At 39.6% G+C, this 141,301-nt stretch overlaps 6 protein-coding genes across 18 annotated transcripts in view; 3 read left to right on the top strand and 3 right to left on the bottom strand.

Moving 5' to 3' along the window:
- The window catches only part of LOC133645234 (oocyte zinc finger protein XlCOF6-like), a 22,730-nt gene extending 6,673 nt beyond the window's left edge, over window positions 1-16,057 (top strand). The window contains exons 3-5 of one of the 5 annotated variants that reach the window (XM_062040122.1): window positions 2,997-3,281; window positions 3,339-3,632; window positions 13,245-16,057. In XM_062040122.1, coding sequence (XP_061896106.1) covers window positions 2,997-3,281; window positions 3,339-3,632; window positions 13,245-15,184 — 2,519 coding nt within the window. In that variant the 3' untranslated portion in view covers window positions 15,185-16,057. Of the gene's footprint in view, window positions 1-2,996; window positions 3,633-13,244 lie in introns of all 5 variants that reach the window. The other 4 variants (XM_062040126.1, XM_062040121.1, XM_062040124.1 and 1 more) reach the window with 4 other exon arrangements.
- A 7,158-nt stretch (window positions 16,058-23,215) lies between these two features.
- Window positions 23,216-50,682, bottom strand: LOC133645235 (gastrula zinc finger protein XlCGF17.1-like). 7 transcript variants are annotated; one of them, XM_062040131.1, is made up of 4 exons: window positions 38,203-38,658; window positions 38,067-38,123; window positions 33,828-34,010; window positions 23,218-25,012 (listed from the first exon to the last, which is right to left on the bottom strand). In XM_062040131.1, the coding sequence occupies exon 4, from the start codon at window positions 24,954-24,956 to the stop codon at window positions 23,868-23,870; it is 1,089 nt and encodes a 362-aa protein (XP_061896115.1). In that variant the 5' UTR covers window positions 24,957-25,012; window positions 33,828-34,010; window positions 38,067-38,123; window positions 38,203-38,658; the 3' UTR covers window positions 23,218-23,867. The 7 variants fall into 7 exon arrangements, with proteins under 7 accessions (XP_061896113.1, XP_061896116.1, XP_061896117.1 ...); XM_062040130.1 differs by lacking the exon at window positions 38,067-38,123 and having other exon boundaries at window positions 38,203-38,271; window positions 38,354-38,658; XM_062040132.1 differs by lacking the exons at window positions 33,828-34,010; window positions 38,067-38,123 and having other exon boundaries at window positions 23,217-25,012; window positions 38,203-38,271; window positions 38,354-38,659.
- Window positions 40,598-49,870, top strand: LOC133645237 (zinc finger protein 33B-like). The gene is made up of 2 exons (XM_062040134.1): window positions 40,598-41,081; window positions 48,620-49,870. Exons 1-2 carry the CDS (start codon window positions 40,904-40,906, stop codon window positions 49,561-49,563), a joined length of 1,122 nt encoding a protein of 373 aa, XP_061896118.1. The 5' UTR covers window positions 40,598-40,903; the 3' UTR covers window positions 49,564-49,870.
- A 5,767-nt stretch (window positions 50,683-56,449) lies between the features above and the next one.
- Window positions 56,450-66,424, bottom strand: LOC133644864 (zinc finger protein OZF-like). Its single transcript, XM_062039609.1, has 2 exons — window positions 66,171-66,424; window positions 56,450-60,005 (listed from the first exon to the last, which is right to left on the bottom strand). Exons 1-2 carry the CDS (start codon window positions 66,346-66,348, stop codon window positions 58,924-58,926), a joined length of 1,260 nt encoding a protein of 419 aa, XP_061895593.1. The 5' UTR covers window positions 66,349-66,424; the 3' UTR covers window positions 56,450-58,923.
- A 10,060-nt stretch (window positions 66,425-76,484) lies between these two features.
- On the bottom strand, window positions 76,485-94,391 carry LOC133645238 (zinc finger protein with KRAB and SCAN domains 7-like). The gene is made up of 3 exons (XM_062040135.1): window positions 93,950-94,391; window positions 86,444-86,791; window positions 76,485-77,569 (listed from the first exon to the last, which is right to left on the bottom strand). The coding sequence occupies exons 1-3, from the start codon at window positions 94,143-94,145 to the stop codon at window positions 76,629-76,631; spliced, it is 1,485 nt and encodes a 494-aa protein (XP_061896119.1). The 5' UTR covers window positions 94,146-94,391; the 3' UTR covers window positions 76,485-76,628.
- Window positions 94,392-103,161: 8,770 nt separating this feature from the next.
- LOC133644873 (zinc finger protein 260-like) lies at window positions 103,162-140,722 on the top strand. 3 transcript variants are annotated; one of them, XM_062039625.1, is made up of 5 exons: window positions 103,162-103,498; window positions 103,587-103,682; window positions 106,982-107,413; window positions 130,351-130,743; window positions 138,719-140,722. In XM_062039625.1, the coding sequence occupies exons 1-5, from the start codon at window positions 103,333-103,335 to the stop codon at window positions 138,811-138,813; spliced, it is 1,182 nt and encodes a 393-aa protein (XP_061895609.1). In that variant the 5' UTR covers window positions 103,162-103,332; the 3' UTR covers window positions 138,814-140,722. The 3 variants fall into 3 exon arrangements, with proteins under 3 accessions (XP_061895609.1, XP_061895610.1, XP_061895608.1); XM_062039626.1 differs by lacking the exon at window positions 138,719-140,722 and adding an exon at window positions 133,271-133,754; XM_062039624.1 differs by lacking the exon at window positions 138,719-140,722 and having other exon boundaries at window positions 130,351-133,246.
- The last annotated feature ends 579 nt before the right edge of the window (window positions 140,723-141,301 follow it).

The raw sequence follows: 141,301 nt of genomic DNA, 5'->3' as shown, positions 1-141,301 counted from the left end.
TTGCAGCCCTAATGTATATATGTATGTATGTGTATATATATATTTGTGTATGTAAAATATATATATATATATATATATATATATATATATATATATATATATATATATATATATATATATACACACACGTATATATATGTATATATATATATATATATATATATATACACACGTATATATATGTATATATATTTTTAACATGTAAAGCGACTTTGGGTACTTAGAAAAGCGCTATATAAATCCCAGGTATTATTATTATTATTATATATATACTGTACGTGTGTATATATATATACATATACACATATACATATATATATATATATATATATATACACACACACGTGTATATATATGCATGTATATATGTAATTACCTTCTTTCTTACTGTACTTGGCGCTAGTGTGGATGACAAAGAAATTATTTCATTGTAAAGATGAAACATGTTTCTATTATGTAAATGACAAGAAAACCTTTAACCCTGAATTGCTCTTTTTTGATCATTAGAAGGGACGTGAATGTGCATGTGGATGAATTGATCTGCCGCAGCCCGGCAGATCAATTTAGCAAAAATCTGCTTTGGCAGTACAAGAAGTCATGCCCAAACACAAAATTTATTATCAAGTTTCCTTTCGAAATAAAAATGTCTTGCTTTCCAGGCGGATCAATTTTTACATATTGAAACATTCTAATGGGCTGTTTCTGTAGATACCAAATCAAATAAGCATGTTACAGGCATAGCTTGGACAGCTATTTTTGGGACCTGTGTGAACTATGATCGACATGGGAGCAGGGGAAGCAGGGTGGTGGTTAGCGAAAGTTGAATGGGAAGTGTGTGTGCAAATATTGCCAGGGTTTGTGTTACTGATGTAAAAGAAAAAAGCCGTATTTAAAGGCAAAACTTTCATATTTTCCACAAAATGTATCATAACTTACAAGATGACATATGTTATACTTTTTCTCATCACACTGTCCAAGTGTTGTCCCAGTACCAATATTTTAGTGCCGGTACCAAATGTATTTCAATACTTTTTCGGTACATTTCGATAATTTTCGAAATAAAGGGGACCACAAAAAATTGCATGATTAGCTTTATTTTAACAAAAAATCTTAGGGTACATTAAACATATGTTTCTTATTGCAAGTTTGTCCTTAAATAAAATAGTGAACATACAAGACAACTTGTCTTTTCTTAGTAAGTAAGCAAACAAAGGCTCCCAATTTAATCTGCTGACATACGCAGTAACATATTGTGTCATTTATCATTGTATTATTTTGTCAAAATGATTAAGGACAAGTGGTAGAAAATGAATTATGAATCCACTTGTTCATTTACTGTTAATATCTGCTCACTTTCTCTTTTAACATGTTCTATCTACACTTCTGTTGAAATGTAATAATCACTTATTCTTCTGTTGTTTTGATGCTTTACAGTTAGTTTTGGATGATACCACAAATTTAGGTATCGATCCGATACGAAGTGGTTACAGGATCTACATTGGTCATATTCAAAGTCCTCATGTGTCCAGAGACATATTTCCTGAGTTTATAAACATAATAAAATTAAAAAAAAACAAAAGAAGATGTTGTGATGCCAAAAAATATCGATGTAATCATAGTAGTATTGACTTGATATGCTCCTGTACTTAATATCATTACAGTGGATGTCAGGTGTAGATCCACCAATGCCGTTTGTTTTTATTTTGACGATGGTGAGCTACGGTGTGTAGTGAAGCATGTTTAGCTATTCCTTGTCCTGCAGGGATGATACTTGTAAGAAACGTACTTTATTTGTCACCATGGAGGCGAGGATTAGTGATTTAGAAGTAGCTAAAACACTGCAGACTGCGGATGGACTTTAGCCGCTAGCTAGCTAGCCATGTCTTAAAGCACTTCTTCCTGAGGGTGTTTCAGTGTTATAACTTCAACTTTATCGTTAGTTATTCAGCCAAAATGCGTCCATTCTCTCTTTTCTATCTACACACTGTGTCTGTTTGTAAGTAGTCCGATATTGTGTGCTGCCAAACATGCTCCTCTGCTCGTAAACCAGCAATGACACGAAGTGACGACGATGCGGGGGGCGGGGGCCCAGTACTTTTTAGAGGCGGTATAGTACCGAATATGATTCATTGGTATCGCAGTACTATACTAATACTGGTATCAGTGTTTCTCATAAACTGCCAAGATACCTGTGGCGGTGGGGGCGTGGCTATGGGCGTGGTCACCATGACATCATCAAGTAATTAGCATAATTTACTACAATGACATGATTTTCTCTAAAAAGTCTAAAAAAATGTATACTTACTAATTAATAATAACAGTTTTGTTTTAAACGTCCATCCATCCATCCATTTTACAATATAATTACAACACTTTATGTACATATTTATATACAGATTTGAACAATAAGTTATTCACTGAAATATATTTATTAATTGTGGTTCTTACAAAAAATGTATCTTATAAAAATATAAAAGCTAAAATGTCTCTTGAAGCTCTGCCCCTTTAATTAGTGCATACTAAATAATTTAACTTTAGCCTACTACTACAACCATATTATTTACCAGCAACATAAAGTGAAACAGAGGCAGAGGTGTCCTGCCACAGTCAGTAACAAATAAACAGCGAACAGTAGTGTTGGAAGATAGACACAGAGCTTCATCAAACATCTGATCCACTGAACAAAGAGCTCCAAAAATCTTGATCCTACACTTCTCTTTTGTAAAGTAAATCTGAACAGCCGATATGGGCATCTACATCAACTATATGATTTGCCTAAAAAGCTGGACAGGACAAAAAAATATATATATATTTTTTTTTTTGTGGCGGCCTTAATTCTTTCGTGGCAGGCCGCCACAAATAAATTAATGTGTGGGAAACACTGGGTATATTGTACAACCCTAAACTGTCCACTTGTCAAGTATTCATATTCAATGTACTACTTAATTTTTGGCATGTCTGTATTAAAATGTGTTTGTTTCGTTTGTGTCCTGCAGACATTCAGCAGATTATTAGATGTGAAGAAGAAAATCTCTCTCTTTCGCACAGAAGAAGCTTCACTTTGAAGCTTGAGGATCCACAGCCCCTCCATTTTAAAGTGGAAGAGGAGGAACCGCAGTACCATAATGTTAAAGAGGAAGATTCACAGCCTCCCCACATCAAACAGGAAGAGGAGGAACTCTGGATCAGAGAGAGAGTGTGTCTTCTAGGGCAACTGACTGTGAAGACTGACGATCATGAAGACGAACCACCTGAGTCCTCCCAGCTTCATCACAGTCCAAGTAAGCACAACATGCAGATGTCATCTAATACAGCGTTTGGAACACATTTTCACACAGGGTCCACTCAGCAGCCCAACAGCATTAACGTGGAAGTGGAGGAACCACAGTCCCCCAGTTTTAAAGAGGAACCAACCCCTCATGTTAAAGATGAAGAGGAGGAACCACCCACCTATTTTAAAGATGAAGGGGAGGAGCCCCATTCCCCCCACCTTAAAGAGAAAGAGGAGGGAGAGCGTCTACTAGGGCAGGAGGAGGCTGATCCCATCAAGTTACCACTGACTGTTGTCTCTGTGAAGACTGAGGACCATGAAAACAAACCACCTGAGTCCTCACAACTTCATCATATTCCAGGTAAGCAGAAGATCCAGATATCGTCTTGTACAATGTTTGAAACAGATGTTCATCCAGGGTCCAACCTTCTCTCTCAGGGTGGAGATATACTTGCTTTTTCAAATGACGGCAAACATTCAATGTAGCTGTTTATTTACCGTATTTTTCGGATTATAAATCGCTCCGGAGTATAAATCACACCGGCCGAAAATGCATAATAAAGAACAAAAAAAACATATAGAAGTCGCACTAGAGCAGGCCTGGGCAATTATTTTGACTCGGGGGGCCAAATTTATAGAAAAAAATGTGTCTGGGGGCCGGTATATGTGATTTTTAGGAACACTAATACAAAACCTCACAATAATGTCTGAACGCTAAAAACTTTATGACATACCGCCTTAAAAAATGGAATGGAATTAAAAAAAAATTTTACTGAATGAGACACCAAGAATGTACATGAAAATAAAGAATGTGGGATCTACAATATTAACTATGAACGATAAAACACTGAATAGTGACAATATATGAACGTCACACTCAATGTTCCCTCTAATTGTTCATGTGTGTGAGCAAACACAAAAACTCCCTGAGCATTCAGTGGAGCACATGTGAGCAACATCACACGTGACAATACCAGCAGCACACCTGTCTCAAGCCAATCTTTTATAATAACACTCAAATGACAGGAGTCATTTTCATGAGATTATTTTGGAATATTAGTGATTTGGCCCACTTGTAATGAAAATAAAAGAAATCTTGTTTTTCATAAGCTATGGATTAGTATTGTACAATATGTCTGGGTGGGGGTCCTGCTTTGGAAATCATGTGTACCCCTTTCAGAGATCACATTTAGTTCCCCTTAAACATCCTCATGTTGCACAATGAAATGTAAGCATATAGGATGAAGTGTGCGTTCCTGTAACTTTCTCTAGTAACAGCATTCCATGATTAATATAAATAAATTAACATTAATAATAAATGACAGAAGAATAAGCACACGTATGACTGAGGAGTCATAGTGCAACTTTGTGTGGTGTTTGAGTTGTCCGACTTTTTGTGTGGCCATAAACGCACCAGTGGTTTAGTGCTATGCGTGTTGGTGACAGATGACAAGTTGGTTTTGGCCTGGTTTGTACAGCAGAAAATGACTAGTTTTTCGAGATAGAAGTTTTTTATTCATGTTTTTGGTGTGGTTATGGCCGAATATAAACAGTTTTGCTCAATAAAGTGATCGATATAATTCCTGTCCTCGAAGCATCTCGATAGACGTTACAATAATTGACCGGTGTTGACGAACACCGTTAGGGCCGCTTGTTGTCACTGTCACTCAGAGTTGCATTGCAAAATTACACAGAATAAATGTGTTTATTTTGTTTAGAATTCAGATGGGATTTGATTTGGTGCGCGGCATATATTTGCTGTGCGCAGAGGACGCTTGAGCAGTGCGCAATTGCGCAGGCGCGCACCTTAGAGGGAACGTTGGTCACACTCCCTCTCCATAGACATATTTTACAATCAAGCGAAACACAAACAAATGCAACAAACAGCGAAATATGAACACGAAGGGTAAAAAAAAACAAAAAAACACCAATCTGACATATCTGATACATCACTCAGCTTTAGAACTTTGTTGTAAAAATCTCCTTCCGCATTTCAGGCTGCCCGCTCTTGAAAAATTATGTGGAAACGCTTCCCACCCACCTTGCTTGGTGCCTCGTCTGAGCTGCTGTGATTTAGATTATTTAGATTACTCATTAGATTACCATAGTAACTAATTAGATTACCATAGTAACTAGTATATCATGCAAAAGCTCAGATTCCAACCATTGAAATACTTTGTATAGTTCAAGATTTACGGTCATTAGAAAACATCACTGCACATCATAATGGCAGCTACAGTTTCCATCTTGAAGATCTAAAAACATTTTTTGGGAATGCCCTGTGGGCCGGATTGAAAAACTTAACGGGCCACATGTGGCCCCCGGGCCTTAATTTACCCAGGTCTGCACTAGAGTATAAGTCACATTTTTGGGGGAAATTTATTTGATAAAACCCAACACCAAGAATAGACATTTGAAAGGCAATTTAAAATAAATAAAGAGTAGTGAACAACAGGCTGAATAAGTGTACGTTATATGAGGCATAAATAACCAACTGAGAACGTGCCTGGTATGTTAACGTAACATATTATGGTAAGAGTCATTTAAATAACTATAACATATAGAACATGCTATACGTTTACCAAACAATCTGTCACTCCCAATCGCTAAATCCCATGAAATCTTCCTCCCCGGTGTCGCTTCTAAACAACGAGTTTTCTTCATTTCAGTAGTTTCTCGCTTACTCCAAACTTTCTTTCCGCTGCTCGATTGCCGTTTTCTGTTGCATATTTAACTACTTCCAGCGTGTAATCTGCAGTATAGGATTTCCTTTTTGGTGCCATTTTTGTTCAGCCCTTGTCAGTTTTTATAAGTTACCGCCAATGTTGAAATGATCAGTTTTCATAGGTACGGAAGTAGTAGCAGGTAGCATCTTTTTGTTCACAATACACTTCTGCCATGACCCACCCCCATCAAATTTTTATCGGTTGACGTGTGTGTGTGACGATTGCTGATATACGCCTAGTCTCTTACGTGAATGAGATAAATAATATTTTTTGATATTTTACGGTAATGTGTATAAGTATGTATAAGAGTATAAGTCGCACCATTGACCTAGGTATGGTGCCCTCTAGTGTTGAAATCAAATTATTACATTGTGTCCTTAAAGGGCCTGTATTTTTGACCTACTTAACTATATGTCATCTGTCTACCTATGTTGGTGAAGTTATATAGTAAATTAAGTCCTAATAGTTTTTAGTCTGTCGCATGACGTTTGAACAAAAGTAAACAAAGTGGTGGGCCACCAAACCAGTATGGCTAAAGTGCAGCAAACAGGTGCTAACTATTTTGTTGAGTGATAGCAAGGATTATCCGTCGGTCGTGTTCCCAGACATGTCCAACTATCTGGTGCTCCAAACATCGTTGTACACGACCAAACAGATGAAAACTTGGAAAACCAACAAGTTCTTTGTGTGTGGCTGGGTCAATGAAATTGGTATCAACACGTTTTGGATAAATCATGCATTGTTTTTGCTAGGGTAAGGTTGGATTTCATAATTTAAAGGCCTACTGAAACCCACTACTACCGACCACGCAGTCTGATAGTTTATATATCAATGATGAAATCTTAACATTGCAACACATGCCAATACGGCCGGGTTAACTTATAAAGTGCAATTTTAAATTTCCCGCTAAACTTCCGGTTGAAAACGCCTTTGGATGATGACGTATGCGCGTGACGTAGCCAGTGAAACAGAAGTATCCGTACCCCATTGAATACAATACAAAATAGCTCTGTTTTCATCTCATAATTCCACAGTATTCTGGACATCTGTGTTGGTGAATCTGTTGCAATTTGTTCATTGCATTATGGAGAAAGAAGCTCAGCAAGCAAAGAAGAAAGTTGTCGGTGCGAAGCGGTGAATCTTTTGCAATTTGTTTAATGAACAATGAAGGCTGCAAAGAAGAAAGCTGTAGGTGGGATCGGTGTATTAGCGGCTGGCTGTAGCAACACAACCAGGAGGACTTTGACTTGGATAGCAGACGCGCTATCCGACGCTAGCCGCCGACCGCACGGATGATCGGGTGAAGTCCTTCGTCCTTCCGTCGATCGCTGGAACGCAGGTGAGCACGGTGTTGATGAGCAGATGAGGGCTGGCTGGCGTAGGTGGAGCGCTAATGTTTTTATCACAGCTCTGTGAGGTCCCGTTGCTAAGTTAGCTTCAATGGCGTCGTTAGCAACAGCATTGTTAACCTTCGCCAGACTGGAAAGCAGTAACCGCGTATTTACATGTCCATGGTTTAATAGTATTGTTGATCTTCTGTCTATCCTTCCAGTCAGGGGTTTATTTCTTTTGTTTCTATCTACATTTAAGCACAATGTTATCACGTTAGCTCCGTAGCTAAAGAGCTTCGCCGATGTATTGTCGTGGAGATAAAAGTCACTGTGAAAATCCATTTCGCGTTCTCGACTCTCATTTTCAAGAGGATATAGTATCCGAGGTGGTTTAAAATACAAATCCGTGATCCACAATAGAAAAAGGAGAAAGTGTGGAATCCAATGAGCCCTTTTACCTAAGTTACGGTCAGAGCGAAAAAAGATACGTCCTGCACTGCACTCTAGTCCTTCACTCTCACGTTCCTCATCCACGAATCTTTCATCCTCGCTCAAATTAATGGGGTAATCGTCGCTTTCTCGGTCCGAATCGCTCTTGCTGCTGGTGTAAACAATGGGGAAATGTGAGGAGTCCTTCAGCCTGTGACGTCACGCTACTTCCGGTACAGGCAAGGCTTTTTTATCAGCGATCAAAAGTTGCAAACTTTATCGTCGATGTTCTCTACTAAATCCTTTCAGCAAAAATATGGCAATATCGCGAAATGATCAAGTATGACACATAGAATGGATCTGCTATCCCCGTTTAAATAAAAACATTTCATTTCAGTAGGCCTTTTACTATGCGTCTATAGCCATTTCTGTTGCCTTTTTGTTGCACGTGTGGCGTTTACAAGTACACATGTTTTTTTTCCCGCTTTATCAAAATATAACTATAGATGTCAACATTGTGTATGTGCTGAAAGATTCCTTTATGAATGTTTATCAAAATATAACTATAGATGTCAACATTGTGTGTGTGCTGAAAGATTCATTTATGATTGTTTATCAAAAATATAACCACAGATGTCAACATTGTGTATGTGCTGAAAGATTAATTTATTAATTTAAAAAAAATATATAACTATAGATGTCAACATTGTGTATTTGCTGAAAGATTTATGATTTTTTACCAAAATATAACTATAGATGTCAACATCGTGTATGTGCTGAAAGATTCATTTATGATTGTTTAACAAAATATAACTATAGATGTCAACATTGTGTATGTGCTGAAATATAAATTTATGATTGTTTATCAAAATATAACTATAGATGTCAACATTGTGTATGTACTGAAAGATTCATGTAGGATTGTTTATCCAAATATAACTATAGATGTCAACATTGTGTATGTACTGAAAGATTCATGTAGGATTGTTTATCAAAATATAACTATAGATGTCAACATTGTGTATGTGCTGAAATATAAATGTATGATTGTTTATCAAAATATAACTATAGATGTCAACATTGTGTATGTGCTGAAATATAAATTTATGATTGTTTATCAAAATATAACTATAGATGTCAACATTGTGTATGTGCTGAAATATAAATTTATGATTGTTTATCAAAATATAACTATAGATGTCAACATTGTGTACGTGCTGAAAGATTAATTTATGATTGTTTATCAAAATATAACTATAGATTGTGTATGTACTGAAAGATTCATGTAGGATTGTTTATCAAAATATAACTATAGATGTCAACATTGTGTATGTGCTGAAAGATTCATTTATGGTTAGTTAACAAAATATAACTATAGATGTCAACATTATGTATGTGCTGAAAGATTCATTTATGATTGTTTATCACAATATAACTATAGATGTCAACATTGTGTACGTGCTGACAGATTCATTTATGATTGTTAATCCAAATATAACTATTGATGTCAACATTGTGTATGTGCTGAACGATTCATTTAGGATTGTTTATTAAAATATAACTATAGATGTAAACATGGTGTATGTGCTGAAAGATTAATTTATGATTGTTTGTCAAAATATAACTATAGATGTAAACATGGTCTATGTGCTGAAAGATTCATTTAGGATTTCTGTCTTTGGTCAAAGCCTAAAACTCTTTGAGGTTTTGCTCACATTTGCTTTCCTTTATTCAGACATGCCAAATTGGTGCTTTACGAAACACTAGTAAAAAAAAAAAGGGTTTTAAGAACATAAAATACATTATCAAGATAACACGTCAATGGGCAATACTAAACATTAAAAGTACATCAAACAAAGCTTTAACAAAGTGATCACTGCAAACTTCTGCGTTCTTCGACTTGCTTCTCTCATTTTTATTTGTAAAATTTTGCACTATTTTGCCCGTCTTGATTACCTCTCGAGGAACTTAACAATTTTCTTTATCCTTTTCGCGTTTTGAACAGTTCCGACAGCCTAAACCAGGGGTCGGCAACCCAAAATGTTGAAAGAGCCATATTGGACCAAAAATACAAAAAAAAAATGTGTCTGGAGCCGCAAAAAATTAAAACCTTATATACTGTAAGTGTTATAATAAAGGCAACACATGATGTAAGTGTCTATATTAGCTATATTAGCCTACTATCAAAATGACTATGTGTCGCAGGCTGACGCAAATCTCCAGCAAATCATTCAAATCAACAAAGTTCACCTTTGTGCATTCACGTACAGCATAAAACGTTTGGTGGACAAAATGAGTTAAAGCAGGAGTACATGTAAACAAACTACGATGAGTTCAAGAATCGCTGAAATTAGTAGGACAAAACAGTGCTTGCCAAATAGTCTCATCAGTGAAGCATGTATAACATAAACAGTGGGATTTCTAACAATTAGGAAGGTTTGTGTCATGTTTGTTCTCCTACAGAAAATATATCAAAACAAAAAATGTATTTTTTTTTTCATCCTTTTCCATTTTCACACATCTCTGAAAGAGGTCCAGGGAGCCACTAGGGCGGCGGTTGCTGACCCCCGGCCTAAAGCAACACAAGCATAGGGCTTTTTTCTTCGAGAAACCCAAAATGTTGCATTGAATGTTGGCCCTCCACTTCGAGTCTGACATATTTAATGAATAGTGAATACAACCTATATGCTCTCTACCTTTGACCTACTTAAATTGTACAATATGTCTTGCATTCTGGTGACATTGACCTGTCATTTTAATAATGACTTAAAGGCCTACTGAAATGAATTTTTTTTTATTTAAACGGGGATAGCATATCCATTCTAAGTGTCATACTTGATCATTTCGCGATATTGACATATTTTTGCTGAAAGGATTTAGTATAGAACAACAACGATAAAGTTCGCAACTTTTGGTCTCTGATAAAAAAAAGCCTTGCCCCTACCGGAAGTAGCGTGACGTCACCGGAGGAAGGGCTGCTCACATTTTCCTATTGTTTACACCAGCAGCGAAAGCGATTCGGACCGAGAAAGCGACGATTACCCCATTAATTTGAGCGAGGATGAAAGATTCGTGGATGAGGAACGTGAGAGTGAAGGACTAGAGTGCAGTGCAGGACGTATCTTTTTTCGCTCTGACCGTAACTTAGGTACAAGGGTTCATTGGATTCCACACTTTCTCCTTTTTCTATTGTGGATCACTGATTTGTATTTTAAACCACCGCGGATACTATATCCTTTTGAAAATGAGAGTCGAGAATGCGAAATGGACATTCACAGTGACTTTTATCTCCACGACAATACATCGGTGAAGCACTTTAGCTACTGAGCTAACGTGATAGCATCGGGCTTAACTGCATATAGAAACAAAACAAATACGCCCCTGACTGGAAGGATAGACAGAAGATCAACAATACTACCAAACTCTGGACATGTAACTACACGGTTAATGCTTTCCAGCTTGGCGAAGCTTAGCAATGCTGTTGCTAACGACGCCATTGAAGCTAACTTAGCTACGGAACCTCGACAGAGCTATGCTAAAAACATTAGCTCTGCACCTACGCCAGCTCTCATCTGCTCATCACAACCCGTGCTCACCTGCGTTCCAGCGATCGACGGTACGACGAAGGACTTCACCCGATCACCGATGCGGTCGGCGGCCCGGAGACGGAGGAAGTCAAGGTGAGGTCGTTCGGCTAGTGCGTCTGCTATCCTCAAAGTCCTCCTGGTTGTGTTGCTGTAGTCCGCCGCTAATACACCGATCCCACCTACAACTTTCTTCTTTGCAGTCTCCATTGTTCATTAAACAAATTGCAAAAGATTCACCAACACAGATGTCCAGAATACTGTGGAATTTTGAGATGAAAACAGAGATTTTTGTATTGGATTCAATGGGCTACGAATACTTCCGCCTCAACAGTTGACGTCACGCGCAAACGTCATCATATTGAAACGTTTTCAGCCGGAAGTTTGCCGGGAAATTTAAAATTGCACTTTATAAGTTAACTTTGGTATTGGCATGTGTTGCAATGTTAAGATTTCATCATTGATGTATAAACTATCAGACTGCGTGGTCGGTAGTAGTGGGTTTCAGTAGGCCTTTAAGTGACACATTTGATTAGGGATGATGTTTGATAAGGAATTATCGAGTTCGAGCCTATTATCGAATCCTCTTATCGAACCGATTCCTTATCGATTCTCTTATCGAGTCCAGATAGGTTGTTGTATATGGAAAAAAACACACAATATTTGGTTTAACAAAAGCTCACTTTTATTATATAATAAAAAAATAAAATCTAATAAATAAATAAATATTGACTGTTGGCCACCTAAAAAAATAAAATAAAATAAATAAATATTGACTGTTGTTACCCAAAGTATATTAAGTGGGATTTTTCAGAGAAACAAATATATACAGTAACACAAAAACAACCTGTCTCTGTGATCACTATAGGTGTATAAATAATAATATAGTGTTAAATAAAATCAGTCCCTTGGGCACAAAACTGAAAATAATACAGCTCTCTAAAAAGTGCACTTCTGCTGCTATTTGACATAACTGTTTGTTATGATGCTTTGACATTTTTGCACTTTATTTCTTTATTGAAAGAAAATTCTATGAAGAGAAAAGTTCTTTGCAAATGTGGTTACAATGCTAAAAAAAGAAATACACTTTATTGAGTTAACATTATTTCTTTATAGGGGGAAAAATGTTATGAGCGAGAGAATATAACAACTACACTACCCAGCATGCAACGGGAGTTACGAGCATGGGCGGTAGCCCCAAAAAGTGTTGCATGTTGCCACGCTGTGAAAGTAAACGTCAAGAACTCAGCCAACACGCCTCGTCTGCATTATTTATAATTAGACAGACAACACATCTACAGTGTGATTTTGTTTTGTTTACAAGGAAAGAAAAACTAAAGTTAAAAAAGGGAGATATGTTGTATATATATGTATGTGCTGTGGTTGTTTTAAGAACGTTGCGACAGCTGCCGTAAAAGAGGTGCGTTGCTAGCCTGGTTGCTATGTTTCCGGTTGGTCGTAAAAGTGTTCGTTATGTGTTTTACCCTGCTAAAATCTCTCAGTAAAGTTATTCGATGGATGATAGCTTTTGTTTTGAACTTTATTACACCTTGGAGCGCTTTTTCCCGTCCATTGTTTTCCTGCTTTCGCTATCTGCGCCTAATGACTGAACTACGTGACGTCAATTCTTGTGATCCCACGGAGCATTTCTGGTCGGGACGGGATTCGAATAAAGAATCAACTCTTTTCCTTTACTATAGTGGTCTCGATAACGGGTACCGGTTCTCAAAAAGGGATTCGAGTCCGAGGACTCGGTTCTTTTCTTATCAAACAACCGGGAAAACCGGTTTCGAGTATCATCCCTACATTTGATCATCACACTGTCCCGTATTTATAGTTTATGTACTATAAAATATTTGACATGTCTGAGTTAAAGTGCGTTTGGTTTGTTTGTGTTCTGCAGACATCCAGCAACTGACTGGACATAAAAAAGGATGTGAACCTCGACCACAGGCGGGAAGCTTCGCTTTGGAGCAGCCCCGTTATTTGAACGAGGAAGAGGAGGAGCCACAGCCTCCCCACTTTAAAGAGGAAGAGGAGGAACTCTGGATCACTGAGAAGTTTCCATTGACTGTTGTCTTTATGAAGACTGAAGACCATGAAGACAAACCACCTGAGTCCTCACCTCTTACTAGTCCAAGTGAGAAGAACAGAGCCGTGGAACCTTTAGGCTGCAGCTCAGCACAACCCATGACAACAGAATCTGGGGGAGACCCCTGTGGAGGATCACAAGCAGACAAGCTCTTAGCTCCACTGTCAGATATTGACAACACAACGTCACAATTTAATGTAAATATGGAATCACACATGAGAACACACATAGGAGAAAAACCTTATTGTTGTTCCGTTTGCGGTAAAACGTTCTCTCACAAAAGTAATGTGCAAACACACATGAGAACGCACACAGGAGAAAAACCCTTTGTTTGTTCTGTTTGTTCAAAAGCTTTTGTTGTAAAATCAAATTTGACTTCGCACATGAGAAAACACACAGGAGAAAAACCTTTCTGTTGTTCAGTTTGTGGTAAAACCTTCTCTTTCAAAGGCCATGTCAAAACACACATGAGAACGCACACCGGAGAAAAGCCATTCAGTTGTTCAGTGTGCGCAAAAACGTTCTCTGACAAAGGTCACATGCATACACACATGAGAACGCACACCGGAGAAAAACCTTTCAGTTGTTCAGTGTGCTGTAAAACGTTCTCTGACAAAGGTCACATGCAAAGACACACGATGACACACACAGGAGAAAAACCTTTCAGTTGTTCAGTGTGCGGTAAAAGATTGTCTGACAAAGATGGACTGAAAAAACACATGAGAACACACACGGGCGAGAAACCGTTCAGTTGTTCAGTATGTGGTGAAAGATTCTCTGGCAAATATAAGTTTCAAACGCACGTGAAAACACACACAGGCGAAACATCTTACAGTTGTTCAGTGTGTGGAAAAATATTATCTGACAAAAGAAATTGTCAAACACACACTAGAACACACACAAGGGAAAAACCTTTCAGCTGTTCAGTGTGTGCTAAAAGATTCTGTGACGAACGTAGCATGCATAGACACAAGAGAGCACACTCAGAAGAAAAACCTTTCAACTGTTCAGAGTGCGGTAAAAGATTTTCTGACAAAAGTAGCATGCAAAGGCACAAGAGAATGCACACCGGAGAAAAACCTTTCTGTTGTTCAGTGTGCGGCAAAACGTTCTCTGACAAAAGTAGCATGCAAAGGCACAAGAGAACGCACACCGGAGAAAAACCTTTCAGTTGTTCAGTGTGCGGTAAAACGTTCTCTGACAAAGGTCACATGCAAAGACACACGAGGACACACACAGGAGAAAAACCTTTCAGTTGTTCAGTGTGCGGTAACAGATTGTCTGACAAAGATGGTCTGAAAACACACATGAGAACACACGTGGGCGAAAAACCGTTCAGTTGTTCAGTGTGTGGTGAAAGATTCTCTGACAAATATACATTTCAAACGCACATGAAAACGCACACAGGCGAAACATCTTACAATTGTTCAGTGTGTGGGAAAATATTATCTGACATAAGAAGTTGTCAAACACACATGAGAACACACACAGGGGAAAAACCTTTCAGCTGTACGGTGTGTGCTAAAAGATTCTGTGACGAACGTAGCATGCATAGACACAAGAGAACACACTCAGAAGAAAAACCTTTCGACTGTTCAGAGTGCGGTAAAAGATTAGCTGACAAAAGCAGCTTGCAAAGACACAAGAGAACGCACACCGGAGAAAAACCGTTCATCTGTTCAGATTGTGGTAAAAGTTTCTCTGACAAATGTCACATGTTAAAACACCAGAGAACGCACACGAAAGAATAACGTTTTCTTTTGGGTCTGGTCCATATCAACCATTCAAGACTTAGCCAGCCCACCTAATGTTATGAATTGCAAAACACTCAAATTTATTTGTAGTACTGGCAAAACTAAATCAATATTTTTTTTGCAATGTTAGATACAACGTTTTTAGAGATGAGTCACTGATGTGCAACTTGCTCAAAGTTAAATTTAAGATTTACTATATTATTTCATTTAAGAATACCACAGATTAGTTTATGTTACCATTGAGCATATCTTTTAAATGTCTATATTTATTAAAATGATTAACTATATTGAATAGCAAAACACATACACAAAAGCAGCAACTAACTATTTGTTGTTGTTATGATAGAATATGTAAACTGGCTGTGGTTGTGTTTGGGCCTGTTCAGCAGAATCTAATTGGCTCTTTTTGTAATTTGGCGGGCTATTGGAGGAGCAGAGAGTTGTGAAATCTCAGTTTAGCACCTGTTCTGCCGTCCACACTGGAGAGCGCTAACGTTATGAGTCGTCGGTCCAATGAATGTGAAATGTGCTGTTCAAAAACACTATTAATAAAGTGGGGATAAATAAGAAACATGTCAGAATTGATGCTTTGTCCTCCTACTAGAAAGTACGTGATTTGTCACTTTATGTTGTGATGCTAAAAAATGTTTCTTAAGGATCTTTTTACAGCATTGTGATATCATTGGGTCTTTTTATTCATGTTATTTTATATGGAAAAAGCAACAATTATGTTCAAAACGTGCTTTTGTATTTTTACTGTTTTTGGATGAGTAAACTTAAGCATTATATGAGGCACTCCCGACCTGGACATAATCTGGACTGGACCTTGTTTTAAAGGCCTACTGAAACCCACTACAACCGACCACGCAGTCTGATAGTTTATATATCAATGATGAAATCTTAACATTGCAACACATGCCAATACGGCCTTATGAACTTATGAAGTGCAATTTTAAATTTCCCGCTAAACTTCCGGTTGAAAACGTCTATGTATGATGACGTATGCACGTGACGTCACGGAGTGAACGGAAGTATTGGCACACCATTGTGTCCCAATACAAACAGCTGTTTTCATCGTAAAATTCCACAGTATTCTGGACATCTGTGTTGGTGAATCTTTTGCAATTTGTTTAATGAACAATGAAGACTGCAAAGAAGAAAGCTGTAGGTGGGATCGGTGTATTAGTGGCTGGCTGCAGCAACACAACCAGGAGGACTTTGAGATGGATAGCAGACGGGCTACCGTAAGTACAGCTTTGGCTTCCAAACATTTGATCGCTTGCCCGTACGTGCGTGGCGCTATGTGCATGTCACGTACGTAACTTTGGGGAAATATATGTTTCTTGCCGACTCTGATGGCGGCCGGGGTGTCGTCGAAAGCTACAACGCCCGCCGCCACACCGCTGTCCTCACCTTGACCTCCTCCGTCTCCGGGCCGCCGACCACATCGATGATCGGGTGAAGTCCTTCGTCGCGCTGTCGATCGCTGGAACGCAGGTGAGCACGGGTCGTGATGAGCAGATGAGAGCTGGCGTAGGTGCAGAGCTAATGTTTTTAGCATAGCCCTGTGAGGTCCTGTAGCTAAGTTAGCTTCAATGGCGTCGTTAGCAACAGCATTGTTAAGCTTCGCCAAGCTGGAAAGCATTAACTGTGTAGTTACATGTCCATGGTTTAATAGTATTGTTGATTTTCTGTCTATACTTCCAGTCAGGGGTTTCTTTATTTTGTTTCTATATGCAGTTAAGCACGATGCTATCATGTTAGCTCCGTAGCTAAAGAGCTTCGCCGATGTATTGTCGTGGAGATAAAAGTCACTGTGAATGTCCATTTCGCGTTCTCGACTCTCATTTTCAAGAGGATATAGTATCTGAGGTGGTTTAAAATACAAATCCGTGATCCACAATAGAAAAAGGAGAAAGTGTGGAATCCAATGAACCCTTGTACCTAAGTTACGGTCAGAGCGAAAAAAGATGCATCCTGCACTGCACTCTAGTCCTTCACTCTCACGTTCCTCATCCACAAATCTTTCATCCTGGCTCAAATTAATGGGGTAATCGTCGCTTTCTCAGTCCGAATCGTTCTCGCTGCTGGTGTAAACAATGGGGAAATGTGAGGAGCCTTTCAACCTGTGACGTCACGCTACTTCCGGTACAGGCAAGGCTTTTTTTTATTAGCGACCAAAAGTTGTTCTCTACTAAATCCTTTCAGCAAAAATATGGCAATATCGCGAAATGATCAAGTATGACACATAGGATGGATCTGTTATCCCCGTTTAAATTTAAAAAATTAATTTCAGTAGGCCTTTAAACATTTTAATTATTTAAAAACTTAATGTTGATTTATAAACACAAAACTGTCTGGAGAATTATTTCCATGTCAATAAACTGTCAAGGAATTTTCAAAAACATGTCAATAAACTGTCAATAATATGTAAATAAACTGACAATAATATGTAAATAAACTGTCAAACTGTCGATGACAAATCAATAATTGTGTGAATGCTCCAAAGCATTCAAACATATGGTTTTCTGCACCAAAATTAATCTATTTATTAATTATTAACTTAAACTTTTTCTTTCACATTTTTCACCCGATTTAAACCGTTCCAACTTCAAACTGTTCAGCCAAAGATTCCCAGATTTCCAGGTTGTTGTTTTTTTCAGGTTTTCAGATTTCCAGGGGCATACACCACATCTCCAACTTCAGAGGCTGTGATGTATCAACAGCAGACCTGAGTGCGCCGCTAGCAGAGGAGCTAAATAGCGTCTTTGCTCGCTTCGAGACACCACAGCAGCACTCATCTGTTCCAGCCCTGCCCCCACCCCCTCCAGGCTCCTCCACCACCCCACTGACTGTACAGGAGCATGATGTCAGAGGGGTGCTCCTGGCAGAGAACCCCAGGAAAGCTGCTGGCCCAGACGGAGTTCCTGGCAGGGTGCTCAGAGCGTGCGCCCACCAGCTCACCTCCACCTTTACTAGGATCTTCAATCTCTCCCTGGCCCAGGCAGTCATCCCGTCCTGCCTGAAATAATCTATAATAATCCCAGTGCCGAAGAAGTCTCCCGTCACCACCCTGAATGATTTCCGCCCGGTGGCCCTCACCCCGTGCCTCGAGAGGCTGGTTCTACAGCACATTAAGGGCTATATCCCATGAGATTTCGACCCCTACCAGTTCGCATATCGGGCGAACAGATCCACTGAGGATGCCATCACTGTGGCTCTCCACTTTGCCTAACACCACCTGGAGCAACAGCAGAGCTACGTCCGGATGCTCTTTGTGGATTCCAGTTATCTCGCCCCCCCCCTCCACTTGTGCCTGGATTAAGGGCTTTCTCTCCAACCGGCCCCAGACTGTGCGACTCGGCCCCCACGTCTCCTCCACCCGTACGTTGAATACCGGCTCCCCACAGGGCTGTGTGCTGAGCCCTCTTCTGTACTGCCTCCACACCTTCGACTGCAGTCCGACCCACAACAACAACCTCATAGTGAAGTTCGCGGACGACACTACGGTGGTCGGACTCATCTCAAAGGGGGACGAGGCAGCCTACAGAGAGGAGGTCCGGAAGTTGGCAGACTGGTGCTCAGAGAACACCAAAAAAAACCAAGGAGATCGTCGTCGACTTCAAGAAACACAGCACTGACTTAGCCCCCCTCTACATCAAGGGTGAGTGTGTGGAGAGGGTCCACACCTTCCGGTCTCTTGGCGTCCTTGTCTCTGACAACATCTCCTGGTCAGATAACACTACTGCTATCACTAAGACGGCTCAGCAGCTGCTGCACTTCCTGATAGTCCTCAAGAAGTACAACCTGGACTCCAACCTGCTGCTGACCTTCTACCGCTCATCTATTGAGAGCATGCTGACATACTGCATCACAGCACGGTACGGCAGCTGCACCGCTGCAGACAAGGAGAGGCTCCAGAGAGTGGTAAAGGCAGCACAGCGGATCACCGGCTGCCCTCTCCCCTCCATGATAGACATTTACACCTCCCGCTGCCTCAGTAGAGCTTCGAACATTATCAAGGACAGCTCCCACCCTGGCTTTGACCTGTTTGACCTGCTGCCCTCAGGAAGGCGCTACAGGGTCATTAGGTGTAAGACAAATAGACGTTATGTACCAGGGGGGAGTAGACGGCACAGACCACAAGGGGGTGTAGTTAAGCTCTAGATATATATATATATAAATAACAGATAATAATATAATAAACCAAGGGAAATGGAGTGCGACTAAATCCAAAAAGTGTGTGGTGTGTGACTATGTGTGGTAAATAGCTGTTGAGAGTTACCGGCAGTGTTGAGCGAGAAACGAAAGATCCAGGGCGAGAGAGACGCGCCAGAGTCCGTGTCCATGCGAGGGGGTCGAGATCCGGGAAGGCAGTCGAGGTCCAGGGGGAGTCCAAGGGAGCGGGACACACAGTTCGAATCCAAGGCGACGGAAGAAAACACTGCGGGGCACAAGGGAGAAGACCGGGGACAAATGAGCATGGAAGCGGGAGGACACAACGTGAGAATGCACAAGGAGCTTGACAGGTTTGGCTTACTGTACAGGACAGGTAGCTACGTTCTCCCCCGGAACGCAGGTCTGCACTGGCTTAAGAAGCCCAGGGAGCTCATCAGTGACAGGTGTGCAGATTGCAGATTGATTGCAGCTGCCTGCTGCAGAGCGCACAGATGACTGCGCATTGGCATGCGCCCGGGCCGTGACAACAGACTCAAGAACAGTTTTTTCCCTAAAGTCATAACCACGGTGAACTCTCATAGGCACTGATTTTATAGTTTAGCACCTCTCTGTGGGCAATTGTTACTTTTCACCCACAGTCTGAATGCTTCTGTATATATGTACAGTATATAATATAATATTTAAACAACACATTCAGAACATTCGTTCTCAGGACTGGACTGTGCACCTTACCTCCTTTTGCAATATTTTTGTTTTTCTTTCTTTCCTATGTGTTGCATATTTTGTAGACTGTCGCACTGATACTGAAGTTGTTTTTAATCTCATTGTACCTGTCTGTGTATAGTGTGTCCTGGGCGTGACGTTAAAGTGCATCCGGCAGTGGAGGCTCCTCTATGGGGTCTTGGGGCACTAGGAGGTTAACCCCTTGGCAAAGGCCAAGTACCTGACTGTCCCCTAGCCAAGGATACGGTGAAGACCTCAACGCCGGAGCAGGCGGAAGACGGTAGACGTAAGAACTACTACAACGGCTGCGATGGCGGAAGAAGGCACCCCCACATCCATGTGGGCCCAGTTATGGGGAAATAACAACCCAAGACCTCAACGGTGGAACAGGCGGAGGATGATTGCTAACCCTATGGAGCGTCACAACGGCTGGGATGGCGGATGAAGGCTGCAGCAGAAAAGGGTCCCCAGTCGTCTTGGACTCCATGCCACTGGACCCTGACCCGGATCTGTCAAGGATCGTGTGGTGCCTGTCTGTGCACCAGTCTCCCCACGTTAAACTAAGTCACGCACGGTCATCCTCCATAAAGGGATACCCCCCTACCAAGAGGATCGTCATACTCTCTTCGAGTGACCGCCAATGATGATGATAGTGACAATACATTTTTCAAACTTTCACTATTTCCACATTTTTCAACCTATTCAAACAATTCCACCTTCAACACATTCCACCATCCTGGAAATTCAAGCTACTCTTTTTCCAAGTTCAAGGATTTTCCAGAATTCCTGGTTTTACAATGCCCTGTTTCCACCCTTTGTTCTGGTGACTACTCCTCCCACATTTTTCAACCCACTTCAACCGTTCCCCCGTCAAAACATTCCTCTTAATCACGACAAAAAAAGAAGTAGTTTTTTGAAATGGAAAAATTCCTAGTTTTCCCAAAATTCCAGGAATTCTGTAATTCCATTTCTCAATTTAACATGTTACTACTTCAACATTTCTTGACTGATTTGAAAAATTCCAACACCAACTATTTCAACTCATTCAGGCCATTCAAGTTTTTCACCATTTTCCCCAAAAAATCCCGCTTTTCCCGAAATTCCCAAATTGTTTGGAAATTCCCATTGAAATCAATGGGACATTTTTTAAAGTTCCCCAATTCCCACATTTTTCATCTGATTCAAACTGTTCCAACTTCAAAATATTCAGCTTGTTTGGGAATTGTGTGCTCTACTTCAACAATTAAAAAAAAAATTCCAGGATTTCAGTTCAACTTCAGCATTGGAGCATTCACAAACAATTCCTTCAGGAATTGCCTCATCTAGTCTGTCAATGACATGCCAATAAATCAATCAATCAATCAATGTTTATTTATATAGCCCTAAATCACAAGTGTCTCAAAGGGCTGCACAAGCCACAACGACATCCTCGGTTCAGATCCCACATCAGGGCAAGGAAAAACTCAACCCAGTGGGATGACAATGAGAAACCTTGGAGAAGTGGGTAATAAAATCTAACACATAGCTTTAGTAGTTTTACATCGAGTAATTCACAAAAATAGTGATTGTCACAATTATTAGGATTATTACGTTAAGTTGCATGTTTGGTATTAAGGCAATTCATAAGTACCTAAAAGTAATCCGTTTAATTACTTGAGTGTTGTGATGATTAGAGTGAGATGGTGATTACATTTTTAACAGCCACTTAAACTGTAATGGATTACATTTTTAAAGTAATCCTTCCAATCTTGCAGGTAGGAAACAATCACTCACTTCATTTTGTTTGGGACAATAAAACGATAAAAAGAAGGGACATAAAAACGTTTATTTGTACAAAACCCAAAACCAGTGAAGTTGGTACGTTGTGTAAATGGTAAATAAAAACAGAATACAATGATTTGCAAATCATTTTCAACTTATATTCAATTGAAATGACTGCAAGGACAAGATATTTAATGATCGAACTGGAAAACGTTATTTTTTGCAAACATTAGGTCATTTGGAGTTTGATGCCCGCAACATGTTTCAAAAAAAGCTGGCACAAGTGGCATAAAAGACTGAGAAAGTTGAGGAATGCTCATCAAACACTTATTTGGAACATCCCACAGGTGAACAGGCTAATTGGGAACAGGTGGGTGCCATGATTGGGTATAAAAGCAGCTTCCATACAATTCTCAGTCATTCACAAACAAGGATGGGTTGAGGGTCACCACTTTGTCAACAAATGCTTGAGCAAATTGTCCAACAGTTTAAGAACAACATTTCTCAACCAGCTATTGCAAGGAATTTAGGGATTTCACCATCTCCAGCCCGTAATATCATCAAAAGGTTGAGAGAATCTGGAGAAATCACTGCACGTAAGCGATGATATTATGGACCTTCGATCCCTCAGGCGGTACTGCATCAAAAACAGACATCAGTGTGTAAAGGATATCACCACATGTGCTCATTAACACTTCATAAAACCACTGTCAGTAACTACAGTTCGTCGCAACATCTGTAAGTGCAATTTAAAACTCCACTATGCAAAGTGAAAGCCATTTATCAACAACACCCAGAAACGCCATGTGCTTCGCTGGGCCCGAGCTCATCTAAGATGGACTGATGCAAAGGGGAAAAGTGTTCTGTAGTCTGGCGAGTGCACATTTCAAATTGTTTTTGGAAACTTTGGATGTCGTGTCCTCAGGAACAAAGAGGAAAAGAACCATCCAGATTGTTCTAGACGCAAAGTTCAAAAGCTAGCATCTGTGATGGTGTGGGGGTGTATTAGTGCCCAAGGCATGGGTAACTTACACATCTGTGAAGGCACCATTAATGCTGAAAGGTACATACAGGTTTTGGAGCAACACATGTTGCCATCCAAGCAACGTTATCATGGACACCCCTGCTTATTTCAGCAAGACAATGCCAAGCCACGTGTTACATCAACGTGGCTTCATAGTAAAAGAGTGCGGGTACTAGACTGGCCTGCCTGTAGTCCAGACCTGTCTCCTATTGAAAATGTTTGGCGCAATATGAAGCCTAAAATACCACAACGGAGACCCCCGGACTGTTGAACAACTTAAGCTGTACATCAAGCAAGAATGGGACAGAATTCCAAGTGAAAAGCTTAAAAAATGTGTCTCCTCAGTTCCCAAACGTTTACCGAGTGTTGTTAAAAGGAAAGGCCATGTAACACAGTGGTAAAAAAAGCCCCTGTGCCAACTTATTTTGCAAAGTGTTGCTGCCATTAAATTCTAAGTTAATGATTATTTGCAAGAAAACATTAAGTTTCTCAGTTCAAACATTAAATATCTTGTCTTTGCAGTCTATTCAATTAAATATAAGTTGAAAAGGATTTGCAAATCTTTGTATTCTGTTTTTATTTACCATTTACACAACGTGCCAACTTCACTGGTTTTGTAGTTCTAAACATATGTGTTGCATTGTTTTCCAAATGTATTATGTAAAATAAACAATGACGTCATTACGCAACCAGACTGGCTTGCTAACCAGGTTTACGGCTAACAACAGAGCAGTTTTTCGGTCTCTCCTTTTGCCCATTGATGCTATTTACAACATACAAATGACACCGATACAGATATTCTACTATTTTTAATACATATAAAAGGTATAAATATTGATAAGAATTAAGTTACACAATAATGATGTCACACATGTTATACATACACAGTATGTTTAAAATTCTGCAGCTTCATTTGCTGCTACTGATCTTACCAGCACATGTGTTTCTTACACTGGTACTTATAATAAAATATTTTATCACGCACACTGCAACTCAACACTTCCTCGCCGGTGTGTGTGTTCTCATGTGTTTTGTCAGGGATTGATTCCGCACAAAACTTGTGCCACACACCGAACAAGGAAAAGGTTTTTCCCCAGTGTGTGTTCTTGAGTGGGCTTTCAAACTTCCCCTCCGTGTAAAACACACGCCGCAGATTGAACAGGAAAAAGGTTTCTCTCCAGTATGTGTTCTCACGTGGTTTTTTAAATTTTGCTTTTTTAAAAAGTGTGTACCACACACTGAACAAGAAAAAAGTTTTTCTCCAGTGTGTATTGTCGCGTGGGTTTTCAAATTTTCACTCCGTGTAAAACATAAGCCACATTTTGAACAGGAAAACGGTTTCTCTCCAGTGTGTTTCCTCCTGTGTTTTTTCAATTGCTGATTCTGCGCAAAAGTCGCGCCGCACACTGAACAGGAGAACGGTTTCTCCCCAGTGTGTATCCTCCCGTGCACTTTCAGACTGTCAGTCCGGGTGAAACACAAACCACACGTTGAACAGGAAAAGGGTTTTTCTCCGGAGTGCGTTCTCGCGTGAACTTTCAAACTCCCGCTCCGTGTGAAACACAAACCGCAGATTGAACAGGAAAAGGGTTTCTCGCCGGTGTGTATCCTCATGTGCGTTACCAAGTGTGCTTTCTCATAGAATCTTTTACTACACACGGAGCACAGAAATGTTTTCTCTCCTGTGTGATATTTCACGTGTCTTTTCAGTCGATGTTTCTTGGCAAAGGTTTTGTCACAGTGAGAGCATGGAAAGCGTGCGTTGTCAGTGTGATGGGTCTTATCAGCTGTAGGGTCTTCATCGTCAGAGTCAGGAGAGAGTGACGCAGTGTCGTCACTATCTGATAGTGGAGCGAAGAGCTTGTCTGCTTGTGACCCTCCACAGTGGTCTCCATCAGCTTCTGTTGTCATGTGTTGAGTTGAGCTGCTGCTTGGAGGCTCCACCTCTCTCTTCTCCTCACTTTCACCTTTGACCTCATCATCTTCTCTCTTCACAATCACACCAATCACAGGGAACTCCTCAGGCCATTCAAGCTGCCTTCCCTCCTGACTGATGCCGTGTTCCTCCTCTTCCTCCTTCATGTGGGGGGGCTGTAGCTCTCCCTGCAGCTTTGGGAAAAGATGTTCTTCGCGGACTACTGCAGGACACAAGAAGACAAACACAAGCTTTAGAAAAAATCCGGCTTTGTTCAGTCACGCGAGGCATTTGTCCTGCGCCAGCATATGATCTTGAGGTGTATTTGGGCAATAGGGCGACACGACAGAGAGACGTCTAAGATGCTTTACTGAACCAAAAGTTGCTTTATTACAAGCGAGCGTCATTATACAGGGCTGCAGCTCCTGGAGGAGGTCAGGTCAAGAAAATGAGGCACTACCGACCTGGACACAATCTGGACTGGACCTTGTTTAAAAAGGCCTACTGAAATGATTTTTTTTTTATTTAAACGGGGATAGCAGATCCATTCTATGTGTCATACTTGATCATTTCGCGATATTGCCATATTTTTGCTGAAAGGATTTAGTAGAGAACATTGACGATAAAGTTCGCAACTTTTGGTCGCTGATAAAAAAAAAGCCTCGCCTGTACCGGAAGTAGCGTGACGTCGCAGGTTGAAAGGCTCCTCACATTTCCCCATTGTTTACACCAGCAGCGAGAGCGATTCGGACCGAGAAAGCGACGATTACCCCATTAATTTGAGCGAGGATGAAAGATTCGTGTATGAGGAACTTGAGAGTGAAGGATTAGAGTGCAGCGCAGGACGTATCTTTTTTTCGCTCTGACCGTAACTTAGGTACAAGGGCTCATTGGATTCCACACTTTCTCCTTTTTCTATTGTGGATCACGAATTTGTATTTGAAACCACCTCGGATACTATATCCTCTTGAAAATGAGAGTCGAGAACGCGAAATGGACATTCACAGTGACTTTTATTAATTTTGATTTCTATTTACTGTTTTAATTGGTTTTACCCTTTAAAATCGTTTTAATCATATTTATTTTTATATTGGTTTTATATTTATTTATTTTTTGTTTTTATTCAGTCATTGGTGGAGCTAAGGATAATATTTGAATATTGTTTTTAATATTGTTGTGCAGCACTTTGGAAACATTTTTGTTTAAATGTGCTATATAAATAAAGTGGATTGGATTGGATTGGATTAGGCCATGTCCATACGAACACAGATACTTAATAAACGCATACTTATCTCTGCGTTTAGGCCTCTTGTCCACACTCAAGACGCATACTTTTGTCTTTAAAAACTCAAGAGTTTTACAAACGCTGGCCAAAGTGTAGAGTTCCAAAAACTCTCCGCTCGGCACACACGGAGACTTGCGATTGGTTGTGCGCTGCTGTGCATTTCCGCTGCCTTTAAACACACTGTAAGAATAATTACTGTATGTTTGAACGTAAACATGCTGCTTTTTTCACTCAACATTAATAAAAAAGACACATTAAAATGGGCTTTGCGACACTCCCGCCGGCAGCTGTTTTGGATACGATCGCTGTGGAACCTCCACCTGATGGGACGACTTTGACAAGTAAGACTTTTTGCTCCGTGTCATAAGAAAGGTGCAACATTATCCTATGTTTTTAGTTTAGATTAGATCAGTTTATTTCAAAGGGGACAATGCAATTTCATAAAACACATGGTTAAAAAAGCCAGAACTAGCCAGAAGGCTAGTTTTCATCTGTAGTCCCCTGGCCATGATGTAAAAAAAGGCATTAAAAATTAAAATTTAAAAGAAAAAGAAAAGAAAGAGAGAAAAAAATAATAAAAGCACACAATACGTACACAATATGATCAAAAATAAAATACAACATCACAACATAACATTTATCTTAGCATCAAAACAGGCTTTTACCATGAATTGATTAACGTGGACCCCGACTTAAACAAGTTGAAAAACTTATTTGGGTGTTACCATTTAGTGGTCAATTGTACGGAATATGTACTGTACTGTGCAATCTACTAATACAAGTTTCAATCAATCAATCAGACTCATCTTTTAGCAGCTGTAGGCGTTGATAAGCCACATTTTAATTTTTTTTGTGAAGGCCTTGTAAGTTGTGACCAGTTTAACCTCCTCAAGTACTGAGCTCCACACATTTGCACTCCTTACTGACCAGGCCCACTTACTGAAAGTGCTCCTGCGCAGGGGAATATAACAGTCACCTCTGACAGAGCCTCGAGTGACACGCTCATGGCTGTTTCTTTGGCTGATGACTGTACTTAAATGTATAATGTAATTATATTATTCACATGTGAATAATGCTGTATAATAGACTGTATTTATATTATTCACATGTGAATAATGCTGTATAATAGACTGTATTTATATTATTCACATGTGAATAATGCTGTATAATACACTGTATTTATATTATTCACATGTGAATAATGCTATATAATAGACTGTATTTATATTATTCACATGTGAATAATGCTGTATAATAGACTGTATTTATATTATTCACATGTGAATAATGCTATATAATAGACTGTATTTATATTATTCACATGTGAATAATGCTGTACAATAGACTGTATTTATATTATTCACATGTGAATAATGCTATATAATAGACTGTATTTATATTATTCACATGTGAATAATGCTGTATAATACACTGTATTTATATTATTCACATGTGAATAATGCTATATAATAGACTGTATTTATATTATTCACATGTGAATAATGCTGTATAATAGACTGTATTTATATTATTCACATGTGAATAATGCTATATAATAGACTGTATTTATATTATTCACATGTGAATAATGCTGTATAATAGACTGTATTTATATTATTCACATGTGAATAATGCTGTATAATAGACTGTATTTATAGTATTCACATGTGAATAATGCTGTATAATAGATTGTATTTATATTATTCACATGTGAATAATGCTGTATAATAGACTGTATTTATATTATTCACATGTGAATGATGCTATATAATAGACTGTATTTATATTATTCACATGTGAATAATGCTGTATAATACACTGTATTTATATTATTCACATGTGAATAATGCTATATAATAGACTGTATTTATATTATTCACATGTGAATAATGCTGTATAATAGACTGTATTTATATTATTCACATGTGAATAATGCTATATAATAGACTGTATTTATAGTATTCACATGTGAATAATGCGGTATAATACACTGTATTTATATTATTCACATGTGAATAATGCTATATAATAGACTGTATTTATATTATTCACATGTGAATAATGCTGTATAATAGACTGTATTTATATTATTCACATGTGAATAATGCTATATAATAGACTGTATTTATATTATTCACATGTGAATAATGCTGTATAATAGACTGTATTTATATTATTCACATGTGAATAATGCTATATAATAGACTGTATTTATATTATTCACATGTGAATAATGCTGTATAATAGACTGTATTTATATTATTCACATGTGAATAATGCTGTATAATAGACTGTATTTATATTATTCACATGTGAATAATGCTGTATAATAGACTGTATTTATATTATTCACATGTGAATAATGCTGTATAATAGACTGTATTTATATTATTCACATGTAAAAAATACCTAATTGTTTATTGTCTATTGTGAGCGAACTGTGGTGCTGAATTTCCCCCAGGGATCAATAAAGTACTTTCTATTCTATTCTAATATATTCATGAACTCTGCCAGAAGATCTGGAGCCAATTCATGCAGTACTTTATAGGTCAGTTTTAAGTCTGCAAATGTGTGAAGGCTGTCCCAGTTTAAAATACTGTATTTTTTTTTTAGAATGGCATAGTGATGATAGTGCCTAGGTTTTGTTTATCCATAACTTTAATTGCTTGTTTGTACAAGATTTCCAACGTTGTTGTTTCTTAACTCTGACCTGCCTGAGACCAGCTGGTAAGGCAATAGTTGAAGTGGCTGAAAATCATCGAATGCGAATACAATTTTGTGGCTTCAGTTGACGTTTCATTTCGAATTGCACGAAAATGTGCGAGATTAAACTTGATTATTTTACACAATTTGCCTTGTTTAACGACAAATCATGAAGTCAACTTACGTGTGTTGATTCCATTTGTGTAGATGTGCACCCGCGTAAAAAGTGACCAAGCAACGAACATAATGTAGCGTCCTCCTTCTAGTGTGTACTGATGTTAAAGACAATATACACTTCATTACACGTGTACTATATCACTATATCCATGATTAAAGGCTTTATAATTCCCTTAAACATGCTAAATGGTTTCCTTGGCTCGTTAGTGCGTGCTGGTTTTAGAAATAATGTACACTTCACTGCACATGTAGTACATCGTCATGTTGTTGAACACATAATTCTATCAGTGTTGGGTTTCAGCAGCACAGGCGTGCATTCGCTCTTTAACCCTTGTGTAATGTTCATATTGTTGTTACTCAGCCAGCGTTTGTGGGTCTGATCGCAAATTTTTGTTGACAGAAATAATGTATCTTAATTTTTATTTTCTACACATTTGTACAACATTGTAAATCATTAGTAAAATGGAGGCTTCTCACAGGATGAGATAACTTCTGGGAATTACTGGCTCAGAATGACCAAAGGTATAGATGTGTGTGTCCAAGTTAAAGGAAACGGCAGGCTGTCTTCTTCTAATGGATTTATTACAATCTTTGCAAGCTGGGTAACGTTTGCTCTGGTCTGGAACAACATGGCACACAAACAACTACCAGAAATGCAGCCAATATGCATATAATGTGTCATGAAACATGCAAATATAAACTAAATACACAGAGGACATAAGTAAAGGAAAGTAAATGAGCTCAAATATACCTACAAACGAGGCATAATGATGCAATATGTACATACAGTTAGCCTAAATAGCATGTTAGCATCGATTAGCTTGCAGTCATGGATTGACCAAATATGTCTGATTAGCACTCCAGCAAATCAATAAAATCAACAAAGCTCACCTTTGTGCATTCACGCACAGCATAAAACGTTTGGTGGACAAAATGAGACAAAGTGGCATAAAACGCGTCTTTCTGTGGCAGCGTCGGAGAAAGTTGCACATGTAAACAAACTACGATGAGTTCAAGGATGGCTGAAATTAGTAGGACAAAACGGTGCTTGCCAAATACTCTCGTCAGTGAAGCATGCATAACATAAACAGTGGGATTTCTAACAATTAGGAAGGTTTGTGTCATGTTTGTTTACCTACAGAAAACATATCAAAACAAAAAAATTGTTTTTTTGTTCATCTTTTTCCATTTTCACACATCTCTGAAAAAGAGGTCCAGGGAGCCACTAGGGCGGCGCTAAAGGATTAAAAGATGTTTTTGTCAGAGACGCATTAACGTTTTGACTTGAGCTCAAAGGTGTGAGTGAAAAAAGGTTCCGTTTTCGGTTTGGTGTACATTGTTGTTCTTTTTTAACACCAGAGAATACCATAAAACAGCCTTTGTAAGCAAAGCTGTCGTTAGCTACTGTGCTACTTTGTATGCTTTTTAACCATTTGTGGCCTTTTTACAGCATTTTTCTAGTTTTGCTTGGTCAACTAAAGTCCAGAGAAAGCAACTGGACAAGTGAAAATTCAGGAAAAATCAGGGTTGGCTAAAAACTGGATCACAATACAATTGTTTAATGTATATAATGTGAATAATTATTGATATGTTATGACCTATTGAAAATAAGGACCATGAGAAAAATATATTAAATGTAACCATTTTTATTTCAAATGTAACCTTCCTCTGATTATAATCCCTTCAGCTATCAAGGCAGAAAGGAAACGTCAACACAACCATGGAAAACACTCAAGAAATCAATGTAAACAAAATTCTAAAATCACATTGAACACTTAACAATAAAATCTTAAATGAAGGTGCAAAAATAAGGAATATGTAAGAAATGCTTAATAAAGTGCTAGAAAATGTGAAAATGTAAACATAGAGAAACAAGAAGAACTATTTTATACAGGCTCAATGCCATGATGTTACAGCTGTGCTCTAAAGGGTGAGCGTGGCTACAGTGGTGTGGTATTAGCGGTCTTGCCTTGCATCATTTACAAACCACATTGGTCTGACTACGGTCCCTTTGGAAAAAAAAATCAAAAAACTGCCATACTTTCCAGGTTACTTTTCCTGTTTTATCCACAATTTCTTCGCTCTCTGCAGCATTTTGACTTTCTCTACTAACTAGGGGTGTAACGGTACGTGTATTTGTATTGAACCGTTTATGTACGGGGGTTCCGGTTCGGTTCGAAGGCGTACCGAACGAGTTTCCACGCGAACATATTAAGTAGCCGCCTAAGCTAAAGCCTTAACAAGCTGCTCTGCTTTCTGCCTCTGGCTCCTACACAGCACCCAGCATTGTCCCACCCACACAACCATCTGATTGGTTACAACCTTAGCGGTAACAGCCAATCAGCAGTGCGTATTCAGAGCGCATGTAGTCAGTGCTTCTGCAGTGGGGTTAGCAGATAGGTGTTTAGCAGGTGAGCATCAGGCAGCGGACTCTCCCCAAATTAAAATAAACACCTCCCAGTCAACTACTAGTAACGTCACTATGAGCCCGTTGACCTTCTAGAAACAAACTGCAGCTCAGCTCGCTCGCAGTCCTGGCTTGAGGTGAAGGCTAATTAGCTTTTAGTGTAACGGTAGCTCATTTTGCGGTGTGTGTGTGTTAGCTCATTGTGCGGTGTGTGTGTGTGTGTGTGTGTTTTAGCTCATTGTGCGGTGTGTGTGTGTGTGTGTGTGTGTGTGTGTGTAATCATTAGTAATGTAGCGGCCTAGTTTTGAATGGCAGGGTCCCTGCTATCACATGTTGATAAAAATATAACATTTACATAATAAAAAATCAACTACAGGCTTCCCAAATGCTGTAATAAATTAGGCATGGTGAGTTGACTTGAAACAGTTTAATGTTGCACTTTTTATATGTAGAAGAAAAGTTTTGTCATTTTATTTAATCTGAGCAACAACTTGAGGCAGTTTAATGTTGATTAACGTGGGCAGAATTATAATAGTGTTCCCAATGTTAAAAGGATAAAGCCATTGTTTACAAATTTGGTAAATAAATAACCAAAAAATGCATATTTTGTTGTTTTCTGACTGTACCGAAAATGAACCGAACCGTGACCTCTAAACCGAGGTACGTACCGAAACAAAATTTTTGTGTACCGTTACACCCCTACTACTAACCCATTGCAAAGAATCAACAAGACGGCGCAACAAAACTCAATACTGTTACCTGATTGGCTGTTAGCGTGTCACTCTCACTCACTTCCTGCGTTGCTCGGTGACCAAACAGCGAGTGCCTTTGTTCATGCAACCAACATTGCTTCGCAACTTCCGCTTTCTTCCAACGAAGAAAAAAAAAAAAAGACGTTTTATTTAACACATTTTTTATTGGTTTCGATTACGTGTCAATCGCGATATATATTGATATCGTTTTATAGTCAAACTCTTTAGCCCCTAGCAATTTATTTTTTGACAGTTAAGGTCAAACTGTCATGCTCCCCCATGCAAAAGAACACAAACACACACACAAGTAAAATAAATATATATCCAAGCACATTCTGACATTTGTTTGCAAACATATTGTTAATAAACAAGGTATTACTATGGCATGAAAAACGACTTTGCATACCTTCCTCGCTTTCAGGGTCCTCACCCAAACACAAAGTCATTGTAAGATTTCAGCCTTTACAGCTTTTAATGTCAGTTATTGATGTATAAACTTGGGAGAAAAGAGTAGGTAGTTTACAGTGTCTGTGGCGAAATTATTCTCTGCATTTGACCCATCACCCTTGATCACCCCCTGGGAGGTGAGGGGAGCAGTGAGCAGCAGCGGTGGCCGCTGCCCCGGGATCACTTTTGGTGATTTAACCCCCATTTCCAAACCCTTGATGCTGAGTGCCAAGCAGGGAGGCAACGGGTCCCATTTATATAGTCTTTGGTATGACTCGGCCGGGTTTTGAACTCACGACCTACCGATCTCAGGGCGGACACTCTAACCACTCGGCCACTGATTTCGGATTCTGATTCTATCTGTGTCCGCAAATTTGACAGCAATAAGCTAACTAAAGCATGCCAGGCGCAATGTAACGTCCTTGCTAGCGGCTAACGTCCCTCCACAGTGCAAAGCCACTTCTGAGTTAGTAATCCTCACCTCCGTAGCGGCAAATAAACTAAACGTTTCTTACTAGGATGACGAGGAATAGCAAAACATGTGACACTACACACTGTAGGTGGATATGCCTACTGCTAAGCTGGAGCTTTTGAATGTAAACAAAGATGGACGGATCGATACAAAGACTGACAGTAACGATATCAAGTATAATGTATATAGCGCAGTTGTGCGGGTGTTTTAACATCATTTGACTCTGACTTGTCCAGGGTTTTCGACTTTTTCATAATTGTTCCATTCCCTTTTACCACAATGTTTACAAACGCTGTCCTTCACGATGGCTTGAGTTGTGACGTTAATAAAATGTTATACGTTTCTGTTCACTGTCATCAATCACACATTAAATTATTTTGTCTACAGCCACAAATGGTTGAACTTGCACTTACCATCTTACACAAATATTTCAGCTTTGCTGTGGGCTTTCGTAATATCTGCCGCTAGCTCAACTCTGTTGTAAACATACACAACACTGCACACTGGTCCTGCTCCATACATTCTGACCAGGCTGTAAGGCTAATTAGTTTATGCATTTATCTAAAATAAAAAAATATTGTCAATACAATTTTTGATACCTTTCAATTAGGTATTTAAGATTTTTTTGTGAAATTTGACAGAATTTAAAACATTCTAAGGTTTTAAATCTATGACCATGAACTGATGAAGCCTACTTGGATGAGAGGCCAAATGTCTTCTAAGACAAACTGAACAGTCCAGTTGTGATCGATTGAATGCCCTGAGAATAAAATTAAATCTGGATCTTCTGCTTACTTGGACTGTGAAGAAGCTGTGAGGACTCAGGTGGTTTGTCTTCATGGTCTTCAGTCTTGACAGAGACAACAGTCAGTGGAAACTTGGTGAGATCAGCCTCCTCCTGCCCTAAAAGACCCTCTCTCTCCTGAGTGATCCAGAGTTCCTCCTCTTCCTCTTTAATGTGGGGGGGCTGCTGGATGTCTTTTGGGTGAATAAGTAAATACGATTAAAATAGAATCAATGAGATTGTTTGCATTCTTCTGTGTGTTGTGTTAAAAGTGTGTAGCTAAACAACCAACAAAAACATAGAAAAGCTGTATGGTCATTGGTATATATTGTATATATATGTTATAGAACAGTGGTTCTTAACCTGGGTTCGATCGAACCCTAGGGGTTCGGTGAGTCGGGCTCAGGGGTTCGGCAGAGGTCAAGACACACCCGACTCATCGTGTAAATAAAAACTTCTCCCTATCGGCGTATTACGGATACGGCAACAGCAGAAGTCAGACTGATTTGCAGGTGTGTTGTGTGTTGTGAGTTTATGCACTGTGTTGGTTTTGTTCTTTGAACAAGGTGATGTTCATGCACGGTTCATTTTATGCACCAGTAATAAAACATGGTGGCACTTTAGTATGGGGAACATATTCACCATTAATTAGTTGCTTATCAACATGCATATTAGTAACATATTGGCTCTTAACTAGTCATTATTAAGTACTTATTAATGCCTTATTTGGCATGGCCTTATTATAACCCTAACCCTCTAACCCTGGCCCTAACCAAATAACTCTAAATTAAGTCTTTGTTACTTAGAATATGTTCCCCTTACTAAAGTGCTACCAAAAACATATAACTTTGTCTTGAATTTGAAAAAAAAAAACATTTTATTTTCACTAAAGAAGGGTTCGTTGAATGCGCATATGAAACTGGTGGGGTTCGGTACCTCCAACAAGGTTAAGAACCACTGTTATAGACATAATATAATATATCTGTATATATAATATACTGTACATATATTATGTATATATTCGTATATATGTTATATTTTATATCGCTATATTTAGTCTATTTATACCTGCATTGTCCTTTCCATCCTTACACTTTCCATCATTGTAACTGAGCTACTATGTTGAACAATTTCCCTTGTGGATCATTAAAGTTTGTCTAAGTCTAAGTCTATACAAGAAGGGCAGGAGCAGACTATTTTTCCTGAGGGGGCTTAGGTCTTTTAATGTGTGCAGCAAGCTGTTGGAGATCTTTTTTCAGTTTGTTGTGGCCAGTGCCCTGTACTTTGCAGTGGTTTGTTGGGGGAGCAGCACCAGCAAAAGGGGTTTAAACCGGATTAACAAACTGATCCGGAAAGCCGGCCAAACTATTGGCACGCAGTTGGAGGCTTTTGTGTCAGTGATGGACAGGAGGACACTCGAAAAACTGCTCGCCATCATGGACAATCCTGCCCACCCACTCCACCAGACAATTGAGGGACAGCGGAGCTCATACAGCTTCGTTCCCGCAGTGTTCCATTCAAGAACTCCTTCATTCCACACTCCATCCAGCTGTATAATCACTCGCCATACAACAATAGATGATATCGGTCTATCACCTGACCGCTTCTATGATAGCTACCTCTCTTTGTTTATCATGTCTATTTTCTGCTGTATATACTCTCTAATTTATGCTGCCCTTTTTTTGCTGCAGCTGTTACATAAACTGTAATATTGTACATGGTAAATGGGATTTGTTATATATTGTATATATTACATACAAATATAATATCATATAATAATTAGAGATGTCCGATAATATCGGACAGCCGATATTATCGGCCGATAAATGCTTTGAAATGTAATATCGGAAATTATCGGTATCGGTTTCAAAAAGTCCAATTTATGACTTTTTAAAACGCCGCTGTGTACACGGACGTAAGGAGAAGTACAGAGCGCCAATAAACCTTAAAGGCACTGCCTTTGCGTGCCGGCCCAGTCACATAATATCTACGGCTTTTCACACACACAAGTGAATGCAAGGCATACTTGGTCAACAGCCATACAGGTCACACTGAGGGTAGCCGTATAAACAACTTTAAAGGCCTACTGAAATTAAATTTGTGTATTTAAACGGGAATAGCAGATCCATTCTATGTGTCATACTTGATCATTTTGCGATATTGCCATATTTTTGCTGAAAGGATTTAGTATAGAACAACGTCGATAAAGTTCGCAACTTTTGGTCTCTGATAAAAAAAAAAACTTGCCCCTACCGGAAGTAGCGTGACGTTGTCAGTTTTTCACTCCCTCATATTTTCCTATTGTTTTCAACGCAGCTAGAGCGATTCGGACGATTACCCCATTAATTTGAGCGAGGATGAAAGATTCGTGGACGAGGAACGTTAGAGTGACGGACTAGAATGCAGTGAAATACATTTTTTTTTTCGCTCTGACCATAACTTAGGTACAAGCTGGCTCATTGGATTCCACAATCTCTCCTTTTTCTATTGTGGATCAGGGATTTGTATTTTAAACCACCTGGGATACTATATCCTCTTGAAAATGAGAGTCGAGAACGCGAAATGGACATTCACAGTGCCTTTTATCTCCACGACAATACATCGGCGAAACGCTTTAGCTACGAGCTAACGTGATAGCATCGTGCTTTAACTGCATATAGAAACAAAAAAAATAAACCCCTGACTGGAAGGATGGATAGAAAATCAACAATACTATTAAACCGTGGACATGTAAATACACGGTTAATGCTTTCCAGGCTGGCTAAGGTTAACAATGCTGTGCTAACGACGCCATTGAAGCTAACTTAGCAACTTAGCAACCGGACCGCACAGAGCTATGCTAAAAACATTAGCTCTCCACCTACGCCAGTCAGCCCTCATCTGCTCATCAACACCCGTGCTCACCTGCGTTCCAGCGATCGGCGGAAGGACGAAGGACTTCACCCGATGCGTTTGGCGGCCCGGAGACGTAGGAAGTCAAGGTGAGGTCGCCGGCTAGCGCGTCTGCTCTCCAACAAAGTCCTCCTGGTTGTGTTGCTGTAGTCCGCTGCTAATACACCGATCCCACCTACAACTGTCTTCTTTGCAGCCTTCATTGTTCATTAAACAAATTGCAAAATATGTCCAGAATACTGTGGAATTATGAAATGAAAACAGAGCTTTTTGTATAGGATTCTACGGGGTACCATAACTTCCGTTAAACTGACTTCGTCACGCGCATACGTCATCATACCGCGACGTTATAGCCGGATATTTCCCGGGAAATTTTAAATGTCACTTTATAAGTTAACCCGGCCGTATTGGCATGTGTTGCAATGTTAAGATTGCATCATTGTCATATAAACTATCAGACTGCGTGGTCGGTAGTATTTGGTTTCAGTAGGCCTTTAACACTGTTACAAATAAGCGCCACACTGTGAACCCACACCAAACAAGAATGACAAACACATTTTGGGAGAACATCCGCACCGTAACACAACATAAACACAACAGAACAAATACCCAGAACCCCTTGCAGCACTACCTCTTCCGGGACGCTACGATATACACCCCGCCCTACTCTCTACCCCCCGCCCTCCCCCCCACCTCAACCCCGCCCACCTCAACCTCCTCATGCTTTCTCAGGGAGAGCATGTCCCAACTTCCAAGCTGCTGTTTTGAGGCATGTTAAAAAAAATAATGCACTTTGTGACTCCAATCATAAATATGGCAGTGCCATGTTGGCATTTTTTTTCCATAACTTGAGTTGATTTATTTTTGGAAAACCTTGTTACATTTTTTAATGCATCCAGCGGGGCATCACAACAAAATTAGGCATAATAATGTGTTAATTTCACGACTGTATATATCGGTATCGGTTGATATCGGAATCGGTAATTAAGAGTTAGACAATATCGGAAAATCGGATATCGGCAAAAAAGCCATTATCGGACATCTCTAATAATAATATAATAGTTCAGTATATATTATATACTCTATATACTGTATAATATGTAAATATTACATATATGTTATATTTTATATTGCTACTTTGGTACATTTTTAGTCTACTTTATACCTGTATTATCCTTTCCATCCCTACCCTTTCCATTCTTTGTAACTGAGCTACTGTGTGGAACAATTCCCCTTGTGGATCAATACAGTTTGTCTAGGTCTATATGGATTACAATGTCAAATATATGTGTGAGTTTTGTGTAAACATGTTTATACACCTTGTTACAAACAGAGGAACATCAACCTGTCATACATACTGTGTCTGAAACTGTCTTGTTTTCATGAACAATACAAAAACAAAGCAGTGCATCACCCTGACAAGACAATTTTAAGAATAGTGTTAATAATGAAATAGAAAGTTAGTAAACATGTGAGAGTAAGAAGTAAACAAACCTGCTCTGAGCAACACGACTTGTTTCTCGAAAACAGCGTCCAGTTGTTGAAGTTGTCGATTGTTCTCCTCTTTTGTTGGAGAGAGTTCTTTCTTATACTCTGCTATCGTTATTTCGCACATTTTCACACAATCACAACACTTTACACTCACATTTGACCTCCGCTTGGTATCTTCCGCGTCCCTTTGTTAGCAGCTAACAAGCTAAAGCTATCTAGCTAGCACTAGAAGCTTCAAAGTGGGCTCAGTATAATGTATCCGAATACAAAGAATTACTAACGACATTTACTCTATAAAACAACCTATATGTGCAAATGTATGTACTGATTAAAAATACAGAACTATAATGCCTACGTCAAGGCCTTCTCCGTAAAACGCCATCTTGGTTTTTTTTACTTCCTCGTTCTTTTTCTTTTCTCTATTTCCAGCAGACTCCAAGAGCATTTCAGGCGTACTGCTGCCCCCCACAGGTTCTTAACGGGATTTCCTTGTTCTGTCCTATGGCCCATATTACATTAACAGCACAGTATATTTGTATTGAAAATACAAACAATACATATTGAAAATAAACAGACAAATTGAGGCACTTTAACGTATTAGAATATTTCAAACAAAAATGTTGAGCAATGGACATCTTTATATAAACAAAACGTGTTAATAAAATAAAGTAAGAAACAATACAATAGGATTAAAAAAAACTATAATAGTATTAAATATGTAAAACAAACAAAACAAATGTATACATGCATGTAAAAAATTAGCTTATCTAAAACAACCTAAATTCCTCCAATAAATATGCTAATTTAAGGACCATTTTCCAAGATTTAATGCCTTATTCGCCCTAACCCTCTAACCCTGGCCCTAACCCTCTAACCCTAACCCTCACCAAATAATTCTAAATTAAGTCTTTGTTACTTAGAATATGTTCCCCATACTAAAGTGTTACCAAAAACATATAACTTTGTCTTGAATTTGAAAAAAAACAACATTTTATTTTTCACTAAAGAAGGGTTCGGTGAATGCGCATATGAAACTTGTGGGGTTCGGTACCTCCAACAAGGTTAAGAACCACTGCCCTAAGCTTAGAGACCAAGTTGTTAATATGGGCTTCAAATGAAAGCTCCTGATCAAGAGTAAAACCCAAGTACTTGTAATTTAAGACCTGCTCTTTAGGGTTTCCATTTGATGTTACAATATTTAGAATATTTTCCAGTAGCACCCTTGAATGAGAGAAAACCATTACCTTGCTTTTATCTGTATTTAAAACCAAATTAAGATCAAATAAGCGAGCCTGGATGACATCAAAAGCAGCTTGTAAAAACTCAAAAGCCTGAGTGATGGAGGTTGAACAGCAATAAATAATGGTGTCGTCTGCATACAAATGGCACAATGCATTTGACAAATGATTGCAAAGATTATTTAAGTAGATAGAAAATAAAAATGGGCCCCAGCACTGAGCCTTGTGGAACTCCTTTGGTAATGTCCAGTAATGAAGAGGTCGTCCCAGCCACCTGTACACGTGTTCTGCTGGAAAGATAGTCTGTGAACCAAGCAGCTGCATTTTTAGGTAATCCAACGTGATGAAGGGCTTGAATGAACAGACTGTGGTCTACTGTGTCAAATGCTTTTGACAAATCAATAAATAGGGCGACACAATATTTCTTGCCGTCTACAGCCTCGATTAAATCATTGAGGACCTTAGAGCAGCTGTAATAGTGCTATGCTGTTTTCTAAAACCAGATTGAAATGGAGATAAAATATTGTTTGATTCTAAAAAAATCCTTTAGCTGGTTATTGATGATCTTCTCAAACAATTTTGCTAAAATGCATAATTTAGAAATGGGTCTGTAATTATTATAGTGGTTATCGACTATTTCATGTCAAGTCAAGTCAACTTTATTTATATAGCACGTTTTCAACAACTTTTAAATTGCACCAAAGTGCTTTACAGCAGTGGTCCCCAACCTTTTTGTAGCTACGGACCGGTCAACGCTTGAAAATTTGTCCCACGGACCGGTGGGACATATTGTGTTTCTTATGTTGATTTAATAAAAATAAAAAATAAAAATAAAAACTTATTTTTTTTTAAATATATTTTTATTTCTTGTGCAGCCCGGTACCAATCGGTCCGCGGACCGGTACCGGGCCGCGGCTCGGTGGTTGGGGACCCCTGCTTTACAGGTTAAAAAAGCATAGAGTAAAAAACAAAACAAAACAAAACCAAAAAAAACCAAAGAACATAAACAATGAATGTCGTCGGTTGACACAGTATTTTGGTGAGCCGCTGTTTTAAACAAATAAAATAAAATAAAACATTTTATACAACCACAAATAAATATATATGAAGAAACAAACTCAACTCACACCATAGTCGCTCACATATGACGTCATTCATACGCCAACAATTATTGTCAGATCTCGCGAGATCTGACAACACTGCGCGTGAACAAAACAAGACCGGGCGGAAAAACAAGATGGCGTTTAACAAAGAATACGTTATTGTGTTTGAAAATAGTTCCGTGTTCTTATTCAGTGCGTACATTCACAATTATATGTTGTTTAATAGAGTAAACGTCGCTAATGTGTTTGTGTCGGATACATTAGTCTAATACAAGCGCACTTTGCTGCTTCTCATGCTAGCTCGTTAGCTTAGCTTGTAAGCCTAGCGGGCTGCTAAGTTGCTAACACAGAGAAGTGGAATTTATGAACACATCGCAGCGATCAAGTGTGAGTGGAAAGGGTTGCGATTGCGTGAAAATGTGTGAAAGAACGATAGCAGAGTGCGTGAGGGTAATTTCTCCCACGAAGGAGGAGAACGAGCGACAACATCAACTACTAGACGCCTACTATAGGAAACATCATCAAGTTGTGTTACGAACAGGTTTGTGCCCTTCTTCTTACTGTGAGAGTCCAGTCTATAGTGGGTCTAACATAATAGTGGGAGAGTCCAGTCCATAGTGGATCTAACATAATAGCGAGTCTAGTCTATAGTGGATCTAACATAATAGTGAGTCCAGTCCATAGTGGATCTAACATAATAGTGAGTCCAGTCCATAGTAGATCAAACATAATATTGTGAGAGTCCAGTCCATAGTGGATCTAACATAATAGTTTGAGAGTCCAGTCCATAGTGGATCTAACATAATAGTTTGAGAGTCCAGTCCATAGTGGATCTAACATAATAGTGTGAGAGTCCAGTCCATAGTGGATCTAACATAATAGTGTGAGAGTCCAGTCCATAGTGGATCTAACATAATATTGTGAGAGTCCAGTCCATAGTGGATCTAACATAATAGTGTGAGAGTCCAGTCCATAGTGGATCTAACATAATAGTGTGAGAGTCCAGTCCATAGTGGATCTAACATAATAGTGTGAGAGTCCAGTCCATAGTGGATCTAACATAATAGTGAGTCCAGTCCATAGTAGATCAAACATAATATTGTGACAGTCCAGTCCATAGTGGATCTAACATAATAGTTTGAGAGTCCAGTCCATAGTGGATCTAACATAATAGTGTGAGAGTCCAGTCCATAGTGGATCTAACATAATAGTGAGTCCAGTCCATAGTGGATCTAACATAATAGTGAGAGAATCCAGTCCATAGTGGATCTAACATAATAGTGTGAGAGTCCAGTCCATAGTGGATCTAACATAATAGTGTGAGAGTCCAGTCCATAGTGGATCTAACATAATAGTGTGAGAGTCCAGTCCATAGTGGATCTAACATAATAGTGTGAGAGTCCAGTCCATAGTGGATCTAACATAATAGTGTGAGAGTCCAGTCCATAGTGGATCTAACATAATAGTGAGTCCAGTCCATAGTGGATCTAACATAATAGTGAGTCCAGTCCATAGTGGATCTAACATAATAGTGAGAGAATCCAGTCCATAGTGGATCTAACATAATAGTGTGAGAGTCCAGTCCATAGTGGATCTAACATAATATTGTGAGAGTCCAGTCCATAGTGGATCTAACATAATAGTGTGAGATTCCAGTCCATAGTGGATCTAACATAATAGTGTGAGAGTCCAGTCCATAGTGGATCTAACATAATAGTGAGTCCAGTCCATAGTGGATCTAACATAATAGTGAGTCCAGTCCATAGTGGATCTAACATAATAGTGTGAGAGTCCAGTCCATAGTGGATCTAACATAATAGTGTGAGAGTCCAGTCCATAGTGGATCTAACATAATAGTGTGAGAGTCCAGTCCATAGTGGATCTAACATAATAGTGAGTCCAGTCCCTAGTGGATCTAACATAATAGTGAGTCCAGTCCATAGTGGATCTAACATAATATTGTGAGAGTTCAGTCCATAGTGGATCTAACATAATAGTTTGAGAGTCCAGTCCATAGTGGATCTAACATAATAGTGTGAGAGTCCAGTCCATAGTGGATCTAACATAATAGTGAGTACAGTCCATAGTGGATCTAACATAATAGTGAGTCCAGTCCATAGTGGATCTAACATAATAGTGAGAGAATCCAGTCCATAGTGGATCTAACATAATAGTGTGAGAGTCCAGTCCATAGTGGATCTAACATAATAGTGTGAGAGTCCAGTCCATAGTGGATCTAACATAATAGTGTGAGAGTCCAGTCCATAGTGGATCTAACATAATAGTGTGAGAGTCCAGTCCATAGTGGATCTAACATAATAGTGTGAGAGTCCAGTCCATAGTGGATCTAACATAATAGTGAGTCCAGTCCATAGTGGATCTAACATAATAGTGAGAGAATCCAGTCCATAGTGGATCTAACATAATAGTGTGATAGTCCAGTCCATAGTGGATCTAACATAATATTGTGAGAGTCCAGTCCATAGTGGATCTAACATAATAGTGTGAGAGTCCAGTCCATAGTGGATCTAACATAATAGTGAGTCCAGTCCATAGTGGATCTAACATAATAGTGAGTCCAGTCCATAGTGGATCTAACATAATATTGTGAGAGTCCAGTCCATAGTGGATCTAACATATTAGTTTGAGAGTCCAGTCCATAGTGGATCTAACATAATAGTGTGAGAGTCCAGTCCATAGTGGATCTAACATAATAGTGAGTCCAGTCCATAGTGGATCTAACATAATAGTGAGTCCATTCCATAGTGGATCTAACATAATAGTGTGAGCGTCCATAGTGGATCTAACATAATAGTGAGTCCAGTCCATAGTGGATCTAACATAATAGTGTGAGAGTCCAGTCCATAGTGGATCTAACATAAAAGTGAGTCCAGTCCATAGTGGATCTAACATAATAGTGTGAGAGTCCAGTCCATAGTGGATCTAACATAGTAGTGAGTCCAGTCCATAGTGGATCTAACATAATATTGTGAGAGTCCAGTCCATAGTGGATCTAACATAATAGTGTGAGAGTCCAGTCCATAGTGGATCTAACATAATAGTGTGAGAGTCCAGTCCGTAGTGGATCTAACATAATAGTGTGAGAGTCCAGTCCATAGTGGATCTAACATAATAGTGAGTCTAGTCTATAGTGGATCTAACATAATAGTGAGTCCAGTCCATAGTGGATCTAACATAATAGTGAGTCCAGTCCATAGTGGATCTAACATAATAGTGAGAGAATCCAGTCAATAGTGGATCTAACATAATAGTGTGAGTCCAGTCCATAGTGGATCTAACATAATAGTGAGTCCAGTCCATAGTGGATCTAACATAATAGTGTGAGAGTCCAGTCCATAGTGGATCTAACATAATATTGTGAGAGTCCAGTCCATAGTGGATCTAACATAATAGTGTGAGAGTCCAGTCCATAGTGGATCTAACATAATAGTGTGAGAGTCCAGTCCATAGTGGATCTAACATAATAGTGAGTCCAGTCCATAGTGGATCTAACATAATAGTTTGAGAGTCCAGTCCATAGTGGATTTAACATAATAGTTCGAGCGTCCAGTCCATAGTGGATCTAACATAATAGTGTGAGAGTCCAGTCCATAGTGGATCTAACATAATAGTGTGAGAGTCCAGTCCATAGTGGATCTAACATAATAGTGAGAGAATCCAGTCCATAGTGGATCTAACATAATAGTGTGAGAGTCCAGTCCATAGTGGATCTAACATAATATTGTGAGAGTCCAGTCCATAGTGGATCTAACATAATAGTGTGAGAGTCCAGTCCATAGTGGATCTAACATAATAGTGAGTCCAGTCCATAGTGGATCTAACATAATAGTGAGTCCAGTCCATAGTGGATCTAACATAATATTGTGAGAGTTCAGTCCATAGTGGATCTAACATAATAGTTTGAGAGTCCAGTCCATAGTGGATCTAACTTAATAGTGTGAGAGTCCAGTCCATAGTGGATCTAACATAATAGTGAGTCCAGTCCATAGTGGATCTAACATAATAGTAAGTCCAGTCCATAGTGGATCTAACATAATAGTGTGAGTGTCCAGTCCATAGTGGATCTAACATAATAGTGTGAGAGTCCAGTCCATAGTGGATCTAACATAATAGTGTGAGAGTGCAGTCCATAGTGGATCTAACATAATAGTGAGTCCAGTCCATAGTGGATCTAACATAATAGTGAGAGAATCCAGTCCATAGTGGATCTAACATAATAGTGTGAGAGTCCAGTCCATAGTGGATCTAACATAATATTGTGAGAGTCCAGTCCATAGTGGATCTAACATAATAGTGTGAGAGTCCAGTCCATAGTGGATCTAACATAATAGTGTGAGAGTCCAGTCCATAGTGGATCTAACATAATAGTGTGAGAGTCCAGTCCATAGTGGATCTAACATATTAGTTTGAGAGTCCAGTCCATAGTGGATCTAACATAATAGTGTGAGAGTCCAGTCCATAGTGGATCTAACATAATAGTGAGTCCAGTCCATAGTGGATCTAACATAATAGTGAGTCCATTCCATAGTGGATCTAACATAATAGTGAGTCCAGTCCATAGTGGATCTAACATAATAGTGAGTCCATTCCATAGTGGATCTAACATAATAGTGAGTCCAGTCCATAGTGGATCTAACATAATAGTGTGAGAGTCCAGTCCATAGTGGATCTAACATAATAGTGAGTCCAGTCCATAGTGGATCTAACATAATAGTGAGTGTCCAGTCCATAGTGGATCTAACATAATAGTGTGAGAGTCCAGTCCATAGTGGATCTAACATAATAGTGTGAGAGTCCAGTCTGTAGTGGATCTAACATAATAGTGTGAGAGTCCAGTCCGTATTGGATCTAACATAATAGTGTGAGAGTCCAGTCCGTAGTGGATCTAACATAATAGTGTGAGAGTCCAGTCCGTAGTGGATCTAACATAATAGTGTGAGAGTCCGGTCCGTAGTGGATCTAACATAATAGTGTGAGAGTCCAGTCAATAGTGGATCTAACATAATAGTGTGAGAGTCCAGTCCATAGTGGATCTAACATAATAGTGTGAGAGTCCAGTCCGTAGTGGATCTAACATAATAGTGTGAGAGTCCAGTCCGTAGTGGATCTAACATAATAGTGTGAGAGTCCGGTCCATAGTGGATCTAACATAATAGTGTGAGAGTCCAGTCAATAGTGGATCTAACATAATAGTGTGAGAGTCCAGTCCATAGTGGATCTAACATAATACTGTTCTAAAAAGGGGGTCTCTATTTAAAGGCTGGAGTATACAAATGAGTTTTAAGATGGGACTTAAATGCTTCTACTGAGGTAGCATCTCTAACTGTTACCGGGAGGGCATTCCAGAGTACTGGAGCCAGAATAGAAAACGCTCTATAGCCTGCAGACTTTTTGAGGGCTCTGGGAATCACTAATAAACTGGAGTTTTTTTTAACGCAGATTTGTAACAGGGACATATGGTACAATACAATCAGCAAGATAGGATGGAGGTAGACCGTGTAATATTTTATACGTAAGTAGTAAAACCTTGAAGTCGCATCTTAAGTGCACAGGAAGCCAGTGCAGGTGAGTCAGTATATATATATATATATATATATATATATATATATATATATATATATATATATATATATATATATATATATATATATATATATATAGGTATATACAGTATAGGTGTAATATGATCAAACTTTCTTGTTCTTGTCAAAAGTCTAGCAGCCGCATTTTGTACCAACTGTAATCTTTTAATGCTAGACATAGGGAGGCCCGAAAATAATACGTTACAGTAATCGAGACGAGACGTAACGAACGCATGGATAATGATCTCAGCGTCGCTAGTGGACAAAATGGAACGAATTTGAGCAATATTACGAAGATGAAAGAAGGCTGTTTTAGTAACACTCTTAATGTGTGGCTCAAACGAGAGAGTTGGGTCGAAGATAATGCCCAGATTCTTTACCGAGTCGCCTCGTGTAATTGTTTGGTTGTCAAATGTTAAGGTGGTATTATTAAATAGGTGTCGGTGTCTAGCAGGACCGATAATCAGCATTTCCGTTTTCTTAGCGAATGAATATGGAACCGTTTCAGACACACAATATTTTACAAGAGGTTGGTGTTCCTCTCAGTTTGTACCAATGTGTATCAACATGTTTACACAAAACTCACACAGTCACCGAATATAGTTAACATCGTGATCAATATAATTCATAGTTTCATGGCTAATTCTACTTCGTGATTTTGACCAAATGCACTAATAAGTGAAATTAAACATAGTACAGTAGTACAGGCCAAAAAGTTTGGACACACCTTCTCATTCATTGCATTTTCTTTATTTTCACGACTATTTACATTGTAGATTGTCACTGAAGGCATCAAAACTATGAACGAACACATGTGGAGTTATATACTTTACAAAAAAATGACTGAAAACATGTTTTATATTCTAGTTTCTTCAAAATAGCCCCCCTTTGCTCTGATTAGTGCTTTGCACACTCTTTTGGTATCTCTCGATGAGCTTCAAGAGGTAGTCACCTAAAATGGTTTTCATTTCACAGGTGTGCATTATCAGGGCCAAGTACATAACTCCACATTCATAGTTTTGATGCCTTCAGTGACAATCTACACTGTAAATAATAATGAAAATAAAGAAAACACATTATCGGCCGATAAATGCTTTCAAATGTAATATCGGAAATTATCGGTATCGTTTTTTTTATTATCAGTATCGGTTTTTTTTGTTGTTTTTTTATTAAATCAACATAAAAAACACAAGATACACTTACAATTAGTACACCAACCCAAAAAACCTCCCTCCCCCATTTACACTCATTCACACAAAAGGGTTGTTTCTTTCTGTTATTAATATTCTGGTTCCTACATTACACATCAATATATATCAATCAATCAATCAATCAATCAATGTTTATTTATATAGCCCTAAATCACAAGTGTCTCAAAGGGCTGTATATCAATACAGTCTGCAAGGGATACAGTCCGTAAGCACACATGATTGTGCGTGCTGCTGGTCCACTAATAGTACTAACCTTTAACAGTTAATTTTACTCATTTTCATTAATTACTAGTTTCTATGTAACTGTTTTTATATTGTTTTACTTTCTTTTTTATTCAAGAAAATGTTTTTATTTATTTATCTTATTTTATTTTTATTTTTTTTTAAAAGGACCTTATCTTCACCATACCTGGTTGTCCAAATTAGGCATAATAATGTGTTAATTCCACGACTGTATATATCGGTATCGGTTGATATCGGTATCGGTAATTAAGAGTTGGACAATGTCGGAATATTGGATATCGGTAAAAAGCCATTATCGGACATCCCTAATATATATATATATATATATATATATATATATATATATATATATATATATATATATATATATATATATATATATATATATATATATATATATATATATATATATATATAAATATATATATATATATATATATAAATATATATATATATATATATATATATATATATATTTATATATATATATATATATATATATATATATATATATATATATATATATATTTATTTATATATATAAATATATATATATATATATATATATATATATATATATATATATATATATATATATATATATATATATATATATATATATATATATATATATATATATGGAGAAGCGGAGGCGTGTGTGTGTTGAACTACCTTTTTTGGTCCTTCAAGGTGTATGAGTAGCTGTCTTGTTTCAGTTTCAGTTTATTTATCTATGTATTCAAAAACAACCCCAGTTGGCTGTACAGACATTAGAAACAATTACAAAAATAATAGTAAATAGTCCAAGCAGTGTCACATTTTAACACAGCAGGACGTATGTAAGGTTTTATTGCTATGTTTTTTGTGCGTTTTTTCATGACTTGCTGCATTGCATATGTTATTACCTGATGCTCGGTACGGTTATGACGTCTTTGAATGCCAATGTGGTGACTGATGAGATCTGCAGGACAATGTCTCTCGTGACTGGGCAAAACATGTGTTTGTCTCCTTGTGCCCTGCAGACATCCCTGAGCAGCAGGAGTGGAACTCCAGTATGGAGCAGGACGAGCCCCACGCCCCCCGTATTAAAGAGGAAGATGAAGCGCCACAGCCTCCTGTGTTAAAAAAGAGGAGATTGAGCCACAACTCCATTAAAGAAGAAGAGGAGGAACACAGCATCAGTCAGGAGGGAGAGCATGTTGACGTCACCAAGGTGCCATTGACTGCTGTGATTGTGAAGAGAGAAGATGATGAGGTCAAAGGTGAAAGCGAGGAAATGAGAGGGGTGGAGCCTCCAAGCAGCAGCTCAACTCAACACATGACAACAGACGCTGACGGAGACCACTGTGACAAGCTCTTAGCTCCACTATCAGATAGTGACGACACAACGTCGCACTCTCCTGACTCTGACGATGAAGACTCTGAAGCTGATAAGACATGTCACACTGACAACACACACTTTAAATGTTCCAACTGCGGCAAAACCTTCAAATATCCCAGTGATCTGACAATACACATGAGAATACACACTGGAGAAAAGCCTTTCATGTGCTCAGTTTGTAGTAGAAGTTTCTCTCGGAAGGAACATTTGATAAAACACACACGAATACACACTGGGGAAAAACCTTTTATCTGTTCAGAGTGCAACAAAAGCTTTTGTGGCCGAACAAACCTTGTCGTGCACATGAGAACCCACACCGGAGACAAACCCTTCGTGTGCTCGGTTTGTAGTAAAAGATTCTCTCTGAAGCAGCATTTGACAGTGCACACTCGAATACACACCGGTGAAAAACCCTTTTCATGTTTAGTCTGTGGTAAAGGTTGTATAAAAAATAGCGATTTGAAAAAACACATGAGAACGCACACTGGTGAAAAACCATATTCCTGTACGAGCTGCAACCAATGCTTTGGCGACCAATCAGCATTTTTGAGACACATTAGAAAACATACATTTGACAAAGTGTAGAGTTGCAGTGTGTGTGATAAAATATTGTCTTATATGTACCAGTGTAGGAAACACAAGTGTAAGCTGCGATCAAAACTTTGTAAACTTTGACTTTCTAACAACATCCCCACTTATAACATGTGTGACATCATTGTTGTGTGTGTAACACAATCTTGTTAATATGTTTCTACCATTTATAGATAGTATTGTGTTATTGTTTCAGTTAAGTGCATGTATTAATATAAGCTTGGCTTCTTCCTGCTCCTTTTTGGACATGTTGGAATGTGCAATTGTAAATATGTCACCTATGCACGGTAACTGTATGCATGTTTAAAATAAACTATTACCAATACCAAACAGCAACAGCATTAAGATTATGGTAAATGGGCTAAAGATGCTAAGTTAAAGTGTCGTAAACATGGTGGAGAGCAGACTGCTGCAAATGCGGAATGTGCCGCAATGTTAGCATCGATTAGCTTGCAGTCATGGATTGACCAAATATGCCTGATAAGCACTCCAGCAAATCAATAAAATCAACAAAGCTCACCTTGATGAAATCACGCTCAGTAGAAAACATTTGGTGGACAAAATGAGACAAGGAAGGAGTGGCATAGAACACGTCTTTCTGTGGCAGCATCGGAGAAAGTTGTACAAGTAAACAAACTACGATGAGATCAAGGATCGCTGAAATTAGTAGGACAAAACGGTGCTAGAGCCGCGGGTTGCTGACCCCCGGGTTAAGTGTTGTGTACTGTACCTTTAAGAGGATGTGACAACAGAGGTTGCATGTTTTATTTTGGTTGGTGAATGATGAGGATAGAGACAAACAATAGTCTTTGGTGTGGATTATAACATAATTGTCAATACATGGACTATGGGTTGTTTTGTTTTCCCGGAAGGCAAAGGAAAGTTGGCGCGGGCAAGGCGTGAATGTAAGTACGTATTTATTTAAACACTAACAAACTACAAAAAAGGGAGCATACAAAAGGCGCGCACAATGGTGGAGAACAAACTTGACTAATGAAACCAAAAGACTAGCACAACGGCAATTAACTATGAACAATAAACAAAAAGTTACTTGGCATGGAACTATGGGAGCATGAAGTCAAACAGAGTTAGCAGGGGTGTCAGAAATGGCATGGCATGAAGTGAGCAGAGGTAGTATGGATGATGTCACCAGGACGATTAAGAGAAACAGACAGGTTTAAATCATCAGTGAAAACAGGTGCGTGACTCAAAACGTGAAACAGGTGAAACTAATGGTTGCTATGGTGACAAAACAAGGGAGTGAAAAGCAGGAACTAAGTGTACAAAACCCAAACGGAACATAACTTAAACAAAACATGATCAACAGACATGACAATAATGTTGGTACTTAACAAATTAAATCGGGATGCTAACAGCAGGCTGACGCTGATCCAAAGTATAAAAAATGACAGGGTTTATTTTAACTTTTCTTCCTGACAAACGCTAACAGGAATAGCCAAAAAATAATACAGATGACGTTAGCACAAACACGTCATTTAGACGCTGGGACGTCTTTAGTCAAATTTGACACGGTCAAAAAAGCTCCACGCCCTGTTCGACCTTTCAAAACGAAACGTCGGATGGGTCTTGCAGGTGGCATTGATGTTGTTGTGTGAAGACATCGCGAGACTCGGCGAGAATCAAGATGGCGGAATGAAGGAAGTTGGTCCACTTCCTTATTATTTTTAATTTTTTTTCTTAGTGTGGGGAAAGGCATTATACCCACTTTATTCAACATGATAATGTGTAAAAGGTTGACATTTTTCAACTAAAACTGGAAATATATCATACACATGTAATAATAGATGGTCTGACATAAATGTCATCAAAATTCAAGTAGGATATTACAAACCCCGTTTCCATATGAGTTGGCAAATTGTGATAGATGTAAATATAAACGGAATACAATGATTTGCAAATCATTTTCAACCCATATTCTGTTGAATATGCTACAAAGACAACATATTTGATGTTCAAACTGATAAACTTTTTTTTTTTGCAAATAATCATTAACTTTAGAATTTGATGCCAGCAACACGTGCCAAAGAAGTTGGGAAAGGTGGCAATAAATACCGATAAAGTTGAGGAATGCTCATCAAACACTTATTTGGAACATCCCACAGGTGAACAGGCAAATTGGGAACAGGTGGGTGCCATGATTGGGTATAAAAGTAGATTCCATGTAATGCTCAGTCATTCACAAACAAGGATGGGGCGAGGGTCACCACTTTGTCAACAAATGCGTGAGCAAATTGTTGAACAGTTTAAGAAAAACCTTTCTCAACCAGCTATTGCAAGGAATTTAGGGATTTCACCATCTACGCTCCGTAATATCATCAAAGGGTTCAGAGAATCTGGAGAAATCACTGCACGTAAGCAGCTAAGCCTGTGACCTTCGATCCCTCAGGCTGTACTGCATCAACAAGCGACATCAGTGTGTAAAGGATATCACCACATGGGCTCAGGAACACTTCAGAAACCCACTGTCAGTAACTACAGTTGGTCGCTACATCTGTAAGTGCAAGTTAAAACTCTCCTATGCAAGGCGAAAACCGTTTATCAACAACACCCAGAAAAGCTGTCGGCTTCGCTGGGCCTGAGCTCATCTAAGATGGACTGATACAAAGTGGAAAAGTGTTCTGTGGTCTGACGAGTCCACATTTCAAATTGTTTTTGGAAACTGTGGACCATGGAGGAAAAGAACCATCCGGAGTTCTAGGCGAAAAGTTGAAAAGCCAGCATCTGTGATGGTAATGGGGGTGTATTAGTGCCCAAGACATGGGTAACTTACACATCTGTGAAGGCGCCATTAATGCTGAAAGGTACATACTCCTCAGTTCCCAAATGTTTACTGAGTGTTGTTAAAAGGAAAGGCCATGTAACACAGTGGTGAACATGCCCTTTCCCAACTACTTTGGCACGTGTTGCAGCCATGAAATTCTAAGTTAATTATTACTTGCAAAAAAAAATAAAGTTAATGAGTCCATCCATCCATCCATCTTCAACCGCTTATCCGGAATCGGGTCGCGGGGACAGCAGCTCCAGCAAAGACCCCCAGACTTCCCTCTCCAGAGCAACATTTGCGACTTCCTCCTGGGGAATCCCGAAGCGTTCCCAGGCCAGAGAGGAGATGTAATCCCCCCATCTGGTCCTTGGCCTGCCGGGGGGCCTCCTCCCAGTGGGACGTGCAACAAGGACCTCCCTAGGGAGACGCTCGTGAGGCATCCGCACGAGATGCCCGAACCACCTAAGCTGGCTCCTTTCCAAGCGAAGGAGCAGCGGCTCTACTCCGAGTCTCTCTCGGGTGACTGCACTTCTCACCCTATCTCTAAGGGAGATGCCAGCCACCCTTCTGAGGAAACTCATTTCGGCCGCTTGTATCCGCGATCTTATTCTTTCGGTCATTACCCACACTTCATGACCATAGGTGAGAGTAGGAATGTAGATAGCTCGGTAGACCGAGAGCTTTGCCTTCTGACTCAGCTCCCGTTTCGTCACAACAGTGCGGCAGAGAGACTGCAATACTGCCCCAGCTGCTCCGATTCTCCGGCTGATTTCCTTCTCCATCTTTCCCTCACTCGTGAACAAGACCCCGAGATACTTAAACTCCTCCACCTGGGACAGAGTCCTGTCCCCTACCCGGACTGTACAAACCATCGGTTTCCTGCTGAGAACCATGGCCTCAGATTTGGAGATGCTGATCCTCATTCCAGCCGCTGAACACTCGGCTGCGAACCGATCCAGTGAGAGCTGAAGGTCACGAACCGAAGGTGCCATCAGGACCACATCATCTGCAAACAGCAGTGACGCAACCTTTAGCCCCCCGAGACGTATACCCTCTCCGCCATGGCCACGACTCCGCCTAGAAATCCTGTCCATGAAAATCACAAACAGGATAGGTGACAGAGCGCAGCCCTGGCGGAGACCAACCCCCACTGGAAACGGATCCGACTTACATCCAAAAGTTAATGAGTTTGAACATCAAATATCTTGTCTTTGTAGTGCATTCAACTGAATATGGGTTGAAAAGGATTTGCAAATCATTGTATTCCGTTTATATTTACATCTAACACAATTTCCCAACTCATATGGAAACAGGGTTTGTACTTTAAGCCAATCTTGGTATTTGAGATGTTAAGTAATATGATAAAGAAAATCACGTCACGTACCTTTGATGTAAACATGGAGAGTGTCGTCCTTCATGCAGGCCGCGCCCATCTCCAGCTCTTGATACGAGGAGAGCGCCACCAGGTGTCCTTCCTCACCTGTGACAAATTAAGCACGTCGATGGTCTCCAACATTGAACTTAAAAGTGTGAAAGTGTCTGACCTCTGTAGAACATGTTGACTGACCTCTGTAGAACATGTTGAAAGCAGCGTTCTTCAGGTTGGAGAACACGTCGCAGATGTTCCTGCTGAGATCGTCGAAGTGGAACCTGTATCGGTCCACTTCGAACTTGTGGATCTCCCTCACCGCCTCGTCTTGGTCCAGCAGGTAAGTTTTCACCGTCACAGACATCGCGCATGTTTACTTGCGGAGCAAGTAAAAATGCAGTTGTTGTTTTCGCGCATGCGTGTTGAAAATGTGGCGCACTCTAAACCTGTGATTAATATTTTATTTATTTATTTATTTACAGACAAACATAGTTTTGTATTTCATTAGTGTTTCTTTTGTTAATATCAGAGTACGTTCTGCAAAAAGGTCACAGCTTATGGACAGGGACCCACAGTTAAAATATACATCATCATATAATAAACAAAATACAGTCCAATACAATACATTTCAAAATCTACCCACCAAATACCCATTTACAATTTCATTTATAAATAAAAAAGGAATCTTTATATCCACCAAATCAGTCTCAATATCCTACTGTTCAATTTTGATTAAAAAGGTTGCATCTTAATCAGACCTGGGCAAATTAAGGCCCGGGGGCCGCATGCGGCCCGTTAGCCTTTTTAATCAGGCCCGCCGAACATTCACAAAAATTTTTTTTAGATCTTTAAGATGTAAACTGTAGCTGCCATTATGATGTGCAGTGATGTTTTCAAATGACCGTAAGTCTTGAACTATACAAAGTATTTCAATGGTTGGAATCTGCGCTTTGCATAATATACTCGTTACCATGGTAATCTAATTAGTTACTATGGCGTTTCCACAGAGTGTTTCCAGAGCCTGAAATGCTGGTGTCAGGGACATACGTGGAAGGAGATTTTCACAACAAAGTGTTAAAGCTTTGTGATGTATCAGATGTATCAGATTGTAACTGGGTTTTTTTTTTACCCTTCGCGTTCATATTTCACTGTTTGTTGCGTTTTGCTTGATTGTAAAATATGTCGATGAAGAGGGGGTGTGACCTTCATATGTTGTCAATATTCAGTGTTTTATCCTTCATAGTTAATATTGTAAATCCCACATTCTTTATTTCCATGTACATTCTGGGTGTCTCATTCAGTAAACATTTTTTAATTATGTTTAAGGCAGTCTGTCACAAGGTTTTTTAGCAATAAATCAGATATTATTGCGAGGTTTTGTATCAGTGTTCCTAAAAATAGATATACCGGCCCCCAGACACATTTTTTTCTCTAAATATGGCCCCCCGAGTCAAAATAATTGCCCAGGCCTGATCTTAGTCATGATTGATCATGGGTTATTATTTGCTTGCATACAAAAATGCTTAAGAAAATACTCCAATATTTGGATACAAATTCAATTTGGTAGTCAGAATGTCATACAGGGACGTTTTTTTAATGGTTTTACTGAACTGCAAGTCATTTATTTGCTCAAAACCTGTAGTTTTTTAAGGTATTAACGTTTTGTGATTCACCAGTCCTGACCAGTCCTGGGAAATAATATGCTAATTGCTAGCTGGCAGCTAGGCACGCTGATCACTAAGCTGCAACCAAAGCGCTATTTAGCAGCTATATTAAATGATAACAGGAATATAATATAAATATTCATGTTAGTATTCACTGCAACTACACCACAGTATGTTGAATCAATGTGTTAATGTGTATGACGACATTTACATTTGTGTAAAGATTGCATGAGGAATATAAAGAACTAAATATATATACATTTTGCAGTTATTTCAGATTTTTTTAAGTATGGCGTCTGTACCTACAAACTGTTGTGTTTCGCTCCAGTATTTCAACACAATAGGAGTACAATGTTGATTTAGACAGTATGTAACAAAATTAGTCAGTGTATTAAAAGGTACAGTGTAATTTTAGTTTAAAAAAATATATACACTACCGTTCAAAAGTTTGGGGTCACCCAAAGAATTTTGTGGAATAGCCTTCATTTCTAAGAACAAGAATAGACTGTCGAGTTTCAGATGAAAGTTCTCTTTTTCTGGCCATTTTGAGCGTTTAATTGACCCCACAAATGTGATGCTCCAGAAACTCAATCTGCTCAAAGGAAGGTCAGTTTTGTAGCTTCTGTAACGAGCTAAACAGTTTTCAGATGCGTGAACATGATTGCACAAGGGTTTTCTAATCATCAATTAGCCTTCTGAGCCAATGAGCAAACACATTGTACCATAAGAACACTGGAGTGATAGTTGCTGGAAATGGGCCTCTATACACTTATGTAGATATTGCACCAAAAACCAGACATTTGCAGCTAGAATAGTAATTTACCACATTAGCAATGTATAGAGTGTATTTCTTTAAAGTTAAGACTAGTTTAAAGTTATCTTCATTGAAAAGTACAGTGCTTTTCCTTCAAAAATAAGGACATTTCAATGTGACCCCAAACTTTTGAACGGTAGTGTATATATTTTGAAATAATCGACCTGCAAAAAAAATGATAAAACAACAAAGCATATGTTTCTGAATGTTTAATGTATTAGACTTCATACAAAAACATCAATGGCAGGCATAAATAAAAGAGAGAGTATTCCAGAAGAAAAGAAAAGATGGGTGAGCCAGATAAATGCTCTTCAAATAAAGAATGAACTGATGAAGCCTTGCGTTGGTGCCATCATAAAGACAGATAACATACAAAAAAAACACTTTGATGAGAGTTAGTTTAAAATAATGTAGCTGCTGTTCTTAGTGGCACACTAACCTGGGACTCATGAGGGAATCTGGTATCATACACACAACATATCACTATTGAAGTGCTGTATTAGAGATGTCCGATAATGTTTTTTTGCCAATATCCGATATTGTCCAACTCTTAATTACCGATTCCGATATCAACCGATACGGATATATAGAGTCGTGGAATTAACACATTATTATGCCTAATTTTGTTGTGATGCCCCGCTGGATGCATTAAACAATGTAACAAGGTATTCCAAAATAAATCAACTCAAGTTATGGAAAAAAATGCCAACATGGCACTGCCATATTTATTATTGAAGTCACAAAGTGCATATTTTTTTTTAACATGCCTCAAAACAGCAGCTTGGAATTTGGGACATGGTCTCCCTGAGAGAGCATGAGGAGGTTGAGGTGGGCGGGGTTGGGGGAGGGGAGCGGGGGGTGTATATTGTAGCGTCCCGGAAGAGTTAGTGCTGCAGGGGGTTCTGGGTATTTGTTCTGTTGTGTTTATGTTGTGTTACGGTGCGGATGTTCTCCCGAAATGTGTTTGTCATTCTTGTTTGGTGTGGGTTCACAGTGTGGCGCATATTTGTAACAGTGTTAAAGTTGTTTATACGGCCACACTCAGTGTGCCCTGTATGGCCGTTGACCAAGTATGCCTTGCATTCACTTGTGTGTGTGAAAAGCGGTAGATATTATGTGATTGGGCCGGCACGCAAAGGCAGTAGCCTTAAAGGCAAAGGCCCCCAATATTGTTGTCTCGGGAGAAATTCGGGAGAATGGTTGCCTCGGGAGGGGCATTGAAATTCGGGAGTCTCCCAGGAAAAACTGCTCTGTACTTCTCCCTACGTCCGTGTACCACTCCGTACAGCGGCGTTTTAAAAAGTCATACATTTTACTTTTTGAAACCGATACCGATAATATCCGATATTACATTTTAAAGCATCTATCGGCCGATAATATCGGCAGTCCGATATTATCGAACATCTCTATGCTGTGTACATGTTAGAAATGAACTACTGGGACTGATGTGGCTCGGTTGTCCTTGGGCAAGATACTTTAGCCACCTGCTCCCAGTGCCACCCACACTGGTTTAAATGTAAGTTAGATCATGGGTTTTTACTAAGTAAAGCGCTTGAGTCAACAGTAAAAAAGCGCCATATAAATATCATTCACTTCACTACTACGGCTACTTTTCACAAGAGACAACTTCTACAACAAAATCATTCATTACTCATTTTACCTACACAAATCATTTTTATAGGTCGCGCTCAGCAGTCACTCAATGTTCTCACCAGCAGTACAGTTAAACTAAGTCTTAGAACATAAACAAAAGGTAATGGTTTTCCACATTCAAACTACCCTTTTTCCAGGTTCAACAAAATTCCAGGATTTTCCAGAATTCCTGCTTTTCCAATGCCCTATTTCCACCCTTTTTTCTGGCGACTACCCCTTCCACATTTTTCAACCCACTTCAACCGTTCCACCGTCCAAACATTCCTCTTAATCAGGACAAAAAACCAAAGTTGTCTTTTGAACTGGAAAAATTACCGGTTTTCCCAAAATTCCTGGAATTCCTTAATACCATTCCTCAATTAAAAATGTTACAACTTCACCGATCTGAAAAATTTAAACACCAACCATTTCAACTGATTCAAACCATTCAAGTTTTTTAACATTTTCCCCAAAATTCCCGCTTTTCCCGAAATTCCCAAATTTTTTGTCAAATTCAAATTGAAATGAATGGGACATTTTTCAAAGTTCCACAACTCCCACATTTTTCATCCGATTCACACCATTCCAACTCCAAAATATCCAGCATGTTCAAAATTGTGTGCTCTACTTCAACAATTAAAAAAAGATTCCCGAATTTCAAAGAATTCCCAGTTTTTCAGGGACATTTCCATTCAAAATGAATTGTCCATTTTTTTTAAACTTCCACAATTCGCACATTTTTCAACCGATTCAAACCATTCCACACTGGAATGGTTTGAATTCACCCTTGGGGACGGCGTGGTGCGGTTGGGGGAGTGGCCGTGCCAGCAACCTGAGGGTTCCTGGTTCGATCCCCACCTTCTACCAACCTTGTCACAAGACACTTCACCCTTGCTCCTGATGGGTGGTGGTTAGGGCCTTGCATGGCAGCTCCCGCCATCAGTGTGTGAATGTGTGTGTGAATGGGTGAATGTGGAAATAGTGTCAAAGCGCTTTGAGTACCTTAAAGGTAGAAAAGCGCTATACAAGTATAACCCATTTACCATTTACAACTTGACAATCTTAGAGCACACACTTGACAGGAAAACATTTATTCTCTGTTGTGTGTTGTCACGTGTGCTGTCAAACTTTGCTTGTCAGGATAAAATGTATGACAAACTGGACAAACAAAATGTATTTCTCCTGTGTGTTTTATCATGTGCAATTTCAGGCTGTCCTTCCGAGAAAAAATATCCCCGCAAACTGAGCAAGTGAAAGGTTTTTCGCCTGTGTGTCTTCTCATGTGTAATTTCAGTATGTATCGCCGGGAGAATTTGTCACCACAGACTGAACAAATAAAAGGTTTTTCTCCTGTGTGTGTTCTCATGTGCGCGGTCAAAGCGGCCTTCTGAGAACACGTTTTGCAGCAAACTGAGCATATGTAAGGTTTTTCTCCTGTGTGCGTTCTCGTGTGCACGGTCAACGCGTATTTCTGAGAAAAACTTTTGCCGCAAACTGAGCAAGTGTAAGGTTTTTCTCCTGTGTGCGTTCTCATGTGAGGTATCAGGTACTTCCTGTGAGAAAACGTTTCACCGCAAACTGAACAATCAAAAGGTTTTTCTCCTGTGTGCGTTCTCATGTGCGCAGTCAGAGTGGTCTTGTGAGAAAAACTATTGCTGCAAACGGAGCAACAGAAAGGTTTTTCTCCTGTGTGTGTTCTCATGTGTCGAACATGATTAGCGTTCCTACAAAAACATTTAGCACAAATGGAGCAGGTAAAACGTTTTTTACCTTTGTTCTTTTCAGAGCATTCAGGGTGTTTGCTGTCTGTGTGAGTCCTCATATCACCCTCACAGTCTGTATTGCCGCTCAAAGGTTCTTGGGTGTAGTCCCCGTCTCCATCCTCAGTAGAGTGTGACATTACGTCGTCACTATCTGATAGAGGAGCTAAGAGGTTGTCAACTTGTGGTTTGTCTTCATGGTCTACAGTCTTCACAGAGACACCAGTCAGAGGCAACTTGGTGAGATCAGCCTCATGCGGCCTGAGAAAAAACTCTTCTCCTGACTGACTGATCATATGTTCCTCCTCTTCCTCTTTAAGGTCAGGGGGTTGTGGATCCCCCTGCTTCAATGTGGAGCTTTCCTCCTGTGGCGTAGGTGGACGTTCTTGATGACCACTCAGCTGCTGGACGTCTGTAGGACACAAACACACTTTAGTCAGACATGTCTTTGGTTTTTTTTTAATTATTTGTTGGTGCATCAGTGGTCAAAACTACAATATTGGATTCCAGCCATTCATTTTCTTCCGCTTATCCAGATCGTGAGTCAGAAGTCTCAGTCAAGAAGCCCGGACTTTCCAGTCCACGGCCACCTCTTCCAGTCCCACTGAGGAGACAGAGAGGAGTCCCCAGGACAGAAGTGAGACATAACCCCTCAAGCGTGTCCTATAGCTGGTGCTTCGACACGCGACTTCTTCTGGGAAGTTAAAAAACAGTGGTGGTCGACCAAGCGCAAACTATCTGAGTACAAAAGAGGCTTAAATCTTCCTGAAAAAAGCAGATATGAACAAAAATATATAACTTTGTTTCCAGATGAGGAGATGATGCTCCGTTAAATAAGACCGCCCACAAAACGGCGCATCCGGAAGCGACTGTAAGAACGCGGCTTGAAGATGATCTGTAAAACATCATCTATGCAACATTTTGACCAAAGAACCACCATTACATGTTATGTAGATCACAAGGAAGTGTTTTACATTTAGAAAAAAATAAATAATACTATGACTCATTTAATGCGCCTTATAATCCGGTGCGCCTTATATATGAAAAAAGATTAAAAAAATAGACCATTCATTGGCAGTGCGCCCTTTGGTCAGGAAAATACTGTATATTTCTTTTTATGGTCCGTCACTTTTTTAATATGGCCATCAAATTTTAGCTTAGGGTTCAAAGTAACACCCGGATGGTTAAATTACTATACCTGCTCCATTTTATTTTTCACGGGAAAGTAGTCGTAGTCTCCGTAATATCGCTACAATGTGTTCCATTTTGTCCACTAGCGATGTTGAGATCATTATTCATGCGTTCATTACGTCTCGTCTCGATTACTGTAACGTATTATTTTCGGGTCTCCCTATGTCTAGCATTAAAAGATTACAGTTGGTACAAAATGTGGCTGCTAGACTTTTGACAAGAACAAGAAAGTTTGATCATATTACACCTATACTGTATATATCTTTATATACATACAGTATATACCTATATACAGCATATATATATATATATATATATATATATATATATATATATATATATATATATATATATATATATATATATATATATATATATATATATATATATATATATATATATATATGTATATATATACACTACCGTTCAAAAGTTTGGGGTCACCCAAACAATTTTGTGGAATGGCCTTCATTTCTAAGAACAAGAATAGACTGTCGAGTTTCAGATGAAAGTTCTCTTTTTTTGGCCATTTTGAGCGTTTAATTCACCCCACAAATGTGATGCTCCAGAAACTCAATCTGCTCAAAGGAAGGTCAGTTTTGTAGCTTCTGTAACGAGCTAAACTGTTTTCAGATGTGTGAACATGATTGCACAAGGGTTTTCTAATTATCAATTAGCCTTCTGAGCCAATGAGCAAAGTACCATTAGAACACTGGAGTGATAGTTGCTGGAAATGGGCCTCTATACACCTATGTAGATATTGCACCAAAAACCAGACATTTGCAGCTAGAATAGTAATTTACCACATTAGCAATGTATAGAGTGTATTTCTTTAAAGTTAAGACTAGTTTAAAGTTATCTTCATTGAAAAGTACAGTGCTTTTCCTTCAAAAATAAGGACATTTCAATGTGACCCCAAACTTTTGAACGGTAGTGTGTATATATATATATATATATATATATATATATATATATATATATATATATATATATATATATATATATATATATATATATATATATATATACCTATACTGGCTCACCTGCACTGGCTTCATGTGCATTTAAGATGTGACTTTAAAGGCCTACTGAAAGCAACTACTACCGACCACGCAGTCTGATAGTTTATATATCAATTGCAACACATGCCAGTACGGCCGGGTTAACTTATAAAGTGCAATTTTAAATTTCCCGCCACACTTCCGGTTGAAAATGTTTTTTTATGCTGACGTATGCGCGTGACGTCAAGGGTTGGTACGGAAGTATACGGACCCATTGAATCCTATACAAAAAACTCTGTTTTCATCTCAAAATTCCACAGTATTCTGGACATCTGTGTTGGTGAATCTTTTGCAATTTGTTTAATGAACAATGAAGACTGCAAAGAAGAAAGTTGTAGGTGGGATCGGTGTATTAGCGGCAGACTACAGCAACAACCAGGAGGACTGATAGATGGATAGCAGACGCGCTATCCGCCGAACTCACCTTAACTTCCTCCGTCTCCGGGCCGCCAACCGCATCTGTGATCGGGTGAAGTCCTTCGTCGCACCGTCGATCGCTGGAACGCAGGTGAGCATGGGTGTTGATGAGCAGATGAGGGCTGGCTGGCGTAGGTGGAGAGCTAATGTTTTTAGCATAGCTCTGTGAGGTCCAGTTGCTGAGTTAGCTTCAATGGCGTCGTTAGCAACAGCATTGTTAAGCTTCGCCAGGCTGGAAAGCATTAACCGTGTATTTACATGTCCATGGTTTAATAGTATTGTTGATTTTCTATCCATCCTTCCAGTCAGGGATTTATTTATTTCGTTTCTATATGCAGTTAAGCACGATGCTATCACGTTAGCTCATAGCTAAAGTGTTTCGCCGATGTATTGTCGTGGAGATAAAAGTCACTGTGAATGTCCGTTTCGCGTTCTCGACTCTCATTTTCAAGAGGATATAGTATCCGAGGTGGTTTGAAATACAAATCCGTGATCCACAATAGAAAAAGGAGAAAGTGTGGAATCCAATGAGCCAGCTTGTACCTAAGTTACGGTCAGAGCGAAAAAAGATATGTCTTGCACTGCATTCTAGTCTTTCACTCTAACGTTCCTCATCCACGAATCTTTCATCCTCGCTCAAATTAATGGGGTAATCGTCGCTTTCTCGGTCCGAATCTCTCTCGCTCCATTGTAAACAATGGGGAATTGTGAGAAGTCCTTCCTTCGGTGACGTCACGCTACTTCCGGTACAGGCAAGGCTTTTTTTTTTTATCAGCGAGCAAAAGTTGCAACTTTATCGTCGATGTTCTCTACTAAATCCTTTCAGCAAAAATATGGCAATATCGCGAAATTATCAAGTATGACACATAGAATGGATCTGCTATCCCCGTTTAAATAAAAAAATTCAAGATAATTTTGCGATATTGCCATATTTTTGCTGAAAGGATTTAGTAGAGAACATCGACGATAAAGTTCGCAACTTTTGGTCGCTGATAAAAAAGCCTTGCCTGTACCGGAAGTAGCGTGACGTCACAGGTTGTGGAGCGCCTCACATCTGCACATTGTTTACAATCATGGCCACCAGCAGCGAGAGCGATTCGGATCGAGAAAGCGACGATAACCCAATTAATTTGAGCGAGGATGAAAGATTCGTGGATGAGGAAAGTGAGAGTGAAAGATTAGAGGGCAGTGGAAGCGGCACCCGGGGTGGACCGCTCGCCTGTGCATCGGTTGGGGACATCTCTGCGCTGCTGACCAATCTCCATTCGGGATGGTCTCCTGCTGGCCCCACTATGGACTGGACTCTCACTATTATGTTAGATCCACTATGGACTGGACTTTCACAATATTATGCTAGACCAGGCCTGGGCAATTATTTTGACTCGGGGGCCACATTTAGAGAAAAAAATGTGTCTGGAGGCCGGTATATCTATTTTTAGGGACACTAATACAAAACTTCACAATAATGTCTGATTGAATGCTAAAAACGTTATGACAAACCGCCTTAAAAAACGTAATGGAATTTAAATTTTTTCTATGAACGATAAAACATTGAATATTGACAAAATATGAATGTCACACCCCCTTTCGATCGACATATTTTACAATCGAACGATAAAACATTGAATATTGACAAAATATGAATGTCACACCCCCTTTCGATCGACATATTTTACAATCGAACGATAAAACATTGAATATTGACAAAATATGAATGTCACACCCCCTTTCGATCGACATATTTTACAATCGAACGATAAAACATTGAATATTGACAAAATATGAATGTCACACCCCCTTTCGATCGACATATTTTACAATCAAGGGAAACGCAACAAAAATGCAACAAACAGTGAAATATGAACGCGAAGGGTACAAAATAAACCCACCTACAATCTGATACATCACTAAGCTTTAGAACTTTGTTGTGAAAAGCTCCTTCCGTGTCTGTGGAAACGCTTCCCGCCCACACTGCTTGGTGCCTCGTCTGAGCTGCTGTGACGTAGATTACCATAGTAACTAATTAGATGACCATAGTAACTGTTATATCATCCATAAGCGCAGATGCCAGCCATTGAAATACTTTGTATAGTTCAAGACTTACGGTCATTAGAAAACCTGACTGCACATCATAATGGCAGCTACACTTTCCATCTTAAAGATCTAAAAAAAAATATTTGGGAATGTCCGGCGGGCCAGACTGAAAAGCTTAACGGGCCGCATGTTAATTTGCCCTGGTCTGTGCTAGACCCACTCGATGTCCATTGCATCCGGTCTACCCTAGAGGGGGTGGGGGGGTCACCCACATCTGCGGTCCTCTACAAGGTTTCTCATAGTCATTCACATTGACATCGGTTGTGAGTTTTCCCTTGCCCTTATGTGGGCTCTGAACCGAGGATGTCGTCGTGGCTTGTGCAGCCCTTTGAGACACTTGTGATTTAGGGCTATATAAATAAACATTGATTGATTGATTGAAAGTTACACGTTATTTCGGTTGTTGAATGCATTGCTTTTTCACCTGATTATATACAACCCTAACCAAAATCCAAACTTAACCGTAATCTCCAATTATTTTCAGCAGTATTTCCAGCTTCACTTCAGTTGTCACCTCTGTGGGCACGTCTTTAAGTGGACGCGACTTAGAATCGTTAGCTATACTTGTCGAAAATCGGAGACTTTACTTTGTGACTCACTTCCAGTGTTGGGACTAACGCGTTACAAAGTAACGCGTTACTGTAACGCCGTTAGTTTCGGCGGTAACTAGTAATCTATCGCGTTATTTTTTATATTCAGTAACTCAGTTACCGTTACTGCATGATGCGTTACTGCGTTATTTTACGTTATTTTTTATGTAGTATGGCTAGAAACAGAAGATCTGAGTGTGTTTTATTGCACCGCTGTGGTGGAAAAGAAAAGGCGTGCTTTTTGTGGGTGGGGGCGGAGGGGGCTCCCATACCGTAGTTGAGGGGCGCAGGGGAGACGTATATGTACTTCGGGGCTAACAACCTTACCTTTACCCGGCAGTGGGTCTTTACAGCTGAGGGTGAATGACGAGGCCGGCGGTTTGTTGCAACTTTGTGACTTTATTGGACGCAGCCATCCACCAAGCTAGAGCACCTGCACGCACTCACTGTCGCGGTCCCTCACTTCTCTCGCCCACTCACTCACTGACGTCATTCACCTCACACGCTGTCATATCTTAAAGGGCCACACACACATACGCTACTCTCATAACAACTATCAAGACATCATGGCGAAGCCAGAAGTCGAGTTTTTTTAACATGAAGACATTCTCAATACTTTTCTTTTGTCGAGCACAAAGAAAATAACATTTTAGTTAAATGTAAGTTGTGTCTTGGATCAAAGATCCTATCTACTTTAAGTTAAAGTTAAAGTGCCATTATGTTGCAGCTATTTAAAATAGTTTTGTCAATTTGTTCTGGCCTGAAATAAATTGGCCCTTTGAAACATATCTTTGTCTTTGTGTGTTGTATGTAGAGCACATTGTTTGTGTGTTGTATGTAGACCACATTGCTTAGCAGAGTTCAGTGATGCAAATGCATGTCAAGTTGATCAACAGATTGTATTATTCTCCAGTGCAATAACAGTACAGAAATGAAGGCTAAAAGGGCATTAATGGGAGCTTTAAAAAAAAAAAGGGGGGGGGGGGGGGGAGTAACTAAATAGTTACTTTTCACAGTAACGCATTACTTTTTGGTGTAAGTAACTGAGTTAGTAACTGAGTTACTTTTTAAATCAAGTAACTAGTAACTGTAACTAGTTACTGGTTTTCAGTAACTAACCCAACACTGCTCACTTCCATGTTGTTTCACCTGTTCCGTATATTAGCGACATGACGTCGTGTAAAAGATGAAGTATGAGGATGATGAAAGTGTAAAAAAAGATACCTTCAACGTGTAGCACAATTTGAGTTTTGCAAGCAGCTTCCAGTTGTGGTCGATGTCGCTCCTTCTCCTCTCTCGTTCGAGAAAGTTCCTCCTCGTACGACGTTATCGTGCTTTCAAACAGCGCGAATATTTCATCAGCTGCCGCCATTAGTCGCTCTTTCACCAACTCTTTCAACATTCTGGTGTCTTGTAGCGAGCACACCGGCAAGCTTTAGCGCTGCTAAATGCTAAATGCTAACGTCGGTGTCACTCGATCCGTTTGCGCATGCGCTGCAGTTCTTCTTCTTCTTCTTCTTTATTCACAACGGTGCCAACTGATATGTTCATCACCGCCACCCTCCGGATGTAAATGGTGTTTTACTCAAAACATAAAATCCAAACTTGCTTCCTGCCCTTATTGTTTCAAATAAAATATATTATATTTATGTATATTTTTCCAGAAATTAAACACATACACATATAGCTAGGCACACAAAAAAAAAATCAACAAATTAGTTACTAATCTAAAAAATTCCAGATAAATCTACCTTCATTGGATTGATTTGTGTCATGTCTTTTGGATCATGTTTTGTTTTGTTTAGTTATTGGACTCTTTAGTTTCTGTTTACGCTCCATTGTTTTTGTTTCCCTGACTACTAATTGGTTTCACCTGTCATGCATTTGGACTCACGCACCGGACTCATTTGGACACACGCACCTGTTGTAATCATGTCACTATTATTTAAGCTTTCAGTTGCCAGGCAGTCGGCCTGGCGACATTATCCATACTACCTCTGCTCACTTCATGCCATGCTACTTCTGTACCTCCATGCTACCTTTGAAATCTATGCTATAGTTCCCTGCGTTCCGAGTAAATAATAATGATAATAAATAAATGATAAATGGGTTATACTTGTATAGCGCTTTTCTACCTTCAAGGTACTCAAAGCGCTTTGACAGTATTTCCACATTCACCCATTCACACACACACTCACACACTGATGGAGGGAGCTGCCATGCAAGGCGCTAACCAGCACCCATCAGGGGCAAAGGGTGAAGTGTCTTGCCCAAGGACACAACAGACGTGACTAGGATGGTAAAAGGCGGGGATTGAACCCCAGTAACCAGCAACCCTCCGATTGCTGGCACGGCCACTCTACCAACTTCGCCACGCTGTCCCTGTAAGTAAGTAAGTTTTTGTTTATTGTTCATAGTTTTTGCCCAAGTGCTAGTTTTGGTTTCATTAGTCAAGTTTGTTCTCCGCCTTTGTGCGCGCCTTTTGTTTGTATTTTGTAGTTAGTGTTAAAAGAAAAGATGTCCTTACCTTCACGCCTTGCCCGCTCCAACTTTACTTGCATCTCGGGAAAACAAACAACCCATAGTCCACGTAATGACAATTTGAACTAATGTGCCTTTCCTTGGGTGTATTCTGTAATTATTTGAATGATATTTGTGTTGTTGCTGCGTGTAGAAATACTAGGATTCCGAAGTGCAAGCCTCGTATTGTTTGTAGAAGGAATCTTAAAACGTTTAATGAACAAACCTCTCATAGTGATTTGTCTATTGTGGACTGGGAACATATACAGTCGTGGTCAAAAGTTTACATACACTTGTGAAAGACATAATGCCATGGCTGTCTTGAGTTTCCAATCATTTCTACAACTCTTATTTTTTTGTAATAGAGTGATTGGAGCACATACTTATTGGTCACAAAAACATTCATGAAGTTTGGTTCTTAGGTTACTTTATTATGGGTGATAGGCTCCAGCACCCCCCGCGACCCTAATGTCATCAAAAGGTTCAGAAAATCTGGAGAAATCACTGCACTTAGCATTGAATTCCTGTGACCTTTGATCTCTCAGATGGTACTGCATCAAAAACCGACATCATTGTGTAAAGGATATGACCACATGGGCCCAGGAACACTTCAGAAAATTACTGTCAGTAACTACAGTTCGTCGCGACATCTGTAAGTGCTAGTTAGGTAACTGTTTAGTATGGGGAACATATTCACCATTAATTAGTTGCTTATTAAAGTAACAAAGACTTAATTTAGAGTTATTTGGACACTAGGGGAACATATAAGGGTTAGGGTTACTAATAATCAATAATTCTGAGGTTATTGAAGGAAGACTCTTAGTTAATGGCTTACTGGTTGTATAATAGAATAAGGCATTAATAAGCACTTAATAATGACTAATTAATAGGGATGTCCGATAATGGCTTTTGGCCGATATCCGATATTCCGATATTGTCCAACTCTTTAATTACCGATACCGATATCAATCGATACCGATATCAACCGATACCGATATATACAGTCGTGGAATTAACACATTATTATGCCTAATTTGGACAACCAGGTACGGTGAAGATAAGGTCCTTTTTTTTAAATAATAATCAAATAAAATACGATAAATAAATTAAAAACATTTTCTTGAATAAAAAAGAAAGTAAAACAATATAAAAACAGTCACATAGAAACTAGTAATTAATGAAAATTAGTCAAATTAACTGTTAAAGGTTAGTACTATTAGTGGACCAGCAGCACGCACAATCATGTGTGCTTATGGACTGTATCCCTTGCAGACTGTATTGATATATATTGATATATAATGTAGGAACCAGAATATTAATAACAGAACGAAACAACCCTTTTCAATTTAAAATTAGATGAGTGGGACTGGTCCCCTGTGCTCGCGAGCAACCTGGTCGATGTCGCTTGGGATCGCTTCAAAACGGCGTTCCTAAAGATACTAAATGACATGGCTCCCGTGAAAACAGTCAGGATCAAAGCCCGCTCAGAACCATGGATGAATCCGGACCTATTAGCTGCCATAAAAGACAGAGACAGGAAATACTCTGAATACCAAAAATGTAAAACAGAAGTAGATAAACAACCCAATAATATCAACCTCAAATTACTCCTTTCAACTCTCAAAAAGCAATGCAATAAATTAAGAAATAAGTCAACCAACCTGACTAAATCCTTAAAAAAAAATTACATTAACGACAAAATAGAGGAAAACACGAATAAGCCACGTGAGCTCTGGAAAATTCTCAACAACCAGCTTCCTGGTTGCAGCCAGAAACTTAAAACAAGACTCACCAACATCAGCATCAAGGAGGGTGACTCCCTCATTACAGACAAAATGGAGGTAGCTAGCAGACTTAACGCCTTTTTCACCAGCATAGCCGCAACTCTTGTCAACAAGCTGTCCCACCACTCTGGTCGCTTTGGTGTAGAACACATTAAAGCCTTCTACAGAAAGCTAGGAGTATCCAACAATGATTTCAAATTAGAAATGGTCACAGCTGATGAGGTGTTTAAAAAATTGAGCGCGCTCCACCCTAACAAGGCCACCGGCCTTGATAATATTCCCTCCAGATTCCTCAGGGACTCTGCCTCCATCATTGCCCCGATCATCACGCACATAATAAACCTATCAATTACACAAGGCCAAGTACCAAAAGATTTTAAGATAGCAAGAGTAACTCCCCTCTTTAAAAAAGGAAGCAAATTGGAACCTGGCAACTACCGACCTGTTTCTATTCTCAGCTCCATTTCGAAAGTAATGGAGAAAATAGTTTATGAACAGGTCGATAGTTACCTTGCCACTAATAAACTCATGTACAAATTCCAATCCGGCTTCAGAACTAACCACTCCACTGACACATGCCTTCTCTATCTGACCGACCACATCAAACATGAGGTGGACGCGGGCAAATACTGCGGCATGGTCATGCTGGACCTTCAGAAGGCCTTTGACACCGTTAACCACGCTATACTGTTGGATAAGCTCAGAGCAATCGGATTTAACAAAACCTCTTGGAGCTGGATGCAGTCTTACTTGGAGGGGAGGGAGCAGGTGGTAGAGGTGAACGGCACCGTGTCCCCCCCCTCTCGGTGAGCTGTGGAGTCCCCCAAGGCAGTATATTGGGACCTTTACTGTTCCTAATATACATAAACGACATGTCATCGGCATGTGACTGTGAATTGTTTTTGTTTGCGGATGACTCTGCCCTGCTGGTATCCGGCAAGGACAAGTCACAGGTGGAGAAAATCCTCAGTGCTGAGCTCTGTAGAACTTGCACCTGGCTCGCTGACAACAAGCTATCCATCCACTTGGGTAAAACAGAATCCATCCTGTTTGGGTCCCACATCAAACTTAAGAGAGTCAATCACTTCACCATAAAAGTAGGTGACAGTGTCATCACCAGGAAAGATGAGGTCACCTACCTAGGTTCCATTCTAGAGGCTAACCTTTCCTGTGATAAAATGGCAACCAAGGTAATCAAAAAGGTTAACCAACGAACGAGATTTCTCTACAGAATTTCCTCTCTGGTCAACAAAAGCACCTTGAGGATTCTGGCGGGAACTCTCGTTCAACCCTTTTTCGATTACGCATGCACCTCCTGGTACCCTAGCACCTCCAAAACCCTCAAATCTAAACTCCAAACATCTCAGAACAAGCTAGTCAGGTTACTTCTAGACCTCCACCCCAGATCCCACCTCACTCCTACCCACTTCTCTAAAGTGGGCTGGCTCAAGGTGGAGGACAGAGTTAAACAACTTGCACTGAGCCTAGTCTATAAAATCCGCTACACCTCCCTGATACCGAAGTACATGTCAAACTACTTCCTTAACGTAAATGACCGCCATAACCACAACACCAGGGGGTGCTCCACTAACCACGTTAAACCCAGATTCCGAACTAACAAAGGTCTTAACTCATTCTCTTTCTATGCCACATCAATGTGGAATGCGCTCCCAACAGGTATAAAAGAAAGGGCATCTCTATCCTCCTTCAAAACCGCAATAAAAGTTCACCTCCAGGCAGCTACAACCCTAAACTAACACCCTCCCCGGATTGCTAATAATCAAATGTAAACAATCAAATGCAGATACTTTTTCTTATGCCTTCTGATCTTTCTCTCTCTCTCTCTCTCTCTCTCTCTCTCTCTCTCTATGTCCACTACTTGATGTCCATATCCCCACCCCCCCCACCCCACCCCACCTCCACACTCCTGATTGTAAATAATGTAAATAATTCAATGTGATTATCTTGTGTGATGACTGTATTATGATGATAGTATATATGATAGTATATATCTGTATCATGAATCAATTTAAGTGGACCCCGACTTAAACAAGTTGAAAAACTTATTCGGGTGTTACCATTTAGTGGTCAATTGTACGGAATATGTACTTCACTGTGCAACCTACTAATAAAAGTCTCAATCAATCAAATTGTGTGAATGAGTGTAAATGGGGGAGGGAGGTTTTTTGGGTTGGTGCACTAATTGTAAGTGTATCTTGTGTTTTTTATGTTGATTTAATAAATAAATTAATAAATAAAAACACCAAAAAAAAAACTGATACCGATAATTTAAAAAACGATACCGATAATTTCCAATATTACATTTTAAAGCATTTATCGGCCGATAATATCGGCCGATATTATCGGACGTCTCTACTAATTAAGAGCCAATATGTTACTAATTTGCATGTTAATAAGCAACTAATTAATGGTGAATGTGTGTTCCCCATACTATATTATAAAACTTTTATCAACAACACCCAGAAACACCGCCGGCTTCATATAAGATGGACTGATGCAAAGTGGAAAAGTGTTCTATGGTCTGACGAGTCCACATTTCAAATTGTTTTTGGAAACTGTTGATGTCGTGTCCTCAGGAACAAAGAGGAAAAGAACCATCCGGATTGTTCTAGGCGCAAAGTTCAAAGGCCCGCATCTGTGATGGTATGGGGGTGTATTAGTGCCGAAGACATGGGTAACTTACACATCTGTGAAGGCACCATCAATGCTGAAAGGTACATACAGGTTTTGGAGCAACAAATGTTGCATCCAAGCAACGTTATCATGGACGCCCCTGCTTATTTCAGCAAGACAATGCCAAGCCATGTGTTACAACAGCGTGGCTTCATAGTAAAAGATTGCGGGTACTAGACTGGCCTGCCTGCAGTCCAAACCTGTCTCCCATTGAAAATGTGTGGTACATTATGAAGCCTAAAATACCACAACGGAGACCCCGGACTGGGAAAGAATTTCACCTGAAAAGCTTCAAAAGTTGGTCTCCTCAGTTCCCAAACGTTTACTGAGTGTTGTTAAAAGGAAAGGCCATGAAACGCAGTGGTAAAAATGCCCCTGTGCCAACTTTTTTTGCAATGTGTTGCTGCCATTAAATTCTAAGTTCATAATTATTTGCAAACAAAAAAAATTGTTTCTCAGTTCGAACATTAAATATCTTGCCAACTTCACTGGTTTTGGGTTTTGTATATTATTTCAGTGGATGCATAATAATTTTGTCATAGGGGCTACTTGGGGCTGTATGTAGGCCCTAACAGGCTATGGGAATTCTCCTCACCTTTCAACCCCTATATGATGGCCTTGCGTTCCCAGATCATATGAAAAAAATTGCTGAAGTAATACCACTTTACTGTCAGGCTTGGACTAAGGAAAGGACTCAGATGCAGAGATGGGATTCTTAGTAAGGCTTTTATTTTGACAACTCTTTTAACCTCCAGAGCCAGAGTTATACAAATTCTATAATTAACAAAAACGGTCAGCGAAAAAGGTTCCAAAAGGGGAACAACCGAAAATCACTCCTAAGAGGAGGAAAATATCAAAAGAAAGACAAACTATAATTAGCGGCGTATCTGCTATGAAAACTTAACGTAAAACGCTCCAACAGGAGGAAGAAAACAATGACTATAAAAATGTCTACTCTAATCTTAGTTTAATAAAGGTAAACGAATCACTCAAAAACTTTGAGGAAGGAAAGATTATTAGGAAAAAATCATAACTCACCACTTCGGTTGAACAAAGGCTAGATAACAAAAGTCGCTCTGAGGAGGAGAAAAAGTTCAACTCAAAATTACAGCGTGGGAATTCTGGATCCAAGGAAGTAGACGTGGGACGAGGCATGGACATGGACATGGACATGGAGGCTAGACAGGCACGAAAGCTCGAGACAATCTGGCACAGAACAAGGGGAGGCATGGGCTTATATGAAACACGAGGGTAATGGGAAACAGGTGGAAACAATCAAGGGTCAGGGATGACGTCAGACCGGTGACACAAGAGGAAGGGCCCGTGATCTGAAACAAGAGGAGTTGCTTTTCAAAATAAAACATGCAAATCACAAGACAGAAAAAAACAAGACAAGACATCCCTCACCGCGGTGGGACATTTACAAAGGTGAAAACAAACACGAGTTCTCTAATTACAGAGCATTATCACTGCTTCCACAGATCTCAAAGATCTTGGAGAAATTGCTTGCTGCTGGGTTGAATACAGTTAATAGATATAATATTTTAAGCAATGGTCAATAATGGGTTCCGTCCTAATCCCTCAACTGCAACAGCAATAATTGATTTTGCGGAACAAATTTCAACTGCAATATATAAACAACTATGCTTAGAGGAGTGGATCTTGAGTGGCTCAAAAGTGACCTGAAAGTCAACAATGGGAAATCTGCCTTACATAATATCAGCTGTGGAGTACCACAAGGATCGGTCCTTGGACCAATACTGTTTCTCGTGATATTGTTGTACATTCAACGGTCATGCCACTCTCCCAGGACAGAGTGACTGTGTGGTGGGTGATGAGCCAAGGAGACGCCAACGAGGAATCGTCGAACAAAAATCTTTATTTGTTTCAGCGACCCTCCGACTGGAGCTGCAGCTCCAGGAGAACGAGTATGGGCCGGATTACTCTTCTGCTATCTTCTCGGACCACTGTCCTTAAATAACTTTTACACCAAGAGAGTTACTCAGTCTGGCCAGTCAATCTTTCCTTGACATTATTCCTCTGATCCTGTTTGAGTCGGGTGACATCCGACTCCTATCCTCTACCCCTATCTGTGGGGGCTTCCTACCAGATGTTGCTAATGTCTTTATTATCTATCCTAAAATCCAACTGCTGCTGTCCTTTTAAGTTCCCCAATGTCCTGGGGGCGAAAGTCACCACTCTCTGGAGCGCTTGTGATGGACATGTGCACTTTTGACCTTAGTAGAATAATCCTCTAAAGGATTCTGTGACCAAATACAAATACATGCTACTTCACATTCATATAAGAAAATTGTATACGGTATAATTTACCTCAATATCACTGTGTTTTCCAAGCCGACACAAACCTATTTTATTCAGGACAAAATATTGAAGGTGTGTTAGAGGCGGTTAAAAATGAATTAATCAAAATAGATGGTATGATGTTAACAGATTATCCTGGAATACTGGTAAAACTAAATGTATGTTTTTTTTGTAGTAGTGGGAAAAGTGTCAAATCCTCATTATACGTCGTTAAGCTTCAAAGAACAAAAGAGATCAAGTTTTTGGGTGTTATGATTGATGAACATTTGTCACATATAAGTGATACGAAGGTTAAAATAGAAATCATGTATAAAGCACATACAAAAAATCTGCAAATTAACATTCAAAACAGATTTGTAAAAATAGAGAGTAATTATTATTTAAGAGGGGCTAAGATCTTTAATAAATTGAGATTTAGAACAGTGACAAAGGAAAGAAGCACTTCAATCAGAGGTGTTAGTCCATGGAAAAAACTTGATAGTGCAACCAAACAATGTAATTATATTGCTGTATTTAAAAAAAATTAAAATCATGATGAAAAGTTTTGAATTGGAAAAAAAAAGTGTTTTGTTGTACGTTATGAAAAATAAATATTGCTTTAATTGTATTTAGAGTTGAACAACAAATGTAATTGTGTGAATAGGGGGGCATTTATTCTAAGTTTATATGTATTTCTGCTCCTTTTCATTCATGATGTATTTTAATATTATTTGACCTTTAATGAATGAAATAAAAACACAAATTGAAACTAGAAATGGAAAGGGTACTTCAACAAGTAAACAGTATGTACTTTATTATCATATGTGTAACTATCTGCCGCAGTCATTAATGCAGAGAAACAATTTTTCAATATCAAAATATTCATTGGAATCACTTTTTGGCAGGCACCACAAAGTTTGGAGTCATAGACAAAACACATAAAATAGACATTAGATTTATTGTCTAACATGCTTACAATACTAATAGTGCTATAGTAAAGTTTACAGTGCATTTAAAACCCAGAATAAACTTAATATAGAGATAAAAGTCAAATAAAAGCAAGGCTAGCAGAGGAATACATTGATTTAAAGAATACATCCAAACAGTTAATATTGTATGTAGCTTCTAAACAAGAAAGAAGTTTTAGCACATAAACAGTCCTTTACAATCTCATTAATACAATAGAAATAGCCAACTATGTCATTTTTTAGACAAGACAAAGGCTTTCATATAAACATGTCGTTACAATAACACCAATGAGCAGTAAATAGTATGAAGTGACTTTTTGATTTAGGAGTTATTTTGTCTTATTCAATATTGAAATATTTATCGCCACTTTGTGTTATATGTACTTGATGTGTGGTTTCCAGCTCATTTTATTAACCGATGAAGCAAATGTTGGTGCCATCATAAAGACAGATAATATACCAAACACACCATCTATGCTGTCCTCAACCAATCAGACTGCCTGAACTTGTTAGTCAACATTGATTATTTGCTTCAGAGTCGATTTAAAATAATGTAGCTGCTGTTCTTACTGGCACACTAACCTGGAACTCATGAGGGAATCTGGTGTCATACACACAACAGATCATCACTATCAAACTGATATACATGTCAGAAATAACCTACTATTACTAATTTTTACACAAGCCATTCCACTTCCACAACTTAACAATCTTATAGCACAAAGTGGGCAGGAAAATATTTATTCTCCGTTGTGTGTCGACATGTGTGCTGTCAAACTTTGCTCATCAGAATAACCTTGATTACAAACTGGACAATTGAAGGTTGTTCCTCCTGTGTGTTTTCTCATAGGTAATTTCAGTCCGTCCCGGCGGGAAAATGTGTCACCACAAACTGAACAAATAAAAGGTTTTTCTCCTGAGTGTGTTCTCATGTGCGGTACCATAATCTTTTTCTCCGATAATATTTTACTGCAAACTGAGAAACTACAAGGTTTTACTTCAGTGTGTTTTCCCATGTGAAATATAAAGCTGGACCTTCGAGAAAATGTGTCACTACAAACTGAGCGAACAAAAGGTTTTTCTCGTGTGTGCGTTCTCATGTGTAATTTCAGGTTGGACCTCTGAGAAAATGTATCACCACAAACTGAACAAATAAAAGGTTTCTCGCTTGTGTGTGTTCTCATGTGATTATTCAAATTGCCACTCCGAGAAAATGTGTCGCCACAAACCGAGCAGTGGAATGGTTTTTCCCCTGTGTGTGTTCTCATGTGTCCAGTCAAGGTGGACTTATGAGAAAATGTTTTGCCGCAAACTGAGCAATTGTAAGGTTTTTCTGCTGTGTGCGTTCTCATGTGTAATTTCAGGCTGGGCCTCCGAGAAAATGTATCACCACAAACTGAACAAATGCAAAGTTTCTAACTTGTGTGTTTTCTCATGTGCGCAGCCAAAGGGCCCTTATGAGAAAATGCATCGCCACAAACCCAGCAATTGAAAGGTCTTTCCCCTGTGTGTGTTCTCATGTGTTCAGTCAAGGTGAACTTACGTGCAAATGTTTTGCAGCACACTGAGCAATTGTAAGGTTTTTCCCCTGTGTGCCTTCTCATGTGTAATTTCCGGGCATCTGCCCGAGAAAATGTAGCTCCGCAAACTGAACAACTAAAAGGTTTTTTTCTGGTGTGCGTTGTCATGTGCAATTTCAGCTTGTCCCTCCGAGCATATTTGTCACCACAAACTGAACAAGTAAAGGGTTTTTCTCCTGTGTGTGTTTTCATGTGTTGAGTCAAATTGGACTTCTGAGAAAATGTATTACCACAAACTGAGCAATTAAAAGGTTTCTTTCCTGTGTGTGTTCTCATGTGTCGAACGGAATAATTTTGATCACAAAAGCTTTTATCACAAACTGAGCAGGTGAAACCTTTTCTACCTGTCTTCTTTCCTGACTTCTTCTTCTTTTTCCTATCTTTAGAGCATTCAGGGTGTTTGTTGTCAGTGTGAGTCCTCGTATCACCTTCACAGTCTGTATTGCTGCTCAAAGGTACTTGGGTGTAGTCCTCGTCTTCATCCTCAGTAGATTGTGACGGTACGTCCTCACTATCTGATAGAGGAGCTAGGAGGTGGTCAACTTGTGGTTTGTCTTCATGGTCTTCAGTCTTCACAGAGACACCAGTCAGAGGCAATTTGGTGAGATCAGCCTCCTGCGGCCCAAGAAGACACTCTTCTCCCGACTGACTGATCATATGTTCCTCCTCTTCATCTTTAAAGTAGGGAGGCTGTGGATCCTCCTGCTTCAAAGTGGAGCTTCCGTCCTGTGGCGTCGGGGGGTGTTCTTCTAGATGACCACTCAGCTGCTGGACGTCTATAGGACACAAACACACTTTAGTCAGACATGTCTTTGTTTTTCTTTCTATTGAGATGCATCAGTGGTCAAAACTACAAGATTAGATTCCAGCCATCCATTTATTCCGCTTATCCAGATCGCCGAGACAGACGTTGAGACATAATCCCTCCAGCATGTCCTGGGTCTACCACAGGGTTTTATCTTGGCTGGGCATGTCCAAAACACCTCATCGGGAATGCGTTCAGGAGGCATCTGGACTACATGCCACATCAACTGGCTCCTCTTGGTGCGAAGCGTGAGTCCATCCACCCTACAGAGAAAGCTCATTTTGGCCGCTTGTTGTTCGTTTTGTGACCGATTCTTCTTGGGGGATAAAGGACGACGCTCATTGTGTTTGGCCCACAGAAGCAAAGAGAAACTATAATTTGTCGCCTTCAGACTCTCTTCCTGAAACATAATGATCAGATTAGATATATAGCGATAATACTGGACTCAGACTTAAACTGTAACAGTCACATTAAGTCAATTACATCAGCAGCTCTTTACCATCTAAAACAGTGGTCCCCAACCACCGGGCCGCGGACCGGTACCGATTGGTACTGGGCCGCACAAGAAATTTAAAAAAAATATATATATATATATTTATTTTTTATTTTTATTAAATCAACATAAAAAACACAATATATACATTATATATCAATATAGATCAATACAGTCTGCATGGATACAGTACGTAAGCACACATGATTGTATTTCTTTATGAAAAAAATACAATCGGTCTGTGGGACAAATTTTCCAGCGTTGACTGGTCCGCAGCTACAAAAAGGTTGGGGACCACTGATCTAAAACATTACATATGTATTACATCTGTAAGTGCAAGTTAGAACTCAACTATGCAAAGCGAAAGCCATTTATCAACAACACCCAGAAACGCCGCCGGCTTTGCTGGGCCCGAGCTCATCAAAGATGGACTGGTGCAAAGTGGAAAAAGTGTTCTGTGGTCTCACGAATCCACATTTCAAATTGTTTTTGGAAACTGTCGACGTCGTGTCCTCCGGACCAAAGAGAAAAAGAACCATCCCGAGGGTTATAGGCGCAAAGTGTAAAAGCCAGCATCTGTGATGGTATGGGGGTGTATTAGTGCCCAAGACATGGGTAACTTACACATCTGTGAAGGTGCCATTAATGTTGAAAGGTACATACAGGTTTTGGAGCAACATATGTTGCATCCAAGCAACGTTATCATGGACGCCCCTGCTTATTTCAGCAAGACAATGCCAAGCCACGTGTTACAACAGTGTGGCTTTGCTGTAAAAGAGTGTGGGTACTAGACTGGCCAGCCTGTAGTCCAGACCTGTCTCCCATTGAAAATGTGTGGCACATTATGAAGCCTAAAATACCACGACAGAGACCCCCGGACTGTTGAACAACTTAAGCTGTACATCAAGCAAGAATGGGAAAGAATTCCACCTGAAAAGCTTCAAAAATTGATCTCCTCAGTTCCCAAACGTTTACTGAGTGTTGTTAAAAGGAAAGGCCATGTAACACAGTGGTAAAAATGCCTATGTGCCAACTTTTTTTGCAATGTGTTGCTGCCATTAAATTCTAAGTTCATGATTATTTGCAAACAAACTTTTTTTTTTTCTCATTTCGAACATTAAATATCTTGCTAACTTCACTGGTTTTGGGTTTTGTATATTATTTCAGTGGATGCATAATCATTTTGTCATAGGGGCTACTTGGGGCTATGTGTGGGCCCTAACAGGCTGTGGGAATTCTCCTCACCTTTCCCCCCTATATGACGGCCTCGCGTTCCCAGATCATATGAAAAAAATTGCTAAAGTAATACCACTTCACAAAGGTGAAAACAAACACAAGTTCTCTAATTACAGAGCATTATCACTGCTTCCACAGTTCTCAAAGATCTTGGAGAAATTGTTTGCTGCTGGGTTAAATACCGTTCTTAATAGATATAATATTTTAAGCAATAGTCAATAATGGGTTCCGTCCTAAACACTCAACTGCAACAGCAATAATTGGTTTGGCGGAACAAATTTCAACTGCAATAAATAAGCAACACTGCTTAGTATTTTTGTAGATCTTCAAAAAGTGTTCCATGCGCTCGACCATGAAATATTATTGGACAAACTGTACAAATGTGGATTAAGAGGAGTGGATCTTGAGTGGCTCAAAAGTGACCTGCAAGTCAACAATGGGAAATCTGCCTTACATAATATCAGTTGTGGAGTACCACAAGGATCGGTCCTTGGACCAATACTGTTTCTCGTGATATTGTATATTCAATGGTCGTGCCACTCTCCCAGGACAGCGTGACCGTGTGGTGGGCGATGAGCCAAGGAGACGCCAACTAGGAATCGTCGAACAAAAAGCTTTATTTGTTTCAGCGACCCTCCGACTGGAGCTGCAGCTCCAGGAGAACGAGTATGGGCCGGATTACTCTTCTGCTATCTTCTCGGACCACTGTCCTTAAATACCTTTTACAACACGATAGTTACTCTTTGTTGTTCTAGCCTTGGGGCCGGCCAGTCAATCTTTCCTTGACATTATTCCTCTGATCCTGTTTGAGTCGGGTGACCTCCGACGCCTATCCTCTACCCCTATCTGTGGGGGCTTCCTACCAGATGTTGCTAATGTCTTTATTATATATGCTAAAATCCAACTGCTGCTGTCCTTTTAAGTTCCCCAATGTCCTGGGGGCGAAAGTCACCACTCTCTGGAGCGCTTGTGATGGACATGTGCACTTTTGACCTCAGTAGATTAATCCTCTAAAGCAGGGGTGTCAAACTCAAATACAGAGTGGGCCAAAGTTTAAAACTGAACAAAGCTGCGGGCCAAGGTTGAACAAATTAACCTTTTAATAGGGACCCAAACAAGTTTTGCATTGAATATTGAACAAGGAAGGCTTATATAACTTTATAGTGACATGCAAAATCGAGTTTCAAATAATAATAATAATAATTAAAAAATATCAATGGCATATCAAATACAATTTAAATAAAAAATTGAATGCCTCTTTTCTATTTGCAGCCTTCTGAGGTAAATATCAACATTAACTTTTTCCACAGACTAGTAAATTTGAAAATAAAATAACAATGAATAAAACAACCATTCAGGACTTTAAACTGCTCAGTTTGCAACACACTGATCTAATCTGATGTGCCCAAGCCAGATACCTGCCATCTTTTCTTGGATGCTAGTTCATTAATGTCGGGGCTCAGGCTTTGAGCTGAGGCAACTTTCATTATCGAACGAAGGTGTTCAACAGTCATATCTCGTACACCCAATTCTAACATCGTTCAGACCCAGTCACAAGATATGTGCAGCTTCAGCACGCATACACAAATGAATGCAACGCATACTTCATCAACAGCGATACAGGTTGCACTGAGGGTGCCAGTATAAAAAACTTTAACACTGTTAGAAATATACGCCACACTGTGAACCCACACCAAACAAGAATAAAAAACACTTTTTGGGAGAACATCCGCACCGTAACACAACATAAACACAAAAGAACAAATACCCAGAATCCTTTGCAGCACTAACTCTTTCGGGACGCTACAAAATACACCCCCGCTACCACCAAACCCCCCCCACACACACACCTTGTAGCGTCCCGAAAGATTTAGTGCTACAAAGGGTTCTGGGTATTTGTTCTGTTGTGTTTATGTTGTGTTACGGTGCGGATGTTCTCCCGAAATGTGTTTGTCATTCTTGTTTGGTGTGGATTCACAGTGTGGCGTATATTTCTAAAAGTGTTAAAGTTTTTTATTTGGCTACCGTCAGTGTGACCTGTATCGCTGTTGATGAAGTATGCGTTGCATTCAATTGTGTGTGGGTGCAGAAGCTGCACTGATATGAAACTGGGCCAGCACTCGTTTGACTAGCTGGAAAAAAAAAAAAACTTCGGGAGGAGTGCTGGAGTCACTCCCGGGAGGGTTGGCAAGTATTAGAAGTAGCGGTGAATGCGGTGTTACCGCGGCACTGCCGCAATGTATAATCGACGGTCCAGCTTTAGTGTTAATTTGATATTGCCTCAAGGGCCAAGTCAAATTACACGGCGGGCCAAATTTGGCCCACGGGCCAGAGTTTGACACCCATGCTCTAAAGGATTCTGTGACCAAATACAAATACATGCTACTTCACATTCATATAAGAAAATTGTATACGGTATAATTTACCTCAATATCACTGTGTTTTCCAAGCCGACACAAACCTATTTTATTCAGGACAAAACATTGAAGGTGTGTTAGAGGCGGTTAAAAATTAATTTGTCAAAATAGATGGTTTGATGTTAACAGATTATCCTGGAATACTGGTAAAACTAAATGTATGTTTTTTTTGTAGTAGTAGGAAAAGTGTCAACTCCTCATTATACGTCGTTAAGCTTCAAAGAACAAAAGAGATCAAGTTTTGGGGTGTTATGATTGATGACATTTTGTCATGGAAATCACATATAAGTGATACAAAGGTTAAAATAGAAATCATGTATAAAGCACATACCAAAAATTCTGCCAATTAACATTCAAAACAGATTTGTAAAAATAGAGAGTAATTATTATTTAAGAGGGACTGAGATCTTTAATAAATTGAGATTTAGAACAGTGACAAAGGAAAGAAGCACTTCAATCAGAGGTGTTAGTCCATGGAACAAACTTGATAGTGGAGCCAAACAATGTAAATATATCGCTGTATTTAAAAAAAAATTAAATCATGATGAAAAGTTTTGAATTAGAAAAAAGTGTTTTGTTGTACGTTATAAAAAATAAATATTGCCTTAATTGTATTTAGAGTTGAACAACAAATGTAACTTTGTGAATAGGGGGGCATTTATTCTAAATTTATATGTATCTCTGCTCCTTTTCATTCATGATGTATTTTAATATTATTTGACCTTTAATGAATGAAACAAAAACACAAAATGAAACTAGAAATGGAAAGGGTACTTCAACAAGTACACAGTATGTACTTTATTATCATATGTGTAACTATCTGCCGCAGTCATTAATGCAGAGAAACGATTTGTCAATATCAAAATATTCATTGGAATCACTTTTTGGCAGGCACCACATAGTTTGGAGTCATAGACAAAACACATAAAATAGACATTAGATTTATTGTCTAACATGCTTACAATACTAATAGTGCTATAGTAAAGTTTACAGTGCATTTAAAACCCAGAATAAACTTGATATAGAGATAAATGTCAAATAAATGCAAGGCTAGCAGAGGAATACATTGATTTAAAGAATACATCCAAACAGTTAATATTGTATGTAGCTTCTAAACAAGAAAGAAGTTTTAGCACATAAACAGTCCTTTACAATCTCATTAATACAATAGAAATAGCCAACTATTTCATTTTTTAGACAAGACAAAGGCTTAAATATAAACATGTCGTTACAATAACACCAATGAGCAGTACATTCTTTATTTTGTCTTATTCAATATTGAAATATTTATCGCCACTTTGTGTTATATGTACTTGATGTGTGGTTTCCAGCTCATTTTATTAACCGCTGAAGCAAATGTTGGTGCCATCATAAAGACAGATAATATACCAAACACACCATCTGTGCTGTCCTCAACCAATCAGACTGCCTGAACTTGTTAGTCAACATTGTTTATTTGCTTCAGAGTCGTTTTAAAATAATGTAGCTGCTGTTCTTAGTGGCACACTAACCTGGAACTCATGAGGGAATCTGGTGTCATACACACAACAGATCATCACTATCAAACTGATATACATGTCAGAAATAACCTACTATTACTAATTTTCACGCAAGGCCTACTGAAAGCCACTACTACCGACCACGCAGTCTGATAGTTTATATATCAATGATGAAATCTTAACATTGCAACACATGCCAAAACGGCCGGGTTAACTTATAAAGTACAATTTTAAATTTCCCGGGAAACTTCCGGTTAAAAACGTCTAGATATGATGACGTTTGCGCGTGACATCAATGGTTGAAGCGGAAGTATTCGGACACCATTGTATCCCAATACAAACAGCTCTGTTTTCATCGCAAAATTCCACAGTATTCTGGACATCTGTGTTGGTGAATCTTTTGCAATTTGTTTAATGAACAATGGAGACTGCAAAGAAGAAAGCTGTAGGTGGGATCGGTGTATTAGCGGCCGGCTGCAGCAACACAATCAGGAGGACTTTTAGTTGGATAGCAGACGCGCTATCCGACGCTAGCCGCCGACCGCATCGATGATCGGGTGAAGTCCTTCGTCGCCCCGTCGATCGCTGGAACGCAGGTGAGCACGGGTGTTGATGAGCAGATGAGAGCTGGCGTAGGTGGAGAGCTAATGTTTTTAGCAGAGCTCTGTCGAGGTCCCGTAGCTAAGTCAGTTTCAATGGCGTCGTTAGCAACAGCATTGCAAGGCTTCGCCAGGCAGTACAGCATTAACTGTGTGGTTACAGGTCCAGTGTTTGGTAGTATTGTTGATTTTCTGTCTATCCTTCCAGTCAGTTATTTCTTTTGTTTCTATTTGCATCCAAGCACGACGCTATCACGTTAGCTCCGCAGCTAAAGTGCTTCGCCGATGTATTGTCGTGAAGATAAAAGTCACTGTGAATGTCCATTCCACGTTCTCGACTCTCATTTTCAAGAGGATATAGTATCCGAGGTGGTTTAAAATACAAATCCGTGATCCACAATAGAAAAAGGAGAAAGTGTGGAATCCAATGAGCCCTTGTACCTAAGTTACGGTCAGAGCGAAAAAAGATACGTCCTGCACTGCACTCTAGTCCTTCACTCTCACGTTCCTCATCCACGAATCTTTCATCCTCGCTCAAATTAATGGGGTAATCGTCGCTTTCTCGGTCCGAATCGCTCTCGCTGCTGGTGTAAACAATGGGGAAATATGAGGAGCCTTTCAACTTGTGACGTCACGCTACTTCCGGTACAGGCAAGGCTTTTTTTATCAGCGACCAAAAGTTGCGAACTTTATCGTCGATGTTCTCTACTAAATCCTTTCAGCAAAAATATGGCAATATCGTGAAATGATCAAACAGGAAAATATTTATTCTCCGTTGTGTGTCGACATGTGTGCTGTCAAACTTTGCTCATCAGAATAACCTTGATTACAAACAATAATAATAATAATAATAATGAATTGCATTTGTTACGCACTTTACATTTGGTAAAATCTCAAAGTGCTACAAAGTATTAAAAATAAAAATAGTAAGTAAGAATATATAATTAAAAAAATTAAAATAGAAATGAAACATGACACACACTAGATAAAACAGAAACATAGATAAAGTAGAAATAAGAGCCTGAAAGCACTAGATAAAAAAAACAGATAAGCAAGCAGTGCATTTAAAAACAAGAAGGCAGAGAAATTAGATAAAAGCTGTGCTAAAAAGGTGGGTTTTTAGTCCCTTCTTAAAATGGTCGACCGACTGTGGTGCTCTAAGATGGTCGGGGAGAGCGTTCCAAAGTTCGGGAGCGGTCGAGCAGAAAGCCCGGCGGCCCATTGATTGTAGCTTTGTCCTGATGGGTTTGAGGAGGTTAGTGTTTGAGGAGCGGAGGCTGCGGGTAGGGGGTTGACTGGACAATTGAAGGTTGTTCCTCCTGGGTGTTTTCTCATATGTAATTTCAGTCCGTCCCGGCGGGAAAATGTGTCACCACAAACTGAACAAATAAAAGGTTTTTCTCCTGAGTGTGTTCTTTATGTGCGATAATATAATCTTTTTCTCCGATAATATTTTACTGCAAACTGAGAAACTACAAGGTTTTACTTCAGTGTGTTTTCCCATGTGAAATATAAAGCTGGACCTCAGAGAAAATGTGTCACTACAAACTGAGCGAAAAAAAGGTTTTTCTCGTGTGTGTGTTCTCTTGTGTAATTTCAGGTTGGACCTCTGAGAAAATGTATCACCACAAACTGAACAAATAAAAGGTTTCTCGCTTGTGTGTGTTCTCATCAATCAATCAATCAATCAATGTTTATTTATATAGCCCTAAATCACAAGTGTCTCAAAGGGCTGTACAAGCCACAACGACATCCTCGGTACAGAGCCCACATACATGTGTTTATTCAAATTGCCACTCCGAGAAAATGTATCGCCACATACCGAGCAGTTGAATGTTTTTTCCCCTGTGTGTGTTCTCATGTGTCCAGTCAAGTTTGACTTATGAGAAAATGTTTTGCCGCAAACTGAGCAATTGTAAGGTTTTTCTGCTGTGTGCATTCTCATGTGTAATTACAGGCTGGGCCTCCGAGAAAATGTGTCACCACAAACTGAACAAATGCAAAGTTTCTAACTTGTGTGTTTTCTCATGTGCGCAGCCAAAGGGCCCTTATGAGAAAATGCATCGCCACAAACCCAGCAATTGAAAGGTCTTTCCCCTGTGTGTGTTCTCATGTGTTCAGTCAAGGTGAACTTACGTGCAAATGTTTTGCAGCACACTGAGCAATTGTAAGGTTTTTCCCCTGTGTGCCTTCTCATGTGTAATTTCCGGGCATCTGCCCGAGAAAATGTAGCTCCGCAAACTGAACAACTAAAAGGTTTTTTTCTGGTGTGCGTTGTCATGTGCAATTTCAGCTTGTCCCTCCGAGCATATTTGTCACCACAAACTGAACAAGTAAAGGGTTTTTCTCCTGTGTGTGTTCTCATGTGTTTAGTCAAATGGGACTTCTGAGAAAATGTTTTACCACATACTGAGCAACTAAAAGGTTTTTTTCCTGTGTGTATTCTCATGTGTCGAACGGAATAATTTTGATCACAATAGCTTTTATCACAAACTGAGCAGGTGAAACCTTTTCTACCTGTCTTCTTTCCTGACTTCTTTTTCTTTTTCCTATCTTTAGAGCATTCAGGGTGTTTGTTGTCAGTGTGAGTCCTCGTATCACCTTCACAGTCTGTATTGCTGCTCAAAGGTACTTGGGTGTAGTCCTCGTCTTCATCCTCAGTAGATTGTGACGGTACGTCCTCACTATCTGATAGGGGAGCCAGGAGGTGGTCAACTTGTGGTTTGTCTTCATGGTCTTCAGTCTTCACAGAGACACCAGTCAGAGGCAATTTGGTGAGATCAGCCTCCTGCGGCCCAAGAAGACACTCTTCTCCTGACTGACTGATCATATGTTCCTCCTCTTCATCTTTAAAGTAGGGAGGCTGTGGATCCTCCTGCTTCAAAGTAGAGCTTTCGTCCTGTGGCAGCGGGGGATTTTCTTCTAGATGACCACTCAGCTGCTGGACGTCTATAGGACACAAACACACTTTAGTCGGACATGTCTTTGTTTTTCTTTCTATTGAGATGCATCAGTGGTCAAAACTACAAGATTAGATTCCAGCCATCCATTTATTCCGCTTATCCAGATCGCAGAGACAGACGTTGAGACATAATCCCTCCAGCATGTCCTGGGTCTACCACAGGGTTTTATCTTGGCTGGGCATGTCCAAAACACCTCATCGGGAATGCGTTCAGGAGGCATCTGGACTACATGCCACATCAACTGGCTCCTCTTGGTGCGAAGCGTGAGTCCATCCACCCTACAGAGAAAGCTCATTTTGGCCGCTTGTTGTTCGTTTTGTGACCGATTCTTCTTGGGGGATAAAGGACGACGCTCATTGTGTTTGGCCCACAGAAGCAAAGAGAAACTATAATTTGTCGCCTTCAGACTCTCTCCCTGAAACATAATGATCAGATTACATATCTAGCGGTAATACTGGACTCAGACTTAAAGGCCTACTGAAATGAAATGTTTTATTTAAACGGGGATAGCAGATCTATTCTATGTGTCATACTTGATAATTTCGCGATATTGCCATATTTTTGCTGAAAGGATTTAGTATAGAACAACGACGATAAAGATCGCAACTTTTGGTATCTGATAAAAAAAGGCTTGCCCCTACCGGAAGTAGCGTGACGTAGTCAGTTGAACATATACGCAAAGTTCCCTATTGTTTACAATGATGGCCGCATGAAGTGAGAGAGATTCGGACCGAGAAAGCGACGATTTCCCCATTAATTTGAGCGAGGATGAAATATTTTTAAATGAGGAAAGTGCAAGTGAAGGACTAGTGGGGAGTGGAAGATGCTGTGAGAGCCGGGGGTGACCTGATATTCAGCTGGAAATGACTACAACAGTAAATAAACACAAGACATATATACTCTATTAGCCACAACACAACCAGGCTTATATTTAATATGCCACAAATTAATCCCGCATAAAAACACCTAGGTGTTTGTTATGCTAGCTCCTAGCTACTAGCTCGAGCTAGTTATAGCTTGAGCGGGTATTATGGACGGGATCCTGTATATATAACCCGCCAATACAATTCAAACACCTGCACAACACACACACTCACTCAGCCCAAACAACCGTTCACCTAACCCAAGGTTCATAAAGCTTATATATTTAATCAAAGTTACGTACATGACACGCACGTACTGGCAAGCAATCAAATGTTTGGAAGCACGCGGGTGGGACCTGATATTCAGCTGGGAATGACTACAACAGTAAATAAACACAAGACATGTACAGGTATATACTCTATTAGCCACAACACAACCAGGCTTATATTTAATATGCCACAAATTAATCCCGCATAAAAACACCTAGGTGTTTCTTATGCTAGCTCCTAGCTCCTAGCTACTAGCTACTAGCTCGAGCTAGTTATAGCTCGAGCGGGTAATATGGACGGGATCCCGTATATATAACCCGCCAATACAATTCAAACACCTGCATAACACACACACTCACTCAGCCCAAACAACCGTTCACCTAACCCAAGGTTCATAAAGCTTATATATTTAATCAAAGTTACGTACATGACACGCACGTACGGGCAAGCAATCAAATGTTTGGAAGCGCGCGGGTGGGACCTGATATTCAGCTGGGAATGACTACAACAATAAATAAACACAAGACATATATATACTCTATTAGCCACAACACAACCAGGCTTATATTTAATATGCCACAAATTAATCCTAATGTTAGCTCCTAGCTCCTAGCTACTAGCTCGAGCTAGTTATAGCAAGCGATCAAATGTTTGGAAGCGCAGCTGTGTACTCACGTTATCGCAACTGTGTATCCAAATCAAAGTCCTCCTGTTAAGAGTCTCTGTTGTCCGAGTTCTTCCATCTTGACTGCATCTTTCGGGAATGTAAACAAAGAAGCGCCGGCTGTGTTGTTGCTGACTTCCCTCGCAAAATAGACACTTCGCACAGACAACTTTCTTCTTTGCTTCCTCAGCTTCTTTCTCCATAATACAATGAACAAATTGCAACAGATTCACCAACACAGATGTCCAGAATACTGTGGAATAATGAGATGAAAACAGAGCTATTTCGTATTGACTTCAATGGTGTCCGAATACTTCCGTTTCAATGATTGACGTCACGCGCATACGTCAACCCTCAGAGGCGTTTCGAACCAGAAGTTTAGCGGGAAATTTAAAATGTCACTTTATAAGTTATATATATGTATTGGCATGTGTTGCAATGTTAAGATTTCATCATTGATATATAAACTATCAGACTGCGTGGTCGGTAGTAGTGGCTTTCAGTAGGCCTTTAAACTGTAACAGCCACATTAAGTCAATTACATCAGCAGCTCTTTACCATCTAAAACAGTGGTCCCCAACCACTGGGCCGCGGACCGGTACCGATTGGTACTGGGCCGCACAAGAATTTTATTTATTTTTTTTAAATTAAATCAACATAAAAAACACAATATATACATTATATATCAATATAGATCAATACAGTCTGCAGGGATACAGTCCGTAAGCACACATGATTGTATTTCTTTATGAAAAAAAATATATATATACTTTTTTTTATTTTATTTTATTACAAATCAAGATATTGAACAACTGAATACAGATATTACAAAGTGCATAATAGAAGCAGCCAAAAAGAGCATACCAAGGAGTAGTATAGGGAAAAGAAGGAAGATAGTGCTGTGGTGGACACAAGCATGCACAGACGCAATAAAAGAACGGAATAGAGCATTTAGAATATTGAGAAGAACACATAATTTCCAAGATATGATCCAATATAAAAGGCACCAAGCTAAAGTAAGGTACGTTATTAAAAAGACAAAAAAACACTATTGGAGAACGTTTTGTGAATCATTAAATAGAACTACTCCTTTAGGCCAAGTGTGGGGAATGATCAAGAAAATGTCAGGGATCAGAAGTGAACATAAAAATCATGTGATGAAAGATGGGACACGGTGTGTGGTAGAATATGAAGAAAAAGCAGAACTTTTAGCAAAGACATTTGTTAAAGTGCACAGTAATGATAATTTGAGAAATGTAGAAAAACAAAAGAGAGAAAAAACAATTAGTTTAAATATTGGGGAAATGGTGGAAGACAATGATAATAGTTTAACCAACACTATAGATGTGAAATTTTCTTTGAATGAAATGGTTCGAATATCGAAAAAGGTTAAAAATACAACACCAGGAAAAGACCAGGTGAGTTATCAGATGATCAAAAACTTAAGCAGCATTGGCAAAGAAGTGGTCTTGAAATTATATAATAGGATATATGAAGAAGGGAAATTACCAGCAGAGTGGAAAGAAGCTGTAATAATTCCGATATGCAAACCAGGGAAAGACCCGGAAGAGGCAGGTAATTATAGGCCGATAGCATTGACCTCAAATTTGGGTAAAGTAATGGAAAAAATGATTAATGAAAGACTAGTATATTATTTAGAGTCAAAAGAAATAATAAAAAACTACCTAAGTGGATTTCGCAAAGCAAGAAATACAAACGACCCAGCAGTGCAGCTGGAAGAGGAAATTAGAAAGGGACAAATAAATAAAGAAAGTATAATTGCAGTATTTTTTGATATAGAGAAAGCTTATAATATGTTGTGGAAACAGGGGTTGCTGATAAAACTAAATATAATTGGGATTAGAGGGAACATGTATAGATGGATAAAAGACTTCTTAACAAGTAGAAAAATATTAGTTAAAATAGAGAATGAATACAGCAGAGTATATGAAGTGGAAAATGGGACCCCGCAAGGGAGTATAATAAGTCCAGTATTATTTTCAATAATGATAAATGAAGTTTTTAGTGAAGTGGAAGGGTTAGTGGATGTGGCACTGTTTGCTGACGATGGAGTGATGTGGAAGAGAGGTAGAAATACTAATCATATAGAAAAGAAGATTCAAAAAGCGGTAAATAAAGTTCAAGAATGGGGAATGGCGTGGGGTTTAAGATTCTCTGTTGGAAAGACAAAAGTCATACATTTTACAAAGAGGAAAGTACAAAACAAGATCCAAATTAAACTCTATGGAGAACATATAGAAGAGGTACAAATATTTAAATATTTGGGTATATGGTTTGATAAAAATATTAACTGGTCAACCCACATCAGCAAAATAGTGGAGAAAAGTAAAAAGGTGTTAAATATAATGAGGGCTTTGAGGGGTAAAGACTGGGGGGCTGATAGGCAGACATTGAAAGCAATATACATCAGTTTAATTCGATCTGTTATTGATTATGGATGCATTATTTATCAATCTGCTTCAAAAACATTACTTGGGAAAATAGACAGGATCCAATCACAGGCTTTAAGATGATGTTGTGGAGCTACTAAATCAACCCCAGTTGCAGCATTACAAGTAGAGATGAATGAAAAACCTTTAGATATGAGGAGAGATCAACTGTCAGTAGTTTATTGGGCAAACTTAAAAGGGTCCAAGCAAGGACATCCAACCCATCAAGTGCTATTAAACTGCCAAGAAAAAGAGAAGAAAAAAATGAATAGTTTTGGGTGGATAATAGGAGACAGATGTAATAAAGCTCAAATTGATAATATTAAAGTTAGCCCTAAAGTCCCAATCCCTGCAATACCACCGTGGATGTATGAAAACCCAAATGTAAACATGCAATTACTAAAGAATAGAAATGTAAATAGTTACCAGTAGGGATGATACTCGAAACCGGTTTTCTCGGTTGTTCGATAAGAAAAGAACCGAGTCCTCGGACTCGAATCCCTTTTTGAGAACCGGTACCCGTTATCGAGACCACTATAGTAAAGAAAAAGAGTTGGTTCTTTATTCGAATCCCTGGGAACGAATCCCGTCCCGACCAGAAATGCTCCGTGAGACATCACAAGAAATGGCGTCACGTAGCTCAGTCATTAGGCGCAGATAGCTAAAGCAGGAAAACAATGGACGGGCAAAAGCGCTCCAAGGTGTAATAAAGTTCAAAACAAAAGGTATAATCCAATGAATAACTTTACTGAGAGATTTGAGCAGGGTACAAACACATGAAGAACACTTTTACGACCAACCGGAAACATAGCAACCAGGCTAGCAACGTACCTCCTTTACGGCAGCTGTCGCAACGTTCTTAAAACAACCGCAGCACATACATATATATGACATCTCCCTTTTTTAACTTTCGTTTTTCTTTCCTTGTAAACAAAAAAAAATCACACTGTATATGTGTTGTCTGTCTAATTATAAATAATGCAGACGAGGCGTGTTGGCTGAGTTCTTGACGTTTACTTTCACAGCGTGCTCATTCTTAGCTGCCGGGTGACGATATGCAACACGTTTCGGGCCTACCGCGCATGCTCGTCACTCCCGTTGCATGCTGGGTAGTGTAGTTGTTATATTCCATAGCTCATAACATCTTTCCCCATATAAGGAAATAATGTTAACTCAAAGTGTATTTCTTTTTTTTAGCTTTAACTTTTCATTTTTTTATCATTGTATCCACATTTGCAAACAACTTTTCTCTTCATATAATTTTCTGTCAATAAAGAAATAAAGTGCAAAAATGTCAAAGCATCATAACAAACAGTTATGTCAAATAGCAGCAGAATTGCACTTTTTGGAAAGCTGTATTATTTTCAGTTTTGTGCCCAGGGGACTGATTTTATTTAACACTATATTATTATTTATACACCTATAGTGATCACAGAGACAGGTTGTTTTTGTGTTACTGTATATATTTGTTTTTCTGAAAAAATCCCACTTAATATACTTTGGGTAACAACAGTCAATATTTATTTATTTTATTTTATTTTTTTAGGGGGGTAACAATATTTATGTATTTATTAGATTAAAATGTTTTCTTATATAATAAAAGTGAGCTTTTGTTAAACCAAATATTGTGTGTTTTTTTCCATATACAACCAGCTATCTGGACTCGATAAGAGAATCGATAAGGAATCGGTTCGATAAGAGGATTCGATAATAGGCTCGAACTCGATAATTTCTTATCAAACATCATTCCTAGTTACCAGATAGAACAATGGATTGAGGAAACGTTTTTAGACAACATCATGGTGTACACAGATGCATCAAAAACTATAAATAATAAGGTAGGAGCAGCAGCTGTTATCCCACAAGGAAACATAGTATTAAATAAAAAAATTAGTGATAAATTATCTGTTTTTACGGGAGAATTGGTAGCAATTTATATGGCAATTCATTGGATAGAGGAAAATAAAGCAAGAAAATCAGTCGTGTGCTCGGACTCCAGCAGTGCATTGACTAGCATAAAAAACATAGCATCAGAAACAAGACAAGATTTAGTTTATGAAATAGTTCAGAGAGTCTACAAAATAAATGAAGCGGGAGGTGTGGTAACATTTCTTTGGGTTCCTGCTCATGTAGGAGTTGAGGGGAACGAATTAGCTGATAAGTACGCAAAACAAGCAACCACTAAAACAGAAGTAAACATGGAGATTAAGCACAGTAAAGAAGAAGTGAAGAACATCATTAAGATAGAACACAATAAAAAGTGGCAGGATAATTGGAATAAGGAAACAAAAGGTAGAGAGTATTACAAAGTCCAGAGGAGAGTAGGTGTAATGAGAGGAGGCAATAGAAATAGGAAGGAAGAAGACATTATTACTAGAATGAGATTAGGACATACATATCTAAATAGTTCATTGAAATTGATAGGACTGTGTGATTCTTGCCAACAGATAGAAAATGTAAGACATGTTTTAATACATTGTAGGAAATATAATAGAGAAAGGGAAATACTGGGAAATAAGTTTGCGAAAGAGAATATTAGGTTAGCAGTGGAAGATATATTAGGATTGCACTCAGAACACACAGGTTATAAAGCAATACACTTTTTTTTTTTTTTTTAAACTGGGTTAAATAAAAGAATATAGAGTAGGAATCCACCTCGATCCACACTCCATTACAGTAGGTGGCGGAAATGCACACCACAAGGTTGCTTGCCAACCGCCATAAAAATCAAAAGAAGAAGAAGAAGAGGCAGTTGCGTCATCTTCATACGTCACACCCCTACTTTCACTTCTTGTCAATGCTCCGCCCCTCAATTACGTCACTCCATGTGTTCCCCGGTGTCGATGGGTGAATAATAAAGTTAGCAGACATGCGAGAGTGAGAAGAAGTAAACAAACCTGATCTGTGCAAGACAACTTGAGGCTTCCATAAAACTGCGTCCAGCAGCTGGCGTTGTCGCTCGTTCTCCTCTTTTCTTCGAGAAAGTTCCTCCTCGTACTCTGCTATCGTTCTTTCGAACGCCACAAATATTTCCTCCACGGCCGCGGTAAGTCGCCGAGTCACCAACACTCTCATAGATTGTAATTCACGCATTTTAGCGATAACTTCCGCGTTCTCTTAGCTTAGCGGCTAGCAAGCTAAGCTAACTCAAAGCTAGCCCGACAAGCTGCAGAGTTCACTGCTTATAGCCTTAGTGGCTAGCAAGCTAAGCTAACTCTAAGCTCGCCGGAAAAGCTTCAGAGTTCACTGCGTCGAGTCCAGTTCATTAATTAGTAAAGGAAAAAACGTAGAAATGTAGTAATTAACGCAGACTAAGACGCTCCGTTGCTGTCACTACCAGTAAACACCACCGGTCTGCGCATGCGCATTATGTCACACGGCGTTAACTTTCATTTTTTTAACAGAACTTTATTTACATACGACCATGACATTATAATTCGTAATGAATTAGCGCATGGTGACAAAACCCTTTCCAGAGGGCCACATACTACAAATAAAAGACTATAGGGGCCATTTTGATATGTTATTTTGTATAAAAATGTTAGAAACAGGCATTATATATAAAAAAATTTAAAAACAGTATGTGTGTCAGCGTCGTGTTATAATAGGTGACCATCCATCCATCCATCTTCTTACGCTTATCCAAGGTCGGGTCGCGGGGGCAGCAGCCTAAGCAGAGAAGCCCAGACTTCCCTCTCCCCAGCCACTTCGTCCAGCTCCTCCCGGGGGATCCCGAGGCGTTCCCAGGCCAGCCGGGAGACATAGTCTTCCCAACGTGTCCTGGGTCTTCCCCGCGGCCTCCTACCGGTCAGACGTGCCCTAAACACCTCCCTAAGGAGGCGTACGGGTGGCATCCTGACCAGATGCCCGAACCACCTCATCTGGCTCCTCTCGATGTGGAGGAGCAGTGACTTTACTTTGAGCTCCCCCCGGATGGCAGAGCTTCTCACCCTATCTCTAAGGGAGAGCCCCGCCACCCGGCGGAGGAAACTCATTTCGGCCGCTTGTACCCGTGATCTTGTCCTTTCGGTCATAACCCAAAGCTCATGACCATAGGTGAGGATGGGAACGTAGATCGACAGGAAAATTAAGAGCTTTGCCTTCCGGCTCAGCTCCTTCTTCACCACAACGGATCGATACAGCGTCCGCATTACTGAATACGCCGCATCGATCCGCCTGTCGATCTCACGATCCACTCTTCCTTCACTCGTGAACAAGACTCCCAGGTACTTGAACTCCTCCACTTGAGGCAGGGTCTCCTCCGCAACCCGGAGATGGCACTCCACCCTTTTCCGGGGGAGAACCATGGACTCGCTCTTGGAGGTGCTGATTCTGATCCAAGTCGCTTCACGCTCGGCTGCGAACCGATCCGGCGAGAGCTGAAGATCCTGGCCAGATGAAGCCATCAGGACCACATCATCTGCAAAAAGCAGAGACCTAATCCTGCAGCCACCAAACCGGATCCCCTCAACGCCTTGACTGCGCCTAGAAATTCTGTCCATAAAAGTTATGAACAGAATCGGTGACAAAGGGCAGCCCTGGCGGAGTCCAACCCTCACTGGAAACGTGTCCGACTTACTGCTGGCAATGCGGACCAAGCTCTGACACTGATCGTACAATAAGTGACAAAGTGTATTATTACTCGTGTCGTATATTTGATGGTCGTGCGATGGGTGATGAGCCAAGGAGACGCCAAGAGGAATCGTCGAACAATTATTTGTTTCAGCGAGCCTCGGACAAGAGCTGCAGCTCTGGGAGAAGAAGTGGGTCGAATCTCTTAATTCAATCAATCAATCAATCAATCAATCAATCAATCAATGTTTACTTATATAGCCCTAGATCACAAGAGTCTCAAAGGGCTGCACAAGCCACAACGACATCCTCGGCTCAGATCCCACATCAGGGCAAAAAAACCTCAACCCAATGGGATTGATTTTTGATTGATTGAGACTTTTATTAGTATATTGCACAGTACAGTACATATTCTGTACAATTGACCACTAAATGGTAACACCCCAATAAGTTTTTCAACTGTTTAAGTCGGGGTCCACGTTAATCAATTCATGGTATTCATGCTGATAAATGCTTTAAAATGTAATATCGGTATCGTTTTTTTTATTTTTTTATTTTATTTTTTTTAATTAAATCAACATAAAAAACACAAGATACACTTACAATTAGTGCACCAGCCCAAAAAACCTCCCTCCCCCATCCACACTCATTCACACAAAAGGGTTGTTTCTTTCTGTTATTAATATTCTGGGGCCGTACTTATCAAGCTTCTTAGAGTGCCATTTTACACTTAAGTCCTGAGAATTTGCGAAATTTAGTCCTACTCTCAAACTTAAGAATAAAAGCTTTTTATCAACGTTCTTAAGTCTAAGAATCACTCCTACTCTCCACGATATTTAAGAGACCTTCAGAGGTGTCTTAAGTGGTTAGGAGTTGCCAGCAGGGGATGGCACTGAGGCGAGAGAGACGTGCGCGAACGTTCAGGGAATGGAACAATGTTTTGTTTTTTTTGATGACGAGCAGCTGATCAAACGGTATCGTTTAGACAGAGCAGGTATTATTTTTGTCACAGATTTGATACTTTTCGATTCCTTGTTGATTTCTGCATGTGTCTGCAGTGGGCTAGTATATATAGAGCCACCCACACCAGTTTCAAATTAGTTGCCTAATTAATGAATTGGAAAGAAAATGTTATGACAGTAGTGTATGTGTGTGGCCGTGATGTGAGTGACGTCAGTGAGTGTGTGGGCGATAGAAGAGAGGGAGCGGTAGCGTGAGTGCCGGCGGGGACTAGTTTGTTTTGTATTATTTTGTAGTTTATTGTCAAAATATACACTCCCATTGTCCACTTAAATATTTCCAAGATATTTCTTTATTCTTAGACAACGGATTCCCTTCCGTGATTGGTCATTTCTATGGACACAGAAATGACGTCACCTAAAATTCCGTTTACGGCTCATAGTAATGTCGTAATTCAGCTCTGAGTGTGACATTTAAGATTCAGTCCTACACTTCGCTGAAAGTGTGAGTAAGACGCTTGATAACTAACTTTTAAGTGCAGCTTTCAGCGAAGAATTTATTTACTCTTAAGTCAACTCTTAGCAGACTTCTTAGGAGTAATTCTAAGAAGCTTGATAAGTACGGCCCCTGGTTCCTACATTATATATAAATATATATCAATACAGTCTGCAAGGGATACAGTCCGTAAGCACACATGATTGTGCGTGCTGCTGGTCCACTAATAGTACTAACCTTTAACAGTTCATTTGACTAATTTTCATTAATTACTAGTTTCTATGTAACTGTTTTTACATTGTTTTACTTTCTTTTTTATTCAAGAAAATGTTTTTAATGTATTTATCTTATTTTATTTTATTAATATTGTAAAAAAAAGGACCTTATCTTCACCATACCTGGTTGTCTAAATTAGGCATAATAATGTGTTAATTCCACGACTGTATATATCAGCATCGGTTGATATCGGTATCGGTTGATATCGGTACCGGTAATTAAAGAGTTGGACAATATCGGATATTGGCAAAAAGCCATTATCGGACATCCCTACATGGTATAAATATATACTATCATCATAATACAGTCATCACACAAGTTAATCATCAGAGTATATACATTGAATTATTTACAATCCGGGGGGTGGGATGTGGAGGGGGTTGCGGTGGGGGGGGGGGGGGGGGGGGTTGGTTGATATCAGCACTTCAGTCATCAACAATAATATAATCAGAGAAATGGACATTGAAACAGTGTAGGTCTGACTTGGTAGGATATGTACAGCGAGCAGTGAACATAGTGAGCTCAGAAAGCATAAGAACAAGTATATACATTTGATTATTTACAATCCGAGGAGGTGGGATGTGGTAGGGGGAGGGTGTTAGTGTAGAGCAGGTGTCACCAACGCGGTGCCCGCGGGCACCAGGTCGCCCGTAAGGACCAGATGAGTCGCCCGCTGGCCTGTTCTAAAAATAGCTCAAATAGCAGCACTTAAATTTTTGTTCTGGAAAATCTAGAAGAAATAATGATTTGTCTTTGTTAGAAATATAGCTTGGTCCAATTTGTTATATATTCTAACAAAGTGCAGATTGGATTTTAACCTATTTAAAACATGTCATCAAAATTCTAAAAATTAATCTTAATCAGGAAAAATTACTAATAATGTTCCATAAATTATTTTTTACATTTTTTCAAAAATATTCGAATTAGCTAGTTTTTCTCTTCTTTTTTTCGGTTGAATTTTGAATTTGAAATAGTTTCATCATTTCTAATTTTAGAATTTTGATGACATGTTTTAAATAGGTTAAAATCCAATCTGCACTTTGTTAGAATATATAACAAATTGGACCAAGCTATATTTCTAACAAAGACAAATTATTATTTCTTCTCTACAAAAAACCTTCCGTAAAAGAAAAGGAAAAAAAAATGTACGATGGAATGACAGAATGTGAATCAGCCTTTCCTGACATGAACTTCATCAAGAACAAACACAGAACACGCCTCACTGATGCACATCTGCAAGACTCACTCAGAGTTGCAGTGTCAAGTTACACACCAGAGTGCAACACACTAGTTAACAGCATGCAATGCCAGGCTCCCCACTAACTGACAAAGAAACAGATAACAGATTTGGTGTCCAGTTCAAAGTGTGACATGATTTATTTAAAAATTTGAGAGTTGACTTTTGTATTTTACATGAGTTATTATTTGTACAAACATGGTGCAAAGTAATTCATGATTTGTTAAAAAATGTTAGTGGCTAGCTAGTTAAAATGGGATATTGTGATTTCACAAGACTGTCTTAGAAGTGATCATTTGAAAATGTTCAATTTGAAAAATGTGCACTTAGAGAAAATACAAAAATAAAGTGTTGCATATTGATATTTATCTGTTTCTATATATATTTATTGTGAGAAATCATTAAGATGATCAGTGTTTCCACAAAGATAAATATCATCAATTATTAAAAATTACATAGAGTTAAAGGTAAATTGAGCAAATTGGCTATTTCTGGCAATTTATTTAAGTGTGTATCAAACTGGTAGCCCTTTGCATTAATCAGTACCCAAGAAGTAGCTCTTGGTTTCAAAAATGTTGGTGACCCCTGGTCTAGAGGTAGGGTGAGAAGCTCTGCCATCCGGGGGGAGCTCAAAGTAAAGCCGCTGCTCCTCCACATCGAGAGGAGCCAGATGAGGTGGTTCGGGCATCTGGTCAGGATGCCACCGGAACGCCTCCCTAGGGAGGTGTTTAGGCCACGGAGAAGACCCAGGACACGTTGGGAAGACTATGTCTCCCGGCTGGCCTGGGAACGCCTCGGGATCCCCCGGGAGGAGCTGGACGAAGTGGCTGGGGAGAGAGGAGGCTGGGCTTCCCTGCTTAGGCTGCTGCCCCCGCGACCCGACCTCGGATAAGCGGAAGAAGATGGATTTATGGATGGAAAAAATGTGGCCGTGTATATATATATATATATAATATATATATATATATATATATATATATATATATATATATATATATATACAGGCACGTGCACACATAGGGCCCAATGGGTGCTTGAGCCCCTGCCCTTTTTTGCCTCGTCCTTAAAAAGTGCCCTCTGCCCGTGTGTGTGTGTTTTTTTTTTCTTTAAACAACATTAATAAATTCCTGTCAGGGATGTAAAAAAAAAACAAAAAAAACTCCACGTTTCTTGTAATACGGGGTTGTTTGAGCCTGCGCTTCGGCCAGAGAGATAGAGATAGAGATAGAGAGAGAGAGAGAGAGAGAGAGAGAGAGAGAGAGAGAGAGAGAGAGAGAGAGAGAGAGAGAGAGAGAGAGAGAGAGAGAGAGAGAGAGAGAGAGAGAGGGGCGAGTGAGTGAGTGATGAGTAAGTGAGAGGAGAGAGAGCCAACTGCGCCCCTGAGACGTGACAGTGGAGCAACTTGAAGCCTGTGCGTTATGTTATGCATAACATGACTCAAAACATAACAGTTATGGTCTAGTCGCCGTCCACTTATTCAGCATCTAATATGGGTAATATTTCTGAAAAACGCTGTATTATTCTATTATTCAATGTGTCAGCTTCTGTTTTTGCCGGACGTCGGAGCACGGCGCATCAATTTGAGCACGGCACAATTCCGCACAGAGCAGAGCGGATCGTGCGGGACAGGAAGTAGTGTACAAAATAAAACACCGGGTTAATTTTCAAAATAAAATGCACTGTGTTTACGGCGGATCACATTTCTCTCACAGTAGAGGTTTAGATATAAAGTTTATTGTGACTTTGCTATTACTGTTGTGGGTTAACAAAATATTAATAATAATGATGATAATAATAACAATAATAATGATAATAATTATTATTATTATTAATAATAATAATTTCAGCATTCTGGGGATATAAGATGTAGGTTATCTGTTAGGAATATTATCATCTGTATTTAAACTTGATTCATGTTGATTATGCCTGCAGCACAATGCCAAAAAAAGAAAGGATACAGAAAAGGAAGGAGAAGGAGCGCCAGGAAGCAGCTAAGGGTAGCAGACCTCTTAATGCATGGCTAAAATTGATGATTTCACAGCATTTCATGGAAGCCCTGAATTTACATTGAGGAGCATATTTGGGTATGGGTGGCCTCCATCCTACAGCCCTCTACTGGCCCCTGGTCCATAGTTTTGGCCCTGTATTGCGTTTCAGTTGTTTAGTCTGAGCATTAAGTGAGAAAGACCATAAGTTACAACTTGATGGTGTTTTCATCAAGTTAAGGGAAGAAGGACAGATTTTCACATTGAAGTTTTTTCCATTTGGGTATTTATTTTTGTATTTTTGTTCAAAGTTCATGTTGCACTGTTCAATGTTCAATATTAAAGTGCTTATCTTTAACAATAAATAGCCTAATAATAAACCAGTGTTTTGTTGCTTTCCATGTCTTCCAAGCCTATGATAAGGTGAACTAACTCATTATGACCATAATTTGTTGACACAAAAGAAATGGCAATCACTTTTACCTACAAAGGACACACAGCTAAGTAGTTAGCTTCCTATTAGCAAATTAAATTTTACATTAATTTCCATATTGTGTAAAGGCGGTGAGGTTAATGTCTGGTGAGGCACGACGTACTGCATCATCACAGTCAGATTTACAAACATATGAACCTGCAGTGTGTACCTAATGTTGTGTCCCTGCGGTCGTTCGCGGCTCCTGCAGCGCGAGCATTGTTGTTTTTGCACTTTTTGGCTTCTTGTTAAGTGACTTTTTTGGGGTGGATTCGGTCTTGCACGTGGAGGGTTTGGGTGTGGACTTTGGTTGGTGTGGCCGCGGCGCTCCCGTCGGGGGTGCATTCTGCGGCGGAGATGCTTGGCACCAGGAGGCGGGGTTATGAGACGAGCCTCCAGTTTTATGATCGCTCAGCACAATAAATACGTTACACACATACAGTTGTTGACAAAATACACTGTACATTATATACCTCAGCTAACTAAACTATGGAAATGTATAATATAATTCATATAGCAATACGGTCTCACTGCACAGCAGGCCAGCAGTTAGCCGAGTCATTGCGCACAATCCATGTTGAGGCACAAATCAGTGACGTGCCTCAACTGGCTGCTGATCACCGCACCGTCTCTTCTCAGTATTTGAACGGCAAATGTGAAAATAAAAATAATCTAAAACTGGTGAAGTTAAATGGAAAATAACTAGTATTATCACTGGATACATATAACAATTTAATTATTATTTTTTTCTTTTTACTTTTTTTTTCTTTCCATGATGGCAGGTGAGGCCGTGCCTCCCCTGCCTCTAGTGACGGCACGCCACTGATATATATATATATATATATATATATATATATATATATATATATATATATATATATATATATATATATATATATATATATATATATATATATATATATATATATATATATATATACAAAATGCGTCTGCAAGGCTTTTGACAAAAACAAGAAAGTTTGATCATATTACGCCTATACTGGCTCACTTGCACTGGCTTCCTGTGCACCTAAGATGCGACTTTAAGGTTTTACTACTTACGTATAAAATACTACACGGTTTAGCTCCAGCCTATCTCGCCGATTGTATTGTACCATATGTCCCGACAAGAAATCTGCGTTCAAAGAACTCCGGCTTATTAGTGATTCCCAGAGCCAAAAAAAAGTCTGCGGGCTATAGAGCGTTTTCTATTCGGGCTCCAGTACTCTGGAATGCCCTCCCGGTAACAGTTAGAGATGCTACCTCAGTAGAAGCATTTAAGTCCCATCTTAAAACTCATTTGTATAATCTAGCCTTTAAATAGACCCCCCTTTTTTTAGACCAGTTGATCTGCCGTTTCTTTTCTTCTCTCCTCTTCTCCCCTGTCCCTTGCGAGGGGGAGTTGCATAGGTCCGGTGGCCATGGATGAAGTGCTGGCTGTCCAGAGTCGGGACCCCGGGTGGACCACTAGCCTGTGCATCGGTTGGGGACATCTCTGCGCTGCTGACCCGTCTCCGCTCGGGATGGTTTCCTGTTGGCCCCGCTGTGTACTGGACTCTTGCTGATGTGTTGGATCCACTGTGGACTGGACTTTCACAATGTTATGTCAGACCCACACGACATCCATTGCTTTCGGTCTCCCCTAGAGGGGGGGGGGGGGGGGGTTACCCACATATGCGGTCCTCTCCAAGGTTTCTCATAGTCATTCACCGACGTCCCACTGGGGTGAGTTTTTCCTTGCCCGTATGTGGGCTCTGTACCGAGGATGTCGTTGTGGCTTGTACAGCCCTTTGAGACACTTGTGATTTAGGGCTATATAAATAAACATTGATTGATTGATTGATTGATTGATTGATAAATATATACATATATATGTATATATATGTATATATATATATATATATATATATATATATATACGGCCACATTTTTGTAACCCAATGCGGCCCCCGAATCAAAAAGTTTGGGGACCCCTGCTGTGAAAGATATCGATAGTGAGCCGGTGCAACATACTCCGGTGCAGTAGAGGGCGGTATACACCTTACGGCAACAACCCGCCGGAAAACTAAAATAAGAAGAAGAAGTTGCAAGGGGGACTGTTGTTGGCGACGCACACTGACGGAAACAAGTCGGAACAACGTGACTGTTGGCGGAGTTGCTAAGTAAGACGTGCTAGTGTCTCTCTGCTCATTTGTGGCATAAAGTCAGAATTTTACTCACGAGTCGCACAAGACATATTTTGAGTTGACAGCGTCGGAAGATTCCAGAATAAAAACAAGCGCGATGTCTGTGACGGTGAAAACTTACCTGCTGGACCAAGACGAGGCGGTGAGGGAGATCCGCAAGTTCGAACTGGACCGATACGGGATCCACTTCGACGATCTCAGCAGGAACATCTGCGACGTGTTCTCCAACCTGAAGAACGCTGCTTTCAACATGTTCTACAGAGGTCAGTCAACATGTTCTACTAGAGGTCAGACACTTTCACACTTTTAAGTTCAATGTTGGTGACGATCGACGTGCTTAATTTGTCACAGGTGAGGAAGGACACCTGGTGGCGTTCTCCTCGTATCAAGAGCTGGAGGTGGGCGTGGCCTGCATGAAGGACGACACTCTCCATGTTTACATCAAAGGTACGTGACGTGTTTTGCCCTCCTAAAATATTTACAATGATTTCGCCTAACCCCATAAACCAATGTTTTGCCGTGAAATACAGTCTGGTGTGCTGTGGGGGATTATGTAATTTCACCTAATTAGGTTAAAAATAGAGATGTCCGATAATGGCTTTTTTGCCGATATTCCGATATTGTACAACTCTTAAATACTGATTCCGATATCAACCGATACCGATATATACAGTCGTGGAATTAACACATTATGCCTAATTTTGTTGTGATGCCCCGCTGGATGCATTAAACCAGGGGTGTCCAAAGTGCAGCCCGGGTGCCATTTAACGGCCCTACGGCACATTTTAAAAATACGATTGAAAAAAATAAAAAACATTAAAAGTGGTATTTAAAGAGCAAACAGGTGAAATGTAACAAGAAAATGTAGCAATGTTTATTCTAATCACACAAAGCTGCCATGCAGGCTGTTTCTTTCTTTAAAAAATGATAATGACTAGACTAGACTAGACTTCCTTTTTATTGTCATTCAAATTTGAACTTTACAGCACAGATAAGAACGAAACTTCGTTACATAAGCTCATGGTAGTGCAGGATAAAAAAAAAAAGCAATAAGGTGCATATATAAATAAATAAATATATATAAATAATATATTTATTATATATATATAAAATAAATAAATATATATAAATATATATAAATAAATAAATAGATTACTGTACAGATAAATATATTGCACTTTTTCACATGTGTCCACGTTTATGGATGTATGTTATATTGTCTTTTTTTATTCCAGCGAGTTAATCCCTTTTGGGGGGAGTTGAGGGGTTAATTTAATTTAATTATGATGCGTTTAAGAGTCTTATGGCCTGAGGGAATTAAGAAGCTGTTACATAATGAATAATGAATCAAAATCAATGTCATTATGAATTATTGATCTATTCAAGGCTCCAATTGCATCACATTAACTATTTTGAGATATTTTTTGGGGAAAATGTTGCATATTTTGTGTTTGCCATGTAAAAAAACAAGCTGTTTTTTTTAAAGAAGGGCCTAAAACGAACAAACAAAAAACATAAACAACAATAAAACTTATAATTGACAGATAGATCTGAAGTTGATCTCGAGATTATTGTGTTAAAAGTAAACAGTAAAAAAAATATATACCGTATTTCCTTGAATAGCCGCAGGGGCGCTAATTAATTTAAAACCTCCTGTCACTCCGGCGTTTACCGGAAACCGGCGGGATGGCCGTGCATGCGGTAATTATTTTAAAACCTCTTCTCACTCCGGCGTTTACCAAAAGGAATGCGGTAAATTTAGGCGTGCGCTTTGAGTGTGATGTAAGCATACCATCATGAAAAGCACATTTAATAAAAAAAACGTTATTATGGTCTTACCTGTACTTATAAATGGAGTCCATTTGCAGCTCCTTCTGACCTAAAGCATCGATAACTTGTTTATAGAAGTCTTCCTTATTTTCTTTCTTCCGTTTTAAAAGTCTCTCTGTCTCGATGGAGATATTCTTTTAATTATTACCTCCTGCTTCGATTGAAAGTCCAGTTTAGAAAACTGTTTTATTTTAGAGTATGTAATCCTCCTTGTTAAAAGTTCAGGCAGAGGAAAAAAAAAAATGTCTTGCTGCGTGTGTTCCCTTCTTCTGCAGTACCGGAAGTCGCAAGAAGGATCACTAGCGCGGCAGCGCCCTCTACCACCAGGAGGCGGGAGTCATTTGATGACTCATACAGTATTTGACACACGCAGCTACGGTATATTAATAAAACATAGCTGCTTACTGTTCTCTTTAGCATACTGTACCGGTATTCAATAGCTTGGACCTTAAATCCTACTGAATAGCTCTTTATCTTTTTTCCTTTGTGCGATTGCAAACTACTGAAAGCAGCTTCCTCCATTTTGAAAATGAGGACAGATAAAGCGTCACTCGTGACGTAACGAATTTGACCCGGTGGAAGTTCTAGCCATATGCTAAATATTTTGCCAAACGAGTTTGACCCGGCGAAAATTATAGACATGCGATAATAAAATTAATATTTTGCGAAACGAATTTGATCCGGCGTCAATAATGAACCGGCGATAAGGCCAAGCATGCGTAAATTATTTTGAGAAACAAGTTTGACCCGGCAGTAATTCTAGACGTGCGAATACTATATTCCCTGCGCCAATTCAAGGAAATATGGTATATAATTTATTTTTTAACACTTTAATGAGTAGGACCCTTTTGGATCCCCTACAATTTTAGTGTGATTAGTTTTTAAGTGTCATTGCTCAAAAAATAATAGTGAATTAAAATCAATGGTGTTATGAGTTATTGACCTTTTTAAGGCTCCAATTATTATATAATCTCAAATATCCCACTTAAAAATTTTATTGGGTGAAAATATTGCATTTTTTGTGTTTTTTTCATTAAAAAAAGGGGTTTTCTTTGACAAAAAGAGCATGCAATTAAAATCTTTAAAAAATGTTAAATTGACAGATAGACCTAATGTTGATCTAGAGATTTAAAAACTTGAATAATAACACAAATAATAATACTGAATAATGACACATTTTTTATATTTTTTGGACCAAAACCCTTTTAGCCTGAGTGGAAGCCTAAATGTATATTTTTTGTACATATATTGTATTGGTTTTTAAAATAAAAAATATCAAAATGGCCCGTGCTAGCTTTGATTTTTCAATGTGCGGCCCTCAGTGGAAAAAGTTTGGACACCCCTGCATTAAACAATGTAACAAGGTTTTCCAAAATAAATCAACTCAAGTCATGGAAAAAATGCCAACGTGGCACTGCCATATTTATTATTGAAGTCACAAAGTGCATTATTTTTTTTAACATGCCTCAAAACTGCAGCTTGGAATTTGGGACATGCTCTCCCTGAGAGAGCATGAGGAGGTTGAGGTGGGCGGGGTAGGGGGAGGGGGGGTTTGAGGTAGGGGGTAGCGGGGGTGTATATTGTAGCGTCCCGGAAGAGTTAGTGCTGCAAGGGGTTCTGGCTATTTGTTCTGTTGTGTTTATGTTGTGTTACGGTGCAGACGTTCTCCCGAAATGTGTTTGTCATTCTTGTTTGGTGTGGGTTCACAGTATGGCGCATATTTGTAGCAGTGTTAAAGTTGTTTATACGTCCACCCTCAGTGTGACCTGTATGGCTGTTGACCAAGTATGGTTGCATTCACTTGTGTGTGTGAAAAGCTGTAGATATGTGATTGGGCCGGCACCCAAAGGCAGTGCCTTTAAGGTTTATTGGCATGTTAAAGACATGTCTGACTAAAGTGTGTTTGTGTCTAACAGACGCCCAGCATCTGAATGGTCGTAAAGAAGAACGTCCCCCTACAACACAGGACGGAAGCTCTACTTTGAAGCAGGAGGATCCCCAGCCCCCCCACATTAAAGAAGAAAAGGAGGAACTCTGTATCAGTCAGTCAGGAGAAGAGTGTTTTTTCGGGGCGCGGGAGGCTGATCTCACCAAGTTGCCTCTGACTGGTGTCTCTGTGAAGACTGAAGACCATGAAGACAAACCACAAGTTGACCACCTCTTAGCTCCTCTATCAGATAGTGACGACATAACATCACATTCAACTGAGGATGAAGATGAGGACTACATTCAAGAACCTTTGAGCAGCAATATAGACTGTGAGGGTGACATGAGGACTCACACTGACAACAAACACCCTGAATGCTCTAAAGATAGGAAAAAGAAGAAGAAGTCAGAAAAGAAGACAGGTAATAAACGTTTTACCTGCTCGTTTTGTGCAAAAAGCTTTTGTAGTAAAACTAATTATGCGCAACACACAAGAACACACACGGGAGAAAAACCTTTCATATGCTCAGTTTGCAGCAGAGGTTTTTCTCAGAAGGCCGCGTTAACTGTACACGCGAGAACGCACACAGGCGAAAAACCTTTCAGTTGCTCGGTTTGCTGCAATAGTTTTTCTCAAAAGTCCACGTTGACGGCACACATGAGAACACACACAGGAGAAAAGCCTTTCAATTGCTCAGTTTGTGCTGATACGTTTTCTCACAGGGCCACGTTGACTGCACACATAAGAAGACACACGGGAGAAAAACCCTTCAATTGCTCAGTTTGCCGCATTAGTTTTGCTCAGAAAGCCGGGTTGACTTCACACATGAGAACACATACGGGAGGAAAACCTTTCCCTTGTTCAATTTGTGGAGATACGTTTTCTCTGAGGTCCAAAATGAAATTACACAAGAGAATACACACAGGAGAGAAACCTTTTATTTGTCCAATTTGTGGTGATAAATTTTCTCTAAAGGACAGCCTGAAATTACACATGAGGAAAACACACGAGATAAAAACATTTTAGTTGTCCAGTTTGTGATAAAGGTTATTGTGAAAAGCAAAGATTGACAGCTCACACGTCGACACACAACAGAGAATAAATGATTTCCTGTCCAGTTTGTGCTATATGATTGTCAAGTTGTACAAACCCCGTTTCCATATGAGTTGGGAAATTGTGTTAGATGTAAATATAAACGGAATACAATGATTTGCAAATCATTTTCAACCCACATTCAGTTGAATATGCTACAAAGACAAAATATTTGATGTTCAAACTGATAAAAACATTTTTTTTTTGAAAATAATCATTAACTTTAGAATTTGATGCCAGCAACACGTGACAAAGAAGTTAGGAAAGGTGGCAATAAATACTGATAAAGTTGAGGAATGCTCATCAAACACGTATTTGGAACATCCCACAGGTGAACAGGCAAATTGGGAACAGGTGGGTGCCATGATTGGGTATAAAAATAGATTCCATGAAATGCTCAGTCATTCACAAACAAGGATGGGGCGAGGGTCACCACTTTGTCAACAAATGCGTGAGCAAATTGTTGAACAGTTTAAAGGCCTACTGAAATGAATTTTTTTTATTTAAACGGGGATAGCAGATCTATTCTATGTGTCATACTTGATCATTTCGCGATATTGCCATATTTTTGCTGAAAGGATTTAGTATAGAACAACGACGATAAAGATTGCAACTTTTGGTATCTGATAAAAAAGGCTTGCCCCTACCGGAAGTAGCGCGACGTAGTCAGTTGAACATATACGCAAAGTTCCCTATTGTTTACAATGATGGCCGCATGAAGTGAGAGAGATTCGGACCGAGAAAGCGACAATTTCCCCATTAATTTGAGCGAGGATGAAAGATTTGTGGATGAGTAAAGTGCAAGTGAAGGACTAGTGGGGAGTTGAAGCTATTCAGATAGGGAAGATGCTGTGAGAGCCGGGGGTGACCTGATATTCAGCTGGGAATGACTACAACAGTAAATAAACACAAGACATATATATACTCTATTAGCCACAACACAACCAGGCTTATATTTAATATGCCACAAATTAATCCTGCATAAAAACACCTGCGTGTTTGTTACGCTAGCTCCTAGCTCCTCTGCTAGCTCCTTGCTCCATAGAACACGCCAATACAATTCAAACACCTGATCAACACACACAATCACTCAGCCCAAAAGACCGTTCACCTAACCCAAGGTTCATAAAGCTTATATATTTTTAAAAAGTTACGTACACACGCAAAAAAAAGTTGCGCACATACGGTCAGGCGATCAAATGTTTAGAAGCCAAAGCTGCATACTCACAGTAGCACGTCTGCGTCTTTGTCATCCAAATCAAAGTAATCCTGGTAAGAGTCTGTGTTGTCCCAGTTCTCTACAGGCGTCTGTGTATCGAAGTCAAAAGTCCTCCTGGTTAGAGTCTCTGTTATCCGAGTTCTTCCATCTTGACTGCATCTTTCGGGAATGTAAACAAAGAAGCGCCGGCTGTGTACTGTTGTGGCTGACTACGTTCGAAAAATACGTCCATTTCGCACCGACAACTTTCTTCTTTGCTTGCTCAGCTTCCTTCTCCATAATGCAATGAACATGATTGAAACAGATTCACGAACACAGATGTCCAGAATACTGTGGAATTATGAAATGAAAACAGAGCTTTTTCGTATTGGCTTCAATGTGGAAGGCATACCCGTGTTCGCCGGTCTACGTCACGCGCATACGTCATCCTCAGAGGCGTTTCGAACCGGAAGTTTAGCGGCAAATTTAAAATGTCACTTTATAAGTTAACCCGGCCGTATTGGCATGTGTTATAATGTTAAGATTTCATCATTGATATATAAACTATCAGACTGCGTGGTCGGTAGTAGTGGGTTTCAGTAGGCCTTTAAGAAAAACCTTTCTCAACCAGCTATTGCAAGGAATTTAGGGATTTCAACATCTACGGTCCGTAATATCATCAAAGGGTTCAGAGAATCTGGAGAAATCACTGCACGTAAGCAGCTAAGCCCGTGACCTTTGATCCCTCAGGCTGTACTGCATCAACAAGCGACATCAGTGTGTAAAGGATATCACCACATGGGCTCAGAAACCCACTGTCAGTAACGACAGTTGGTCGCTACATCTGTAAGTGCAAGTTAAAACTCTCCTATGCAAGGCGAAAACGTCACTTCCTGTCAATGAGAAAGGACGCAAAAGAAAAAGGCTCCGCTTCTGCTACCGAAGTTTTTTGTTAAATCTGAAGATTTTGACCACTGATTCGCGATCACAGCCACAGGAGAGTCACCTGGCATCTTCGATCTGATTTTGGACAGTAGAGAGGCACTGATACGCTGAAATAAGGCGAGTGGAAGAGCCGTTAGCCTCAAGCCAAAGGCGCCTTGCCGCAGTTCAAAGCGGTTGCCTAGCAACCAAAAGCTACGGCGAGTTTACAGCTATTTTAAAGTGATCCCGACGTCGCAGAGTGATATAAGTTGACAGGCTGACACCTCAAATTGATCTCTGAACGGCGCAAGATACGAAATTGTTGTAAAAAACAAGTTCAAGTGCCGCAAGTCGCCAAAGAAGCAACTGCCGTTAAGACACAAGAGGCTCTGACGTCAGCGACTGCCGCGATGCGAAAAGGTAAAGGAAAGATTGAAATCCCGAAACGTTCGGGGTCAGCTGATACAGAACACAACTGGGAACAAGATTTGAGGTTGGACACAGGACATGATGGGAATCAAGAAGCGATACTACAAAAACTTAACGAAATGAAAGAAGAAATGAAAGAAGAAATGAAAGAATATCTGAGAAAAGTAACAGCAGAACACCTACAAGGTGTGAAAAGTCTGCAGCAAAATATAGAAAATCTGCAATCTCAGAACAACAGAATAAATAATGAAGCCACTGAAATGAGCAAACAAATGAAGATCCTTCAAGAAGACAACAACATGCTGAGGAATATCATAGATGAAGTGGATCAGGACAAACGAATGAATGATATCATCGTGACAGGGCACCGAATTAAACCAAGATCCTATGCGAAAGCTGTGAATAATGAAGGTGAACCTGATGAAATGGATATGGTCTCAGCAGAACAGCAAGTGGTCAACTTTCTGCAATCAAAGGAAATTGAAATTGACATTAATACCATCGAAACATGCATCCCACTGAACGGAAGAAACAACAACGCCACTCCAGTCGTGCTTGTGAAACTCGTAAACAGAAAATCTAAAATGGCACTGCTGAGACAGGGAAAGAAGCTGAAGGGAACAAATGTGTACATGAATGAGCATCTCACAAAACGTAATGCTGGAATCGCCAAGAAAGCACGCGACTTGAGAAAGGAGGGAAAAATCCAGGGAACTTGGAGTGCCAACTGTAAAATCTACATCAAGCTGAATGGAGGTCCAGAAGCAAGAGTTATTGTTGTCCATGACATCAAGGACCTGGAAAATGTTTAAAGTTGAAACAGCTTCCACAACAACGATGATAATGGACTCTGACAGAAAACAAACACCCAGCATCGACACTAATATGTTCCAAGGGACGACTAAACAAGAGGACCTACATTCAGGATTGCATCCACCTACACTTATAGAGATTATTGAAACAACATCAAAGATTGTTGAACAAGAAAATATGGAACTAAAAAATTTCTGCAACAAAGATCACAAAAACCAGGATTTGGAAAATGATATAGATCCAGATACACATTTTTTCTCCCACATCAGTAATAATTGTTTTTATTATTCAGATGATCAATATAATAACAACATTGAATGTGATAACAAATTGTCAATTATTCATTTTAATAGCAGAAGCTTGTATGCAAATTACAACAACATTAAGAACTTTTTGGAACACATCAACGAACCCTTCAAAGTGATTGCTGTCACAGAAACAGGAATTGATGATAAAAAAGGAATAGATTTTGATCTGGAAGGATATGAACTTAACTACATCAACAGAACCAACAAAAATGGAGGAGGAGTAGCTGTGTACGTGATGAAGAACCTGAACTACAAAGTGGTAAAAAAACATGTCATTTGCTATAGATAATATCTTAGAATGTATAACCATTGAAATATGTCAGGAAAAAAGCAAAAACATTTTCATTAGTTGTATATATAGATCACCTAAGTCAAGTATAGAAACATTTGAAGAATGGATCAAAGCAACTTACATGGACAATGGTCAAAGAAAAATGTTCTTATGTGGTGACTTTAATATTGACTTATTGAACCCCAACAAGCAAAAGTCTATTGATGACTTCATTGATACAATGTACAGTATCAGTCTATATCCTAAAATCACAAAGCCAAGCAGAATCACAGCCCACTGTGCCACGCTTATTGATAATATTTTTACCAATGATTTTGATAATAACACTACAAGTGGTCTACTTATAACCGACGTTAGTGATCATCTGCCAGTTTTTACAATATATGATGGAAACTACAAGAAGAACATGGATGACAAAAGGACATTTCGAAGACTATGCACAGAGAAGAGGATGATTGCCTTCAAAATTGAGCTACAAAAGCAAGATTGGGACAATGTGTACAATGAAAAAGAGGTTGATGAAGCATATGAACATTTCTTATACAAGTTCAAAATACTTTATGACAAACATTGTCCATGGATGCAACTCGGTAACAAGCAGAGAAATAATAATCAACCATGGATGACAAAAGGATTAAAAAATGCTTGTAAGAAGAAGAATAAACTATATAGGAAATTTATAGCACAAAAAACTACAGAGGCAGAAATTAAGTACAAAAAGTATAAAAACAAGTTAACAGACATAATACGATCATGTAGAAAAGAATATTACAGTGAATTATTGGATAGGAACAAAAATAACATGAGAGCAACATGGGGCATCCTTAATAGCATTATCAAAAATGGCACAAAGAGGCACTACCCCCAATACTTCTTAGACGGAAATAAAAAAAATGACAACATAAAGGAAGTAGTTGAAAGCTTCAATAATTATTTTGTAAATATTGGACCAAAATTGGAAGAAAGGATTCCAGACCCAGTTTCAATCGAGGACTATAATGATACCATAGAGCGAAATCCCAACTCCATGTTCCTCAGTAATGTGACACAGGAGGAAATAGTTACAATCGTGAAAAAATGTAAATCTAAGACTTCAACTGATTGTAACGGAATTGATATGGAAACGATAAAAAAGGTTATAGAAGAGATCTCAGGACCATTAATGTATATTAGTAACCTATCATTTCAAACAGGTACTTTTCCAAACAAAATGAAAATAGCTAAAGTTGCACCAATTTATAAGACTGGAGACAAACATCAATTTACAAATTATAGACCCGTTTCTTTACTTCCACAATTTTCTAAAATCATTGAAAAACAGTTCAATAACAGATTAGAGAGTTTCATAAATAAAAATAGAATACTCGAAGAGAACCAATATGGATACAGAGCTAATGTTTCAACTTCAATGGCTTTAATTGAAATTACAGAAGAAATTACCAATGCAATAGATAGTAAAAAATGTGCAGCAGCGGTTTTTATGGATCTAACTAAAGCATTTGACACAATTAATCACAATATTTTAATCAAAAAACTAGAACGATATGGCATCAGAGGGTTAGTCCTAAACTGGATAAGAAGTTATCTAACGAACAGGAAACAATACGTGAAGCTAGGCGAACACACGTCTACAACGCTAAATATATCCTGTGGTGTACCTCAGGGATCAATACTAGGACCTAAATTATTCAATCTCTATATATATGACATTTGTAAAGTTACAAAAGATTTAAAGTTAGTACTATTTGCGGATGATACAACAGCGTTTTGTTCAGGAGAGAACACACAGGAGTTAATACAAATAATAACAGAAGAAATTAACAAACTAAAAAGATGGTTTGACAAAAACAGACTATCGTTGAATCTCAGTAAAACTAAAATAATGCTATTTGGTAACAGTAGAAGAGAAAGTCAAACACAAATACAAATAGACGGAAAAGAAATTGAAAGAGTAAATGAAACCAAATTTCTAGGTATAATGATTGATGATAAATTGAACTGGAAATCTCACGTAAAAAATATACAACATAAAGTAGCAAGAAACACGTCAATAATGAATAAAGCAAAACATGTTCTAGACAAAAAATCACTTCATATTCTCTACTGCTCACTAGTGTTACCATATCTGAGTTATTGTGTAGAAATATGGGGAAATAACTACAAAAGTACACTTCATTCATTAACGGTGTTACAAAAAAGATCAGTTAGAATAATACATAATGTTGGATATAGAGAACATACAAATCCTTTATTTATTGAATCAAAGATACTGAAATTCCACGACATAGTGAATTTGCAAACAGCTAAAATTATGCACAAAGCAAACTATAACCTGCTACCCAAGAATATACAACAATTCTTCTCAAAAAAAGAGGAGAAATATAATCTTAGAGAAAAATGTAATTTAAAACATTTGTACGCACGTACAACACTTAAGACCTTCAGTATATCAGTATGTGGAATTAAATTATGGAATGGATTAAGCAAAGCAATCAAACAATGTACTAATATGATCCACTTCAAGAAACTCTTCAAACTTAAAGTGTTTACAAAGTACAAAGAAGAAGAACCATGATAAACATTCTGAATTTATTTAATTCATCCATTCTTTCACTCTCAAAATAATCTTACTTATCTCATCATATGAAATGTAACTTACTTCACCAATTATTATTTATCTATTTATTTTTATTGTGATTACTTATGGAGTACATTGTGAATAAATTGAGAACAGGAAGTGAACAAAAAAGTTTAGCAACTGTTATGTAAAAGAAAAGGGGTAGGATTAAATAAGCTCTGCTTCTTCCTACTCCTTTTCGAACATGTTGAAAAGAGAAACTGGAAACTGTGATGTATCATGTTGTATGCTTGCATGTTCGAAATAAACTCAAACTCAAACTCAAAAACCGTTTATCAACAACACCCAAAAACGCCGTCGGCTTCGCTGGGCCGGAGCTCATCTAAGATGGACTGATACAAAGTGGAAAAGTGTTCTGTGGTCTGACGAGTCCACATTTCAAACTGTTTTTGGAAACTGTGGACGTTGTGTCCTCCGGACCAAAGAGGAAAAGAACCATCCGGATTGTTATAGGCGCAAAGTTGAAAAGCCAGCATCTGTGATGGTATGGGGGTGTATTAGTGCCCAAGACATGGGTAACTTACACATCTGTGAAGGCGCCATTAATGCTGAAAGGTACATACAGGTTTTGGAGCAACATATGTTGCCATCCAAGCAACGTTACCATGGACGCCCCTGCTTATTTCAGCAAGACAATGCCAAGCCACGTGTTACATCAATGTGGCTTCATAGTAAAAGAGTGCGGGTACTAGACTGGCCTGCCTGTAGTCCAGACCTGTCTCCCATTGAAAATGTGTGGCGCATTATGAAGCCTAAAATACCACAATGGAGACCCCCGGACTGTTGAACAACTTAAGCTGTACATCAAGCAAGAATGGGAAAGAATTCCACCTGAGAAGCTTAAAAAATGTGTCTCCTCAGTTCCCAAATGTTTACTGAGTGTTGTTAAAAGGAAAGGCCATGTAACACAGTGGTGAACATGCCCTTTCCCAACTACTTTGGCACGTGTTGCAGCCATGAAATTCTAAGTTAATTATTATTTGCAAAAAAATAAATAAAGTTTATGAGTTTGAACATCAAATATCTTGTCTTTGTAGTGCATTCAATTGAATATGGGTTGAAAAGGATTTGCAAATCATTGTATTCCGTTTATATTTACATCTAACACAATTTCCCAACTCATATGGAAACGGGGTTTGTAGAAGCTGAATGTCTTACGTGATAAGAAGTAGTAGTAGAAGTAGAAGTAGTAATATTAGTAGTTTATTTCTGTCATTTATACGTCACTTCAATAGTGATGATCTGTTGTGTGTATGATACCAGATTCCCTCATGAGTTCCAGGTTAGTGTGCCACTAAGAACAGCAGCTACATTATTTAAAATCAACTCTGAAGCAAATAATTATTGTTGACTAACATGTTCAGACATTCAGATTAGTTGATGACAACATGGATGGAGTTTTCCCTCACATCAAAAGTGTGTTTGGTATATTATCGGTCTTTATGATGGCACCAAGATTTTCTTCATCAGTTCATAAAGTGAGGCAAAATAAGTCCTGAATCAAAAGTCACTTCATACTCTGTACTGTTAATTGGTGTTATTGTAACTTGTAATGGATTTGTAAATTGTTATTGTTTGAAAATATTTAAGTCTTTATCGTGTCCAAAAAATTACACAAGAGTTGGTCATTTCTATTGTATAAATGAGATTGTGAAGGACTGTTATTGATCCAAAGTTGACGTGCTAAAACCTATTTCTTGTTTAGAAGCTGCATACAATATTAATTGTTCTTTGTTCATGCACAAAATAAATATTTATAAAGTGCTTGGGTGTATTCATTAAATCAATGTATTTCTCTGCTAAACTGCATTCATTTTACTTTTATCTCTAAATCAAGTTTAATTGGGATTATAACTGCAATCTAAGTGTCAACTATATTGTAGCACTACATGTACTGTTAACATAAGTCAATTGTATGTCTTTTTTAGAACTCAGTGCTGTCCTTGAATTGTTTGGGCTAACTCAGCCTGTGGTTGGGGCGGGGGCCGTGGTTAAGGGCGTGGTTAAGAGGAGAGTATATTTACAGCTAGAATTCACCAACTCAAGTATTTCATATATATATATATATATGTATGAAATACTTGACTCAGTGAATTCTAGCTATATATATGTATATATTTATTTTATTATATATATAAATAAAAGAAATACTTGAATTTCAGTGTTCCGGAGGCTATCCAGTAGATGGCAGCATTGTCCTGTTTAACTTCTCCGTTCATGAATGAGTATATCATTTTGGCCACCGTGTTCAATGGAGAAGTCTGTTCTACAAAATGTACAGGCAACATAATTACATACCCCTTCCCCTTCGAACTGTCCTGGATGAATTAAAATTCTTGTTTCCATTCGTTTTGGAACTTGCAAGCGTATTTCTTCATCTTGCTCGTCGACGGCGTCGCCATGTCTGTAACTTCCTCGTTCTTCTGCTTCGTCTCCTTGTTGTGTGCAGTTGTGCACTCTACTCTCTAAAAGCCGTAGATGTTATGACGTCATTGGGCAGGCAAGCTGTTTATATTGTGGGAAAGCGGACGTGAGAACAGGCTGTCCCCACTCAGGTCCGCATTGAGCTGGAGGGGGCGTGGCCTCCAGCTCCGGCTGAATACCGGGAATTTGTCGGGAGAAAATTTCTGCCGGGAGGTTGTCGGGAGAGGCGCTGAATACCGGGAGTCTCCCGCTAAAAACGGGAGGGTTGGCAAGTATGAAAATTGGACCCATTACCTACCTGCTTGGGGACTCAGCATTAAGGATTGGAATTGGGGGTTAAATCACCAAAATGATTCTTGAGCTCGGCCACCGCTGCTGCTCACTGCTCCCCTCACCTCCCAGCGGGTGGAACAAGGGGATGGGTCAAATGCAGAGGGTAATTGCACCACACCAAGTGTGTGTGTGTGACTATCAGTGGTACTTTAACTTTTAACTTGTTACTATATCTAGTTGCCAGCCAGCTATTAGCTGTGTTATATTGTATTTATTGAATATATAATTATTGCAAATAACAAAGTGCCTTTAGGACAGTTGAAATTTAAAACACAATTTTATACAGGATGTGACTATGGCTAATATTGTAATTGTAATTGTACCATGAATTGATTAACGTGGAGCCCGACTTAAACAAGTTGAAAACTTATTGGGGTGTTACCATTTAGTGGTCAATTGTACGGAATATGTACTGTACTGTGCAATCTACTAATACAAGTTTCAATCAATCAATCAAATGTTAAAGGGTATGTAAATTATATTAATAAGCTAATGACATAAAGGTGCGTGTGGACTTAGGGTTGTTTGAAAAATTTAGTTATTTCTTTGTATTTGTTTTGTTTCAAGTTTTTTTTTTGTGCACTGGAGAGATTGTGAACTACTACAGTCTGGTCCACCCTCCGGGACAGAAGGTGGCGGTAATGCGCCGTCAAGACGGCAGTTGTTATATTGGCACATGCGTGTTGCAAATACGGCGCATGCGCAAACGGATCGGGCAGCTCTGTTTTACGGGCGGTGACAAGGACGTTAGCATTTAGCATTTAGCAGCGCTAAAGAGTGTCAGTGTGCTCGCTACAAGACACCAAAATGTTGAAAGAGTTGGTGAAAGAGCGACTAATGGCGGCAGCTGATGAAATATTCGCGCTGTTCGAAAGAACGATAGTGTTGTACGAGGAGGAACTTTCTCGAACGAGAGAGGAGAAGGAGCGACATCGTCAACAACTGGAAGCTGCTCGCAAAACTCAAATTGTGCTACACGTTGAAGGTATTTTTACACTTTCATTATCCTCATACTTCATCTTTTTTACCACGTTATGTCGCTAATATACGGAAGAGGTGAAAAAATACGGAAGAGTTTGACATGTTGTCGATCTTGAGTCACAAAGAGCGTTATTTAGAGATGTGAGAGAATCATGAACGACTCGTTCAAACTTGCCAATTTGAATCAGGACTCGGTTAACTCGTTCACTTACTGAGCCCTGCTACTACTAGTTAGGTTACAAATTAAACCAGCTACTATGCTATTAATTGTGCAACTGTTATAACTGCGCCTATATTAAAAAAAGAACATCCGTTTCCGGTTTCAAACCAACTTTCATTTGCCCTTCCTGTCTGAGCTTGAATCCCAGTGGTTCAGCGAGGACTCATCCTGTGTTTGAAATTAAAAGACACTTATCTTACCTGCACTTCTTGGTAGGGATGATGGCGTGGCGAAGTTGGTAGAGTGGCCGGGCCAGCAATCGGAGGGTTGCTGGTTACTGGGGTTCAATCCCCACCTTCTACCATCCTAGTCATGTCCGTTGTGTCCTTGGGCAAGACACTTCACCCTTGCTCCTGATGGCTGCTGGTTAGCGCCTTGCATGGCAGCTCCCGCCATCAGTGTGTGAATGTGTGTGTGAATGGGTGAATGTGGAAATACTGTCAAAGCGCTTTGAGTACCTTGAAGGTAGAAAAGCGCTATACAAGTATAACCCATTTATCATTATATGATGTTTGATAAGAAATTATCGAGTTCGAGCCCATTATCGAATCCTCTTATTGAACCGATTCCTTATCGATTCTCTTATCGAATCCAGACAGGTTGTTGTACATGGAAAAAAACACAATATTTGGTTCAACAAAAGCTCACTTTTATTTTATAAGAAAAAACTACAATAAAATAAATAAATAAACATTGACTGTTACCCCCCTAAAAAAATAAATAAATATTGACTGTTGTTACCCAAAGTATATTAAGTGGGATTTCTCAGAAAAACAAATATATACAGTGACACAAAAACTACCTGTCTCTGTGATCACTATAGGTGTATAACTAATAATATAGTGTTAAGTAAAATCAGTCCCTTGGGCACAAAACTGAAAATAATACAGCTCTCCAAAAAGTGCACTTCTGCTGCTATTGGAACATACTAACTACACCCAGGCAGACAGCTAACAAACAATCCAAGACGTCTAATAAAGTTCCAAAGCAGATTAATCCATTTAGGCTCTTTATTGTTGTTGATCTTGCTTTGTCTTTTCCTATCTTTACTTTTGTCTTGCACTGGACTGTTATTTATGTATTTATTTTAAACTGAAATACACACAATGACAAATGTATAAGCTATGTGATTCAATTAACATACTGAAATGTAATACACAATATGTAAATATTAGCTTCACACAAATGTACAGTACTATCATCAAACAAATACTTCTGAGTGTTGAAACTATTTCGATGGTGGAAATACACGACTGGCAGCCATTTTAAGTCCTCAAAACATCCATTGAAACAGTGCACAAAAATAGTTTTTCAATAAACATCTTACTATCAAATGTAACCACTTTCCACCTTAATATTGAGTTACATAAACAAGCTAAACAGTTTACTTAAAGACTTATCTTTTCCAAGGCTTGTAAGAGCTAACACAACTTGTCTACTTCTCAATTGTCTCATGAACTTAACTGACGTCGTCAACCCGGAAGTGCCCAAACTATTGACGCGTAGTATTTTCATATCGCCACAAGGTGTCAGTAAGAGTCTACAATCCAATGGGCATAACATTGCCCATTTGGGATTCGTTCCCAGGGATTCGAATAAAGAACCAACTCTTTTTCTTTACTACAGTGGCCTCGATAACGGTAACCGGTTCTCAAAAAGGGATTCGAGTCCATGGAATCGGTTCTTTTCTTATCGAACAACCGGGAAAATCGGTTTCGAACATCATTCCTACTTCTTGGGGTCACAACTACCGCAGTCATGCGAGTTTGTGACGGAATCTTCGAGCCGGAAAGTGACCTTGCAGCGACGCCTGTCGGCGACCTTTTCAGACTGCACATTTTGTGGACGACATGAAGGCCAGGTTTGTGCGGTTCCAACCCAAGGCAAGCTCGTCCCTTCTCCCTCAAGTTCGGCCGATACCAGCTCCCAGGCTAGTGTCCGTTTTTCTGCTTCTTAAAGACCAAGCCTACTCCTACCCAGAGGCTTCCCAAAGCCCGAGCTTTACTTGTGCCTGCTCCCCGGCTGTCGAAGGCCCAAATGCCGACTACTCCTTCCTTTAAGACTTCTGGCGTCTTCCTGTGCTGGCGCCTCATCAGCTTGAAACGACACTTCCTGCTGCTCTGGAGCCCTCAGTGCTGTCCATCCTATTGGGACTTTACACGGGATGTGTTGTTGTCCCTCCTCCTGGCCCCCTTCCGCCCTTCCCCGGCTTGTACGGCGGGGGACGCCACCGAGCAACAGCTCCTTCCTTCGATAAAAATAAAGCGCCTGGCAGCCGCTTTGGGAGGAGGGGGCTACTACTAGCAGCTGTGCGGCGGAGGATGCACAGCTACACTATCAATCAATCAATGTTTATTTATATAGCCCTAAATCACAAGTGTCTCAAAGGGCTGTACAAGCCACAACGACATCCTCGGTACAGAGCCCACATACGGGCAAGGAAAAACTCACCCCAGTGGGACGTCGGTGAATGACTATGAGAAACCTTGGAGAGGACCGCATATGTGGGTAACCCCCCCCCCTCTAGGGGAGACCGAAAGCAACGGATGTCGAGTGGGTCTGACATAACATTGTGAAAGTCCAGTCCACAGTGGATCCAACACATCAGCGGGAGTCCAGTCCACAGCGGGGCCAACAGGAAACCATCCCGAGCGGAGACGGGTCAGCAGCGCAGAGATGTCCCCAACCGATGCACAGGCTAGTGGTCCACCCGGGGTCCCGGCTCTGGACAGCCAGCACTTCATCCATGGCCACCGGACCTATGCAACTCCCCCTCGCAAGGGACAGGGGAGAAGAGGAGAGAAGAAAAGAAACGGCAGATCAACTGGTCTAAAAAAGGGGGGGGTCTATTTAAAGGCTAGATTATACAAATGAGTTTTAAGATGGGACTTAAATGCTTCTACTGAGGTAGCATCTCTAACTGTTACCGGGAGGGCATTCCAGAGTACTGGAGCCCGAATAGAAAACGCTCTATAGCCCGCAGACTTTTTTTTGGCTCTGGGAATCACCAATAAGCCGGAGTTCTTTGAACGCAGATTTCTTGTCGGGACATATGGTACAATACAATCGGCGAGATAGGCTGGAGCTAAACCGTGTAATATTTTATACGTAAGTAGTAAAACCTTAAAGTCGCATCTTAAGTGCACAGGAAGCCAGTGCAAGTGAGCCAGTATAGGCGTAATATGATCAAACTTTCTTGTTTTTGTCAAAAGCCTTGCAGCCGCATTTTGTACCAACTGTAATCTTTTAATGCTAGACATAGGGAGGCCCGAAAATAATACGTTACAGTAATCGAGACGAGACGTAACGAACGCATGAATAATGATCTCAGCGTCGCTAGTGGACAAGATGGAACGAATTTTAGCGATATTACGGAGATGAAAGAAGGCCGTTTTAGTAACACTCTTAATGTGTGACTCAAACGAGAGAGTTGGGTCGAAGATAATACCCAGATTCTTTACCGAGTCTCCTTGTTTAATTGTTTGGTTGTCAAATGTTAAGGTGGTATTATTAAATAGATGTTGGTGTCTAGCAGGACCGATAATCAGCATTTCCGTTTTCTTAGCGTTGAGTTGCAAAAAGTTAGCGGACATCCATTGTTTAATTTCATTAAGACACGCCTCCAGCTGACTACAGTCCGGCGTGTTGGTCAGCTTTAGGGGCATGTAGAGTTGAGTGTCATCAGCATAACAGTGAAAGCTAACACCGTACTTGCGTATGATGTCACCCAGCGGCAGCATGTAAATACTAAAGAGTGCAGGGCCAAGAACCGAACCCTGGGGAACTCCGCACGTTACCTTGACATAGTCCGAGGTCACATTGTTATGGGAGACGCACTGCATCCTGTCAGTAAGATAAGAGTTAAACCAAGACAAGGCTAAGTCTGACATACCAATACGTGTTTTGATACGCTCTAATAAAATATTATGATCGACGGTATCGAAAGCGGCGCTAAGATCAAGAAGCAGCAACATAGATGACGCATCAGAATCCATCGTTAGCAATAGATCATTAGTCATTTTTGCGAGGGCTGTCTCCGTAGAGTGATTTGCCCTGAAACCGGATTGAAAAGGTTCACAGAGATTGTTAGTCACTAAGTGTTCATTTAGCTGCTGTGCAACAGTTTTTTCGAGAATTTTGGAAATAAACGGAAGGTGGGAGACCGGTCGGTAGTTTACCATGAGGTCAGGATCGAGGTTAGGTCTTTTGAGCAGAGGATGAATAACCGCTTTTTTGAATGCTAGGGGAACAGTGCCGGAGGAAAGTGATAAGTTTATAATATTTAACACTGATGGACCTAATAATACAAACAGTTCCTTGATAAGTTTCCCAGGAAGTGGGTCAAGTAAACATGTTGTTTGTTTTATCCCACTTACACGCTGTAATAATTCCTCTAATGTTATTTCATCAAAAATAGAGAGACTATTTTGGAGGGCAGTGTCCGTCGTATATACAGTCGTATTTGTGTTAATAGAGCCCAGTTGTAGCTGGGATGCGTTGTCTTTAATCTCCTTTCTAATGAGTTCAATTTTCTTATTAAAGAAATTCATAAAATCATCTGCCGAGTGGGTGGAGCTACTGGGAGGAGTCCCTTGTTGGGTTAGCGATGCTACTGTACTAAACAGAAATTTAGGATCGTTTTTGTTGAGGCGGATGAGATTTGAGTAGTATTTAGCTTTAGCTAAGGTAAGCATGCGTTTATAAGTTATTAAACTATCACTCCATGCTTGATGGAAAACCTCAAGTTTAGTCGCGCGCCATTTGCGTTCCAGTTTTCTACATGATAATTTATGAGCTCTAATTTCTTCTGTAAACCATGGGGTGCGCCTTTTAGGGGCCCTTTTTTGCTTTAGCGGTGCTATACTATCAATAATTTCGCGCAAGGCATCGTCAAAGTTGTTAGTGAGTTTATCAATAGAGCCGACATAATTTGGGAATGGTGCTATTACCGAAGGCAGTAGGTCAGCAAGAGTCATCGTTGTGGCAGCATTAATGTTGCGGCCGCTATAGCAGTTATTATTCTTATTAGCTTGTTGACAAAGAGTCAAAACTTCAAATTTTATAAGGTAATGATCGGACATTACTTTAGTATATGGAAGTATCATAACTTTGGAGGTGGTGACACCCCTGACAAGCACTAGATCTATTGTATTACCGTTGCGATGCGTGGGTTCATGTATTATTTGTGTAAGACCACAGCTATCAATTATGGTTTGGAGCGCCACGCACTGAGGGTCCGATGGGGTATTCATATGGATATTAAAGTCCCCCATTATGATTATATTGTCGGCGTGCGTCACTAGATCAGCAACGAACTCTGAGAATTCACTGATAAAGTCCGAATAGGGCCCAGGGGGGCGGTAGATAACAGCCAGGTCGAGAGGTAGCGGTGTGACAGACCTCATAGTAAGCACCTCAAACGATTTATATTTATTATTTAGGTTAGGGGTAAGGTTGAAATTTTCATTGTATATTAGTGCGACACCCCCTCCCCTTTTAAGAGGGCGGGCAACATGCGCATTCGTATAGTTAGGAGGAGATGCCTCATTGAGCGCAAAAAATTCGTCCGGTTTGAGCCAGGTTTCGCTAAGACCAATGACGTTAAGATTGTTGTCTCTAATGACCTCATTAACCAATAACGCCTTGGGAGACAATGATCTTATGTTTAAAAAGCCCATATTATAGGTATTGGGCTGTTTTGACGAGTTTTTGTTAAGATTATCCGTAGTGGCAATATTAACAATGTTGCGTTTATTATGCGTAGTGCACTTTAAATAGTTTCGACCATATCTAGGAATTGATATATTGTCAAAAGTATTTGGCCACCCATCCAAATGATCAGAACTATGGTGTGGGCTTGTTTTTCAGGAGCTGGGCTTGCCCCCTTAGTTCCAGTGAAAGGAACTTTGAATGCTCAAGGATACCAAAACATTTTGGAAAATTGAAGCTGTAATAGCTGCAAAAGGTGGACCGACATCATATTGAACCCTATGGGTTAGGAAAGGGATGGCACTACGAGTTCATATGTGAGTCAAGGCAGGTGGCCAAATACTTTTGGCAATATAATGTACGTTCATCACTGGTGTGACCGTCGTGGACGATATCGTCCCCCCCTGCAAGGCCGCCGCTGCCGTCTCGTCCGGCGAACCCGTCGCCACCACCTCTCTGTCAGACGAGCCTGTCGCCCTCCTCTTCGTCAGTTGGGACGTCACCAGTTCCGCCTTCTGTCGTTCTGCTCCGGACGTCATCTCCAGAGGGCTCGCTTCAAGCGACACTGTACTTAAAGAGCCAGCGGGGCCACGACCTCCACGACGGCCGACAAACCGCCCGCTCAGCGTTCGACTGTCACAACGGGCGACTGAGCACAGTGCCGATCGCCCTCCTCTGCGGCGCCACCCGGGACTTTGGTTTTCCTCCTCTTCGGCCACAGATGTGGTCATTCCGTGGATGCCCGCCTCTCCAGCTGCAGCAACGCCCCAGCACCAGGGCGCGGATCCCCGCTGCTGCTGAGGCAGCTGCTCTGTACATTTTGTCCGACCCCTCGTCATCGACATCGCTGTTCCACTCGTCACCTAACTCTCCCCCGCTGGCTACAGGGACACAAGGCTTAGCGACCCTCCTCCAAGACCACCCGCCTCCCTCCCAGGTTTTTGCAATTTTTTTTTTTGCTTTTTGGGACTAAAACATCTGGTGTCTGTTTTTTGGGGTCGGTTGTTTCCTTATTTTGTGTTTATTTCCTGGTCAGCGCTCTTATTTTGGTTCCATTTCCTGTATGTCTCCCTCTGCACTCTTTCCCTCACCTGCCCATGATTGGCACCCTGGCACACCTGGTTGTCGTTGCCAATCATCATCAGCCGTTGTCAGTCCACTGCTGGACGAAAGCCTCAGCATGTTTCTGCCATAGTGAACGATCTCTTGGCGTACTCTTCATGCTGGTTATTAGCCTACATTGTCGTTGCCAATCAGGCCGTTATAAATGCCTGCCTCGCCTTCTAGTCAGGGCTCGAGGATTGTTTCATGTTTTACTGCGCATCCCGTGTTTAGAATTAAAAGACACTTACCGTATTTTCCGGACTATAAGGCGCACTTAAAATCTTTTTTTTTCTCAAAACTCGACAGTGCGCCTTATAACCCGGTGCGCCTAATGTAAGGAATAAGTTTGGTTGAGTAGGCTCCAGCACCCCCTGCGACCTCAAAAGGGACAAGCGGTAGAAAAATGGATGGATGGATGGAGTTTACCCACCTCAAAGCTATTTTATTTGGTACATGGTGTAATGATAAGTGTGACCAGTCAAACATAAGTGATAAGTGTATATTGCCACTATGATGGCAATATGTTTCAAGTAAACAACACCAACATTTTTAATGTTCCATTGAAAATATAGAAAATTACACACGGCGCTCAAAAATCTATCAAAATGTTTTAGTACGACTTTGGTAAGCTATGAAGCCACACCGCTTGATGGATTGTACTGTGCTTCAACATAGGAGTATTATTATGGTGTGTGTATAAGGTAAGACATGTTATCTGGCGTTTTGTTTCACAATATTACGCAAAAGCAACTTTTCTTATCTTCTGGTACCTGCTGATCTGCATTTGGGATCTGCGTAAATCCTGAAAAATTGTGCGCGTCTGCGTCTAAGCTTCTTCTTTTTCTCTTATCTTCTTGTTATGGGACATTCATGCTCCGCTGTTGCCATTTCTAATAAAAAGTAGTGTAAAGTTCTTACTTATATCTGTCAGTAAACTCGCCATGAAAGCACTAAAACATACCGGTGTAGTGAGTTTACATTATTCACCCAAGGAACTTTCGTTATTAGAGAGTTCCGGTCGGACGTTTTTTCACGGGACACATTTCCGGTGTGGTTGTTTCCGGATGAGGAGATGCTGCTCCGTTATTGATTGAAGTAAAGTCTGAATGTCATTAAAACAGTTAGCTCCATCTTTTGACACTTCTTCCACTCCCGTCCTTGCACGCTACACCGCTACAACAAAGATGACGGGGAGAAGACGCTGCCGAAGGTGAGCCACGTAAATCTAATTTCCTCTCGGGGTCCCAACTACCGCAGCCATGCCAGTTTGTGACACATACTGTAGCTACCGTATTTTTCGGACTATAAGTCGCAGTTTTTTTTTATAGTTTGGCCGGGGGTGCGACTTATACTCAGGAGTGAGTTATGTGTGAAATTATTAACACATTACCGTAAAATATAAAATAATATTATTTAGCTCATTCACGTAAGAGACTAGACGTATAAGATTTCATGGGATTTAGCGATTAGGAGTGACAGATTGTTTGGTAAACGTATAGCATGTTCTATATGTTATAGTTATTTGAATGACTCTTACCAAAATATGTTACGTTAACATACCAGGCACATTCTCAGTTGGTTATTTATGCCTCATATAACGTACACTTATTCAGCCTGTTGTTCACTATTCTTTATTTATTTTAAATTGCCTTTCAAATGTCTATTCTTGGTGTTGGCTTTTATCAAATAAATTTCCCCAAAAAATGCGACTTATACTCCAGTGCGACTTACATACGTTTTTTTACTTCTTTATTATGCATTTTCGGCCGGTGCGACTTATACTCCGGAGCGACTTTTACTCCGAAAAATACGGTAATTATATGGTTGCACAAGCATCCTTTTACACCAGCAAGCAATTCAAGAACCACAAAAGTTTGGAGGCCCACAACTTATTCACCGGCGCCGGGGTCCATGGTTTTAAAGGACAATCTAAGACCCATAAATACAATTTTTGTCGTTTACAAATGCTACAACTTTGTTGACACTGTTTTACTTATTTAATATTCATACTTAAAGGCCTACTGAAATGATTTTTTTTTATTTTAACGGGAATAGCAGATCCATTCTATGTGTCATACTTGATCATTTCGCGATATTGCCATATTTTTGCTGAAAGGGTTTAGTAGAGAAAATCGACGATAAAGTTCGCAACTTTTGCTCGCTGATAAAAAAAAGCCTTGCCTGTACCGGAAGTAGCGTGACGTCACAGGAGATAATATTCCTCACAATTTTCCTTTGTTTACAATGGAGCGATAGAGATTCGGAGCGACAAAGCGACGATTACCCCATTAATTTGAGCGAGGATGAAAGATTCGTGGATGAGGAACGTTAGAGTGACGAACTATAATGCAGTGAAATACATATTTTTTTTCGCTCTGACCGTAACTTAGGTACAAGCTGGCTCATTGGATTCCACACTCTCTCTTTTTTCTATTGTGGATCACGGATTTGTATTTTAAACCACCTCGGATACTATATCCTCTTGAAAATGAGAGTCGAGCACGCGAAATGGACATTCAAAGTGAGTTTTATCTCCACGACAATACATCGGTGACACACTTAGCTACTGAGCTAACGTGATAGCAGATAGAAACAAAATAAATAAACCCCTGACTGGAAGGATAGACAGAAGATCAAAAATACTATTAAACCATGTACATGTAACTACACGGTTACATCAACAGCCGTGCTCACCTGCGTTCCAGCGATCGACGGCACGACGAAGGACTTCACCCATCATCGACGAAGCTCTTTAGCATGAGCTAACGTGATAGCATCTGTCTCAAATGCAGATAGAAACAAAATAAATAAATCCCTGACTGGAAGGATAGACAGAAGATCAACAATACTATTAAACCATGTACATGTAACTACACGGTTAAAAATTCTCAGCCTGGTAAAGCTTAACAATGCTGTTGCTAACGACGCTAAGGCTAATTTAGCAACTTAGCAACCGGACCTCACAGAGCTATGATAAAAACATTAGCGCTCCACCTACGCCAGCCAGCCCTCATCTGCTCATCAACAGCCGTGCTCACCTGCGTTCCAGCGATCGACGGAGCGACGAAGGACTTCATCCGTGGGTTTGGCGGCTAGCATCGGCTAGGCGTCTGCTAAGTAAGTAGTCCTTGTTGTGTTGCTACAGCCAGCCGCTAATACACCGATCGATCCCACCTACAACGTTCTTCTTTGCAGCCTCCATTGTTCATTAAACAAATTGCAAAAGATTCACCAACGCAGATGTCCAGAATAATGTGGAATTATGAAATGAAAACAGAGCTTTTTCTACGGGCTCCGAATACTTCCCTTGCCCTTGTGACGTCACACGCATACGTCAGCATAATAAAACTTTTTTAACCGGAAGTGTGGCGGGAAATTTAAAATTGCACTTTATAAGTTAACCCGGCCGTATTGGCATGTGTTGCAATGTTAAGATTTCATCATTGATATATAAACTATCAGACTGCGTGGTCTGTAGTAGTGGGTTTCAGTAGGCCTTTAACATGACATCCCATGGACAAAGATAAGACCTTCTGGAGGAAAGTTCTGTGGTCAGATGAAACAAAAATTGAGCTGTTTGGCCACAATACCCGGCAATATGTTTGGAGGAGAAAAGGTAAGGCCTTTAATCCCAGGAACACTATACCTACCGTCAAGCATGGTGGTGGTAGTATTATGCTTTGGGCCTATTTTTCTGCCAATGGATCTGGTGCTTTACAGAGAGTAAATGGGACAATGAAAAAGGAGGATTACCTACAAATTCTTCAGGACAACCTAAAATCATCAGCCTGGAGGTTGGGTCTTGGGCGCAGTTGGGTGTAGCAACAGGACAATGACCCCAAACACACGTCAAAAGTGGTAAAGGAATGGCTAAATCAGGCTAGAATTAAGGTTTTGGAATGGCCTTCCCAAAGTCCTGACTTAAACGTGTGGACAATGCTGAAGAAACAAGTCCTTGTCAGAAAACCAACACATTTAGCTGAACTGCACCAATTTTGTCAAGAGGCGTGGTCAAAAATTCAACCAGAAGCTTGTGGATGGCTACCAAAAGCGCCTTATTGCAGTGAAACTTGCCAAGGGACATGTAAGCAAATATTAACATTGCTGTATGTATACTTTTGACCCAGATACAGTAGACCCATAATAAATTCATAAAAGAACCAAACTTCATGAATGTTTTTTGTGACCAACAAGTATGTGCTCCAATCACTCTATCACAAAAAAATAAGAGTTGTAGAAAGTATTGGAAACTCAAGACAGCCATGACATTATGTTCTTTACAAGTGTATGTAAACTTTTGACCACGACTGTAGATATATTTCGGTGTAGCAACCATAACATAACTTAAAAGAACACAAACAAACTAATGCGATCGCTTGTCCTTAGTTCGCGCTTAGTTCTGCTCTCAAACACTACCTATATAGTGAAGAATAAACCCGACTGCATCACCGAAAGTTTCTTAAACAAATCAAATGTTCAAACATTTTACAAAGTGATTGCTGCAGACACGAGCATGGTTCCGACTGTACTCCACAAGATGAACGCGACATGTGTGAGAGCCATTCCCCTCGACACGCTTTCGTAGATTGCCTAAATCGTATTTCCTTTATGAGCCCCTTATTTCTGGACTCTAGGAAAGCTATTTCCTATCTCTCGATTTCTCGAAGAAAAGCACAGCAAAGTGGCATTTTCAGCTCCAACTCTTCACATACTAAAGCGTCTTCCACTTGATTTATCGCTATGCTCAAGCTTGTTTGTCCGCCATGTACATTACAAAACAGATATAATGTCACATGCAACTCAGCAAAACTTAAGTTTTGACCACTGATGATTCAACAAACAGTCAAAAGAAAAGCAATTACATGTCTAAGCTGAAGTTTTTGTGTCCTTAAGGCAGCCAGCAGCTGATTGGTCGTCAAGAAGAACGTCCTCCGAAACCACAGGATGGAATCTCCACTTTAGACCAGGATGATTTACAGCCCCCCCAAATTAAAAGGGAAGAGGAGGAACACAATATCAGTCAGTCAGGAGAAGAGTGTCTTCTCGGGCCGCAGGAGGCTGATCTCACCAAGTTGCCTCTGACTGGTGTCTCTGTGAAGACTGAAGACCATAAAGACAAACCACAAGTTGACAACCTCTTTGCTCCTCTTTTAGATAATGACGACATAACATCACAATGTACTGAGGATGAAGACGAGAACAACACCCAAGAACCTTTGAGCAGCGATGATGGTGATATGAGGACTCACACTAACGAATACCCTGAATGCTCTGAAGAGAAGGCCGGTAAAAAAAGTTTTATCTGCTCATTTGGTGCCCAAAGCGTTTGTAATATGGATTCTGCTCCATACATGAAAACACACACAGGAGAAAAACCTTTTACTTGCTCCGTTTGCCACAATAGTTTTTCTCAGAAGTCCACCTTGACTTTACACATGAGAACACACACAGGAGAAAAACCTTTCAGTTGCTCCGTTTGTTCCAATAGTTTTTCCCAGAAGTCCACTTTGACTGCACACATGAGAACGCACACGGGAGAAAAACCTTTCAATTGCTCAGTTTGCGGCGATACATTTTCCCAGAGGGGCTCTTTGACTGCGCACATGAGAATACACACAAGTGAGAAACCTTTTATTTGTACAGTTTGCGGTGATAAATTTTCTCGAAGGTCCAGCCTCAAACTACACACGAGAACACACACAGGAGAAAAACCTTTCATTTGTTCAGTTTGCGGTAATACATTTTCTCGAAGGTCGAGCCTTAAATGTCACATGAGAAAACACACAGGAGTAAAACCTTGTATCTGCTCAGTTTGCGGAAAAATATTCTCAGAGAAAAAAAATATGGTATCCCACATGAGAACACACACTGGAGAGAAACCTTTTATTTGCTCAGTTTGCGGCGATACATTTTCCCGGCAAGACAGACTGAAATTACACATGAGAAAACACACAGGAGAGAAATCTTTTAGTTGTCCATTTTGTGATCAAGGTCATTCTGATGAGCAAAGTTTGACAGCACACATGTCGACACACAGCGGAGAATAAATGTTTTCCTGTCCAGTTTGTGCTATAGGATTGACAAGTTGTAGAAGTGGAATGTCTCGTGTGAAAATTAGTAAAAAATAGTAGTTGTACATCACTTAGATAGTGATGATCTGTGTATGATACCAGATTCCCTCATGGGTTCCAGGTTAGTGTGCCACTAAGAACAGCAGCTACATTATTTTAAATGAACTCTGAAGCAAATAAAAAATGTTGACTAACAAGGTCAGACATTCTGGTTGGTTGAGGACAGCATAGATGGAGATTTCCCTCACATCAAAAGTGTGTTTGGTAGATTACCTGTCTTTGTGATGGCACCAACATTTGCTTCATCAGTTAATAAAATGAGCTGTAAATTACACATCAAGTACATACAACATAATATATTTCCCTATTGAATAAGGCAAAATAACTCCTAAATCAAAAAGTCACTTCAAACTCTGTACTGCTCATTGGTGTTATTGTAACATGTGTTTCAAATTATTTAAGCCTTTATCGTGTACTTAAAGAGTCAGACATTTGTTATTGATCCAATGTTGGTGTGCCTCTTTCATGTTTAAAAGCCACATACAATATTAACTGTCCTTTGTTCATGCACATAAATGTTTATCAAGTGTTTGCATGTGTTCATTAAATCAATATATTCTTCTGACACTGCATTTATTTTACTTTTATGTCTAAATCAAGTTTATCCTATGTGTATTAAATGCACCGTAAGTGTTAGATCAATTTTATCATAGCTCTTTAAGTACTGCCATGTTAAAAAGTAAATCTGTCTATTTTATTGGCTTTGTCTGTAACTCCAAACTATGTGGTGCCTGCCAAAAAGTGATTCAAATTAACATTTTGATACTGACAAATATTTCCTGTGCATAAATGACTATACTCTATTACCATTCAGAGAGTTACATATTTGATAATAAAGTACATACTCTACTGTTTACTTGTTGAAGTACCCTTTCCATTTCTATTTTCCAGAAGGAAGTATGAACTTACAATATACTGTATGTGCCTTATTTACAGTTATTCAACTTCTACTCTTTCAAATGTTCTTGTAATCAGACCATATTTTTCGGTATATTAGATGGAATCTTTACCTGACATGTTTCGACTGTCATCTGCAGTCTTCTTCAAAAGGGTCACCTGACCACTGTGACGTGTGGCCTTTCAGCAGATCTTATAGGCGCGGCCAACCAGGCAGACCTGTCAAGTCTACCTGGTTGGCTACCCCTGGTTAATGGAGGAGTAAGTCCCAGGTATGCGAGAGCATGAATGCTCCCTCATCCCGATTGATGGTTTCCTTGGACATGAAAATCATGAAAATCCACCGCAAAGATGACGGCAGTCAAAACATCACTGTTCATCGAAAACCGACACACACCGACCAATTTCTACTCTGGACCGCCGAACATCCCACAGCACACAAACTATCAGTCGTGAGAACACTCTGTGAACGGGCCAACATCGTAACAGAAGAACAAGATAGAAAAAAAGAAGAGAAACACATCAAAAATGCACTCAAAAACTGCCAATATCCCATCTGGGCTATGAAAAAAAGGGGAACAAGAAGTAAAAAACAAGGAAAAGAACAAAGAAGAAACTCAAATAAAAACCTGAAAAAAGCCAACCAGGTAGACTTGACAGGTCAAAAAATATGGTCTGTTTACAAGAACATTTGAGGATTAGTCAGACAATTTAGAGTGAAAAGCTAATTTTATTTTCACTCGCATACAAAACATTCTAACTTGGATTGTTTCCCTGGCTTCGAGAGTCTCCCGAAGGACAAGGACAAGACACAACAAACTCCCTTCTTGTCTCTCATGGACACACACCTGTTGTTGTTGACTTTGGACTTACCGGCTGAACGACATCAAGGCTGCGGAACAGAGACACACTGCAGGCTTACACACACACACATGCATCCACAAAAAAATATACGCCACAGACACATACCCCACCCCCAATCCAACGCCTTTGACACAAATCCCATAGGGATGATGGACAGATGGGCAGCGCCTGAGAGCCGCCATGACCCTCCTCCCCCCTCCCTTCTGTTTCTAGATATCTCAAGATGTACGTTGTAATATGTATATGTGCTTTGCTATGGAGGGTTTTTTTCCCCACTCCAGACTGGGCCCCCTTATGAGCCCAGTCTAAATTGTATTTTTTTACTCATCCTTCCCCAGCGTTTACCTTTTCCCATCGTTTACGGGGCGCCTTGTGGCGACCCATCAGCGTTCCTGTTCTGTCACCCCGTCCACTGTTTGTTTGTCTAATCTTGAACGGGTTTGTGCTCAAAGCAAAGTTTCGTTGTACTTGTGCAATGACAATAAAGACATATCCTATCCTATCCTAGTAAGGCAATATTTATTTTTCATAACATACAACAGAACAAACAAACGTGAAAAATATATTTACTCCAATTCATAACTTTTCATCATCTTGATTTTTACTTTTTTTTAATACCGACATTTACATTGTTTGATTCCACTATCAAGTTTGTTCCATGAACTAACACCTCTGATTGAAGTGCTTCTTTCCTTTGTGACTGTTCTAAATCTCAATTTATTAAAGATATCAGTCCCTCTTAAATAATAATTACTTTCTCTTTTTACAAATCTGTTTTGATTATTGTTTGGTAGAATGTTTGTATGTGCTTTGTGCATGACTTTCAAGATATTATACTACCAATTCATTTAAGGTTAGTAGGTTTAACTGATGGATGTTTGAATATTGGTTTGTTGGTTCCCTATATGCATTTCCACTAATGATTATTACGGCTCTCTTCTGCAAAAGGAAGACTGGATTTGAATATGTTTTACAGGCACTACCCCACACTTCAATACAACATGTCAGATATGGAACAATCAGAGAGTTACAAAATATATACAATGCTTTTTGATTGCAATTCCTTCACCGTGTGTAAAATAGCAAAAGTTTTAGGTATTTTAAACTTTGTATCATTTATATGTGATTTCCATGACAAATATTCATCAATCATAACACTCTTGTTCTTTGAATCTCAACACATTCCACATATTATGATAGTCCACACTATTGCGGCGAATTCATTTTAAAAGTTTCTCCAACGCCACGACAGGCTGATCATACAAACCCCAAAACCAGTGAAGTTGGCACGTTGTGTAAATCGCAAATAAACACAGAATACAATGACTTGCAAATCCTTTTCAACCTATATTCAATTGATCAGACTGCAAAGACAAGATATTTAACGTTCGAACTGGAAAACGTTGTTATTTTTTGCAAATATTAGCTCGTTTAAGATTTGATGCCTGCAAAATTTTTCAAAAAAGCTGGCACAAGTGGCAAAAAAGACTGAGAAAGTTGAGGAATGCTCGTCAAACACTTATTTGGAACATCCCACTGGTGAACAGGTTAATTGGGAACAGGTGGGTGCCATGATTGGGTATAAAAGCAGCTTCCATGAAATGCTCAGTCATTCACAAACAAGGATGGGGCGAGGGTCACCACTTTGTCAACAAATGCGTGAGCAAATTGTCGAACAGTTTAAGAACAACATTTCTCAACCAGCTATTGCTAGGAATTTAGGGATTTCACCATCTTCGGTCTGTAATATCACCAAATGGTTCTGAGAATCTGGAGAAATCACTGCAAGTATGCGGCTAAGCCCATGACCTTCGATCCCTCAGGCGATACTCCATCAAAAACCGACATCAATGTGTAAAGGATATCACCACAAGGGCTCAGGAACACTTCAGAAAACCCCTGTCAACAAATACAGTCGCTACATCTGTAAATGCAAGGAAAACACTCTACTATGCAAAGCCAAAGCCATTTATCAACAACACCCAGAAACGCCACGGGCTTCGCTGGGCCCGAGCTCATCTAAGATGGACTGATACAAAGTGGGAAAGTGTTCTGTGATCTGACGAGTCCACATTTCAAATTATTTTTGGAAACTGTGGACGTTGTGTCTTCCGGACCAAAGAGGAAAAGAACCATCCGGACTGTTATAGGCCCAAAATTCAAAAGCCAGCATCTGTGATGGTATGGGAGTGTATTAGTGCCTAAGGCATGGGTAACTTACACATCTGTGAAGGCGCCATTAATGCTGAAAGGTACATACAGGTTTTGGAGCAACATATGTTGCCATCCAAGCAACGTTATCATGGACGCCCCTGCTTATTTAAGCAAGACAATGCCAAGCCACATGTTACAACAGCGTGGCTTCATAGTAAAAGAGTGCGGGTACTAGACTGGCCTGCCTGTAGTCCAGACCTCTCTCCCTTTGAAAATGTGTGGCGCATTATGAAGCGTAAAATACCACAACAGAGACCCCGGACTTTTGAACAACTTAAGCTGTACATCAAGCAAGAATGGGAAAGAATTCCACCTGAAAAGCTTAAAAAATGTGTCTCCTCAGTTCCCAAACGTTTACTGAGTGTTGTTAAAAGGAAAGGCCATGTAACACAGTGGTAAAAATGCCCCTTTGCCAACTTTTTTGCAATGTGTTGCTGCCATTAAATTCTAAGTTAATGATTATTTGCAAAAAAAAATTTGGTTTCTCAGTGTGAACATTAAATATCTTGTCTTTGCAGTTTATTCAATTGAATATAAGTTGAAAAAGGATTTGCAAATCATTGTATTCTGTTTTTATTTCATGAATTATACAACGTGCCGACTTCACTGGTTTTGGTTTTGTACTTCGGCGCAAGACCATGAAAAGACTTGGACACAAGGATAGCTGTTTTAAAGTCTATTCTATAAGCAACAAGAAGCCAGTGCAGTGACCTAAACACTGGACTAATACGGTCATATTTCCTAGTTCTAGTCAGGACTCGAGCAGCAGCATTGTGAAAGTACTGCAGCTGCTTTACAGCTCGTTTGAAGTGCCCAGTGAGACGGCCATTACAGTAGTTGAACTCTCTGGAGACAAAGGCATGGATTAGTCTTTCTAGGTCTGATTTAGACATTATTCCTCTGATTTTGGCAATGTTTTTCAGGTGTTAAACAGCTGCTGATGTCATTGCCTTAATGTGGCTGTTAAAGTTCAAGTTCAAGTCTATTATTACCCTACGATTTCTAACCTGATTATTAGGTTCTCAAAGTGACGAATAAAGTTTCCATTCGCTTCTGTGGGCCAAAGATAATTCTTTCAGTTTTGTCTGAGTCCAGCGGAAGGACATTGTTTTGCACCCACACACTGATCTGTTCCATGAAGCAACAAAGTGAATCAACATGCTGTTCTTCAGTACTTTGGCAGCAATACCACTTTTCTTTGAGAGGAGCTTTATGACAGCAACTTTTAAGGCCTCTGGAAATGTTCCAGTCTGAAGTGAGATGTTAACTAGATAAGAGAATGGTGATAACAAACTGCTCAGCAGTAGTAATTAGCGTACATAGCTGCCAGCTAGCATTTTGTGTAATAGTTGCCAGCTAGATAGGTAGATAGTACTTTATTGATTCCTTCAGGAGAGTTCCCTCAGGAAAATGAATAGCTAACAATTAGTTCAGTAGTAACTTTTTGACTTGGGGGCCGCATTGGTTTAAAACAATTTGGCCGGGGGACGGGCTGTACGTATATGTATATATATACATATATATATATATATATATATATATATATATATATATATATATATATATATATATATATATATATATATATATATATATATATATATATATATATATATATATATGTGTGTGTATATATATATATATATATATATATATATATATATATATATATATATATATATATATATATATATATATATATGTGTGTGTGTGTATATATATATATATATATATATATATATATATATATAAATATACACTACCGTTCAAAAGTTTGGGGTCACATTGAAATGTCCTTATTTTTGAAGGAAAAGCACTGTACTTTTCAATGAAGATAACTTTAAACTAGTCTTAACTTTAAAGAAATACACTCTATACATTGCTAATGTGGTAAATGACTTTTCTAGCTGCAAATGTCTGGTTTTTGGTGCAATATCTACATAGGTGTATAGAGGCCCATTTCCAGCAACTATCACTCCATTGTTCTAATGGTACAATGTGTTTGCTCATTGGCTCAGAAGGCTAATTGATGATTAGAAAACCCTTGTGCAATCATGTTCACACATCTGAAAACAGTTTAGCTCGTTACAGAAGCTACAAAACTGACCTTCCTTTGAGTAGATTGAGTTTCTGGAGCATCACATTTGTGGGGTCAATTAAACGCTCAAAATGGCCAGAAAAAGAGAACTTTCATCTGAAACTCGACAGTCTATTCTTGTTCTTAGAAATGAAGGCTTCCACAAAATTGTTTGGGTGACCCCAAACTTTTGAACGGTAGTGTATATATATATATATATATACATATATATATATTATATTATGTTTTGCCTGAGCGGCTAGGAGAGTAACATGCGGTACAAAATGGATTAAAAAGGACAGATTTTATCAGAATCAGAATCAGAATAGTTTTTATTGCTATTGTTTGAGAGCGTGTTCACAAAATAGGAATTAAAAAAAAAATTATTTTTTTTTAATAATATGATATATATATATATGTATACATAGTTTTTTTTGGGTTTTTTTTTAACTTGGGACTTCCCCGCGGGCCGTAGTTTGTAGACCCCTGTGCTAAGTTTTAGATATCTATAAGCACGCTAGTTGCCAGCCTGCTATTAGCTGATCTAAATTGCATTATTTTGATATGTTATTATTGCACAATAACAAGGTGCCTTTAGGACAGTTTTCATTTAAAACGCAGTTTTTTTTACAGGATATCTACCAGGCCATAAACCCTCATCAATTTGGTGGTTTATGGCCTGGAAAATGTTGAACACCCCTAAAAAAATATGTAAATATTGCATGTTTTTATGAATGTGCCTGCTACCACATCACATATATACTTACAGCGTGTGTATATAAAACGTTGATGGAGATTTTTGGATATTTTATAAAACGCTTTATAGGCGGAATAGAAGGACACCCATGGCTCCATTGTTCGTTGACTTTTGCTAGAATTTATTGACAAGTTAGAGCGCGTACAAAAGGAAAAACATATGTGTTCTTAACTCACATAAGAATTTTAAATGATAGGCAACATTTTATTTTAAATGTTTTAAGTGCAGTTCCCCGTTAAGTGATAGTAGTTAGTTTCGTTATGATCCGTTGCCCGGATCATAGTTTATTTACGTTTTGATTTACTTGCTCATCTCTGGCAGGCCTCCCACGGCGCTCCATCTTCCTCGTCTCTGGCGGGCCTTCCCACGGCGGTGCCCTCATCTCCAGCGTCGTCGCCACCGCAACCTCTGGCTAGACAGCGGCACGGGCGGCCTATTGGGGCCCGCACGCGGCTCCTACGCCCAGGACTTGGGCGTACGACTCGCGTGCTGCTAAAGTTATTGGCGCCACTTGCGTCTGCCTTCTCGGACGTTCCGTGGTCGGCCGCCTCGCCTGCTGCAGCGGCGTTCCACTCGCCGCCACCACTCGCCGCCACCACCTGACTCGTCCCCAGTGGATTCGGGGACACTTGGCCCGGCGACCCACCGCCAAGTCCTCCCTCCGCCCTCCCGTGACTTTGGACTTTTTCTGGGGTTTTTTTGTTCTCGGGACATCTGGAATCTGTCCCTTAGGAGGGGGTACTGTTATGATCCGTTGCCCAGATCACAGTTTATTTACGTTTTGATTCACTTGCTGTTTAAGTTCTGTTTCAGCACCCTGGTTTTGTGTCTCCTTGGTTGCTATGGTTATTCATTGTGTTCACCTGCCTATGATTAGTGTTCGGGATGCTCACCTGTTCCTAGGCACTAATCAGAGAGCTATTTAGTCCTGCCTTTTCGCCTCACTCAGTCTGGTGCTTTTATTTGCTTACACGCACTGAGTTACGACGTCTTCCCTTTGTTTTCCTGAGCTAAGCTTCGCCCTGTTCTTGTACTTAGCTTTTCCTGTTGGCTATCCCGTTAGCGTCCCGTTCTATAGGCACGCTTGTTTTGTTTATTTTGTATTTGGTATGTTTTCAAGAAGAATGAATCATTCTTTTTACCTGCAAACTGCTTCCTGGAAAGACGACCTGCGGCATCAACATGCCTCGACGGCCTTGATGGTTTATTGTGTTGATGAAAAATAACAATTAGTTTGAAAGAGATTGGGGAGAAAAAAGGAGACCCCAAGGAGAGTAGGAGCTCAAAATTATGTTGGTGGCACAAGAGTTATCACAGGGGTCCAATGAGTGTGGGAATGGAAGAGTTCAAAAGAAACAAGAAAGGAGAGAAAATAATGTGTGCAAAAAATGTTGTGGAATTATGGAAGAAAGTAGAGATGTCCGATAATATCGGACTGCCGATATTATCGGCCGATAAATGCTTTAAAATGTAATATCGGAAATTATCTGTATCTGTTTCAAAAAGTAAAATGTATTACTTTTTAAAACGCGGCTGTACGGAGTGGTACACGGACGTAGGGAGAAGTACAGAGCAGTTGCGTCTCCCAGTCATACTTGCCAACCCTCCCGAAAATCTCCCGGGCCAACCATTCTCTCGAATTTCTCCCGATTTCCACCCAGACAACAATATTGGGGGCGTGCCTTAAAGGCACTGCAATTGCGTGCCAGCCCAATCACATAATTTCTACGGCTTTTCACACACACAAGTGAATGCAAAGCATACTTGGTCAACAGCCATACAGGTCACACTGAGGGTGACCGTATAAACAACTTTAACACTGCTACAAATATGCGCCATACTGTGAACCCACACCAAACAAGAATGACAAACACATTTCGGGAGAACATCCGCACCGTAACACAACATGAACACAACAGAACAAATACCCAGAACCCCTTGCAGCACTAACTCTTCCGGGACACTACAATATATACCCCTGCTACTCCCTACACCCCCCCCCCCCACTTCAACACCGCCCCCCGCCCCCCCAACCCTGCCCACCTCAACCTCCTCATGCTCTCTCAGGGAGAGCATGTCCCAAATTCCAAGCTGCTGTTTTAAAGCATGTTAAAAAAAAAAAATGCACTTTGTGACTTCAATAATAAATATGGCAGTGCCATGTTGGCCTTTTTTTCCATAACTTGAGTTGATTTATTTTGGAAAACCTTGTTACATTGTTTAATGCATCCAGCGGGGCATCACAACAAAATTAGGCATAATAATGTGTTAATTCCACGACTGTATATATCGGTATCGGTTGATATCGGAATCGGTAATTAAGAGGTGGACAATATCGGAATGTCGGATATCGGCAAAAAAGCCATTATCGGACATCTATAGCAGAAAGTAATCATTATTATTATTATTATTATTATTATTATTATTATTATCCGTGTAGAACAGGGGTGTCCAAAGGGCGGCCCGGCGGACATTTGCGGCACGCAGCTAATTGTTTACCGGCCGGCCACACATTCTGGAAATACTATTGTAAAAATAAAAAAGAACATTAAAAAAAGTGGAATGAGGTGAAATCTAACGAGAAAAAGTTGCAATGTTGACATAAAAGCTGCCATGCAGGCTGTTTTTTTTTTGTCTTTCTTCATTTTTCTTTTTTTGCCATTGCTCAAAAAAAAAAAAAAGACAAAAAATCCATGTTATAATGAATTATTTTCAGGGCTCCAATTACTTCAAATATTTCACTTTAAAATGCTTTATGTGGTAAATATTGCATATATTGTGTAGTAGCCATATAAAAACATCAAAGATTTATTTGACAAAAACGCATAAAACAAACAAAATAATAGTTCCAGCATAAAATCGACACATGTATCTGAAGTTGATCTCGTAACTTAAGTGTTGAAA

The sequence above is a fragment of the Entelurus aequoreus genome, linkage group LG28 (assembly GCF_033978785.1).
Source record: "Entelurus aequoreus isolate RoL-2023_Sb linkage group LG28, RoL_Eaeq_v1.1, whole genome shotgun sequence".
Taxonomy (NCBI): Eukaryota; Metazoa; Chordata; class Actinopteri; order Syngnathiformes; family Syngnathidae; genus Entelurus; species Entelurus aequoreus.
This window is presented reverse-complemented; position numbering and strand designations above follow the sequence as displayed.

Excerpts from the sequence above, each read along its gene's own strand:
- LOC133645238 (XM_062040135.1), bottom strand. The coding sequence starts at position 94,145 with ATGCGTGAATTACAATCTATGAGAGTGTTGGTGACTCGGCGACTTACC. Across the intron at positions 86,792-93,949 it reads AGTTGTCTTGCACAGATCAG|ACGTCCAGCAGCTGAGTGGT; the intron begins GTTTGTTTACTT and ends TGTGTCCTATAG. Across the intron at positions 77,570-86,443 it reads CAGCAATACAGACTGTGAAG|ACGTCCAGCAGCTGAGTGGT; the intron begins GTGATACGAGGA and ends TGTGTCCTATAG.
- LOC133644873 (XM_062039624.1), top strand. The coding sequence starts at position 103,333 with ATGTCTGTGACGGTGAAAACTTACCTGCTGGACCAAGACGAGGCGGTG. Across the intron at positions 103,499-103,586 it reads TTTCAACATGTTCTACAGAG|GTGAGGAAGGACACCTGGTG; the intron begins GTCAGTCAACAT and ends AATTTGTCACAG. Across the intron at positions 107,414-130,350 it reads GAAGTCAGAAAAGAAGACAG|GCAGCCAGCAGCTGATTGGT; the intron begins GTAATAAACGTT and ends TGTGTCCTTAAG.
- LOC133645237 (XM_062040134.1), top strand. The coding sequence starts at position 40,904 with ATGAACACATCGCAGCGATCAAGTGTGAGTGGAAAGGGTTGCGATTGC. Across the intron at positions 41,082-48,619 it reads TCAAGTTGTGTTACGAACAG|ACATCCCTGAGCAGCAGGAG; the intron begins GTTTGTGCCCTT and ends TGTGCCCTGCAG.
- LOC133644864 (XM_062039609.1), bottom strand. The coding sequence starts at position 66,348 with ATGTTGAAAGAGTTGGTGAAAGAGCGACTAATGGCGGCAGCTGATGAA. Across the intron at positions 60,006-66,170 it reads AATTGTGCTACACGTTGAAG|ACGTCCAGCAGCTGAGTGGT; the intron begins GTATCTTTTTTT and ends TGTGTCCTACAG.
- LOC133645235 (XM_062040127.1), bottom strand. The coding sequence starts at position 38,323 with ATGTGCGAAATAACGATAGCAGAGTATAAGAAAGAACTCTCTCCAACA. Across the intron at positions 34,011-38,202 it reads AGTCGTGTTGCTCAGAGCAG|ACATCCAGCAGCCCCCCCAC; the intron begins GTTTGTTTACTT and ends TTCACCCAAAAG. Across the intron at positions 25,013-33,827 it reads ACAGCTTCTTCACAGTCCAA|TAGTCCGCGAAGAACATCTT; the intron begins GTAAGCAGAAGA and ends TGTGTCCTGCAG.